The 126,177-nt window shown below is 43.7% G+C and overlaps 2 protein-coding genes and 1 long non-coding RNA gene across 4 annotated transcripts; 2 read left to right on the top strand and 1 right to left on the bottom strand.

Annotated features, from left to right (window-relative positions):
* Positions 1 to 30,327: 30,327 nt before the first annotated feature.
* On the top strand, positions 30,328 to 79,480 carry cybb (cytochrome b-245, beta polypeptide (chronic granulomatous disease)). 2 transcript variants are annotated; one of them, XM_078559772.1, is made up of 14 exons: positions 30,395 to 30,459; positions 45,072 to 45,145; positions 45,728 to 45,823; positions 45,920 to 46,030; positions 49,286 to 49,358; positions 52,407 to 52,543; positions 56,981 to 57,162; positions 59,420 to 59,549; positions 59,646 to 59,738; positions 61,912 to 62,165; positions 67,505 to 67,667; positions 71,035 to 71,181; positions 76,869 to 76,993; positions 78,494 to 79,480. In XM_078559772.1, the coding sequence occupies exons 2-14, from the start codon at positions 45,143 to 45,145 to the stop codon at positions 78,618 to 78,620; spliced, it is 1,641 nt and encodes a 546-aa protein (XP_078415898.1). In that variant the 5' UTR covers positions 30,395 to 30,459; positions 45,072 to 45,142; the 3' UTR covers positions 78,621 to 79,480. The 2 variants fall into 2 exon arrangements, with proteins under 2 accessions (XP_078415897.1, XP_078415898.1); XM_078559771.1 differs by lacking the exon at positions 45,072 to 45,145 and having other exon boundaries at positions 30,328 to 30,459.
* A 29,692-nt stretch (positions 79,481 to 109,172) lies between these two features.
* Positions 109,173 to 116,295, bottom strand: dynlt3 (dynein light chain Tctex-type 3). The gene is made up of 5 exons (XM_078559770.1): positions 116,150 to 116,295; positions 114,760 to 114,801; positions 113,796 to 113,919; positions 111,898 to 111,975; positions 109,173 to 111,275 (listed from the first exon to the last, which is right to left on the bottom strand). The coding sequence occupies exons 1-5, from the start codon at positions 116,174 to 116,176 to the stop codon at positions 111,199 to 111,201; spliced, it is 348 nt and encodes a 115-aa protein (XP_078415896.1). The 5' UTR covers positions 116,177 to 116,295; the 3' UTR covers positions 109,173 to 111,198.
* A 243-nt stretch (positions 116,296 to 116,538) lies between these two features.
* LOC144691569 (uncharacterized) lies at positions 116,539 to 123,937 on the top strand. The gene is made up of 2 exons (XR_013579174.1): positions 116,539 to 116,690; positions 123,612 to 123,937. It is a non-coding gene; the product is annotated as an uncharacterized LOC144691569 (long non-coding RNA).
* The last annotated feature ends 2,240 nt before the right edge of the window (positions 123,938 to 126,177 follow it).

Below are 126,177 nucleotides of genomic sequence, written 5' to 3'. Positions count from 1 at the left end.
CGATATTTTGCTCGGTGGGCACGCACGAGAGTCAGCAGCACGCCTGCCGACAATTACGAGACCTAGTAAGGCCATTAAAGTATTAATTAACTGCTATTTTTCGCTACCTGTCCAACCTTACAGTTGGCAGGTGGGCAAATTGGCCAGGCAGCCTTTTGCATTTTTGAGGAAACCTCATCCATGGGCGGGATGAGGTTTCCAACACTAACTAAAAAAAAGTAACATAAAAGCAAAAAACTGCGGATGCTGGAAATCCAAAACAAAAACAAAAGTACCTGGAAAAACTCAGCAGGTCTGACAGCATTTGCGGAGAGGAATACAGTTAACATTTCCAGTCCGTATGACTCTTCACCAGACTCTTCTGGTGAAGAGTCATTCGGACTCGAAACATTAACTGTATTCCTCTCCACAAATGCTGTCAGACCTGCTGAGGTTTTCCAGGTATTTTTGCTTTTGTTAAAAATAAGTAATGTTTTGACATAGTTTTTATTATGTTTCTGCTCATGTGAGTGAGCCCTGTGTGGGGGCATTTTTTTCTGATTTTTAAAATCTTTATTTTTGATTTTAAAATTCTTCAGCTCCCTGAGGCAGCTCCCTGCCCTCCGGGAGTTTTCAGTGCGCGCTGCCCCGTGCATGCACAGACTTTTGCGCTCGCACTCCTCCCGCCCCCACCCCGGCAGCACTGAGTTTCTCAGCGCACCTTTCACACTGGCTGGCTGTTAATTGGCCGGCCGGCATGAAATCGCGGTCGGGGGGTGACGAGCCATTTTATGGCTGCTCCTGTGTCCGCCCACCATGCCCGCCCGACAACCTGAAAATCCTGCCCCATCGGTCCAGAGTAACATGCACTGACTAGTCAAATTTTCTACCTGCTACACTACACATCATCTATATATATATATATATGAAGCAAATCCTTCCTATTAACGTGCATACTGGATTTGCAATTGGAGTCACTCCCTGAACAACAACAATAGCAACTTGTATTTATATAGCACTCTTCATTTAGCAAATCATCCCAAGCTGCTTCGCAGATGCATTATAAAACAAAATATAACACTGAACCACAGAAGGATATTAGGGCAGGTGACTGAAAGCTTGGTAAAAGAGATAGGTTTTAAGGAATGTCTTAAACGAGGAAAGCTGGGTAGAGAGGGAGAGAGATTTAGGGAGGGAATTCCAGAGCTTAGGCCTAGGCAGCTGAAGGCACAGCACCAATGGCGAAGTGATTAAAACTGGGGATGCTCAAGGAGCTGGAATTGGAGCAATGCAGATACCTCACAGGGTTGTAGGGCTAGAGGAGACCAGAGATAGGAAAGGGTTGGGCCATGGGGGAATTTGAAAACAAGGGTGAGTATTCTAAAAGGGAAACATTGCAGATGCTGGTTATCGGAAATAAAACCAAAATGCTATGAGTATTCAGCAGGCTGGGCAGCGTCAGCGGCGAGAGAAACAGAATTGATGAGTTTTCACCAGAACTGGGGAGAGTTATAAATGTAATAGGTTTTAATCAAGTGAAGGAGGGAAAGAGCAAAAACAAACAAAAGGAAAGGGCTGTAATAGGGTGGAAGGCAGAAGAGGTTGAGGAATAATAGGTAATGGAACAAGTGAAAACAAACAATGTGTCCAGAGGAGGTGGGAATGGCAGCATTATGAACACCTGCCGCAAAGCAAAAACAGGGAAAATACCCAGTAAAATTGAAAAGAGAAAGGAAACACAAAGGGGGCAGAAATTATAGTTTGAAACTGCTGAATATGCAGAAGGCTGGAAAGTGCCTAACTGAAAGATGAAGTGCTGTTCCTCATGCCAGCATCGAGCCTCACTGGAACATTGTGGGAGGCTGAGGACAGAGGAATCAACACGAAAGAAAGCTGGAGAATTAGAATGACAGGTGAGAATCGAACTCGAGAATTTTAAAACTGAGGCGTTAACCAGGAGCCAGTGGAGCCAGTGGAGATCAGAGAACACTGGGTGATGGGTTAACAGGATTTGGTGCGAGTAAGGATAAGAAGTCATTTGGCTGAGAGAGGGGAGCATGAAAGCAGCTTGTTGAGGAAACGGGTGCGGTACTGGGTAGGCAGCAGTGAACCAAGATTTAAATGAGAGGTGAAACACCACCTGAAACAACACAAGAAGACAGAGAGCAACGAGATACCATTAAAACAGTGAGAGGAGAGAGACAACAGCAAAATAGCATAAAACAGCGCAAGGGGAGAGAGCAGCAAGACACCATAAAACAGGGCAAGGGAAGAGAGCTGTGAGACACCATGAAACAGTACGAGGGGAGAGGGAGCAGTGAGACACCATAAAACAGTACGAGGGGAGAGAGAGCAGTGAGACACCATGAAACAGCACGAGGGGAGAGGGAGCAGTGAGACACCATAAAACAGCACGAGGGGAGAGAGAGCAGTGAGACACCATAAAACAGCACGAGGGGAGAGGGAGCAGTGAGACACCATAAAACAGCACGAGGGGAGAGAGAGCAGTGAGACACCACGAAACAGCACGAGGGGAGAGGGAGCAGTGAGACACCATAAAACAGCACGAGGGGAGAGAGAGCAGTGAGACACCATGAAACAGCACGAGGGGAGAGAGCAGTGAGACACCACGAAACAGCACGAGGGGAGAGGGAGCAGTGAGACACCACGAAACAGTACGAGGGGAGAGAGAGCAGTGAGACACCATAAAACAGTACGAGGGGAGAGAGAGCAGTGAGACACCATGAAACAGCATGAGGGGAGAGGGAGCAGTGAGACACCATGAAACAGTACGAGGGGAGAGAGAGCAGTGAGACACCATAAAACAGTACGAGGGGAGAGAGAGCAGTGAGACACCATGAAACAGCACGAGGGGAGAGGGAGCAGTGAGACACCATAAAACAGCACGAGGGGAGAGAGAGCAGTGAGACACCATAAAACAGCACGAGGGGAGAGGGAGCAGTGAGACACCATAAAACAGCACGAGGGGAGAGAGAGCAGTGAGACACCATGAAACAGCACGAGGAGAGAGAGAGCAGTGAGACACCATGAAACAGCACGAGGGGAGAGGGAGCAGTGAGACACCATGAAACAGTACGAGGGGAGAGAGAGCAGTGAGACACCATAAAACAGTACGAGGGGAGAGAGAGCAGTGAGACACCATGAAACAGCACGAGGGGAGAGGGAGCAGTGAGACACCATGAAACAGTACGAGGGGAGAGAGAGCAGTGAGACACCATAAAACAGCACGAGGGGAGAGAGAGCAGTGAGACACCATGAAACAGCACGAGGGGAGAGAGAGCAGTGAGACACTGTGAAACAATACAAGGGGAGAGAGAGCAGTGAGACACCATGAAACAGCACGAGGGGAGAGAGAGCAGTGAGACACCATGAAACAATACAAGGGGAGAGAGAGCAGTGAGACACTGTGAAACAGTACGAGGGGAGAGAGAGCAGTGAGACACCATGAAACAGCACGAGGGGAGAGGGAGCAGTGAGACACCATAAAACAGTACGAGGGGAGAGGGAGCAGTGAGACACCATGAAACAGCACGAGGGGAGAGAGAGCAGTGACACACCATAAAACAGCACGAGGGGAGAGAGAGCAGGGAGACGCCAATAAACAGCACGAGGGGAGAGAGAGCAGTGAGACACCATGAAACAGTACGAGAGGAGAGGGAGCAATGAGGCACCATGAAACAGTACGAGGGGAGAGAGAGCAGTGAGACACCATGAAACAGTGCGAGGGGAGAGAGAGCAGGGAGACACCAATAAACAGCACGAGGGGAGAGAGAGCAGGGAGACGCCAATAAACAGCACGAGGGGAGAGAGAACAGTGAGACACCATGAAACAGTACGAGGGGAGAGAGAGCAGGGAGACGCCAATAAACAGCACGAGGGGAGAGAGAGCAGTGAGACACCATGAAACAGCGCAAGGGGAGAGAGAGCAGTGAGACACCATAAAACAGCACGAGGGGAGAGAGAGCAGTGAGACACCATGAAACAGTACGAGGGGAGAGAGAGCAGTGAGACACCATGAAACAGTACGAGGGGAGAGAGAGCAGTGAGACACCATGAAACAGTACGAGGGGAGAGAGAGCAGTGAGACACCATGAAACAGCACGAGGGGAGAGGGAGCAGTGAGACACCATGAAACAGTACGAGGGGAGAGAGAGCAGTGAGACACCATGAAACAGCACGAGGGGAGAGAGAGCAGTGACACACCATGAAACGGCACGAGGGGAGGGAGAGCTGTGAGACACCATAAAACAGCACGAGGGGAGAGAGAGCAGTGAGACACCATGAAACAGCACAAGGGGAGAGAGAGCAGTGAGACACCATGAAACAGCACAAGGGGAGAGAGAGCAGTGAGACACTATAATACATGCAAGTGGAGAGAGAATAGGGAGACACCATCAAACGGCACGAGAGGAGAGAGGGCAGTGGAGGCCACATGTGTATCTCCAGAGCCGATCGACTGTGTTCTGATAAAATCACCATTTGATATTACAGAGAAACAGCTTGGTGAGCACTTAGGTAATTTATTAGTAATTGTAAGATTTTATTAGTAATAGTAAGTTTTCCTGGCAATAGTAAATCTTATTAGGAGTAATGGGTTTATTAATTATAACTTAATTAAGAAAAATAAACTAATTCACACACAATAATGATGACAAGGCAGGTAATGTGTGTCGCTGCAGTATATAGGAGCTGATGGACACCAGTCTGATCCAAGGCAATGATTTGTGCAGTAAGCGTCTGTGGCTCAATGAGCTTCGGCTCGTAGTCAATGAGCTGGATGCAACAATGGACATTGCAATGCATCAGTGAGGGGAGAACTTACCTGGACACTAAACATAAATGTAAGAAAAGATCCAGAGCCCACTGAGGAATGCAGTGAGTATATATGGTCGGGAAATGGGCACCGGCAGTTGCAACTAACAGATAAGTTGAAATTGGGGTTAAAATGCACCAACTGTTAGAAGAGAGCATTGATTAGCTTTGCCATCTGTAAAAGACCAACTCTTCCTGCTGTAGTTCTCTGCTGAGCTCAATATACAATTCTGTATTGGCATTAAGGGCCTATTAACCATCCCATGTAATGTCATTTGGTTCTTGAAAGGAGTCAATGACACAAAGTTTCAGTGCAATTTTCTTTACAGCAACTGGTATTGCTGGTGGTACTGTGCTACAGTTGTGGGTAGAACAGGTACAAATCAAAGACTGTGTTCTCTATTAGTCATCTCAAGAGGTCTTGCTCCTCTCTGAAAACATAAACAAAGCAGTTTAACTTGCAGCATGGTTGTGCGTTTAATGTGGCATGTTCATAATAGATAAGGGGTGAGCTGACTCTTCTTCCTTTGTCTAGAAAACACTCAATGCCACATTGGCCAACCCATCCTTTGGAAAATATGAAAAACACCCGCGTCAGTACCACCGCTATACCCACTCTCAAAGCTAACCTGGCGTAGCTCCACCAGGATTGGAGCAAGGGCTGACTCTGGAAGTGAACCAGGCTTCAGCAGCCAGATGATAAGAGGATCTCGAGCAGAACAGAGAAAAACCCAGGCAAGATAGAGCAAAGAGTTACCGCACAGAGGATACTCCAGACAGGTTGGGCTGTCAGATTAAGAGAGAGACTGAAGCAGGGCAGAAGTTTCCTTCAAGTCTGACTTCCACATTTGACTACAGAATGCAGGTGCCAGAAGTTGCTATCCAATATACTCTTTAGTAATGCTGAGCATAATAAACGTGCTGCGCTTCTTATCACAAAATCCAGGCCAATGTCTTTGGAACCACAGCAAACTCCATACCCTTGCTATCAATTTCATTCTTCCCCCCACAAACTCAGTTACATTGTCAACGATTCCATCCCTTCTTTGGACACTGTCTCGAGTTAAACAGGGATTGAATGCAATTCAACCCTGTGGTAATTATGGTTTTATATAATGTGTAGTATACCTTTAAGAAGGATGTTATAAAGAAAGATCACATGATCTCCTGTAACCAATAGAGGAATAGTGCAGGCTACTTCTGTAGTCAGTAGTCTGTAGTTAGAGTAAGAGAAGTATGGAGATAGGTTCTGATGTAGAAGCATGCGTGAGTAGCTGCTGAGTACCTTGTAAATAAACAGAATAAATAAACTTCCACCCAAGAAGTGTCTGCTGATCAACTCTATCTATAGTAACAACTCGGCCATGCCACAACAAGCGTGCAACTGGGATTCACAAGTCCCAACAAACTAGGGACGACAATAAAATGAGGATAAAATGAGGATAAAATGAAGACCCAACAAACTTGTGACGAGGATGCAACAAACTGGCAACAAGGAAAAAGCAAGAAAAACGCGAGCATAGAAGGAAGATACAACGAGCTAGCATCAAGAGTAAAATCACTTAACGAAAGAAATCAAGAGAAACAAAATCGGGCTGTACCTCGCACAGTGATTGTAGGTAGACTTTCCAAATTGTCGAAGTAATCCTCTCACAGAATGCCACAATTCGGAAGCTTTGATCCTTTCAATCCAGCCGTAGATGATTGGTCTCATTATATCAAATGCCTCGCGTTCTATTTCCAAGCAAATGACATTTCGGAGGAAGAGAAGAGGTGGACGATCCTCTTATCTCCATGAGGAAATAAAACCTACGGCTTAATTCAAAGTTTGATGGCACCCAGTGCCCCAGATTCAAAAAATTTTGATGAATTGGTGGACCTCGTGGAGGGTCATTACGAGCCAAAGCCCTCAGTAACGATGCAACATTTCAAGTTTAATTCAAGGTTGCCCCAGGGGAGGCAGCTACTTGTTATGTGGCAAGTTTGAAACAGTTAACAGAATATCGTGAGATTGGTACATCTTTAAACGATATGATCAGAGACCGTTTAGTGTGCGGTGTGAATGAGGACACGGTTCAGAAGAGATTACTGTCTGAAACAAATTTGGATTTTAAGAGGGCGCTAGAGATAGCACTAGCCATGGAAAGTGCAGGGAGGGATTCGGAAGCCATACAGGAGCACAAAATGGCGCCATCCTCCACGCTGGGCAGGAACCCCCGACCAAAAAGGGTGCTAAAATGCAGGACTCTGCCGAGAAGTGGGAAGCAGCCATCGCTAGCAGAAAAATAAAAAGAAATGGCTTAGCAACAAAAACAACGAATAATTGCAACACAGGTGGAAACAAGCAGTCTAGTAACAATTAGCAGTTTGAAAAAAATCAAATGTTTTTATTGTCATCGAAATGAACGCATAGGCTAGGATTTTCTGGCCCCTTCATGGGCGGAGCCTGCCGCGGGCAAGGCAGCGCCACAGCTAGGAGTCCATTGACTTATGGCAGGACCGAAGATCCCAGCGGCAGGTGGGTGTGGAAAATCCCGCCCATTATGAGACAGTGCAAGGAAAGAATCAGACAGACTTTCAAACAAAAGAGAAAACCCCATGAGATTTACAGTAGTGTAAAAGAGCCTGAAGCAACAAATTAAGATATTTATTCATTATTTAATTTGAAGGCTGGAAAGACAGGACAGTGAAAGTAAATGGCAGACCTGTTAGAATGGAAGTGGACTCAGGAGCTTCCACTGCAGTAATTGGTGAACAGACCTTCAAATATCTGAATTATGGGGAACATCAATCAAATTTGGAAGAAACTGATACATGGGTGAAGACATCCAAGCCAAAGACATAAGCAGAGTTACTGTCCATTACAGAAGCCAATCAGCAAAGCTGCCAGTGTTGGTCTGGAGAGGCAGAGCACCAAGCCTTCTAGGCCAAAACTGGCTGAGGGAAATCATCCTTGATTGGCCACTGAGATTCCAAAAGCAAGCTGAAAACATTCCTGTTTTGGAAAAGGAGTGTGTAAGGAGACAACAACCTGAAGAGAAGTAGGCTATCTTAACTCAAAACATGGTAGAACAGCAAAAGGAACTGAAAGAGACCATGCTTAATGACAGAGTTCGAGATGAGGTGAGCAACCTTTGAAGGGAAAATGAAAACCTGCTGAAAGACCTTCACAGACTACAAGATTCCCTCAGGTTTAAGCTCGCACCACTGGAAAAGTACGAAAAGAAACAGAAACAATTCAGCACTTCTCTGAATAAAGTGAAGGATGAGTTGGCAGAGAAGACACAGCAATGCTTAATTTTCCAGGAGGCAGCAAACAAATACAAAACAGAGATGGAAGAGCTGAAGAATCAGCTAAATTAAGCTTAAGAGGCTTTGGAAGCGAAAGTCACAGAATTTTCTAAGAAGCAGACAGATGTTGAAATTTTGGGAGACTCAACCACTGAGTTCACTCAAGTCGAGCTTGCACCTGAGATTAGTCTGGCCAATATGGAAGCTGAAAAGAAGGCTGAGATTAAAGTCAGTGCTAAAAAAAGAAGGCCCATCAAAAGAAGACACAGAAATGCAAATAAGGCCTTGATTCTAGCAGCATACGAGTATACTTTTGTACATAGGCCTGGAAATCAAATCACAAACACCAAACTTAGTCATTTGGCTTTACAAGAAAATGATGAAGATGTCCCAGTTCCATGAGAACTTGTGCTATTGTTAAATTTCTTATATTCCTCGCTGGTATATGCTAGATAGATAAGAGACTGGACAAGTTGGGACCCAGTCCTATCTCAAGTACGAGAACAAATGCTTCATGGTTGGTCACAAGAGCATGTATCTGATGAAATGAAACCGTGCTTCAACAGAGGACCATGAAATAACCAGCCAGGATGGTATCTTATTGTGGGCAGCACGAGTGATAGTTCATCCAAAGGGACGAAAGCCATTGTTAATTGAACTATATAGTGCACATCCAGGAATTTACCGAATGAAGACCATAGCACACAGATATCTAAGGTGGCCTGGAATGGTTGGAGAAATAGAGAGCTTAGTGAAGAGTTGTGTGCAATGTCAGCAATTGCAAAAGTTACCTTCAACAGCTCTGTTACACCCTTGGGAGTGGCCAGGAAGGCCATGGGTACGATTACACATTGGCTATGTGGGACCTTTCATGGGAACAATGTTTCTGCTCATCGTAAATGCCCATTCAAAATGGATGGACATATATGAGGTGAAGTCACCAACATTTTCTGCCTCAATTGAGAAGCTACGTCAAAGTTTTGCAATTAATGGGCTACCAAAAATAGTCGTTTCAGATAACAGCACGGCATTTACGAGTGCTGAGTTTCAATGGATTATCAACCTCAATGGTATCAGTCATGTAAAACCTTCACCGTACCACCCTTCCTCAAACGGACTGGCCAAAAGGGAGGTTCAAACATTCAAGACAGGCATGAAAATGTTAACTGGAGATTCCATAGCAACCAAGCTAGCACGCTTTCTTTTTAATTACAGGACCACCCCTCACACAACAAGAGGTGTCACGCCTACGGAATTATTGATGAAACGCCATCTAGGACGAGATTGTGTTTAATAATGCCGAATGTAGGGGGGAAGGTGGAAAGGAGACATGGAAGCCAGAAAATTAGACATGATTGGCATAGTCATGATAGGAAATTTACCGAGGGAGAGACGGTATATGTGAAGGACTTTGGAGAAGGACCAAAGTGGTTACCGAGTGAAATAAGTGCAGTTACTGGAGCTCTAACTTACCACATGAAGGAGGAAGGCCAAGTCATACGGAGACATGTGGATCATTTAAGGAAGAGAGAAACAAACCCCAAGAAATGATTCTACCAATGTTCACAACCAGGTCAACGTTTCCTGTTGAGAGAACTCAACCTAGTACAGATGTGTCTGATGTGTCGGATGTACTTGCAAGAGTTGAGGAAACAGATTTGCAGGTACCCGCTGAAGAACCTGATGTTCAGACAATTCCAGAAAATGAAGTTCCTAACAGAACATCTGAAGTTGTAGAGCTGAGACGTTCTACAAACCATAGGAAACCCCCAGAGCACGGAGCTGCCTCAGGGAGATTAAGTTCGGGTTTAAAGTTTAAAATAAAGAATGTTAAAAATCATTTACACATGTCCGGTCATGTGACAGTGTCACATGACCTGGGACATGTTTATGAAATGTTTAAAAGATTTTAAGTTATTCAATTAAAACTTAATGAAACCCGCCTGGGCTCTTCACCTGCCCGCCAACCTTAAGGCTGGACGGACAGCCCTGACAATTAGGTTGATCAGTTTATTAATGACCTTAACAGGCCTTTTGACAGTTCGGCGGGTGCACAACCGACTCCAGTGCGCGCCCGCCGAACAAAAGGTCAGAATGACGCGTGGTGAGGATGGGATGCACGCCCGATGTCACCGCGCGTCATTTTATGCGTCGGCGTGCTGGGCCCACCCCTGCACACCAAGCAGAAAATCCTGGCCCAGATCACAGAGAATGGCAGGTGTAAATCACTACCCTTCCACATGGTGGCACTCGACACTCACTCAAACATGCTAAAACATTAAAATCCTTTCTTTCGGGTTTTAGTATATTTTAACAATTTCATGTTGCAGAAAGTAGGGCAGAACTCCTGCAAACATCGCAAAATACCTACAAGGAAGGCCATTCATCCCATCTCACTACATCTATCCAGAACAATTTCATACTACCTTCATTGAAACATCTAACTGTTTCTTGAATTATTCTAGAGTGTTTACCAAAATGCCTTTGTCAAGAATTATGTTCCAAGCGCTGATCAATCTGTGTGACGATGGCCTTCTTGAAGTGTGTGGTAATGTCAGTGGACTAGTAATCCAGAGGCCTGGGTTAATGGTCCAAAGACAGACGTTCAAATCCCACCACAGCAGCAAGGGCGTCGACTCTTTTCTTCTCCGCCGATGCTGCCAGATCTGCTGAGTTTTTCCAGGTAATTCTGTTTTTGTTTTGGATTTCCAGCATCCGCAGTAGTTTTTTGTTTTTATCTCTGAATTTAAAGTCAGTTAATTAAATAAACTGGAATTGCAAAACTAGTGTCAGTATTGACCATGTAATGACTTGATTGTTGCAAATAATTTGATTGTTCAGAGGAGGAAACCTGCCACCCTTACCAAGTTTGTCCATTGGGTGACTCCAGACCCAGCAACATCATTTGAAATGTCCTAGCAAGATACTCAGTTTTATCAAACTGCTACAACAAAGTAAAATAAGAATAAAACCAGACTGACCACATGGAACTAACCTAGTTATTGGATTCGGCCATGACAAAGACACACTCTGCAAAGTCCTCCTCACTAACATTGGGGAAATTGTGCCAAAGTGGGGAGAGCTGTCCCATAGGGTGGAGTTGTCCCAGGATTGCAAAAAGAACATTTTACCCACCAGCCGAAATGGCAGCTTTTCGTGCCGTATTGTCCTATTCCCAACACGTTGCGCCTCATTAATTATGCATTCACGGGGAACACGCCAGCTCGCTGGCGCGCAGACTCAAATCTGCCCGCCACACTGTGACCTTAGCGCTCCCTCGCACTGGGTGCCATATTTAAAGCGCACCAGAACGCAGCCTACTTCATGTCTTCAGACCAGGACTGTTCCAGGCGACAGATGGCCCTGAAAGCAAAGAAGACAGCAGCCCCCAAATTTAGTGACACCTCTCTGGGGCGCCTGCTGGACGCAGTGGAAAGCCACCATGATGTCCTCTACCCCGCTTTGGCTGCAGGAGGCCCATCAGTGTTACCACTCTAGCTTGGGAGGTAGTTTCAGAGGTGGTCATTGCCAACACTGCACAGAAGAGGCTGGCCATCCATTGCAGAAAGAGAGTGAATGATCTTATCTGTGCTGCCAGGATAAGGCAACCATCTCATCATTCTAAACTCGCACACTCACAAATCAGTCAGACATTCACTGCCATCTCACTCACTGCCAGCTCAAGGGACACCACCACTCACTCTCTCACACACACCCTCACATCTCCATCTGGCCTCATCTTCACTGGAGACTTCTTCCTCAGTCCTCACCATTTTGAGGCCACTTTCACAGATCAACACGTGTCCCCCACACACACCCTGGGTTACCCTCCTTCCCCAGTTCAGCCCTTGTCCTGCAGCCTCTTCCCTTGCCCGAAGCCACTTCTCCCACTTCCCCAAGCAAGCCCTAGCCCTGCAGCCGCTGAGAAGAACCCTCGCCTTACAGCTGGCCTGTTAAGTAGAGACTTGCTCGTGAGCCCCACTAAAAGTGATGTGGTGCTATCTGTGAGCTTGGCACTGGTGACCATGAGTGCTGCCTGAAGCAAGGTAGACAAACAAACAAGTCCCGAGTGAAGTGCAGCTCACCAGGTGCATGTCGCTTATGTTCAGCTGTGAAACACATTGGCGAGCAATCATGCCAACGTGCCCAGATGATCCAGCGTGGGTGGATGATTCCCGTGGGCAGGCAAGATGATGAGATGAAAATGCATTGAAATTAGATTCCTAGTTGGGCAGTTGGACGGTGGAAAAGGCAGCCTGCCATTGATGGGCGGAGCGGACGATCACAAACTTGTTTCACAACAGTGTAAAACCGATTTTTGGCCTTCTTGCCATATTGTCCACTCACGTCCACCATGACACCCGCCGCCAACGGGAGTGGAGAATTCCAGCCATAGACCAGACAAACAACAGCCTGTTATGGTCATACTTAACAAATAATACCTTACAGAAGTTCCAGACTCCTCCCTCACCATCCCTCAACAATTACTCTGGGCCCATGAAGTCTCATGGCATTAGGGGAAACACTGGCAAAAAAACCTCCTGTACATGACCAGCCACTGCCCTCCCTTAGTAGATGAGTCAGTACTTCTCTATGTTGAACAGCACATGGGCGAGGCACTCAGGGCGCTGAATTTACTCTGGGTGGTCGCTTCAATGTCCATCACCAAGATTGGCTCAGTAGCAGCATAACAAAAGAGATAGGAGCAGGAATAGACCCCTCAAGCCTGTTCCAGCATTCGATACAATCTGGCTGGTCTTTTGCCTCAACTCCACTTTCCTGCCCATTCCCTTTATCCTTTAATTCCCTGATAGACCAAAACTCTGTCTATCTCAGCCTTAAATATATTCAAAAATGGAGCATCTACAACCCTCTGGGGTACTTCTGAGGATTCACAACGCCCTGTGGGAAGAAATTCCTCCTTATCTCAATCCTAAATGATCAACGCCTTGAGGTTGTTTTCCCATGTTCTAGATTCCCCAGACCAGGGAAACTACTTTCAGTGTCTTAGTTTTCAAGCCCCTTCAGAACCTTGTATTTTTCCATGAGATCACATCCGTTCTTCTAAACTCCAGAGAATATAGTCCCAATTTATTCAGACCCTCATCATAGGACAAGCCCCTCATCCAAGGAACCAAACTAATGAACTTTTGCTGCACTGCCTCCGATGCAATTATATCCTTAGATATGAAGAACAAAACTGCACACAGTACTCCAGATGTGGTCTCACCAAAGCCCTATACAATTTTAGCAATGCTTCCTTGTTCTTGTACTCCAGTCCCCTTGTAATAAAGGCCAACATGCCATTTGTCCTCCTAATTGAACTTCCTGCATCCCTTGTATCAGTACATCCAAGTCTAAGTCTTTTTGAATATCAATATTTAGAAGATACACAAATTTTTTAGAAATCTACTTTTTGATTCTTACTACCAAAGCGAACAACCTCACACTTCCCCACGTTACACTCTATCTGCCATCTTGTTGCCCACTCACCTAACCTGTCTAAATTTCTTTACAGCTTCTTTGTGTTCCCCTCACAGTTTACATTCCTACCTAGCTTTGCATCATCATCAAACTTAGACACATTGCTCTTTTTCTCTTCCTCTAAGTCATTAATATAGATTGTAAATAGCTGAGGCCTGTGCATTGATCCTTGCAAAGCTCCACTGGTTACAGCATGCCAACTTGAAAATATCCCATTTATCCCTACTCTTGCCCATTGACCAATCCTCTATCCATGAAAATATAGTGCTGACAACCCCATGAGTCTTTATCTTGTGGATTAACTTTTTGTGTGGCACTTTATCAAATGCATGTTGGAAATCCAAGAATACTACATTTCTGGCTCCCATTTATTTACACTATAGTTACACCCTCAAAAGACTCTAAAAGGGTTGTCATACATGATTCCCTTTCATTAAACCACGTTGACTTTGTCTGATCATACTATAATTTTCTAAGCGTAGTGTTAAGACTTCCGTAATAATAGATTCTAGCACTTTCCTGACAACTGATGTAAGGTCAACTGGCCTGTAGTTCTCAGTTTTCTTTATCCCTCCTTTCTTGAATATCAATGTTACATTTGCTAACCTCCAGTCTGCTGGGATTATCATAAAATCTAGGGAACTTTGGAAAATCATAACCAATGCATCCACTATCTCTGCAGCTACCTCTTTTGAACTCTAGGATGTAGGCCATCAGATCCTGGGCATTTGCCAGCTTTTGGTCCCTTAAATTTCTTCAATATTTTCCTCTGTTGCTACTAATTACTTTAAGTTCCACACTCTTATTAGCCCCTTGGTTACCCTCTATATCTGTATTCCTATGTAATTTCTATCTTTTACTGTGAAGGTAGACACAAAATATTTATTCAACTTCTCCACCATTTCCTCATTCCCCATGATAATGTCTCCTGTCTCAGCCTCTAAGGGACCAATATTTACTTTAGCTACTCTCCCCCTTTATCTATACTTATAAAAGCTCGCAATCTATCCTTATATTTCGGGCTAGTTTGCTCTCATATTCAATTTTCTTTTCCTATCCAGAAGCTTTTTAGTGGCCTCTTAATGGGGCAGAATGTTTGGCACCTTGATGCGGTACCATTTCTGCGTCCTGACCCCACTCCAAGGGGAAAGCAGCCACCAGTCCCGATTTTACTGGAGTTCGACCCTAATTGGCTGGTGGACAAGTTTGACAGTGGTGGTGAGCACTGGAAGGAGGCATTTATTCAAGTGCAGCCTCCACCAACTTGGAATGATAATTGACGTGACATTCAAGCCACACAAATGCCACCAATGACTATCTCCAACAAAAGAGAATCTAACCACTCCCTTTGACATTCAATTGCATTATTATTGCTGAATCCCCCACTATCAATATCTTGGGAGGCTCAATTGGCCAGAAACTTAACTGGACCAGCCACATGAATACTGTGGCTACAAGGGCAGTTCAGAAGCTAGAAATTCTGAGGCAATTAGTTTACCTTCTGACTCTGTAACACCTTTCCACTGTCTGCAAGGCACAAGTCAGGAGTGTGATGGAATACTCTCTACTTGTCTGGATGAGTGCAGCTTCAACAACACTCAAGAAGCTTGACACCATACAGAGCAAAACAGCCTACTGATCGACACCCCATCCACCACCTTAACCATTCACTCCCTCCACCACTGGCACACAGTGGCAGCTGCAGTAGCTCGCCAAGGCTTCCTCAACAACACCTCCCAAACCATCAAACTCTGCCACCTAGAAGGACAAGGGCAGCAGTCACCAGTGAACAATACTACCTGCAAGTTCCCTTCCAAGCCACTCACAATCCAGACTTGGAACTATTTCATTCCTTCGCTGTTGCAGGGTCAAAAGCCTGGTACTAGCTTCCTGAGGACACCTTCACCAGATAGACTGGGGTGGTCCAAGAAGGTAGCTCAGCACCACCTTCTCAAGGACAATTAGAGTTGGGAAATAAATGCTAGCCTTGATACCTGCATGTCATAAAAGAATGAAGAAAAATCAGTCGTAAAGTAACCTTTTACTTTTTTGATTTGATAACACCTTGTCTTGCTCAGGTGTTTGAGTAAAGGAATCAGCCTTTTGGCTCTCCTCTGTACTGCTTCTGGTATTTGAATGCCACAGTGCTCAAGAAGTGAATTCACTGTGTACTTTAATAACGATGTCCACTTTCTTGTTTTCTACTGTTTTGAGCACGTTTTGGTGATTCCTGCACTTCATTAGTTGAACATGTAGATTCTGCTCAGACTCCTAGATGCATTTCAACTTCACAGAATCAGAACCACAGAATTGTTACAGTGCAGAAGGAGGCTATTTGATCCATCATATCTGCACCAGCACTCTGAATGAGAAATTCACCCAGTGCCATTCCCCCTGCCTTCTCCCTGTAACCCTGCACATTCTTCTTTTTCAGTTAACTATCTAATTCCTTCTTGAATGCCTCGGTTGAACCTGCCTCCACCACATTCTTAGGCAGTGCATTCCAGACCTTAACTACTCGCTGCATGAAAAAGTTTTTCCTCATGTTGCTTTTGCTTTTTTTTCCAATTACTTCAAATCTGTGCCCCCTCATTCTCAATTCTTTCATGAGTGGAAACACTTTCTCCCTAACTACTCTGTTCAGACCCCTGATGATTTTGAATGCCTCTATCAAATCTCCTCTTATCTTCTCTTCTCCAAGGCAAATAGTCCCAAGTTCTCCAATCTATCTTCATAACCTAAGTCCCTCATCCTTGGAGTTTTTCGCGTGAATCTTTCCTGCACCCTCTCTAATGCACCTTTCCTAAAGTGCGGCACCTAGGACTACTCCAATGTAGCAATACTCCAGCTGATGCCGAGCTAGTGACTTATACAGTTCGAAATAACCTCCTTGCTCTTGTACTCTATGTGCCTATTAATAAGGCCTACAATACTGTATGCTTTTTTAACCATGTTCTCAACCTGTCCTGCCACCTTTAATGATTTATGCACATATACACCAGAGTTCCTCTGCTCCTGCATCTCCTTTAGAATTGTCACCTTTATTTTATATTATCTCTCCATGTTCCTCCTACCAAAACATTTCTCCATATTGAAATTCATCTGTTACCTGTCCACTCATTCCACCAACTCAACTATGTCCTTTTGAAGTTCTACACTATCCTCCTCACAGTTGACAATGCTTCCAAGTTTTGTATCATCTGCAAATTTTGAAATTGTGCCCTGTACACCAAGGTCTATGCCATTAATGTATACCAGGAAGAGCAAGGGTCCTAACACTGACCCCTGGAGCATCCCACCACTAACCTTCCTCCATTCTGAAAAGCACCCATTAACCATTACTTTCTGTTTCCTGTCACTCAGCCAATTTCATATCCATGTTGCTAATGTCCCTTTTATTCCATGAGCTACAACTTTGCTCACAAGCCTGTTGTGCAGCACAGTATCAAATGCCTTTTGGAAGTCCATGTACACCACATCAACAGCATTGCCCTTATCAACCCTCTCTGTTACCCCTTCATAAAACTCCAGCAAGTTAGTTAAACACAATTTTCCCATAACAAATCCATGCTGGCTTTCCTTAATTAACACATATTTGTCCAAATGACTATTAATTTTCCCCAAATTAGCATTCCTATTGTTTCTAACTTCACCTTTTCTATTTCAACAACATTTATGAAGTGTGCATGGTGCCAATTTTTCTTCCATTATTTTGCACTTGACTACATTAAATTTAATCAGTCATTGCTTGGCCTGAATTTCAGAACCTGAGGCTTGGATATTAACAGGAGAATTATGTGGGCGGGTGGTGGGAGGAAAGTTACAGACATTTGAAAGTCCAGGTTTCCCACATGTTGTGGAGTTTAACTCCATAGTGTGCAACTTATGTTCCTGATAGGTTTCCCTGACTAAAAGTCAGTTTGATTGACAGACTTAGCTTCCAGTTGGGCATGGAGTATTTCAAAGTTAGCCATAGGAGCAGATTGGCCTGATCCCTGATCTTGTGGTGGCAAAGTGGTGGATGATAGTGTCCAATCCCAGAGGGGAACAGTCTGATGCCTGACCCTTTGTATGGGGTGAGTCTGATGGGGTGGGGTAAGGAAGCTTTGGAGGCTGCAGTGAGACACTCTTGCTCCTCCTGGCTCACAAACCATGCTGCAAAGGCATTTCCTTCTCTCTGGAGTTGTCCTCACCCCATTGCAGCTGCCAGGTATCCCAGTTAAGGCCTGTAAAAACTGATCACCCATTGTAAAAGCTGTAAAGCAGGTCACAAGGACAAGGCAGCAGATAGATGGGAACACCACTGCCTGGAAGTTCCCCTACAAGTCACTCACCATCCTGACTTGGAAATATATCACTGTTCCTTCGCTGTCGCTTGGTCAAAATCCTGGAACTCCCTTCCTAGCAGCACTATGGATGTACCTACACCACATGGACTGCAGCAGTTCAAGAAGGCAGCTCACTATCACCTTCTAAAGGGCAGTTAGGGATGAGCAATAAATGCTGACCCAGCCAGTGAAGCCCACATCCCATGAATGAATAGAAAAAAGTTTAAGGCTGCCAGTCTCAGTAAAATATTTGAATTGTCAACTCACATCCTGGGAGCGGATTAGCTGCCCGCCTCTTGTCTCATTTCCTTTAAGTCCGGAAGTGGAAAGGTTGGAGACGATTTAGGGTCAGGGTTCAGATTTTTACATTTTCTCCTCCCATCTGCCCCCACCCACCCATTTTTGTGTGCTAAAATTCCCCCCTAAGTCACGGATGTAAAATAGAAACACTGAGTACTGGGGCATCCTGAGTACTTCCACTCCCCACCTTGGCATCACCCCACTAACCAGTGCCTGTTTTATCTACCCTCCAGCCAGCTCTCATCCATACCTAAGTGTTGCCATGAATCCCCACAGTTCAAATAAAATGAGCAATCTTTCGTGTGCAAATACCATTTGAAAGTTTAGTACATATCATTGTAGGGTTGATTACAATTGACTTGGGTTTTTCACTGCCTCAAAGAATTCAAAGATGATTGTCAAGCAGGATCTTTTCCATTTAAACTATGGGATAACCCTTGGATTTACTCCTTTTAATATTCCCAGTTCTCACCTGTTTTCTGCCAGTTTTTCCTTTATATTTCCCTTCTAATTTGTTGACTCTTTTAAGGCCATGGAGTAATTTTAATTTGGTGCAAAGTATAAAATGGGTAGTAGAGAACTGAAGGCCATTTGAAATGTGAACTGTTCTGCATTTTATCCTACAGCACAATGTCAAAATTACCCCCATTGTTTGCTTTTGTATGGTGTATACCATTTGGTCACTTAATCTGGGTGAGATGACAGCACATTAATATGCTAATGTTACTGAATCTTTGTAAAATTTTAATTGAATTCCATACTGTTTATTCAGATGTTAATATTAATCCTATTCTTTGCTGTGCTTCAGGACTGCAGTGCAATGATATGGATATTGCAGTTACAGCAGGCTTCTGTAATTATACCTGTATGGCCAAGGGAAATTGACTTGCGATAAATCTTCTCATTTTAATTTGCATCCTATTTTTGTTGTTTCTGTTTGCAAGTATAAAGTTGCTGTTGTTGCAATGAGAGTAGGTGAAGTTATTATTAACATTATGATTTCAAATTAATTTTGTCCAGTATGCTGATGTGGAAATTTATAGTTTACAGATACAACGAACACAGAACTGAAGGCCAGAACAATTCTCTTTTTATTGGCACCATAGCTGAAGAAACGGAAACAAATCTAAACAGCCATCCATCCACTTGAGTCTTTAAGCATGAGTGCACAGCAGTTTATTTTCACTTTAACAAATCTACTGAGTGTGAATGATTTCCTCTTTCTATACTTTACAAATTGCTCTCTTGCTCATACCAGCTAATGTGCTAATGTACTGAAATGTATCACGGCGTTTGATAGGAACATAATAAAGTAAGATTGGACACTGAGCCACATGAGGAGATATTACAGCAGGTGGCAAAAAGCGGGGTAGGGGGGAGAGTGTCAGAGTGGGTAGGGGGGAGAGTGTCAGAGTGGGGAGTGGGGAGAGCTGTCTGGGTGGGGAGTGGAGAGAGCTGTCAGAATGGGGAGGGGGGGAGAGTGTCAGAGTGGGGAGGGGGGAGAGTGTCAGAATGGGGAGGTGGGGAGAGTGTCAGAGTGGGGAGGGGGGAGAGTGTCAGAGTGGGGAGGGGGGAGAGTGTCAGAATGGGGAGGTGGGGAGAGTGTCAGAGTGGGGAGGGGGGAGAGTGTCAGAGTGGGGAGGTGGGGAGAGTGTCAGAGTGGGGAGTGGGGAGAGTGTCAGAGTGGGGAGGTGGGGAGAGTGTCAGAGTGGGGAGGGGGGAGAGTGTCAGAGTGGGGAGGTGGGGAGAGTGTCAGAGTGGGGAGTGGGGAGAGTGTCAGAGTGGGGAGGTGGGGAGAGTGTCAGAGTGGGGAGTGGGGAGAGCTCAGTAGTGAGCCTCAAGCAGCAAAAGGGGGAGAGAAACTCTCTGATTGCAGGAGCAGTGAACACCAGTGGCAGTGAGTGTGCTGAGAGCTGCCAGCCCCAAGGGATGCAGCAGGGCTGGAGCCAGGGAGCCAATACAGATAAAGCACAGTGGGGTTGGAGCTTGTGGAAGGTGAAATTTTGGTGGGCCTGGGGAGGAGACGGTGTCATGCTGAGTATGTGGGATTGGGTGAGTGAGAGTGTGCGTGGGAGTGAAAGAGGGAGTATGTGGGTGTGTGTGTGGGATTGTGAGAGTGAGTGTGCCTGTGGGAGTGAAATTGAGTGTGTGTGTGTGTGTGTGTTGGAGTGAGAGTGTGTGTGTGTGAGTGAGACTGAATGTGTGGGAGTGTGTGTGGGAGTGTGTGAGAGAATGTGTGTAGGAGTGAGATTGAGGGTGGAATTATCCCTGCCCGCTGGCGCCAAGCATAATCAGTGACGTGAGTAGGCAATATGGTCCGATCGGTTGAATGACGGTGTGAAACCAGTTTGCGATTGTCCTCTCAGCCCGCCGACAGCAGGCCACGTTTCCCGCCGTCAGACATCAGAAACCTCATTGTAATACATCAGCATATCATTATCAGGCCAGCTCACTGGAATTGTCACTCCCGTTGGATTGTCTGTCCGTGTCGGTGGGAAAGCACACCGATGTGTTTCACAACAGCAAATAAACGACATGCACTTGACAGCCTGCACTTTGAGGGAAACTCGGAGGTGAGTGCACAGTAACATTGTGCAGCGCTGGCCCGGGTCTCCTGTTGGACTTCAAGCTTCAGGAGCGTTGGGGGGGGTCAGGATTAAGGGCAACCCTGCCATTGAGGCGACTCATGGCAGCAGGGGGACAAGGGCAGCCCTGCCGTTCAATATAGCGCATAAGCATCCGGGGTGGGGGGTAGGGTGGACAAGGGAAGTGGCCACACATTCGGGAGCCTGTATAAAGTGACCATTCCTCTGCAACTGAGGCAGTTCAGGCGCAGCCACATTGATATGATTGGGGTCGGTCTCCCAGCTTATCTGCCCACTCAAGTAACTCAGAGGCATCAAAGTGCTACCAAGTGCTCCAGAGCTCCCCCGCACTATCCACCCTCCCCCCCACCCCCCTTCCCCCCACCTCCTCCATCCCCTCCAGGCACAGATGGCAAATTCATGAGCACTTTAGTGGACTGCAGAGCAGTTGAACGATTGCACACGTTGTACAATCTCCTCGCTAAAGCTGGCCATGTAGCAGTCACTGCTGGAGGCGTTCACTGCCCCTTGCAATGTCAGCATCCCTGCTTGGACCAGTCTCTCCCATAGTTCAAGCTAACAGGACAGCCATGCAGCACAGTGATCTCTGGCCATCAAAGTGGTGGCCAGCACTCTCCGGGAAGCATTAAGGGGCTGTCACACTTAACCAGGGCAGGTTCTTAGTACACCCAAGCGAAACACGTGTCTCTCTCTTTCATCCCGCAGGAGGAGTACATCACAATCATGGAGCCTAGCGAACTAACTATATGCCTGATGGCCTACAGAATGCGAAGAAGATGGAGGAGAGAGTGACTGAGGTTCCTGGCTGCACAGAGGCAGGAGCAGAAACCTCAGGAAGAAGGGGCAGCTGGGCTCCTGCACATGTTGCCCAAGAGCCACAGCGACACCCAGGGTCTATAGATGCCGCATGTCATTCCTGCAGATGACCAAGAACCAGTGTCGCCAAAACTGCGCATGTCGAGGGAACTGGTCGCTCACATCTGCCAGCTGCTGCAGGATTTGGCGCCACATGGACATGGAGGGCATCCACTGCTAGTGACTGTGAAAGTGACCGCGGTGCTCAATTTTTACGCCAGTGGCTCCTTTCAGGGCTCCACAGGTGACCTCTGCGGGATATCACAAGTCTCCACCCATAAATGCATCCATGAGGTCACAGATGCCATCTTTGCGAGGATACACAACTTTGTGCATTTCGCCTGCGACCAGGACAGCCAGGATGCAAGAGCATTTGCCCAGATCTCAGGTTTCCCACAGGTGCATGGTGTGAGTGACTGCACTCATGTGGCGCTCAGATCTCCATTGCAACACACGGTCAACTATGTCAACTTCAAGGGCTTCCGTTCGCTGAATGAGCATCTGGTATGCGACCACCAGAATCACATCCTGTAGGTGTGCGCACAGTTTCCAGGGAGTGTGCATGATGCCTACATCCTCAGTTGGTCACAGATCCCTGGAGCAAGAGCTGCAGGGATGGCTCCTTGGGGACAAGGACTACCCACAGAGGCCGTGCTGATGACACCCATGTGGTGGCCTCAGACTGCAGCAGAGCGATGGTATAATGAGGATCATGCTGTAGCTTGCAGATTGGTGGAGCAGACCATCAGGATGCTGAAGATGAGGTTGGGGTGCCTGGTCCGGTCTGGTGGAACCCTGCAATACAGTCCACAGAGGGTGTCACGCATTGTCGTCGGCTACTGCGCCATTTACAAACTGGCGTTGCAATAGGGTGAGGAACTGGCTGAGGAGGAGAAGGAGGAGCTGCACATCCCCTCCGACGAGGAGGACGCCAATGGGGATGAGGGCGAGGAGGTCCTCGGAGGCGATGATGACGAAGATGAGGCCCTCACACTGGCTAGACAAGGCAGGCACGCTCAGGAGGCCCTCATAGCTGCTAGATTTGTGGAGGATGATGATGACATACAGTGAGGAGACACCATAGATCCTCAGATCGCATTTGTGAATGTTTGATTCCAGTCTGACTTATGGCAGCGCGAATACCCTCTGTGAGAATGCTCCTGTCATGGGAACGCAGTGGAGGCCCTAATAGTCACTCAATTGCAGGAGGATAATGATGTCATATAGTGAGGACACCCCATAGGTCTTCACATAGCCTCTGAGCATGTCTGACTCCTGTCTGGCTGAGGGAAGCTCACTTGCACTCTGTGATCATGGTCATATCATAGAAATACAGCCATGAAACTTTAGAAGCTCCTGATCACTTGTCCACCTTCAGCACCTGAGCCCTTCAGGAGTTGGAGCACAAAATCAGTGGTCACAGATGCTAAAGAGATAGGGGCCAGCCCCATCTTAAAGGTGCTGAGAGCACACAGACAATGAGAACACCCTGTGGCACCTGCCCACTACATTCTGTCAAGAACCACCAAGGTGCAGGCATCAGTGATGTGCCCAAGAAGTGTGAGGCCGGATCATCACTTCGGTCTGAAGGCTGCACAAAGCACAGGGAAGAGGCCCTGGACTGGGACACTTGCCTTTATCTTGTGCAGAAAGGTTTCACATTTGAGTGACACGAACTCTGCTCATCAGAACAAGGAGCCATAGGCAGGGAGACATTCTTGGGAGTTTATCGACAATAGTGAACAGTATATATAAGTGATCAACACCCGTGCCCAGGCTGTGCAACTAATTCTCCTTAACTTTCCTAACCCTGCCACTACATCTTTGTGCTCCCCAGACATCCACAGTGAAGTTGGAGACATCCTTCTGACTGTAACGCCCTGTCTGTGATGACCTTGGGTGGGCATCCTCTGGAGGGCCGAGGCTTGGAGGGCCCTGGCCTGCTTTCAGGGTCCTGCTGTGTGATAGTGGCACCCTCCTCAGCCTGTGGAGCTGGAGCTGCTGAGGTCACAGGAATAAGGGAGCAGGATGGACAGTCTCAGAGCCACCTGGATGGATGGGCCTGGAGTGTGCACTTGCTGATCCTCCTCCCTATGGGTGTCTGGGGGCCCCAGGCTGACTCCTTGAGAAGCAGGTATAGCTGGAGTGAGATTGAGCTGCCCGGCACCCCTCTCGCGTACACACTGTTCAAGGCCAATTATGACATCAGCGATGGAGTTGAGCCCGTGCAGCAGTGCAGGATCCTGGACCAAGGTCTCCATGGCAGCTGCCATCCTGCCAATGTTGACCTCGAAGGCGTTGTCATGCCGCTGCTATCTCTTCAGAGTGAGTGGCAGACTCCTCCATCGTGCCTTGCAATCTGAGGAGTGCAGTGGACATCCCTTCCTGATGTTCCCGAACTTGCCTTTGCAGCTCCAGCAACTGTGACACGGCCGAGTCCAGAGGCTCATCATCTGACTCGGACTCAGCAACATTCTGGCCTCCAGCAGTCCTCCGAGTGCTGGGGACCTGGGAAGTCCCTGCTTCCACCTGCAGTGGATCAGACAGTGCGATACGCTCACCAGATTGTGATCCCGAGGCTACTCTAAAGCTAGGTCCTACCAAGGTGTGTGTCTCTGCGCTGGTGGAGGGTGTGGGTGAGCGCTGTGACGGGACTTCAGGGAGGGTGCCTTCAGATTCCTCTTCAGAGGTTTTTTCAGGGCTTGATTGGCGGTTCTGGGTCGTGGACTCTGTCGGCTGTTTCCCAGATGTGCCTGTGAAAGCAAGGGGAGATAATTAGTGCATGGCAGTGGCTTGTGATAGAGGACATGTCACTCACAGTATGGTTGTCTGATGGATGTTGCACTGCTGGGTCCTCACTTGGTAGAGCAACACCGACCTCACCGTCAGCACAGGACCAGTCGGGATCCTTGCCGGCCAGCTGGATGGGTCGGCTTTCTAAGTCTGTGAGGGCCTTGATTTCGGGCATTCCGTCACCGGTCTGTGACCTCTCCCTGTCGTTGTGTGCCAGCTTGTCTTTCATGAGCACAGATGGAGAGATGGTATCAGGACGCCTGCCAGGCCAGTTGATAAATGTGCCTGGCCTGTGTGGGTGTTGAGTGGTCCCATGGACGGGATGAGGGCAATGACGGTGAGTGTGAGAGAGTGAATGGTGATGTCCCTTGAACTGGCAGTGAGTGAGGGTCCTGTGGGTGTGTGATGGGTTTGTGAGTGTGTGAGTTGAGAGTGATGAGAAGAGTGACTTACCCTGGTGGAACAGAGGAGACCATTCACCCCCTTGCGGCACTGGGTGGCTGTTCTCTTTTGAAGGGCGTTGGCACCGACCATCGCTGCCACCGCCTCCCTAGGGAGGTTTGCCTTGGCAAAAGGCACTTGAGAGACACGTCGCTGAACCTGGGGGCTGGAGTCTTCTTCAGTTTCAGGGCCATGTCTTCCATGCAGCAGCGGTGGTCTGGAAGCACTGAGATGTGTGTTTGCAGCTGGACTTTCAATATGGCGCCCGGCGTGATGCAGCAACAGGGTGATGGTGAACGGGCGAATGAGAGCCCGCTCGACATGGAAATGGTGTGTTTCCCGGGATTGCATCAATAATGTGGCAGGTTTGGGATGGTATGACGTGCAAGCCCGCCATCGAGGTCGGCGAGTAAAACATCATTTTAATCACCCGCTACCTCATTTAATGCAAACATGGGATGATTCTGTCATGTGTGTGTGTCTGTGCGTGTGTGTGTGTGTGTGTGTATGTGTGTGTGGTGTGTGTGTGTGTGTATGTGTGTATGGTGTGTGTGTGGAGTGTGTGTGACGTGTGTGTGTGTGTGTATGTGGTGTGTGTTGTGTGTGTGATGCATGTGTGTGGGTGTGTGTGGGTGTGAGAGAGTGAGGAAGTGAATGTTTGTGAGCGTGTGTGTGAGAGTTTGTGTGTGAGAGTGTGTGTGATTGAGTGAGCATGTGTGTGAGAGTGTGTGTGTGCATGTGTGTCTGGGAGTGAGAGAATGAGTGTGCACATGTGTGTGTGAATGAGAGTGTGTGTGGGAATGAGGTAGTGGGTGTGTGTGTGTAGGAGTGAGAAAGTGAGTGTGTGCATGTGTGTATGTGTGAGTAAGGGAGTGAATGTGTGAGTGTGTGTGAGTGAGGGAGTGAATGTTTGTGAGTGTGTGTGTGTGGGAATGAGAGTGTGTGTGTGAGGGAATGAGTGTGTGCATGTGTGTGAGTGAGGGAGTGAATGTTTGTGAGTATGTGTGTGTCTACGTGAGTGACAGGGTACATGTGTGAACGAGGTAGTGAGTGTGTGCGTGTGTGAGTGAGTGTTTGTGAGTGTGTGTGTGAGAGAGTGTGTGTGCGTGTATGTCTGGCAGTGAGGGAATGAGTGTGCACATGTCTGTATCTGTGTGTGTGAGTGAGTGTGTGCACACATGTGTGTGTGTGAGTTAATGTTTGAGAGTGTGTGTCTGTGTTTGTGTGTGTGTGCATGTGTGCATCTGTGCGTGGGAACGAGGTAGTAAGTGTGTGCGTGTGTAAGTGAGAGAGCGAGTGTTTGTGAGTGTGTGTGTGAGAGTGTGCATGTATGTGTGTCTGGGAGTGAGGGAATGAGTATGCACGTGTATGTATGTGTGTGTGTATCTGTGTGTGTGAGAGAGAGAGAGTGGGAGTGAATGTGTGTGTTGGTGTGAGAGTGAGCATGTGTGTGTGTGAATGAGATTGAGTGCGTGGGAGTGTGTATATGACAGAGAGCGTGTTTGTGAGAGTGTGTATAGAAGTGAGATTGAGTGTGTGTGTGTGTGTAAGTGAGATTGTGTGTGTGTGTGTGTGTGTATGAGTGAGAGAGTGTATTTGTGAGTGTGTGTGTGGGAGTGTGTGTGTGAGAGTGTGTGTGTGTCTGGGAGTGAGTGTGTGTGTGTATATGTGTTTGTATGTGTGTGTGTGTGCATGTATGCGTGTGTGCGTGTGGATCTGAGTTGGACTGAAAGAGTGAGTGTCTGTGTCTGTGTGTGTGTAGGAATGAGAGTAAGTGTGTGTGGGACTGAGATTGAGAGTGTGTGTATGAGTGTGTGTGTGGGAGTGTGTGTGTGGGAGAGTGAGAGAGCGTGTGTGAATGAGAGTGTGTGTGAGTCGGAGCAAGGAAGTGGGTGTGTGTGAGAGAGAGTGAGTGTGTGTGGGAGTGAAATTGAGTGTGTGGGAATGTATGTGTGAGAGAGTGTGAGAGTGTGTGTGAGTGCGTGAGTGAGTGAGTGATTGTGCGTGTGTGTGCATGTATGTGTGAGTGAGAATTTGTGTGTGGGAGCGAAGGAGTGAGTGAGCATGTGTGTGTGTTTGTCAGTGAGAGAGTGCATGTGTGCATGTGTGTGTGGGGTGAGAGTGAGTGTTTGTGAGTGTGTGTGGGAGTGTATGTGTGAGAGAGTGTGTGTGCGTGTGTGTGTGTGTGGTGTGTGGTGTGTGTGTGTGTGTGGTGTGTGCGTGTGGGGGGGTGTGTGTGGGGTGTGTGTGTGTGTGTGGTGTGTGTGCGGTGTGTGTGTGTGTGGGTGTGAGAGAGTGAGGAAGTGAATGTTTGTGACCGTGTGTGTGGGAGTTTGTGTGTGAGAGTGTGTGCATGTGTGATTGAGTGAGCATTTGTGAGTGTGTGTGAGAGAGAGTGTGTGTGCATGTGTGTCTGGGAGTGAGAGAATGAGTGTGCATGTGTGTGTGAACGAGAGTGTGTATGGAAATGAGGAAGTGAGTGTGTGTGTGTGAGTGAGAAAGTGAGTGTGCATGTGTGAGTGAGGGAATGAATGTTTGTGAGTGTATGTGTGTGGGAATGAGAGTGTGAGTGTGTGGTGTGTGTGTGAGGGAATGAGTGTGTGCGTGTGTGTGTGTGTGTGTGTGTGAGGGAGTGAATGTTTGTGAGTGTGTGTGTGGGAGTATGTGTGTGCCTATGTGAGTGAGAGTGTGCATGTGTGTGTGTGAACGAGGTAGTGAGTGTGTCTGTGTGTGAATGAGAGAGTGAGTGTTTGTGAGTGTGTGTGAGAGAGTGTGTGTGCATGCGTGTCTGGCAGTGAGGGAATGAGTGTGCACATGTCTGTATCTGGGTGTGTATGAGTGACGGAGTGAGTGTGTGCATGTGTGTGTGTGAGTTAATGTTTGAGACTGTGTGTGTTTGTGTGTGTGTGTGTGTATGTGTGCGTCTGTGTGTGGGAACAAGGTAGTGAGTGTGTGCGTGTGTGAGTGAGAGATCGAGTGTTTGTGAGTGTGTGTGTGTGTGTGAGAGAGACTGTGCGCGTGTGTGTGTCTGGGAGTGAGGGAATGAGTGTGCACGTGTGTGCGTCTGGGTGCTTTATGTGTGTGTGAGAGAGAGTGGAAGTGAATGTGTGTGTTGGAGTGAGAGTGTGTGTGCGTGGGAGTAAGATTGAGTGCGTGGGTGTGTGTGTGACAGAGTGTGTGTGTGAGTGTGTATAAGAGTGAGAGTGAGTACGTGTGTGTGTGGGTGGAAGTGAGATTATGTGTGTGTGTGCGTATGAGTGAGAGAGTGTGTTTATGAGTGTATGTGTGAGAGTGTGTGTGTGTGAGAGTGTGTATGCGTGTGAGTGTGTGTGTCTGGGAGTGAGTGTGTGTGTGCATGTGTGCATGTGTGGATCTGTGTTGGACTGAGAGAGTGAGTGTGTGTGTCTGTGTGTGCAGGAGTGAGAGTGAGTGTGTGTGGGACTGAGATTGAGCTTGTGTGTGTATGAGTGTGTGTGTGTGGGAGTGTGTGTGAGAGAGTGAGTGAGTGTGTGAATGTGTATGTGTGTGTATACGTGAATAGAACGTGTGTGTACTTGAGTAGAATGTGTATGTGTGTCTGTATACGTGAATAGAATGTGTGTGTGTGTGTGTGAGCGAGGGATTGAGTGTGTGTGAGAGTGAAATTGAGTGTGTGGGAGTGTATGTGTGAGAGTGTGTGTGTGAGAATGTGAGTAAGTGAGTGAGTGAGTGAGTGAATGTGTGTGCGTGTATATGTGAGTGAGAATATGTGTGTGGAAGCAAGGGAGTGAGTGTGTGCATGTGTGTGTGGGTGAGAGTGAGTGTTTGTGAGTGCATGTGTAGCAGTGTATGTGTGAGAGAGAGTGTGTGTGTGGTGTGTGGTGTGTGTGTGGTGTGTGGTGTGTGTGTGGTGTGTGGTGTGTGGTGTGTGGTTTGTGTGTGTGGTGTGTGTGTGGGTGAAAGTGAGTGTTTGTGAACGTGTGTGTGAGAAAGTGTGTGTGGGAGTGAGATTGAGTGTGTGGGAGTGTATGTGTGAGAGAGTGTGTTTGGGGGGGGAATATTTGTGTGTGTGAGCAGGAGGGTGAGTGTGTTTGTGTATGTGTGGAAGTGCGAGACTGAGTGAGTGTGTGCATGTCTGTGTGTTTGAGTGAGAGTGAGTGTGTGTGGGAGTGAGAGAGTGAGTAAGAGTGCGTGTGTGTGTGTTTTTGTGTGTGAGTGTGTGTGTCTGTGTTTGAGTGAGAGATTGAGTGTGTTTGTGTGAGTGAGAGAGTGATTGACAGTGTGTGTGTCTGTGTGTTTGTGTGAGTGAGAGAGTGAGTGAGTGTGTGTGTCTGTGTTTGAGTAAGAGAGTGAGTGTGTGTGTGTGTGTGAGTAAGTGAGAGAATGATCGAGAGTGTGTGTGTCTGTGTGTTTGTGTGAGTGAGAGAGTAAGTGAGTGTGTGTGTCTGTGTGTGTGGGTGAGAGTGAGTGTTTGTGAGTGCATGTGAGTGTGAGAGTGAGTAAGTGAGTGTGTGTGGGAGTGAGAGAATGATCGAGAGTGTGTGTGTCTGTGTGCTGTGTGAGTGTGAGAGTGAGTGAGTGCCTGCTTTATTCCCAGTCTCAGGTTTCTCACTCACTCTCACCACCACACTCCAATACATATGCACACACACCCTCTCACTGTCTGTGACAGTGAGCGAGTAAGCACACTGAGACTGGGAGTCAGCCAGACACACACACACTGACCCTCTCACACTCTGGTCATTTTTATTAATTGCTCTTTTTGTAGCTTAACAATTTATTGTTATGACATCGCTTTACTTTTGCTCAGTAATTGTTTCTTTTATTTATACCTCAACTTTTTTTCTGGAATTCGTTTTATTGTTGTGCCACACCTTATCTTTCTGAAATTTGCTCATCAGCCCCTTGAGGAAGAAAAATTGCACATGTGGCCTCCCGAGTGAAAAGGTGGAAAAGCTTGGTTTCGGGCTTCTAGAGTGTTGTTGGAGCTGCACTCCTCCAGGCAAGTGGAGAGTATTTCATCACACGCTTGACTTGTAACTTATATAAGGTAGACAGGCTTTGGGGAGTCGGGAGGTGAGTTACTCACTACAGAATTCCCAGCCTCTGACCTGCTCTTGTAGCCACAGTATTTATATGACCGGTCTGGTTATGTTTCTGGTCAATAGTGATCCCGAGAATGTTGATGGTGGGGTATTCAGTGATGGTAATGCCATTGAAAGGGGTGGGGGGAAGGGCAGGCGGTTAGTCTCTCTCCTGCTGCTTACAAAAATATCTAGCAATAACCAATTGTAAGCCTGTCTGTGCTGCAAAGAGCAAGAAAGAATTCACTTAATGAGACATCAGAAACAATAATGTTTAATTTTTAGTACCCATAATTAAGCCATGTAATCCATTTTATTCATTTCATTTCTTGTCCAATTGAGAAGAAGGATGTTGTGCAACTCACAGACAAAATTCTCACTTCCTTGTAAGTTTGGTTAAATTCACATCTGTGGGCTAATGAGTTCTTCGTTGCTTCAAGCATGGGAAACTGGCTGGTGAATGAGGGAGTTTCCATCTTTGTGATTGTAAGTACTCCAAAAGTAAAAAGTAATGAGGAAATGTTCCACATTTTTACCTCTTGCTCCATTCTTCTTTCAGTGTTCCTGTAAAAAAAATTGAAAAGTAACATTTTTTTTTAATTGTTCTCATTTTTTTAAGGCCAACTGTGGTAGGCTAAATTTATATCTTGTTATTTTGTGGCTGCTATTTCAGTGAACTGAGGTGCTTATGCTTTCAATTGTTTGTTCTGCAGAAAATAAACTATAAATCAAAACACTTAGAATTTCCCTGCGTGATTTGTTAGAATTTCTCTGTGTGATTTGTTTGAATTTCCCTGCGTGATTTGTTAGAATTTCTCTGTGTGATTTGTTAGAATTTCTCTGTGTGATTTGTTAGAATTTCTCTGCGTGATTTGTTAGAATTTCTCTGTGTGATTTGTTAGAATTTCTCTGTGTGATTTGTTAGAATTTCTCTGTGTGATTTGTTAGAATTTCTCTGTGTGATTTGTTAGAATTTCTCTGTGTGATCAAACAAATCGCTCATAGAATTGTTCAGATTTGGAAATGCGATTTCCTTTCTGATGGTGCTTTAACTAAATAATGAATATTAAATATTTAGATTCAAATATTCCTCTTAGAAGTCTTTGCTTTGCCATGGATTTCAATGTGTTGTTGGTAAAACTAGTCAAATAACAAGCAGTAGATTTGTTATGTCATGAGCAAACAGAACGTGTATTTTAATGAAGGTATTGCTGCACATATACAAGTTAGCAAGGGAACCATACATCTGTAGGTGTTGAATTAGTTAGTTTGAGTGTTTATTGTTAATTGGATGTTTAATAAAGTAGCATAGTCATTATGTTACTGGACTAGTAATCCAAAATTCTAAAGTCAGGACTAATAAATGCATGGAGTGCGAGTTCAATCCCACCATGGTATTTTCAGAGTTTGAATTCAGTTAAAACAAATCTGGATAAAAAAAACATTTTAAAAATGATCCTGAAGCTACCAGATGCCAGTAAAGATACAACTGGTTCATTAAAGTCCTTCTAGGGAAGGAACCTTGCCATCCTTGCACAGTCTCATCCACATGTGATTCCAGTCCCAATCGAATATGATTAACCCTTAGCAACCATCCAAAGTGGCTTAGTAAGGCATCCAGTTGTATGAAAATTGCTGTAAAAAATAGAAAGACTTGTGCTGCAGCAGGATGAGAAGGTAACCCAGCTCCACCCTCTCAGGGCAATGAGGGATGGGCAATAAGTGATAGCCTTGCCATTGATGCCCACATCCCAGAATGATTTTTTTTAAGAGTTGAGAGATTATTATTTAAAAAGTTGTCCTAATTTTTGATTAGCACATCTATCATCCCACAGAGGAGTCTGGAGAGCTTCATTCAATAAATATTATAATGTGAAGTCAATAGATTTGAGGTATATTAAAATGAATTGTACAAATTGCTATTAATAGCACAAGCAGACATGGCAAATAAATTTCATCCAGATTGGTGTAATTTAGGAAGTGAAATAAGGAACTTATATTATTTTTATTCTGGTCATAACTTCAGAAATGAACATTTGCATGACCGTTTGTATTGAACTTTGATCATTTTGTACCAGTATGTGCTATATAAAGGTTGATTTCCTTCTGCCCTGCTCCCAAAGCGGCCAAAAATGAGTACTAACCCCTTCTGATTTGCACTCAAAATCCCTCTATGGTATTTCTGGTGTTTGTACCTGACTGTGCCTGAAGAGGGCACAGAAATGTAAATGCAGTGGCAATGGATGTCAGAGGGCTATGTACCCAGATTTTCTCTATTAGTTCTTGGCGCAAATAAGGGGTCAACTGTCTCCAGAAAAATCTGGTGCTATTGATTCTTGAGCTGCTGTTGAATTACCATCAATCATAAGTGAAAGGCTGGTAATATCAAGATAGGTCTTCACTTCTAACTTTTTGAATAAAAATTGATTTGCTTCTTTAAGACATTTTGCAAAATGCTGTTAGCCTTTTACATTTAGTGTTAGGGTTGTGTTCAGCATTCAACCCCCACCCCTCTCCTTTGCAATATGTTGCATTTGCAGGCACAAAATAAGAAGCAACAACAAGCCTCTTCAATAACACCTGAAGACACCCATCTGAGCCAATCCTGGTCATAACTGTTTTCTTAACCAGAGAGTGGGAATCCAGGCATCCCACAATGATACCTCTATTCCATGCCACTCTGGAATAAAAAGAGATGTCTCGTAGCCAAACCAGCTCTATTTCTGTACCATCATCCCAGTGATGGCACAGTAGCTATTGGTATTCTTAAGAGGAAGACAAAATCACAGTTTTTGGTGGCTATGGTTAATTTTAACACTTACCAATTATCATCTGCAGCCTTCACTTTTAATATTTGATTCTAGCCATATTTGTTGTGTAACAGGTTGTATCAGGGTGGTTCTGGTTGCTAGCCACAAATCAAAATGTAGAAAATGTAGATTCACTTAATATTCTGTCAGCATGCCTGCCTTATACATATTATTTATGTTGTAACCTTTGTGCTTTTCATGTGAACAGCTGTTCTGATGCATGCCCTGTTGAAAGGGCACTTTGATACATCCATCTATTGTTGCAAATAGGCCAGAAGTGGCAAAATTTCCAAGAAGCAGCTGTAATTTTCCAATAATTTTTGTACTGCATGCATATCGGAAAACATAGTTTGGACCACTAGTCTTATTTCCCAGTTTTTACTGGTGTTCCATTTTAAGGTATACAAAACCAGTTCGGATCAGTATTCTTATTTCCCAGTTTTTACTGTTTTTACGTTCTAGGCCTAACCCATGAATGCAGACCCTCTGAGAATTTCTCCCATGATTTATATTAAAGTTCCTTGGCTCAGTTTCAGTGAACATTGTAGAAGTGTCCAATTTTCCATCATTTATCCATCTAAATCAGTTGAGTTTGGGTTTTAATCGAATGCTTTGTGACAGGCCTATGATTCAGTTTGGTTCAAAATTGTGGTGGATATTTACTGGGTGGATATTTACTGGGCAGGTTTGGTAAGCCAGGGTTGGAGTTTCAGACAGGAAACCTGGAAATCCATGTCTCCTGGCATGGTGTGAAGAACTCCACAGCACCAGACAGCACCCTCACTGACAGGCTTGACTTCCAGTCAGGCAGGGAAGATTCCACAGCAGGCTGGATCGCAGGACTGGGTAGGTCTGAACCATGACCCTGGGTGGGGTGAAAGGAAGGTTCAACCATGGGGATGTCGAATCCTGGAAGGGTCTGTACCAGGGTGGGAGGTGGCCCTCCAATTGGGGAGAAGAGGGTCCAATCCTGATGGGGTGGTGCCCATTCCCAGAACTCAGTGGACTTTATATGAGCAGGGTATCTGATGGGGAGGAGTCAGGGGTAACATTCCTGCTTCTCCTGGCCTACAAGCAATGCCATAAAAAACACCTACCTTCTCCCTACATTCTTCCCAATCCAATGTGTTCCTCCATATTAAAATTCTCCCCTATATTGAAATGACTAGCATTAAATACTGAAAGCCAAAAATGTAGGCATTGTTATATTGTTTGATCTGGTGATAAATCAGATTATGGAAATTGTGTTTTGCATGGAGGGGAACTCATTCATCCCAAAATTTACTGGACCAAAATTTCCAAGCCAACTGGAGGAGGCCTGATTGGTGTTTTAACTCCATAGACAGGAATTTTTTTATATCTGGTTTGGAAGTCAACCTGATTGTCAGTCTCAGTTCCCTGTTGCACAGGAAATGCTCCAGAAAAGGCCACAGCCCAGGAGTAGCTAGATTTCCTGATCCAAGAGTTACAGAATGTAAGAGGAGCCTGGACTTGAAGGCTCATTAAAATATTTATGTGAGCGCCCTGCCTCCTGAAAGCCTCGTGGGTTGGAATCCCTCCTCATTTCACCTCCATTAAAACCATAGGTGGGCAGATTCAAAGTGGGTTGGGTTCAGGCTTGAGATTTTTACATTTTAGCATCTCACCTGGCCCAAACCCACCTGTGCTTGGGTGTTAAAATTACCCCTGTTATGTCAGCATTTGTATTTCCTGAGTAACGCAGGATGCTCTGCGCTGCTTATTGACACAAAATGCTGCTGACATCATTGTGTCTTTGAAATCCATTCTGACAGGTTAGAATAGTAACATCAAAAGGTTGCAGTACTGAAGAAGGCCATTCAGCCGGTCACATTCATGGCCGACTGGCAAAAGCAACTCAGCTAGTCCCACCCCCGCCCTTTCCCGATAGCCCAGGAATATTTTCATTCTCTCCGGGTGGTTATCCAATTCCCTTTTGAGCGCCATGATTGAATCTGCCACCAGAACACTCTCAGGTAGGGCATTCCAGGTCAGGCACACTTGGTGTGTAAAAAAGGCTGCGTTTTTTACCAACACAGTGCATGAGCAGTTGTACCACTTCACTCCGTGATGTCATTGCAAGCAAAGGCGATTAGAACCCTGCTCATTTCCCCAGCCTCAGTGTGATGCTCATCCTCTCCATTTTGTTTCTAGCTTTTTTTAAGCAAAATTCAAACTTGCAGCAATCCTGATGAGAACTGAAATTGAAGAACAAAATTAAATTAACAATCCGAGAGAGTAGATTTTGGAAACAGAAGGTGCTATTTTATTCAGAACAAAATACAATACTCATTTTCGCCTAGGTAATTTCCTTTAGCTTTACCTTTTTCTATGGCATATTTTCAGTTCTTTTACAGGTACCAAACCCTGTATCTAAGAAGCGCAGGACCAGATGTGTGCCGGATTTGGGGATTTTACAGATTTTAGGTCTGAGGCCTAGCATGTACTTATAATACATAAAATAAAGTATGAAAAATAAAGAATAAATGGGATTTATTCAAGTTCCTACCCAGGGCACCTGCTTCAAATGTAGCTGATTTTCAAGTCCTTCCAAATTTTGGGACGCCAAATAAGGGGTCCAGTACCCGTTTGTACAAACCCTGGCAGCTCAATCATCAATACCTGAAACATTTTGCTATTCTCTTCATCGCCTCGTTTTTTTCATATAAAGTCAAATAAAATCCATTGTTTTCTCTTACACAATCTGTAACATACAGAGTTTGTTAACAATAACCACAGAAATTTGTGGTTTTACTTTCCAACATTTTAAATCAGGCTGCGTTTGCCGCCAACACGGTCCATCCAATTACGTCAATATTTTCCTGCACATGTGAAGACAAGTGCACAAGCGCAGATGGGTGCCATCTTGCACGGCCATCTTGTGTTGCAGGAGACACAGTGTGTAAAAAATGTTCCCCTTTGGGTGGAATCGTCCCAGTTTGCATTGTGTGGTAGCGGGCAGGAAAAAGAACATTGCACCCGCTGGCCGCAATGGCAGCTTTTCATGCTGTATCGTCCCACTCCTGCCTCATTGATCATGCATTCCAGGAAAAACGCCATTTTGATGGCGGGCGGGCTCCAATTCAGCCGCCACGCCATCACCTCACCGCTGCATCATGTCAGGTGCCACATTTAAAGTACGGCCACGTGCACATCTCTCAGTGCTTCCAGCCCAGGACTGCTGCAAATAAGACATTGCCCCGAAAGGCAAAAACAGACTGCAGCCCCCAGGTTTAGTGACCCATCTCTCATGCCTTTTGGATGTCATGGAGGCCTAACGTGATGTCCTCTGCCCCCCGCTCCACTCGCAGGTGGGGCAGCAATATTACCACTCTGTCTTGGTAGGTGATGACAGTGGTGACCAGTGCCAATGTTGCACAGAAGAGGTTGGCCATTCAATGCAGATAGAGGATTAATGATCACATCCTTGCAGCCAGGGTACGGCAACCATGTCATCGCTCTAAACTCATACACTCAAGCCCATCACACATTCACTGACATCCCGCTCACTGCCAGCTGAAGGGACATCATCACTCACTCTCTCACACACATATTCTCACATCTCCATCTAGTCTCCTCTGGAAACTGTCTCCTCAGCCCTCACCATCTTGAGGCCACTTGCACAGATCAACATGTGCCCCCCACACATACCCTGGGATACCCTCCTTCCCCAGTACAGCTCTCATCCTACAGCCTCTTCCTTTGCCTGAGGCCACTTTTCCCCTTTCCCCAAGCAAGACCCAGCCCTGCAGACGTTGAAAAGCCACCCAAGCCTTATCGCTGGTCTGGTAAGTAGAGACTGGCCCCAGAGACCCATAAAAGTGATGTGGTGCTGTCTGCTGCCAGAAGCAAGGTAGTTAAACAAACCTCAAAGTCCTGAGCGAAGTGTAGCTCACTAGGGCACGTCACTTATGTACAGTTATACAGCGTGCAATCACACCAACGTGCTCAGATGACCCAGCGTGCTGGGTGATTCCGGCAGGCAGGGCTTATAATGGTATGCAGATGTATTACAATGAAGTTCCCAATGTCCAACAGCAGGAAACGCGGCCCGCCATTGATGGTTAGAGCGGACAATTGCAAACTGGTTTCACAACATTGTGAAACTGATTTTTGGCCTTCCCACTTACACCGCCAAGAATGCCAGGCGCCAGCGGGCGCAGAAAACTCCACTGTTCATGTCGCCATTCTTTCTTTTGCTTTTCACCTTATATCAGTGTCCTCTGATTCTTTCCACCAATGGGAACTGCTTTGCTCTAGCTACTCTGTCTAGACAACTCAACATTTTCAACACCTTTATCAAATCTCCTCTGAGCATTCTCTTCTGTAAGGACGACAAACCCAGCATCTCCAATCTATCCACATAACAAGTCCCACAGCCCTGGGACCATTCTTGTAAATCTTTACTGCTCCCTTGGTAAAGCCTTGACGTCCTTCCTAAAGTGTGATGCCCAGAATTGTACGAAGTATTCCAGATGAGGCCGAACCACCCTAGAGGTCATAACTTCCTTGTTTTTGTACTATATGCCTCTGTTTATAAAGCCGCAAGATGCCATATGCCTTTTTAACCACTTTCTCAACCTGCTCTGCCACCTTCAACAATTTGCATATACTTACTTCCAGGTGTCTCTATTCCTACACCACCTTCAGAATTGTACCCGTTAGTTCATATTGCCTCTCCTTGTTTTTGGCCTTCCCACTCACACCGCCAAGAATGCCAGGCGCCAACGGGCGCAGAAAACTCCACTGTTCATGTCGCCATTCTTTCTTTTGCTTTTCACCTTATATCAATGATGAGTTGTCTAGACAGAGTAGCTAGAGCAAAACAGTTCCCATTGGTGGAAAGAATCAGAGGCCTATGGTCTCCTTGTCCTTCCTGCTGAAATGTATCACTTCACGCTTCTCTGCATTGAATTTCATTTGTCACTTGTCTGCCAATTCCACCAACCTGCCTATGTCTTCTGGAAATCTATTACGATACAGTACACAGTTCACGATATTTCCAAGTTTTGCGTCATCTGCAAATTTTGAAATTGTGGCTTGTACACCCAAGTCAAGGTCATTAATTTATATCAAGAAAAGCAGGGATTCTAGTATTGTCTCCTAAGGAACCCCATTGTATACCCTCCCCCAGTATGAAAACAACTATTCACCACTGCTCTGTTTCATTTCACTCAACCAACTTCATATCCATGCTGCCATTGTCCCTTTTACTCCATAGGCTACAACTTTACTGGCAAGCCAACATGTGGTACTTTATCAAACACGTATTGAATATCCATATAAACTACATCATTCAGAAGGCCATCATCAACCTGCTCTGTTACCTAATCAAAAACCTCAATCGAGTTAGTTAAACATGATTTGCCTTTAATAAGTCCATGCTGGCTCTCCTCTATCAATCCACGCTTACCCATGTAACTATTAATTTTGTTCTGGATTATTGTTTCTGGAAGTTTTCTGACCACTGAGGTTAAACTGACTGATGTGGTTGCCGCCATAATTTCCTCCCTTACTTCCCTCAATATCTTTGGATGGATCCCATTTGGTCCTGGTAACTTGTCAATTTTATGTACAGCCAGTCTTTCTTAAATCTTTTCTTTATCAATTTTAATGCATCCAATTCCTCAACTATCTCCTCATTCACCGACTCATCTTATTCTCTCTCTTTGCCACTATTATTTTCTTTCTCACTTCCTCTCTAACTTTCCATATTCATCTTGGTTCTTACTTTGTATTAGTAACCTGACATCTGTCATATGTACCCTTTTTCTGCTTCAGACACACTATGTCGTTCATCATATAGCTCTGGCTTTGCTTGCACTACCTTTCACCCTTGTGGGAATGAACTTCGAATGAACCCAAGCCATCTCCTCTTTAAAGGGATCCTATTGTTCCATTACAGCTTTCCCTGCTAATCCTCTATTCTAGTTTACCTGGGCCAGGTCTGTTCTCACTCCACTGAAATTGGCCCTCCTCCAATTAAGCAATGTAACTCACATCTCTCCTTGTCCTTTCCATAGCTATCTTAAACATTAGGTTTGAATGTTTACCTTTCCTATCTATACACTTTCTTGACAGTAAAAGTGAAGGGTGGCATATAATCCAGGCTAGCAACCTTCAATGTTTTTTCCTGCCTTGCTATTCAGTTATTTTTATTACGACTGATCTAGTTCAATCCCACTTCATACTACTCATCATGGATGGGCAGTCCAAAGATAATGAAAAAGTATTGCAATTTGGGGGAACCTATTGTTTTTGATCTTGCTTACATTGATCTTACTTCTAAGTAAACTTCATTCATACCTTTCAGTCTGAACTATATGATTTGTTAACATGGGATATCCAATTAGTTAGAAAGATCAGGAGTGTATGATGGTATCAATCCTATTCCAGTGATAAAAGGATATATTATTCACATATAGACTTGCTATCCTTGCTAGTTTGTACATAAGGTCAAGGTTGGTGGGAAACATGTCTTTGTGTGAGGAAGCTGCCTATAGTTCTGAATATCTTCTGAAAAGGTTAAATATGAGGACAAGATGCATAGACAGCAATGTATTATTTTGAGTTTAGAAGGTTAAGGGATGATCTAATTGAGCTGCTTAAGGGGATCAAAGGAGTTGATAGGGTAGATTTTGTTATGGCATGGTAAATGCCGAGCTGCCCAAATCCCAAAAGGGAAATTTGAAACAATTTGTATAGTATGAGGAGAGGTTCTGAAATCAGGAAATGATGTCTTGACTACTTGTGATGACTTTGTAGTAAACATTTATTAAAAGAATACAGCAAAAAAATACAATTACACCTCAAGATAAGAATGGCTTCACACAGTAAATAGTACTTTAAAACAGTTCCACAAGATCTTAATTTAACTACCCACAGAGCTAACCTTCCCCTTTTCTGTTCAGCAACTATCCTTATAGATTTCAAAATCTCTAGAATTCCAGTAATTTTTAACACACAATGCCTTTTTCCCTGGGGGTGTCCTCTGAGGCTGACAACACCTGGTTCTCCCGGTCTGGCCTTGTTCACAAGGTCTTTTGGGAGTTTTGAACAGCTATCTGGTGTCTTCTGGAAGATCTAAATAGCCAACCTCACCTAGGCTTCAGTATTTCTTTATTTCCTTAAATGCATTCCTTCCCTTTGATCTCTCTATTGTCTCAGCCAGAAATGCTTTCTTCCCAGAATTGATCAGACGCTTCTTTACTTTAGCTCTTAGGTTTTAAAAAAAGTAAACCTACTGTTGTAAGGTAGCCGAGTTGTACTATTAATGATAGAGTTGATCTGCAGACACTTCTTGGGTGGAAACATTTAAGTTTATTTACAATATACTCAGCAGCAACTATGCATATGCTTTCAACTCCAACTCTGTCACTACACTGACTGCTGAGATAGCCTGCCCTACTCTCCTATTGGTTACTACAGATCATATGATTTTGCCTAACAAGTATTATTCTTAAAGGTACATTATACATTAAATAAAACCATAATTACTAGATTCCTCCCCCTTTAACTCAGCTATACATATTATATTTACAAGTACATATTTTTCAAGACAACACAATATTTACACTGGGTAAGGAATTTACAAGTTCAGTCTTTCAGATGGTTTCCTGGTACATGTGGAATGTCGCAGCTCCACAACTTCAGATTCTTTGTCAGGAACCTCCTTTTCCGGAATTGCCTGAACATCAGTTGCTTCAGTGGGCACTTGCAGTTCTGTATCCTCAACTCTTACAGGAATATCAGTCTTGGGTTGAGTAACTTCAATAGGAAACAGCGACCCAGTCATGGTCATTGGTGGAACCAAACCTTGGTGATTTGTCTCTCTGTTCCTTAAATGGTCCACATGTTTATGGATGACCCAGCCTTCCTCCTCCACATAGTAATATAGAGGTCCAGTCACCTCACTTATTTCACCCGGTAATCACTTTGGTCCTTCCCCGAAGTTCTTCACATATACCATCTATCCCATGGTAAATTTCCTCTCGTGACTATACTAGTCATGTCTAGTTTTCTGGCTTCCCTGACTCCTTTCCACCTTCCCCTCTAAATTTGGCATTATTAAGCTCAATCTCGTCCTGAGACGGCATTTCAACAATAACTCTGCAAGTGTGACACCTGTTATTGTATGAGGGGTAGTCCTGTAATGAAAAAGAAAGTGTGCTAGCTTGGTTGCCAAGGAATCGCCAATTAACTTTTTCATACCTGCCTTGAACGTTTGAACCACCCTTTCAGCCAGTCTGTTTGAGGAAGAGTGGTATGGTGCAGTTTTTGCATGAGTGATACCGTTGAGGCTAATAAATCGTTGAATCTCAGCTCTTGTAAATGCCGTGCCATTATTGGAAACGGCTATTTCTGGTAGTCCGTGAATGGCAAAACTCTGATGTGGTTTCTCAATTGTAGCCCCTGACGTTGGTGACTTCACCTCATATACATCCAACCATTTTGAATGGGCATCGACAATGAGCAGAAACAGTGCTCCCAGGAATGGTCCAATGTAGTCAATGTGTAACCGCACCCAGGGTCTACCTGGCCACTCCCATGGTGTAATGGAGCAGTCACTGGCAACTTTTACAGTTGCTGACATTGCCCACAGTGCTTTACTAAAATCCCCATTTCACCATCCATCCCAGGCCATCATAGCTAGCTGCGTGCTATGGCCTACATTTTGGAAATTCCCAGATGGGCACTGAGTAGTTCAATTAAAAGTGGCTCCCTTCCCTTTGGAGGAACCTTCACTCGTGCTTCCCACAATAAGATGTCATCTTGGCTGGTTATTTCATGTCTTCTATTGAAATACGGTTTCATTTCATCAGATATGGGCTCCTGTGACCAACCATGCAGCACGTGTTCTCATACCTGAGATAGGACTGGGTCCCAACTTGTCCAGTCTCTGATCTGTCGAGCACGTACCGGTGAGGAATCTAAGAAATTTAACAGTAAAACAAGTTCCTGTGGAACTGGAACGTGCTCAATATTTTCTTGTAAAGGCAAGCAACTAAGGGCATCGGTGTTTGAGGTTTGATTGCCAGGCCTATGTACAACTTTGTATTCGTACGCTGCCAGAGTTAAAGCCCTGTTAGTATTTCTGTATCTTCTTTCAATCTGCCTTCTTCTTTCTAGCACAGACTTTAATCTCGGCCTTCTTTTTGACTTCACTATTGGCCAGTCTTCTCTCAGATGCAAGCTGAAGTTGTCTGAGCTCAGTGACTGAGTCTCCCAACACTTCATTATCTGTCTGCTTCTTGGAAAATTCTGTGACTTTTGCTTCCAAAGCCTCTTTGGCTTTATTTAGCTCTTCAGCTCTTCCATCTCTTTTTTGTATTTGTTTACTGCCTCCTGGAAAATTGAACATCGTTGTGCATTCTCTGCCAACTCATTCTTCAGTTTGCTCAGAGAGGTGTTGAAATCTTTCTGTTTGTCATGCTTTCCAGGAGGTATAAACTTTAACCTGAGGGAATCTTGTCGTGTGTGAAGGTCTTTCAACATGTTTTCTTTTTTCCTTCGAAGGTTGCTCACCGCGTCTCGAACTCTGTCATCAAGCAGGGTCTCTTCGAATTTCTTCTGCTGTTCTTCCAGGTTTTGGCTTAAGACAGCCTGCATTTCTTCAGGTTGTTGAGTCCTTACACACTCCTTTTTCAAAACAGGAACGCTTCCAGCTTCCTTTTGGAATCTCAGTAGCCAATCAAAATTGTTTTCCCTTAGCCAATTTCACCCTAGAAGTCTTGGTCCTCTGCCTCTCGATACCAACACTGGTAGCTTTGCTGATTGGCTTCCATAATGGACAGTTACTCTGCTTATGGCTTTTACTTTAATGTCTTCACCTGTATACGTCTTTAGCTTGGCAGCTGTTCGTTCCAAGCTCAACTGATGTTCAGCATTATTCAAATATCTGAAGGTATGTTCCCCAATTACTGTAGTGGAAGCTCCCATGTCCATTTCCATTCTAATAGGTTTGCCATTTACTTTCGCTGTGACAAGTATTGGTTCTGTCTTTCCAACTTTCAGATTAAAGTCTACGTCTAAATTTGTTGTTTCAGGCTTTTCTACATTGTAGATTTCATTGGGCTTTTTCTTTTGTTTACAAGCCTGCTTGAATCTTTCCTTGCATTGCCTCATCATATATTTATTTCTGTGACAATAGTAGCATTCGATGTTTTAAACTACCAATCGCTAAAAGACTAGTTGTTTCCACCTCTACTAAAATTATTCTTCAATTTTGCTGCGAAGTTAGCTTTCTTTATTCTTCGGCTAGCCGGGGATGTTTCCCGCTTCTCGGTGGAGTCTCGCTTTTTTGTATCTCTTTTGACTGAGGTTTCCGATGTGGAGGACGGCACATTTTGCACACCCTGTATTGCTTTTGAATCTCTTACTGCACTTTCCATGGCCAGCGCTATCTCTAGCGACTTCTTGAAATCCAGATTCACTTCAGACAATAATCTTTTCTGAATAGTGTCCTCTTTCACACCACGATCTCTGGGCATGTCGTTCAGAGTCATACCAAACTCACAATGTTCTGTTAGCTGCTTCAAATTTTCCACGTAGCATGCAATTGTCTCACCTGGGTCTCTATTTTACAAATTAAACCTAAACCTCTGCATCGTGACCAAGGGCTTGGGTTGAAAGTGACCCTTCACAAGGTCCACCAATTCATCAAACTTCTTTGAATTAGATTGTAGGTTTTGCTCCCACTAGTACTCATGAGGATCACTCGCCTCTTCCCTTTCTCCTTAATGTTGTTTGCTTGTAAAAGGAATGTAAGGCATTCAATGTGTTGAGACCATTCGTCTGTGGCTGGTTCAAAAGGATCAATTCTCCCAAATTGTGGCATTTTGAGAGAGGATAACATCTTCAATTCTAACGGAGCTTGCTACTTACAATCACTGGGCGAGGTACAGTGCTGATTTCTTTCTAACTTGATTTCTTCTGTTCAACCCTGTTTTATCCTCATCACCAGTTTGTTGTAGGATGGCCGAGTTGTACTATTAATGATAGAATTGATCTGCAGACACTGCTTGTGTGGAAACATTAAGTTTATTTACAATATAATCAGCAGCAACTACATGTATGCTTTCAACTCCAACTCCATCTCTACACTGACTGCTGAGGTAGCCTGCACTACTTTCCTATTGGTTACTACAGATCATGTGATCTTGCTTAACAAGTATTATTCTTAAAGGTACATTACACACTAAATAAAACCATAATTACTACACTTACCCTATTTTACCTTATTTACTTGCACCTTTTTTACAACCTGCATACATCCCCCTTTGAACTGAAACAACTCAATTCAAAATTATTTTTGTTATTGTTTTATTTAAAAATTTGATTTACTCTTGGTTCATTAACCAAAACCACTTCTTACTGTTGGTTTTAAACTCTTGCAGTCACTCTGGCTGTTATTCCAATTACCATATTTACAAACCCCCAACAGCCTGTCTTCCAGTACATAAGAAATATGATAGAGTTATTAACAGAAAGAAAATATTCTTGTTTTCTTGCCAATTGAGAGAAACTATTTCCTCTTGAAGGGAGTGCAGAAAAAGAGGAATATTTGAGTTAGGCCTTTCAGGAATGATGTCCAGAAAGGATGGTGGAAAGCTGAAACACTTGAGGTGAGGTAAATTGAAAATTTCAAAATTGAAATGTAAAGATTTTTGTTAGGCAGAAGCACAAAGGGTTATGGAACCAAGATGGAGTCAGGTGCATATCAGCCAAGATCTCACTGAATGGCAGAAGAGGCTTGTGGGGCTGAATGACCTACTCCTGTGTTCCTAAAATTGCCCTTAGAATGCCAAAATCCAAGAAGGCCTTACTAAGCTGCAGTTAAGAAATATTGCTTACATTTCAACCCAGGAATCATTTTGATAAGAACCAGTCAGATTTCTAATATTTCATCTGGTCATTTTCAATAGTTATTACCTTGGGGTGCTCTTGTGTTTTGCTCTACATTTTCTGGGTGATTAAGAAAAAATAAACTGTTCACAGTTTTAAATTCTGGATACAATATCACTCACCTTAACCCTGCACATGACAAGGGAAATTAAGGGCATTCTAATTTTTTACAAGTTTCTTTTTTCACCTTCACTTACTCCACATCCTGTTACTTTTATCTTTGGTGCTGGTACCTGGTGCTCAGCACCATAGATCTTTTGTTGTGTTGAATTAGAAAAGCCCTTCAATGAATATTGCATTTTTCTCATCAACTAACAGTTTTTAGTCCAACAGTTTAAGGTGCTTCAATTCTTTTTATTAAATTAGGAAATCTAGGATAAAACATCAGGACACATCACAGCTAAAAAGAAGAGGAGATAAGACCAGGTAAATCAAGCATGGTAAGGCCAAGCCTGAAAATTACATGAAGCAGAGAAGACTGTTGGAGAGGTGGGAGGGAAGTGATAAAACCCACAGTTCCAAGATTCAGGGAAGCAATCAATTAGAGTTGGAGAGGGTGGAGTGAGCTAGAATTCCCACATAATGGGGAAAACTTTCTCTGTACCGCCTGGGTAGGTATTATTGCCAGGACCGCGTGTTCTGAGGAGGATTTCACAAGAGTATAACACAGCCCAGGTGCTTTTTCCTCCATTCATTTAAACAGGGAAAACTGAACAAGATTTGTTATGGATGTATGATCCTCCCTGCCTAAGTTTCTGTTCTGTGCACCATCAAGATGATGTTTAACGCTCTGTTGGTATAGATAAAAATCTGTACGATGCAGGGAGCAGAATGGTTGATATAAGATGCTGAATGTGAAGCTTCCAGAGGGCCAAAGCCCATAATATCAACAAAATAGAGAAGAAGACTGCAATGGAAATAGAAAAATTGAAGTTAAGCCACAAAAGGGCTAGAAAATAATATTTTCCTCAGCCTTATGTGACATGATTCCTTACTGTGTTCATTTCTCTTTTGTTTTGCAGCTGGTGTGGCTTGGAATAAATGCATTTCTCTTTCAGCACTACTTTTTCATCTATGAGGATGGAGAAAAGTTTTATTACACACGAGAGCTTGTTGGAGTGAGTTTGCATGCCTTTAGACACCACTATTTAAGATGGCAGTTTGTTTCCTGCACAAGCAGGATTGCTCATATTTGTTTCTTTTTGTTTATGTAGTCTGCTCTGGCATGGGCTAGAGCACCTGCAGCATGTCTGAACTTTAACTGCATGTTGATCCTTCTGCCAGTGTGCCGAAATCTGTTGTCATTCATGAGAGGATCATGTGGGGTAAGCGTTAAAAGAAATCCGTATGATTGTATAAAAATGTGTAGATATTTACCTCTTTTTAATAATATTTTAAACCACCCCCACCATCTTTATGTTACTTGCAACCCATCTCAGTTGAGAAAGTGGGCAGGGCTTCCCTGGCTCCTCCCAATGTTACTTTGGCTGTAGCCAGTGGGAATAGGCTGAAAGAAGCTCTGCAGGATTTTCCGCCTGGTTCTCAGTTTCAGTGCTTGGTATATCATTCAGCTGAAACCTGGAAGTCACAGTTAAAATTCTGCATTACCTGTCAAGGCACAACACATAAGGATACCACAAAGTTGCACTGCTATGCTGCTGATGTGGATTATTTCTAGCCCTAATATTTGAAATTTTTTTTATTCATTATGTGGGATGTGGGCTTCGCTGGCCGGGCCAGCATTTATTGCCCATCCTGAACTGCCCTTGAGAAGGTGGTGGTGAGTTGCCTTCTTGAACTGCTGCAGTCCATGTGGTGTAGGTACACCCACAGTGTTATTAGGGAGGAAGTTCCAGGATTTTGACCCAGCGACAGTGAAGAAACGGCGATATAGTTCCATGTCAGGATGGTGTGTGGCTTGGAGGGGAGCTTCCAGGTGGTGGTGTTCCTAGGCATCTATTCGTTATTTGAAAGTCAGTGGCCAACTATTATAGTTCAGGACGGGAATATTTTATCTCCTCTTTTCTCATCCATTGAAGGCACTGACTGATCTTGAAGAATGATTCCCTGTCTCTTCCAGTATCTCACTCAAGTTATCAGACTTTTAAAGGGCGGGTTATAGGGGAGGTTAAAATTTGAAGTTAGAAACTGAAGTTGTTTTAATAAGAAATTAGGTAGTTGTTTGAAAAAGATGAATAGATGAATAGAGGGAATGCACTTGGCTGATACTGGGGATGGCAGGACTGTCGTATGAGGAGAGATTGGTTCGACTGGGCCTGTATTCACTAGAATTTAGAAGAATGAGAGGGGATTTGATTGAAACATATAAAATTCTAACAGGGCTAGACAGACTGGATGCAGGGAGGATGTTTCCCCTGGTTGGGGAATCTAGAACCAGGGGCCACAGTCTCAGGATATGGGGCAGGCCATTTAGGACCGAGATAAGGAAAGATTTTTTCACTCAGAGGTTGGTCAACCTGCGGAATTCTCTACCACAAAAGGTGTGGAGGCCGAATCATTGAGTATATTCAAAAAGGAAATTGATACATTTTTGGATATTAGGGGCATCAAGGGATATGGAGAGAAAGCGGAAATATGGCGTTGAGATAGTGGATCAGCCATGATCATATTGAATGGCGGAGCAGGCTCGAAGGGCCGAATGGCCTACTCCTGCTCCTAGTTTTTATGTATATCTATTAAAGGGTATTGGGAGTGAACAGAAGAGGGGGATTAGACCAGAGGGAACACCAATGCAGACTTACTGAGGTAGCTTGTTTCTGTGCTGTAACATTTCAAATTGTGTGCCTTTTATTCACTAACTTGTTGGGAGAGCTAGAAGCATGTTTATACAAGATACTTTCAATTATGAAGGTATTTTGCCTCTAGATATCTGTTTATTTGGACATTAAAAAGATGAAAGAGTAGAAATAATGGGACAGGCTTCTTTTAGTAAATAGAATGGTATAGGTTGAATTCCATATTCCACTTAAAAACAAAAATCTTTGCTGATTTGCTACCAGCAGACCACTGCTTAACCCAAGCAATTCACCAAGGCTCCTCAACAGCACCTAGAAGGACAAGGGCAGCAGAGGCATGGGAGCACCACCACCTTCAAGCTCCCCTCCAAACAACATGCCAGCTTGATTTGGAAATATATCGCTGATCCTTCACAGTTGATGGGTCAAAAACCTAGAGTTCCCTTCTTAACAGCGCTGTTGGTGTACCTACACCAAATGGACAGTAGCAGTTCAAGAAGGCTGCTCACCACTGTTGTATGATGTGTGTGCCTGCATGTCATTGTAATGTGAAGGTGCTCAGCAGATCAAGGGTTAATGTGGGGCTGCAGAATAGCACCGCCCACAGTATTATGCACAGAGTCACATGGTAATAGACTGAGAGAATACTTTAGAAGCAGCCTACCTGCATGGCAGCAGCATCATGCATGATAATAACTGGGAGCTGTATATAGTTCAAGACTACCAAGAAGCGGTTCATGTTTAAACATACAAGTCTCAAGACCTCTCCGTGATACATCAAAGAAACCCATAAAGCATCAACCACCACCTTCTCAAGGGCAATTAGGGATAGGCAACAAATGCTGCCCTAGCCAGCAAAGCCCACATCCTGTAGAAGAATTTTAAAAAGGGTTATAATTGCGGTGGCAGGAATACTGGAGAAAGACAGGGGATACCACCTGACTGCCATTTTAAACCCCTGCTCAAAGTGTTGGTGCAGAGTGAGGAGGTTAACATCAGACCTGCAGGCTCCTCATCATATCACATACCAGTTACTGAATGTGCCTGGATATTGTGGCAGAAATAACAATGAGTTTAAGGTCAGTATTGAAGCAGAAATCAGACAGGAGCTTTGGTTAACACATCGGTGCAGTTAAACACAATTAATCAGGATGTTGCTCACCAAGCTGCCCTGTTCCTCTACAAGCTGCACTGTACCAGTATCTCAGCAAGAGATTTAGTATTGAAATATATGGAATGGCATGAAGTTGCTTGACCTACATACACATGCAATAAACTCATCAGAAAAAGTTAGGGTTTGTTCTTTCAAGTATAAGTCTATTTTTAATCCATGATAATTAACAGACCCCCTGTAGAGGGCACCTTGTTAAGATGGCTCTCTAGTTACACAAATTCCAGGGCAAAAGCCTGCAGAAACTCTGCGGACAAGCGTGAATGTAATAAAAGCCTGGTGCTTTACGTTCACACAAAACCAAAGTAATTGTTTTGGCTACTGGCATAAAATACAATAGAGGTACAGGATCTCTGCTTTGTTGCTTGGTTTACGCTGTGTTCTTGATGTGACTAAATCTTCACTGCAAAGATTGTAAATGAGCACTGCTTGATAATTTTGTCAGACCTCATTCCCATTACATTCAGAGAGAGACACAAACAATTATCAACAACATAACAGGACAGTCAACAAGGATCACCGGAAAAACTGAGACACAACTTTTGGTGCTATTTATTTGAGCTTGAACATTGTTCTGGGTGATGCTGATATCAGCAGCACAGTTTAAACAGCCACCTGTCAGACTGTTTTGTAACATCTGTTTTAATTCAAAGTGCTGCAGAAGACAATTGGACAGGAACATCACTTTCCACAAGCTGGTAGCTTATATGATTGCTCTGCATACAGGTAAATTATAGACAGCTCTCTTACACCATTGTAGTTTGTTTTACACATAAGTCTTCTGATCTTGGGATTTTATTTCTTCCTGAATTCAAGTCAAGAAATCAGGTGAAGTCAGCTGCAACATGTAACCTTTTTGGATCAGAAGTAAAACAGAATGATCATAATCAGAAAGCTTTGGGTTTAATCAATTAAACCATTTTGGAAGGAACTAATCAAATTCTTTACAACAAAATAATAAAAGGACTTCAAGGCCTACTCTATGGAAATTAACTCAGCCTTGAGTAAGTAATGCAGGTGCCTGTAAGTACACTCTGCATCGATGCTGAAGCATAGATGCAATGCTGGTCGTACCAAACACATGATTGTAAAATGACATCATAGCTGTTTCCAGGTTTAATGGTGTTTTATCCTAATTTCTGAATGAATTTTGGAGGGACAATTATCATATTTAATCCTGAAATCAGAAGGTGTCCCTATGTGCCACGCTGAAGAATTGACCTTATTATTAAAGCTAATAATTCAATCACTCAGCTGCAAAACAAAAGTGGACAAGTAGGCATCAGTGCAACTTTGAAAGGAGAAGATGCTGTGACTTCAGTTCTGATGAAAGCTCATCAACCTGAAATATTAGCCTTGATATTAACCACCTCAAGATGGGCAGGAGAAAGTGGGTGGGGGGATGGACAGTATAAAAAAGTTAGATTCAGGGAACACGATCCCAACTCTCAGTGCACAGGGCCATGGTCCTTTTTTACAGCATATTGACATATTTAAATTGGCCCCTACAGTTTAAAATTAATTGTTACTGCACGGGGTTCCCAAGAGGTGAGAAACCCGGCAGTGAGAGAGAGTTGGGGTTCCACATAATAAACAAAAGGTGAAAAAACAGTGCAACCAGAACGGGTGAAATAGTCATTGTAGTAATAAAACCTGGTACATAAAGGGTTAATGTGGGACTGAGTACAGTACTGCCTACACAGTGATGTAAGAAGACACATGACCCAAAGCCAGGGTCAGTCTAGAGATGGACAGAGAAGGGTAAAGACCTAGACTGGAGTCAGCTCCATACATGTACTCAATACTATACATATGTACACAGTTTCAAGTTGTTAATAAAGACTTGCTGTTAATATAATAAAGACTACAAAGCCTACTTCATGGTGTCCAAAGCAGGATTCTTCAATCACCAAACATGAATTGGGACCAGTTGAAAACAGTTGATCCCAGTCTCCAGCAGTTGGCTTTTCTCAGCTGGAAACAGCCGGCGCTGGTTGCTGCCTGGTTGGCTGTTGCCAGTTGGAAACGGTCATCATTGGTCGGCTTTTCCCGACTGTAACCTGTTTGCTTAACCCAGCTGAGCCCAACTAATGAAAGGTAATTAGCAAACCCACCATTAACTAAGGCCTTATATAAGCATGATGATGTGTGCAATATTGTTCAAAACTAGTAAAGAAACTGAAGGGCACTGACTGTAGCTGTAAGTTTCAAACTTACTGGTAAAAGACAATGAAATTAAATGTTACATAAGAAATAAAGAATTCGTTCTCTGGCCACGGACAGAATTCCAGAGCCACTCCAGGATCTTGATTCTACCCAACAATTACAGCTGTAAGTAAAATCAGGGGCAGGTCACAGTACCTAGATATCTAGAGAACATTTACCCTGGTTGTATCTGCGCCCACAAGTGCCCATATCACTCTCATCAGAATCATGCCAAGGGATATCATCACCGCTGCTGTCTATAGTCGATAGCAGTGTTGATAACCCCCAGCACCCGTGACTCTCACGCAGCTACCTGTCTCTTGATCTCCTGAATCTGTAGAGAGCAAAACATAGGAAAATCAAATTCAGTTTTACAGAATGCATTTTAGATTCACGCATCCAGCTCAGGGCATCACATTTCAGGGGAAGAATCTCATCTTTGAGGCGACACTGTGATCTATATCTGTGCTTTGTAGTAAAGCATTGCACTCGGGAGAGTGGGGGATGGGGAGGAGACAGAGAGAGTGGGGGAAAGAGGGGATGCAAGCGAGGAGGAGAGGGAGAGCAGAGGGAGGGGGGGTGGGGGGTGGGGAGAGAAATACAGCATGTTAATGCACCAGCACACTTTTTCAGCACTCCTTGTAGCCAGGCCCCTCAAGAACACCTTCAGCCTCACTTAGCTCCAACCACCAGTCTTCCTTCACCCCAGTCCTCCCAATTACTGACTTCCTCCCAGTCTGCCCAACTCTCCCCCCTCCCGATTGCGGGCTTTAGCGACATTACAATTTCTGGAGATTGTCCCCTAGGGTCCCAGACTGCAGCTGATGTTCCTTCAGGTTGTTCATTTGGCCACCTGCCAGGCAGGAAATGAAGCTAAAATGTTAATGAGGTTCTGCTGTTAGATTCATCAGGACCTTCATGTCCCTTATTGCCTTGTAGGTTCTTCAGCTGCTTTTGGCCTCACCTGCACACTCCCAACTCTGTGAATAATGGGGCCATTATTTCTGTTCCCTTTCCACAGGTACTGCCAGACGTGCTAAGTGTTTCCACCATTTTCTGTTTCCATTTCAGATTTCCAGTATCCACAGTATTTAACTTTTGTTTGACATCATTGTTCTCTGCTCAGTATTTCTTCAGTTCCACAAAGCAGCAATCTAAAAGAAGTGATGTAATTGAAAAATGGAAGATGATAACTCTTTTCAAATGTTACAAGTTCAAGTTTAAGGTTAAGAATAGTTCTGAGTACTTGATTATAACATTGCTTCGGTCTTGGTGCTATTTTATAACTGTAAGTGCTATTTTTAAAAATCATTAGTGCAATTTTCCCTGGACAGCAAAGAATCAGACTGTGCCAATACTGACTATGTATCAGACTTGCATATAAAAACTTATACTAATGGATTGAGAACCATGGTTTGAGCTGACTCCATTGGCCATATATTGCTCATTATTATCTAAACAATGCACAATCGCTTTGGACAATAAATTAATCCCGCTAGTCTTGGTTTTCACCTACATATTGCAGTATTTTTACAAGGTTATGACAGATTTGCATCATTTCCTTCACAGTCATTCACATCGTTGCACACTTATTCAACGTTGAGCGATTTATGGACTGCCAGCTGGGCGAAAGTGGACAACTTAACACTGCTTTGTCTAAAGTGGGAAATGGAGATTATCTGAATCCAATTAGAACCACCAAGACGGTAAGCTTTAATTTTCTATCAATGTCTAATGAGGTTACTGAAAATTCACTACACATAGTGGACAAATTGCAGACATTGTTAGATGCTGTAATAGTTGCTAACCTTTAAAGGCAATGTTCTCATTTCAGCAGATATTATATAAAAGAGTGGTAGAATTTCCATTTTTCCACAAACTACTGTTTTTATCATCTCCAGACAATAGTCTTTCTAATGGGAAGTTGTGAGTGTGCTGCACAGTTTACCACAAGCTCTCTTGTGGGTGCAACTCTCAGAGGGCAACATCCATTGCAGAGTCTGATTCAGACTTTGGTGCCATTTTGTGTCAAAATGCACTTGGTAGATTGACCAACATTCACCTTGTTTAGGACTCTTACAGTTGTTTGAAAGAAAGGGATAAAACTCGTCAGCACCCAGCTTCCAGCCTGAATGTGGTGATGAAGTTTCAACATGTGTCTGAACCAAGAGGCCTGGGGCTGGCCCATAAATTGGGCTGCATTAGTATTAATCCAGCCAGCTGACAGTGCCTGTCAGATCAGAACAGAAGAACATAAGAAGTAGGAGCAGGAGTAGGCCACCCAGCCCCTCAAGCCTGCCCCACCATTCAATACGATCATGGCTGCTCTGCCCCAGGCCTCAACTCTTCTTTCATGCCAGCTCCTCATAGCCCTCAACTCCCCAATATTTCAAAAATCTATCTACCTCCTCTTTAAATACTTTCAGTGATCTAGACTCCGCAACTCTCTGAGGTAAAGAATTCCAGACATTCACTACCCTCAAAGAAGAAATTCCTTCGCATCTCAGTTTTAAATGAGTGTCCCCTTAATCTGTAACTATGTCCCCTAGTTCGAGATTCCCCCACTAGTGGAAACATCTTCTCAACATTTACCCTGTCAAGCCCCCTCAGAATCTTGTATGTTTTGATAAGATCACCCCTCATTCATCTAAACTCTAATGAATAAAAGCCTAACCTGTTTAGCCGTTCTTGATAAGTCAACCCCTTCAATCCAGGAATCAGCCTAGTGAATCTCTTTTGAACTGCCTCCAATGCCAGTGTAGCCTTTCTTAAATACGGGGACCAAAACTGTACTCAGTACTCCAGGTGCAGCCTCACCAACACCCTGTACAGTTGTAAAAAGACTTCACTATTTTTAAACACCAACCCCCTAGCAATACAGGCCAAAATTCCATTTGCCAGTTATGAATGTTAGCTATGTGTTGTGATTGATAGGGATTGGTACTAGAGGAATGATGGAGGTGTGATACATTAAGCTGTGTGTGAGGTGAATGGGCCAGTTGGTGGGATAAGGCATTTGAAGATACATTCACTGATGTTGACTACTCAAATGAGGCCCTGAATTCCTTGTGTCACAGCAACAGCTCTTTGGGACGAGGCTGCTGGCATTGACCACCACGGCCTACTGTCTTCACAAAGTTTCTTTGGTAAGACTCCTGTCCCCCGAAGGATCGAGAACATCTCTCCTTCTCTCCACCTCCTGCTCAAATGCTTCCAGTACAGTATGAGAAAATCTTGAAGTCTGCTCTCTACCATATTGTGTCATTTGTAGGGGCTGGTGGTGTGTGTCAGCTTCACCTCTGACTTCTGAGCGGTTCGAATCGCTCCCACTCCCAGGCTTCTAGATCTTGGACTTATTTGGGAGTTGTGACAAAGTGCAGCAGACAACTGGTTTCGGTGCAAGAAAAAAGATTGTGTTTATTGAAATCACAAATGAACTTATAACATTCGGATTACACTGAGATTATACAGACTTACAAAGTAAAAAACAAAAATAAAAATACCTGGAAAAACTCAGCAGGTCTGGCAGCATCTGCGGAGAGGAACACAGTTAACGTTTCGAGTCCATATGACTCTTCAACAGTTCTGTCATCTCTCCGCAGATGCTGCCAGACCTGCTGAGTTTTTCCAGGTATTTTTATTTTTGTTTTGGATTTCCAGCAACCGCTGTTTTTTGCTTTTATCTTACAAAGTACACTTAGTTAAGAATGGGGAACACACGGCATAATGAGGGAAAATCACACTACTAATCCCCTTACCCTTGCCCCACCCCCAAAACCTAACTAAATTGAACTAGGAGAGGTCAGGGATCATGCTCACCAACCAGGGTTCCTTGTCAGTTCGAAATCCAGGCAGGTAAGCCGGTTGCAGTTTTGGGGTATACTCTTTGTGTCCTCTGGGACCTGCCGTCCCCACGTGGTCCTGGTATGTGGAATCTGCAAAGGTTCTTCAGTTGGGTGGAGGGCGCGGTTGTGGGTGGTCAATCTTCGTGGAGGGCTGCGGTTGCGGCCTTGTTGTCTTCGGTTGAACCTGCCACCCCGTGCCCCTCACCATGATGTTGCCTGTGGGCCTGCAAACCTCCAGATCTCCTTCCTCCACTTGGCTCAGATCCCTGCTTAAACTCTGCTCACCCTTCTGTGTCCCTTCCCCCTTGTCACTCCTGGCCCAGTTATTCTGTTTTTTTCAAATTTCTTATCAGAAACCAAATCAAGGTTAGTTCTTTGTTTGATTTGGGCTTCTTCAGGTGATTGTTGTCATGTTGTTTTTAATGGGCTCGCATGATGTTTATCATTGTCTTCCTGCCCCCATAACTAGTCTTGAACTGAAAGCTATTGTATATATGGAGTATTGATGGGTTGCATTGATTGTTGTCTTCCTGCCTTAGTAGTTAGTAGCGATTATTTATGCAAGATTTTGATAGGCTTTAGTTTCGTGTAAGGTGAAGTCTTTCTCTGGGTTGATTGTTTTAAAGGGAAGAATGCGTATTCTGTCTCCTCTCGTTGTCTGGTTTCAGGTAAAAGTCCAAAAGTCATATCCTTGTTGATGATATGAAAAATGTGGGAATTTTGAGAACCCTTCACATTCTCATGTGCTTCCCACAACAAGATCAGTTTTACAGTGGCTTTCAGGACCTACTGCTGCCAAAGGTGCAGGTTAGCTTCAAGTGTTACTAACCTCTCACAATTTTAACCCCACTGCTCAGGTCTACATGCGCTCAAAAGTTTGCACTGGCTACATACTATAATCATTTAAAAATGAACAGGCAACACAAAGCTCGTATGCTTCTTGCATCAGAAGTAATGGGTACTGGCTAATCTCATATCTCAATTCCTATTTTCAGAGGTTATCTCATTTTAAGGCCATTGGTGGCACTGTTGATGAATGGAGAATTGGGATTGTGTTTACTGGCATTGTACTTGAATTAGTTCTAAAATAGAGCCCGGGCAGAAAGGGGCTGTTTAGGTTGCAGCTTCCCTTCCTCACCCTCCCTCTTCCCCGTCTTCATCCTCTTGCCATTCCAAGGGGAGGCCTGCAAACCTTGCGAATCCTTGTGCTCATTCTGTCTGCTTGTCTCTAGCAAGACGGAATGAAATGAAGTTATCTGTCCTTGAATAGAGAACCTCAGTGACCTCCCTTATGCAATAGTGGTTAGCAAACTTCACGACGCTGCTAATGTCTCCAGTGTCAGCCTGGAAGGAAACAGCTGCATAAAGCTTCATGGCCAATGTTGCTATCAAGCCACTGACAGTGTCCCGAATCTCTGATTGGAGATATATGTGGCAGTTGATAAATTTCAGTGACGACTTCCTTACTGAAGTACAGTCGTCTCAAACATTGGTCATTGCAGGTCGAAGAATTGCTCCTTGAATGCCCTGGATGAATGTGGCCTCTCTTCTACCCTTCCTGCTCCTTCCTCTTCTAGCAGCTTGTCCTGTTCAGCCTGATCTCTGCGTTTTCTCCCTGTTATGTTTTATTCCAAAAGGGAGGGTTACTAGTGTACCCTTGTTGGGATTCAATTGATTTGTGCAGAAGCCTTGAGGTAACAAAAATTACTTCAGCACCTGGCATACTTCTCCCTGTAGATATTTGAAATTCCAACCAATTATAGAAAGCACCAATCACTTGTAGACTTGTAGCATCAGCTAACTATCAACCAGTAACTAACCTGTAAGTCTTTAATGGTCCCTTTAAATAGAATTCAGTGGGGGTTTCCTTCCTGTTGCTTAATGTTTGCAATCTTAAGAGAGAGTGTGGAGCTCCAAAATGACATTGCTGGCATCAAATCAGCGTCGCACACTGACTGACATCAGGATCTCCCTGCACTGCATACTTCCAGCGGATGTTCACCAAGTGCTAACATCTTTACCAAGATGGCATTTGGCACCCTTCATATCAGGAATGTATACACAGACCATGGGTGCCATTTTGGAACCCTTACAGCTCTCATAACAACAAAAATCGACGGGACCAAGCGTAATTTCTCACCCATAGGCCAGGATTTTCCAATCCTGCCACTGGTGGGCATAGTCACCTTTAGTGTTTTAATTTTTTGTGCTGACACTTTCTGAAACATCTAATTTTACTTTTTCATTTCAATGATCAGTCAAGATGCTGTTTATACATTTATTGTCTTTTCTTTCTAGAATCCCACGAAAGTGGCATTCACAACCTTGGCTGGGCTGAGTGGGGTTGCCATCACTCTGGCTCTGATATTGATGATAACATCGTCAACAGAAATAATCAGGAGGTCATACTTTGAAGTCTTCTGGTACACTCACCACCTTTTTGTGATCTTTTTTGCCGGGCTTGTGATCCATGGAGTTGGGTATGTATTGTACACGGAAATTGTATTTCACAACAACTGAGATGCCATGTTTCTTAATTTCAGTAAATGCTTTTCAGATGACACAACTGGAACAGCAACACATCTAGTAAATGTTAAACATGTTCTTGGCAACAAGTATCCAGTGATTCTATCATTGGCAACTTGCACAGCTCCATGTGATATGTTAAAAAATAATGAATGCTGAATCATGCCCACCGTCATCGATAGGTCACAGTCTTGTGGAGCTGCAGCTATACATTTCTGCACAAAAACAGAGTTGAATGACTAATTAAACTGTTTTGGTCATGTTGGTTGACAGACATATGTTAGTGAGCACACAGGAGAAATTACCTGCTCTTCAAAAAATGCCACAGGATCTTTAACATCCACCTGGCTAAGCAGAATGGGCTTCAGTTTAACAGATAAGGCAGCAGGATAAGTTTCCCTCTCCCTCATTCCCTATACTTCACACATGGTCGGGAGAGGAAGTAGAAGTGCAAACTTGTATCTCCACCCTGCTTGCACAAGATGTATTTCCTGGGGCCTATTGAATGGCAGGGAGAATTGTTTGCCTTGAAACAAGAGAGGGAATTTGAATGGCAGGCAAATGGCAAATGATGCCATTACCTTGTCACGTCATTTTGCAAGACATTGCTGAGCATTTTAAGATTATACATACAAACTGGGTAGTACATGTTGTGGGGCTGCTGCAAATCAGAGGATTTGTAAAGACACAACCATCAATTTGCTCCAAGTTTAGCTAAATTCATGGAGAAAATTGGCTCCATTCCATGTGGCAATGCAGCATTCTGAAGCATTGAAATGTCAGTTTAGATTATGTGCCTAACGCCCGAAGTGGGACTTGAACCCATAGTCTTCTGAGCTGACAACTAACCCGAAATTACAAATTTCATTAGTGTATTTGTTACATTTAAAAGGGAAAAAAACCTTCACTGAAGAATGTGAAATGTCCCTTACCAGCCCTCAACAAATAAACAAATAATAGGAGTTAAATGTGGCTGCAGCTCTTTCCAGGATTTTGGCCGGGATTTCCTGTGCCCGCTGGCATCGGGCATGTTCGGTGGTGTGAATGGACAATATGGCAAGAAGGCCAAAAATCGGTTTCACGACGCCGTGAAACCAGTTTGCGATCGTCCACTCAGCTCGTCAATGGTGGGCCACGTTCCCCGCCATCGGACAACAGGAGCCTCATTGTTATACATCAGCATATCATTATAAGGCCAGTCCACTGGATTCATCCCCCACCACTGGATTGTCCACCCACATCGGCGGGAAAACACGCCGAGAGTTTCACAACAGCATATATAAGGTGTGCACTTGGCGGGCTGCACTTCGGGACTTCAATGTTTGATTTCCTTCCTTGCTTCAGTCAGCACTCGCAGTCATCAGCACCAGGCTTCGCAGGCAGCACCACATCACTTTTAGGGGAGTTCACTGGTAGGTCTCCAACTACCAGATCAGCCAGATGTGGGTGGCTTTTCAATGGCTGCAGGGCAAGGTCTTGCTTGGGAAAGGGGGACAAGTGGCCTCAGGCAAGGGAAGAGGCTGCAAGACCGAACTGTACAGAAGAAGGAGGGCATCCCAGGATCTGGGCAAGCGGCCTCAAGATGGTGAGGACTGAGGAGGAAGCCTCTAGAGGAGATGAGGCCAGATGGAAATGTGAGGGTATATGCGTGATGTTGAGCTGGCAGTGAGTGAGATGCCAGTGAACATATGAACGGGAGTAGAGGACATCACAGCGGGCCCCCACGGCATCCAAGAGCTGCAGTCTTCTTGCCTTTTGGGGCCATGTCTTCTTTGCTGAAGTCCTGGGCTGGAAGCACTGAGCGCAGCTGTACTTTAAACCTGGTGCCTGACGTGATGTAGTGGCGAGGTGATGGCATGGCGGGCAAATGAGAGCCCACCCACCATGGCAACGGCTGTTCCCTGGGAATGCATATGTAATGCTATGGGTTCAGGGCGTGAAAACTCACCATTGCGGCCGGCACCCGTCTGCTACTGCACTTAGTGCAAATCTGGGATGATTCCGACCTTTATAGATAACCCCAAAGTGCACACACAAACTGATCCACTCCCTTATTCACTCGCAACTGCCATATGCCAGGCAGACCTGTAGGAAAGTGTCCTAAAAATAGAAGACAGGGCTCAATGGTATTTCACTTAATTTAAAAAAACAAGTCCAAAGCCTCTTTAAAACTTTCTCACAAAGAATGTGTCTTTTGCTTCAAACCCTCAGGCAAATTGTTCGTGGTCAAACAGATAACAGCCTGAAGCAGCATAATGCCACCTATTGCAAGGATTATTATAAGGAATGGGGGAATATCACAGAGTGTCCTGAGCCTGTTTTTTCAGGGAATCCACCAAAGGTACGTATGTCTGGTTCACTTTTTTAATGACAATATTTCTTTGAGACATTAAACTTTTCACACTTTTCTGCCTAAACAAACTGATCCTTTTTATAGACTTGGGAATGGGTGGTGGGTCCGATGGTCTTGTACGTCTGCGAGAGATTCGTCCGATTTTGGCGATCACACCAGAAAGTTGTCATCACAAAGGTAGGTATATATTCAATGGAGGCTCGTTAGAAAGTGTGCAGCATTTCCACTCGATAGCCGGTCCTTGAAATGTGAAGAGATGGAAAAATATGAAAATGTTTTGAGGTAGCACCCTTGTTTTTAATCTCCAGAACTAGATTGAAAGTTAGAAAACGTACCAGGAAAATTGTGCGCAAAGCAGTGCATTGTATCATAAAATTTTAAAATCTGTGTTATCGGCTGACAATTCTCCACACATTAAAGACATGAGCTAAGCCATGACGTTCTGAAGAGGCGCCAAGTAAAATTTTCCCTACAGAAATTGCCAAGGGGAAAACAAAGGGAGAATTGCTTTTGGCACATCCCTTGCATCTTTTTGCAGTAAGTTTTAGAATGGAAGCAGTTGCCCAGCCTCTGTTGCGATTTTGGAAGCTACATTACTTGACGATAGAGAAAGAAAAAGAACAGAAAATGTATTTTTTTTAAAATAGACTCAAAAACTCCAACTAATAAACACTCAACAGCACAATATGTAAATCCAATTTATTTTCTTATTCATTTTGAAGCAACAACAACAACTTACATTTAATATAAAACATCTCAAGGCACATCACAGGAGCATTAAAAACAAAATATTGCCTCATGTGGCTCGGTGTCATATTAGGTCAGGTGAATAAAAGCTTGCTCAAAGAGGTAGATTTAAGGAGTTTCTTAAAGGAGGAAAGTGAGGTAAAGAGGCAGAGTGTTGCAGGAGGGTTTTCCTGAGATTAGGGCCTAGGCATTTGAAGGTATGGCCACAAATGGTGAAACAATTAAAATTGGTGATGTTCAAGAGGCCAGAATTAGAGGAGCTCAGATATCTCGGAGGGTTGTGGGGCTCAAAGAGATTACAGAGATAGGGAGGGGCAATATGGAGGGATTTGAAAACAAGAACGAGAGTTTTAAAATCAAGACATTGCTTGACTGGGAGTCAATGTAGGTCAGTGAGCAGGAAGTGTGATAGGGGAATGGGCAGCAGAGTTTTGGGACATCAAGTACAGAAGATAGAATATGGGAGGCCAGCCAGGAATGCATTGGAATTATCAAGTCTGGAGGCAATGAAGGAATGAATGAGGGCTTCAACAGCAGATGAGCTAAGACAGGGGTGAAGCTGGGCCACATTACAAAAGTGGAAATAAGCATTTGTGGTGATGTCAGGAAAATTAGGTTGGAAACTCACCTCGGAGTCAGATGGGGAAAATTAATACTGCACTTTTGGGTGATGTTGCCAAGGGGCAGCGTGTAGATGAGAAATAGGAGGGGGCCAAGGATAGATCCTTGTGGATATCAGAGATAATGGTGCGGAAGCAGAAAGAGAGAGAATTGCAAATGATTCCCTGGCTACCATTAGATAGATGAGAATGGAACCAGGTTGAGTAGTCCCACTCAGCTGGATGACAGAGGAGAGATGTTCAAGGGGGATGGTGTGGTCAACTGTATCAAAGGCTACAGGCAGGTCAAGAAGGACAAGGAGGGAAAGCTTACTCTTCTCACAGAAACATAGGATGTTATTTGTGAATCTGGTAAGAGCAGTTTTAGTACTGACACAGGGACAGAAACTTGATTGGGGGATTCAAATATGGAGTTCTGAGAAAGCTGGGCTGGATTTTGGAGGCAAGAACATGTTCAAGGTCTTTGGAGAAGAAAGGGAGGTTGGAGTTGAGACAGTAGTTTGTAAAGACAGGTTGGGTTAGGGGTTGATTTTTTGAGAACGCGACTGATGATAGCAGAATTAAAGCAGAGGGGGACAACACCTGAAAAGAGAGAACCATTAATAATATCAGACAACATGGGAACCAGGAGGGGAAGTTGGGTGGTCAGGATTTTAGGGGTAATAACACCAAGGGAGCAGGAGGTGGGTCTCATGGACAAGATAAGCTCAAAGAGGGCATGAGGGAAGATAGGAGGGAAACTAAAGAAAGATGCAAATCCAGAGCCAAGGCAGTGGAGAACTTTGGAGGAAGTTTGGCCAGGTGGGCTAGTGGAAGGAAGGAACACAGCAGAGACAGCTGACCAAATTCTCTACTGTTAAATTTATATTGCGCAAGGACTTTAAAAGACTTAAAATTGACCAAAAATTGCTTGCTGTTGTGTTTAGTTGTACAATTCATTGTTGTTTAGACAAACAGTTGCTGCAATATGTCTCTATCCACAGGTTGTTACCCATCCCTCTAAAGTGTTGGAACTGCAGATGAAGAAGCGAGGTTTTAAGATGGAGGTTGGCCAGTATGTTTTTGTCCAATGTTCAAAGGTTTCGAGGCTGGAGTGGCACCCTTTCACATTGACCTCCTCTCCAGAGGAAGACCACTTCAGCATCCATGTGAGAAGAATGGGAGACTGGACAGATAGTTTGTTCAAAGTATGTGGCGGAGATCAAAAAGAATTCCAAGAAGCATGGAAACTTCCCAGGTAAGGAAACTAGCAACCCACAGTATTCCAATTAATATTATTTCTGCTAGTCAGTATGATATTTTAGAAATTAAATTACTGTACAAATTTCAATAAATATTTGAGGAGTTATTTCCTCAAATTGCCAGTCCAGTAGGAAGCTGTGCTAACAGGGTGTGGATCTCTGGGAATCACAAGCCAAATACTTGTGATTTCCCAAGTTGCCTTCTTCATGAGAATGTTAACCTAGAACACTGGATTACAGAATCATTCCTTTGGCATCTAATTTGGTTAGTTCTAGGTTATACTTAATTCATTCTGATGCTCAATGAGGGAGTTTAATTCACTACACCCAGTGGAAACCAGGCAACGGGTTTTAAAATTGAGCAGTCTTTTTCCCTACTCCAATATCGACCCAATTTAACACTGAACTAGACCACAGCCTCATTAATGTATACTAATCAAGATCCTATTGCTCAACGAGCCCTGAAGCAATTTTAATGGCCTAATGGGCTGAGCAGCTAGTTTGACCAGAGGTACACTCCTGACATCCAGTAGAGGCTCCAAAAGGTAAGTAAAAAAGACAATCTTTTTCTCCTGGACCTCAGAAGGAAAGTATGGACCTCCGGGCACTCCTTCCCTCTGAGCATTCCTACTCAGAACCTTGCAGATCCCCCTCCCCCACTCCACCCACCCTTCTGACTTACTAGAGTGCTGACGGGTGGTCCCTGGGTTATTCAATCTTCTCCTATTGGCAAGCTAGCCAGCTGTTCATTTACACCTCTTTTGGAGGGACGGGGGGAATTAAGGCTGGGTAGGGGGATGTTAATGAGACCGGGGCAGAATTTTTCACTGAGCGGGCAGGCATGTGCCCAACCTGCTCGAGCATAAAATAGTGCGTGATGATGTCGAGCGAACGTCCCGACGTCATCGTGCACTCACGCGATATTTCAGTCGGTGGGTGCACACGGGAGTTGGAGCTGTGCCCGCCAATTACAAGGCCAATTAAGGCCATTAAAAAGGCAATTAAGCTGTATTTTACATTGCCCGTGCGATTTTGCACTCGCCACACAGGCAAAATAGGCAGGCGGGCAGCCGACAATTTGCAAAACTCATCCATGGGCAGGATAAAAAGTGTCAGCAGCATTGCCAGTGTGAGTAGTGAGGAGTTTTGGAGATAGTTTGCTGCTGGTTGCTTATTGGTACTTGGCAGCTTCATCTCTGTTCGGGGCTTCATTCTTAGCATTACCAGACTTCATTTCAGAACTCATTGGTGTCTCCAAGGCCCCCAGAGGTGTCAGACCATGTGGACCTTTCCAGATATCAGACAGCCTTCTTTGACCCTGGCAATGGAGATTATGGTCTCTGCTGGTAGCACCTCATCTGAGGAGGAAGAGAGGGGCAGAAAGGAGAGGAGGCCAGGTGTCCCAATGCAGCTTCCAGGGGAGCGACCTGAGGGAGGAGAGGCCAAAGCACAAAGAGCGCAGGATCAGCAGGTACTCCAAGGTGTTAGGGGCCACAGAAGATGCCACTACCCTGCTGCCAGGGTTTACAGGTGGCGATGCAGCTACTTCAATATGTCCGAGCTGCATTGCCGAAGGAGGCTCCGCTTCTCCAGGGAGACAGTGACCTCCATTTGTCAGATGATTGGGCCTGAGATCAGCTCTGACTGTGCAGGTGGACACCCCATACCAGTGGCTCTGAAGGTCACAGTGGTCTTCAGCTTCTGTGCATCTGGCTCTTTCCAGGGGTCAGTGGGGAATCTGTGTGGAGTCCCCCAATCAGCAGTTGTGTCAAGCTGGTGACAGAAGCTCTGTTCAGGCGGGTATTGACTTTCATTCATTTCCATATGGACGAGGCCAGCCAGGCTGAGTGAGCCAGAGGCTTTGCAATGATTGCTGGGTTCCCCCGCGTCGAGGATGCAATCGACTGCTCACATCAAGGCGCCAGCAGGTGAGCCCGGTGCCTTCGTCAACAGGAGGGGCTTCCACTCCATGAACGTGCAGATAGTGTGTGATCACAGGATGCAGATTCTACAAGTCTGTGCAAGGTACTCAGGCAGCTCGCATGAGGCGTACATCCTGAAACACTTCCAGGTGCCGAGGCTCATCCTTGCTCCAGTCTGACTGGATGGATGGCTTCTGGGTAACAAAGGCTATCCATTGAAAAGGTGGCTTATGATGCCTCTCCATCACCCAAGAACAGAGGCTGAGCAGCGTTATAATAGGAGTCATGCCTCCACAAAGGCGGTAATAGAGAGAACCATAGGTCTTCTGAAGATGTGTGGACTGTTCATGGGGAGTACTACAATACCCCCCCGAGTGAGTGTTACTGATAGTGGTTACATGCTGCGCTCTCCACAATCTGGCACTGGCAAGGGGGGACCCACTGAAGGAAGAGGATGTTGATGCAGCTCCACAGGCCACATAGGATGTATCCAGTAATGAGTCGGAAGAGGAGCATGGTGAGGAGAATGCTGAGGGCGTGGAGGCAGACTTCTGTAACCTCCAGGGAGGCAGGGACACCCGGAATGCCTTGACCCAACACTCCTTCAGCCAGGCTGCCAAAGAACCACTCCAACTCATGCCAAGGCTGCCACCTCCATCCAAGATCACAGAAATGATCTCGTCGTGTGAACCCAAAGTCCACTCAGTGCCTGTGTAATAAAGTTTAGAGCCACCCATTACATGCTGGCATACCCTGCACCAAAAATAAAAGATGAAGCATACTCAGGCCATCATAACAAAAGCAAATTTAATGTTATTGACACATTGAAATCACATTGTTAGGACCATTATTTGTGTTGATGTCCACACCAGTAGACACTTAAACCAAACATAACTGAACAGAAGATCACCCGTGAACAGTCCCTCTTGTGCTTGTGGTGCCTTAAACTTACGTTTGCGAGTGCTACGTCTCGTCGCTCCCCCTCCCCACCCCCTCGCTGGCAGCGGCATCGGAGACAGCCTGCTGACCCTGCTTTTTTGTTGGCCTTGATGACCTTGGTGGTCGTCCTCTGGCCAGTGGAGCCTGTACTGGTCCCGCCTGGGAGGGAGCGGCCAGTGGCACGGCTGGCATCTCCCCAGTCACCACAGCCTCATCAGATGCCACAGTCACTGGCAGTGGGGCGGAGGAGCTGCTGCCATCATCCAGAGCGCCCTGAGAGGAGCCCGCAGAGATGACAAGCAGCTCATGCGCCAACGTGAGGTTGCTCTGGACCTCTCTGCTCACCACTGATGGATGGGCACCTAGCTGGGATACTGAGTGCCTCATCCATCTCCCACACTGACACTGACCACATGAGGTCAGTGCCTGTGTGCGGGCTTGCAGGTCCGAGCACAACCCCAGGAACCCCTGATTCTGTCCCTGGAGCAGCCTCTCTGTGAGTCGCCACTCCTTCAATGGAGGAGGCAGTGCACTCGGCCATGAGGGTCAACGCAGTGCTGATGCTCCACATAGACTTCTCCACAACAGTCCTCCATGGCACGAAGACCCTCTTGGATTTCCACCAGATCCTCCCGCACATCTCGCTGGACATCCAGCATGCACTGCCTAATGGACGACTCAAGAGGCTCATCATCAGCCTTCAACTGAGCATCATCCTGATCCCCAGCAGTGCCTCCACTTGCACCTCAAGTGACTGTGAAGTGCCCTCACCGATGTGCCCCGACATTCTAGCCGCTGATCTAATGCCCGCCGAGGTGCTGGTATCTGCGCTGGTGCCTGTTTCAGAGAGTGGGTGTGACGCAGCTGCAAATGAAGCCTGGTGGTCCTCTGGCGTCAGGGGTGGCCCTTCGGGGTTCAGAGAATGAGTGCGTGCTGGCGAATCTAAGGGAGAACGAGGACATGTCATTAGTGAAAGTCATCACTCTGTCACTGTGCAAGCCAGGTACCCTGGTGAGACAATGGAGATCTTCATCATGGTGCCATCGTGTTTCAATGATCAATGGGGACTCCAGGTTTGAGGCTCCTATCAATGAAGAGACTACACTAGAATGGTTGCGCCAACCAAAACTCTCACCACTGTGCACTGCGCTCTTACCTTCATCTGGCACCCCCGCCTCTCCATGTCTGGTTGTATGGAGCAAGCCAACTCTCCAGCTCAAGGGCATCCTGCTTGAACCTGGTCAGCAGCAGCAGGTTGGGCGGGCCTCCGCCTGTCCGTGACCTCTCTGATTGGTTATGGCTCGTCCTTTCCTGAAATGACAGAGGAGCACTGATTAGTCCACTCTCTGCCTGCAGCGCCATTGCAGCCTGGCTGACCCCAGCTGAAGACCACCTCACAGGGCACACCCAAGTCTCAACCCTCGAGTTGCAAGGCACTCAATCCAAGCAGTCAGGGCTCACCCATTTTGTCAGCTCTGGTGTCATTCACAGTTGGCACTCAGACTCTAGTGCCCCTGAGGTGCACAGGGGGACAGCCACACCTTAACACTTGTGCACACTGACTCATGCCAACATGGGGTACTCACCCTTCCTGAGCACAGCAGGTCATTGAACCTCTTCTGGCGTTGCACCTATGTGCGCCGCACCACGTCATGGCTGCTAACTTGCGCTGCAACCTCCTCCCATGCCCTCTTTGTGAGGTGCGGTGGCCTTCTCCTCCCATCTCTGGGGACAAGTGTGTCCCTCTGGCAGCCTCCTCCTCCTTCAGGAAGACCGCGAGGCACTCATCCAAAAAACAGTGGGTGGGCCAAGCGCCCACCTGATCTGCCCTCCCACCTGGAGTCTCCAGCCGCACTCAACTCCATCACGTTAGGTAATGAGAGACCAAAGAGATGTTTTTCCGTGGCAGCCTTCAAGGGGCTGCCTGAGCCGTTTTTAAATTGGCCACCGGGTCACCATTGGACCCAGGGGCCACCAGGCCCTCGGCTCCACCCGACCCTTGCCAGCCATTGGGGAACCGCGATTCACGCTGGGCAGGCCTTAATTGGCCCACCAGCATGAAACCACAGTCGGAAGCCGATCACAAGCAGTGGCCTGTTTGCTGGCCGATCCCGGGCCCACCTGCCAACCTGAAAATTCTGCCCCAGGCTTTTATAACTGTCTGTCCCTCCGCAGAGATTCCCAGGAGGGAGGTTTGGCAGCTCCCTCCAGCTTTCCCACCAGGCATTCAAATTCACAATTAAATCTCTGAAGTCCTGACATAGTGACCCTGAAATTATGCTGCAGAATACATTGACTAATACATTTTTCTGAAATCCCTCTTTCCACAGCTTTAACAGAGACACTGACCATCAAGACCTTCTCAGCACCAATGTGTTCTGTTTCTTTGAGAGACCCTGCTGAAACCTGAGATACGTTGAAGAGATTACAATTACTAGCAGGGTCATTTTTTAAACATGACCTTTTTGTTTCAGAATTGCAGTTGATGGTCCTTTTGGCACAGCCAGTGAGGATGTCTTTCTCTATGAAACTGCCGTCCTTGTTGGGGCAGGGATTGGAGTTACTCCCTTTGCATCCATCCTCAAATCGGTCTGGTACAGGTACACTCACTCTGATCCTGATCTCAAACTGAAAAAGGTAATCACACAATGAGCGCATGTACTGAGGGAGATTTATTTTGCTTGCATGCATTGATTAGCAGGGTATAATTGATATTTGCTTTAGATTCAAAGGTTTGTAAATTAAAATAAAAATAAGTCTGAAGGCAGTGTGAAATACAACTGATGTAAAAGAATGCAGCAAGAATCTTAAGTTCCTCTAGAATTGTGGGGCCAAGAAATTTGATCAACCCAAAACATGGGCAGACAGCTGCTCATAGTTACCCACCACAACTACCTGAAATGTTCTCAGCAGAAGCTCAGCAGCTTTTCACCTCCTGTAGCGACTGAGGAAATAATAGGAGCACGAGGATAGGCAAACAAGCACTGCAGACAGGAACTAAGAGGTTGCACAAAGTTGATTAATAATAATTCCTATTTATTTAGACAAATATTTAGACAAAGATGGAATTGAGTTTTTGGATTAAATTTCTTTTTTCTGGAGCTGGTATTGATATTCACAGTGAAATAAGGGCAAGACCCATAGGGCCAGACTGAGAAAGACAATTGGATGGTAGCGGCAAGGACAGTTTTATAAGGGTTGTGGGACAGACAGTGTATAGTGTTAGACAGGATGGGAGGAATGGTTAACGTCTTTAAGAGATTCAGGTAATCAGGGGCACTGGTGGTCAATGCTACTCTTTCTCCACTGCATCCCCCTCTTCTTGTATGCATTGTTGCCCAGGCATGGTAAGGATTGATACCTCATTATTGGAAAGTTAACATCAAATAGCAAATGACCACAAGTCAGATACCCATTCATGGCTGTACTGCAAAGCTCCTTTTGAATGGTCCAGGGAGTCATAGATTTCTTGAGCACATAATTTGTTTTGTTGATCATGTTTCTGGTAGCTGCATGGCTCTCATTGTAGGGCAGCTCTTCAATTGTGCCTGGGTTCCTGACAGGAGTGATAAACCTGTGACCTGACAGCCTGGTTAGAATAAAAGTAGTAAAGATGAATGAAAATTAATTGCTGTCATTAAAGAGACAATGTTTCTCTGCTAAGCACTTGGCACGCTTTTAATCCCCAAACATTTAATCCCCAAACAAGAAGGCGGCTCACCACCACCTTCTCAAGGGCAACTAGGGATGGGCAATAAATGCTGGCCCAGCCAGTGAAGCCCACATCCCGTGGATGAATAAAAAAAACAAAAAAAGACATACAGCAGTGTAAGAAAGGGTAGAGACGTCTAACCTTGGGTATCTGCCTCTGGAGAAATAATCTAATTCAGGAAGAGAGGAGGGTTAAGGTCATGACAGGGTACCTTCTGCCCGACTACCATCCAGATGGAGATCAAGGAAGGAAATCAGCAGCAAAATTTCCAAGCCTGGAGAGCCAGAAATGAAGCAGGTAGAATATTTCAGACTGGTTTATTGAATTTGGACAGGCAGAAACTGGCCTGTCTATTTTATTTTTATTTTTAAGTGAGCCTCAGGGAACCAAACAGGCATAAAAACAGACAATATTGGCAGGTTAAGGGAAGCTCCTGTTCCTCAGAGGCCTACAAAAATAATTGAACGCCTACTCTTAGAAGGCATCTGCTCTTCCATTGCCCACACACTGACCAATTACTACCTAAAATTGGAAACTGAAGTCCCATATATATTATGGGGTCCTGATGTCATAGGGTGATAGGCCTTTTTTAAGATGGGTCCAATCATGCCACTGGTGTTATTTAGGTGGTAAGGCTAATAACTCAATTTTGAGGCCATTACAGCAAGGAAAGGCATTCAAAATCAGCCCTACTCAGTTCTATTTGTGACCAAACATTCCCTGGGAGTGAATTTTACAGCTCCCACCAGCGTATTCAAAGCTGCAAGTCACTGTCTCTTCATTGGTTTCTTTAGATAAATTTTAATTAGTTTCTTGTGTCGCTTAAGATATATTCGTAGTTAATGCTGCAAGATCATACTAATAAATAAAAAATCCATTATTGCTGCTGTCCCCTGTCCATGAGCCTGTTCCCACTGTCTCTCCTGATACTTTTAAATCTATTGCTAGATTCTGAAAAACATTGATGATCATTTTTCACCACCACAATTGTACATCCCAAAAATTAAATTAATTTTCGTCCTTACCTTACACTGAAAACCCTTGTTTAGCTTGTCAGGTCTCATATGGCAATCCTTCCTGCACAGATACGTCATTTTATGCTTGTTAATAAATAGCTACATGGCTACCAGAAGTACTCCTACTTTCCTGGTAGTACAGAACTTGAATATAGTTGAAGAGAGAGACATGTTGCCAAAGCTTTTTATTTTGCACTCATCAGGACTAATGCAAGAATACCAAATTTCAAATGATCACAACTTATACCACAGGAGAAAACGGGTGTTGATTGGTTGGCAACTCGACTTTGATTGGCCAAGGCATTGCCATGGAGAAAGCAATGAGGAACTATAGGCTCCCCAAGCTCCCAGGTAATTCCAGAAATGTGCAAGGCTGTTCGTCATAGGCAGAGTCCAGACTACTCAGCCAGCCCACATTTGCAAAACCCAAAACAAACATATACTGTCAGACATGATTCTGTTATTAGGTAGCACTTGCTGAACAATCCTGAGTGTGCTAATAGCTACACTAACAACCAATTTAAGATAATCAGTCGAGCTCATATCATGGATCATTTATGCTTGCTAGAAGTAACATACATTTGTATGCAGGGACCCATTCTCTGCAAACAAAAGGAATACGTTCAAGCCATGCACCTTTTTTGGATTACCCGAAAGCATGGGGAGCTTATAGTTTCCTTTGCTTTCACCATGACAACACCTCAGCCAATCAGAGTCGACTTGCCAACCAAACAGCACCACCTTTTTCCTGTAGTATGTGTGATTGTTTGGATTTTAGTATTCTTGCTGTTGTCCTGACAAGTGCAAGATGAAAAGCTTTGGCAAAATGTCTCCGTTTTCCGCAATATACTCTGATTTTGCTTTTTGTTTTGTAAAAAACACTCAGTTTTAAATAAATAAAATCACCATAAAATAAGTGCAAAGTAGTACCAGGAAATGTTCAGTTCAGTTAAACCCAGAATACTTGAAGACTTAATGTTTCTCCTGATCATTGTGGGCATAGTCTAAGCTACTAAGGAAAGCACATGCATTCTGGGTAAGATAACGGGAGTCTCTTGCCTTTTTTTAGACATTTAACAGTTCTGTGATGTAGAAATCTACATCATTGGTCTTCTTTAATAAGTTGAAAATGATGGTTAGTGCTCTAGGACAAATAGGGCGAAGGGGTAGCTGAAATGATGAAAGGAGTTGGAGAAAAATGATACTGATAAATTTGTGAAAGGTAAAAAAAAATTACACAATGATAAAACATTCTGGGTCTTGGTTTCTTTCTTAGATCTACTTCTATTGGCTATGCCGAGAAACCAGTGCCTTTGAATGGTTTGCTGACCTCCTCCAGTCACTTGAGTCACAAATGCTTGAAAGAGGCAATTCTGATTTCCTGAGCTACAACATTTATCTCACTGGATGGGATGAAAATCAGGTAATTATTTATTATTTATATCAAACTCATCTACAAAGCTTTATCAAGGAAAGATGACCCAAAAAAAGCATCTGGATTCTTGTTCATCTCTTCCTTTGTCCTGTAATGACCAAACTGGTTAGAATATTTATCTTGCCAAGAGAGACCTTAAGTGATTCATTGGGCTTCCTGGTGCTAGCTGCACAGAGGGGGAAGATCCTAGGTCTGATCTTCAATCTGTGCTAAATTAGCCCATATCAACCAGGGCGGCAGTGGATTCATTACAACTAGCCTGTGCATTCCAGAGCTATGCAAAGGAAAGTACAACTAGGATTCCTGCTAATGATCCCCATCCAGGCATAACTTATCATATATCAAATAATTCAGCCGCTGACATAGTATCACTAATTAAATATTTGTGCAATTCACCATATTAATCTATAAATATCTTTCAATTGATCAATGCATTTTTTATTGCGGAAAGTAATTTGTTGAGTCCATTAGTCTATGAAGACACATAAGAGCATAAGAAATAGGACGAGTAGGCCATTCAGCCCTTCGAGCCTGCTCCACCATTCAATGAGTTAATGGCTGATCTTCTACTTTAACACCATTTTCCTGCACTATCCCCGTATCCCTTGATCTTTTTAATATGTAGAAATCAATCAATCTCAATCTTGAGGATACTCTATGACTGAGCCTCCACAGCCCTCTAGGGCAGAGAATTCCAATGATTCACACCCTCTGATTGCAGAAATTCCTCCTCATCTCAGTCTTAAATGGCCCGCCCCCTTGTTTGGAAACTGTGTTGCCTGGCTCTAGACACCCCACCCCAGCCAAGACACTGCACCCCTGCGTAGTGGAATGACACTAATGCTTACTTTAGTATCATGGTATTTCTGTGAAATAAACAAATCATAATATTTGAAAGTCATTTGGGTTCACAGAGGATTTTGCTTAATTTCATATTAGAGATCATTAACATTAATAAGGCATGTGCCATCAGTGTATTTGTTAATGCATTGTACATATTTTGGTGGTTAATGCATTATTACAAAGGTTATGTTCAGTAAGAATATAGAAAAGCAAAAGTAGGAACAAAGGACTTAAGAGTTTGGCTAACTGTTTACTTAGTATGTAACAACATACTTTCCATGTCAAAATCAGCTGTTATGTTAGTAATCTTACATCGCTAAAGCTGTGTGGATAAACTTAACAAATTGACTCATATATTCTGACCATGTGGGTAAATTTAGCTCTGATCTTCACTAAGAAAAGTTCTTACGCCTAGCAATTTCAAACTTCCCCAAATATTACAGAATTGAAAATTTCCAGTAAACCAGTCAGCCAGCCTCAAGGGCTTTTTGTTGCTGAAATCGAATAAATTTTAAACCACAGATAAATTTTCATATATATATCAATACATATGACTTTGAGAAACTGTCACATGGAGAATGTCTGGTCACATCACATAATAAAAACATTATGAATCATAGGGCAGAATTTCCCCCTGTCGGAGGGTAAGTTCAGGAGTGGGCGCGTGGAAGCGCACCTCCAATCGGCGCCCCCAATTGGGGGCAGGCCGCCATTTTACGTGGGCGGGCTAATTAAGGCCCGCCCAGCGTGACATCCGCAAGGAAGTGCTATGCACTCCTTATGTGGGCAGGGTGGTGGGGGGGATTCCCTGAGCCGCACTCATCTCCCTGGGGCTAAGTGTTGCCTCAGGGAGATCAGCTACACATTAAAAAGTGTTAAAAGCAGAAAAAAAAAGTTCCCTGACATGTCCCCTCATGTGACACTGTCACATGAATTGGGACATGTCCATCACTTTAAGTTTCACTTTTATTAAAAATTTATAAACCTACATGAAACCTCATCCTGCCCATGGATGAGCTTTCCTGCTTTTTCCAATGCCCGCCAGGGCTCCCAGCCTGCCCGCCAACCTTAAGGTTGGACGGGAAGGTCCACTAATTACGTTAATGGCTTTGTCACTGGCCTCAATAGGCCATTGACAGGTCAGCGGGCTACACAGCTGATTCTGCTGAGCCCCTGCCGACCTGAAAATTGAAATGGGGCGCGGTGACGTCAGGGGTTTCACCCGACATCATCCCGCGTCAGTGAGCGGGCCCCAGCCCCCACTCGCCGAACGGGAAATCCTGGCCATAGAATCTTACAACACAGAAGGCAGCCATTTAACCAATAATTTGTGTGCCGATTTTTTGAAAGATCTGTCCAATTTAATTCCTCCAGAACCCTCCCAACTAGTCCTCTTCATGTCCAATTGTCTTTTGAAAATTCCTATGGAATGCCATCTCTCCTGGTATTGTCCTGGCAAACCTCCTCTCTATCCTCTTTAAGGTCTTGACATCCTTCCCCTACAGTGATGCCCAAAGCAGTACATAATACCTCATCTGAGGCCTAAACAATGATTTATAAAGGTTTAGCGTAACTTCCTTGTTTTTGTATTCAATATACCTATTTGCGATGTCAAGTGTCCAAAGCACTTTCTTAAATGCCTTGTCAACCTGCCCTGCCATCTTCAAGCTTTTATGAACTTGCATCCCCAGGTCCCTCTGCTTTTGCATCCCACTGCAAAGTGGTACCATTTAGATTATGCTGCCTTTCCATCTTGTTTCTCTTAAAGTACATCACTTCAGACATATCAGTATTGAATTGCACCTACCATGTGATTTTTCTTTTCACCTCTCTGTCCACATCCCCCTGAAATTTTACTATCCTCCTCTATTTATTACGTTGCTATGTTTTATATCATCCACAAACTTTGAAAATGTTCTCGCTAAAGTTTCCTCCACCCAAGACCAGGTCAATTATATACAACTAGAAAGGAAATGGTCCCAATACTGATAGCTGGGAGTATCCAGTGCATACTTCTCTCTGTTCAGAAAAATATCTGATCTGCACTACTCTCTTGCTCTATCCCTTAGTCAATTAAAAACTCAAGTTACCACTGTCCCTTTACATGTGCATCTCTTTTACAAATAGGTCTGAATATTGGTACTTTATCACATGCCTTTTAAAAGCCCATATATTAATCTGCTGCAGTATCTTCATCAATCATCCCTGATAATTTATCACAGAAACCAGTCAGGTTAGTCAGACACAATTTGCTTTTCACAAACCTGTGCTGGCTGTCTTTATTAATCCATGCTTCCCTCATAGTTTTTCCACCAATTACATTAGACTGATTGATCTGTAGATACAAGGTTTATCCCTCTTTCCAATTTAAACAAGGGTGTGACATTTTCAATCCTCCACTCCTCTAGCACTAGCCCCACATCCAAGGAGGGTCGAAGGATTGTGGGCAGGGTTTTTGCTATCTCCACCTTAACTTCCCTCAGCAACCTAGGATGTATTCCATCTGGATCAAGCAATTTATTTACTTTGGGTGACACCAGACTTTTCAACACCTTTTGGCCATCCGATTTATGTTATCCAATATCTCTATTTCCTCCTCCTCTACTGCAGCAATAACTTCAACCTCTTCTTTTGTGAAGACAGATGCAAAGTATTCAATTAGTACCTCAGACTTGCCCTCAGCCTCCACAAAGGGATTTTCTTCTTTGTCCCAATTCAGCCCTGCATTACTTTAACTATCATTTTACTTTTTAAATGTTGCTAAAGAATTTTTGGGTTCTCTTTTATGTTAGCTTCTGACATTTTTTCATCCTGTCTATTTATCCTTCTTAATTTCTTTTTTAATTTCCCTCTGCACGCTCTGCATTCTGCCTAGTTTATTCTGTACCCGAATGATCCATGCAACTATAACCCCTTTTCTGTTCTTTAACTCTAAATAAATTGATTCTGTCCTTGAAGCCTCTGGTATATCGTATCTCTGTAGAACTGTAATATTATTCCTTGATCAATACTGCCACCAAACCCCCAATCCCTGCCATACTTTTTCTTTCCTATCCCTTCTGAATATATTGTAGCTAGAAATGTTTGGTTCCCAGCCCTGCCCACTTTTAAGCCAGGCCTCTGTTATAACCATTTTATCATAGCCCCATATGGCAATTTAGAAGGATGAGACGATTTCATTGAAATCTACAAGATGCTCAAAGGGCTTGACAGGGTTGACACAGAGGTCATTTCCCCTGGCTGGGGAACCTAGAATATAGAGCACAGTTGGTCAATGATTTAGAACTGAGATGAGGAGAAATTTCTTCTGAGGGTTGTGAATCTTTGGAATTGTCTACCCCAGAGGGTTGTGGATGCTGCATTTTATTTAAAGTTGAGATAGGCAGATTTTTGCTCTCTCAGGGAATCAAGGGATATGGGGAGAGGGCAGGAAGGGTGAGTTTAGATGGAAAATCAGCCATGGTTGTATTGAATGGTGGAGTAAGCTCGTATGGTCTACTCCTTCTATTTATGTTCTTAACTTGTGTCTGCAGTTCATCAAGTTTATTTGTAAAACTCCTCGCATTAACAACATGCATTCCAACACCACACTAGTCTGCGTTGCTTTTTGTCCCTTCAAATTCCTGCTCTTTCCACACTACTCTTTATTGCTGTTTGTCCCTCTTAGTTTTCTATGCATCTTGTTTCGCCTTTGTGCTGCTATATCTTTGTTCCCTACCTACTGCCAAATTAATTTCAACCCCCTCCGAAAGCACTAGTTAACCTCCCAGTGAGAACATTGAACCTCAAAAGGTCTGGGACTAATCTGTTTGGCTTGTGTAGATTCTTCCTGCCCCAGAATTGGTCCCAATGCCTGAGATACCTGAAGCCTACCCCCTCCCGCACTATTTTTCCAGCCACATATTCACTTGCACTAACACCCAGTTTCTGTACTCACTAGCATGTGGAAACCTGAAGTAATCCAGAACTCACCACCCTTGATGTCCTGTTCTTTAATCTTTTTCCTAGATCCTGAGATGGTGCCTGCCAGACTTCAAGCCTTTTCCTACCTATACCATTGGTTTCAAAATGGACCGTGACTTCTAGTTGTTTCCCTGCCCCTCATAAAATGTCCTGCATCTGTTAAATGAAATGAGAAAAGGAAAGCCTGTCATTTTCTGCTGATTTCTCTAGACCTTAACCTCAGTATTGTACACAACTTTTAGATTTTGTCACCTTAAAGGGACATGCCAGGTTATACATAGAGTACCATATTGAAGTGTAGATGACGTTGTGCTTCTGTCCTTATAAAATTTCATGTTCATTGCTTATCACGAGCAAAACACAGCAAGATCTTAAGAATTAAAATTTATTTTATTGTATAATTTTGGAAATGTTGAAAATACACTACAGGTGGATCAGCATTTGAAAGAAGAAAGATTGGCTACCGATTTCAGGCATGACCCTTCACCAGAAACTGTTTTCTGTGGTAACCATTGTCAGCAGCTCTGCTCATGTGTCAGCCTTGAAGTATTATCCAATTCCATTAGACAATAGGATAGAAATTATTGTTCATGAAATTAGCACACAAATTGGTAACATGATTTGTATCAGATTTCTTTCTCCACTAGTTTAATCAAATTAAAGAGGAATTGATATTACATTTTAAGCACTTGCTTGATTATATCACCAATAGCATCTTTTTACCCTATTCTCTCTATCCATTTTCTTTATACTGCGGTGTCCTGGTGAATTAGTCCTAGCCATTTGTATATTTTTGGAACAGACAGTTGCTCCTCCACTCAGTGGTGGACAGTAATGCAGATGTTAAATCCTATTTTCACCCCTGTTAGGCCACTCACTTTGCCATGCACCATGAAGCCCAAACGGACGTCATCACAGGACTCAAACAAAAGACTTTATATGGGAGACCAAACTGGGAGAACGAGTTCAAAAGCATTGCAACCAAACATCCAAGGTAGGTCTATGAACAGAGCAACTGCACCTGAAGTGCTGGCTTACTTTAGTTTTCTTTTTACAAAACTTCTATTAAAATTCTAAAAGAAAACAACATTATGAAAATTGTATTAATGATCCAGTTACATCTTTATTGTTACTTTGGTTACTAGACTTTATTAATACGTGACCTTACATTATCATACTCTCCACTTAAAGCATTTCAGTATTCCTCTTCATGGTTGAACATCAATCTCTAAATAACTTACTGTTCTGTGATATAGTTGCTAGGCAGCAGGGAGGGAAGAAAAACGCAACTTTCATTTTACCCTATAAGGAATGTAAGCTGAAAAGTGACAAAATTAAATAAAGCCAATGAGTGCTTAAACAACGCTTTCCCTTTAAAGTAAATTTAATCTCCATTTGTTTGCAAGTTATAAAAAAAAGACTGATACTCAACTGTATTGTCATAAGATTTAATAGCATTATTTCAGATTCTAGCCATGCATTACTGTACATTCAGAGCATTGCTGATATTGCAACAGCCTCATTTATGCTAAAATATTGCCTGTAGCTTGTACTTCTATAAAATCGCTTCCTATAATATCAATCTCCTTTGCTCCAAGGAGGAAAACTCCAGCTTTTCCAACCTAACCTCGTAACTAAAATCCCCCAACCTGAAACCATTTGGGTAAACTTTTTCTACACCCTTTCAAGGACCCTCAGGTCCTTCCTTGTGTGGTAACCATAACTGGACACAATACTCCAGTTAGGGCCTAACTAGTGCTTTAATAAAGATCAGCATAACTTCCCTGCTTTTGTTCTCAACGCCCCTATTTATGAAGCCGAAAATCCCATATGCTTTGCTAATCATTCTCTCAATATGTCTTGGCACCTTCCAGATCGATGCACATGCACCCCCAGGACCCTCTGTCCCTGCACACTCTTTAGAACTATTGTTACGATCACTGTAGAGACTGATAACTTTAAAAAAGAAACTTTAAACAAATGTTAATAGCTGAAAGTATTATACAACAAGACTTTAAGCTTTAAGAATTTGACTGTAATAAAAGACTAAAGGCACTATTGACATTTGGTATAGGAATGATGGTCTATTGAATTGTTCTATATATGCTTTTCCTCAGATGAAAAGCTTAAATGAAGTCAATCTGCCTATATTGGATGTTAAAGATTTGAACAGAAGTGAGAAGTTTCCCCCAGTGTTCTGTCCAACATTTTTTCTCCCAATCATGACCAATGGGCATTCATCTCACGGCCGTTTGTGGAACACGGTCAGCACAAAATGGCTACCACGTTTTCAGTGCAGGACAGGACGAGCCAGTGCTCTGCAGAAACACTTGGCTTGTTGGCCACTGCGATGATGCTGTTAAGCGTGTTCCCTGAATGTTACCCTCCCAGCTAAATAGTAAACAGGAGTAGCAATCTAAATGGGAAAATAGAAGAGAGTTTGTTTTTAAAAAGTAAGGTGGCATTATTGAAAGTGGTATCTTTTATTTTACAGCACTAACGTGGGAGTCTTCCTCTGTGGGCCAGAGGCTCTGGCTAAAACCTTAAACAAGATGAGCATCGCCCACTCATCTGCTGATCTGAGAGGAGTGCATTTTATATTTAACAAGGAAAACTTCTAATTCTATTGCTATCGCCTTTTCTTCTGATTCCACATCACTTGTAGTTTTTTGTGATAAAGCACACTCACAAAAAGGCATGATATAATCACCGTGCATCTATATTAGCTAGTATTGTCATTCATTTTTCCATTATTTTCTTAAATGGCTCATATCCAGCCTTCTTGTTGCTAAGTGCCTGTCTCTGGGTATCGGTCTGTCCCCAAAAGCATTGGGACAATAACCCTTATTCTGTGAAAACAGCTGATTACAAATTTAATACTTGCCAGCGCGTACCAAATGAGTCCAAACTCACGTCTGATACCTTTGACCCCACTGCTTGTGAAATATTTGCAGAGAAGTGAATTTTCAATGCGATTTTAATTTGCGGGTTTCCAATATGTTATGGTTATTCATGGGCTTTCAATGTCTGTAGAAGTTTATGGATCTTTGACACTTGGGAAAAGGAGAGGCTCAATGACCAACTCAAGTTAATGAAGCATCAAGTGAAATCTGCTTTTTGCCACATCCGAGGTAATCAGGAATCAAAAAGTCTCAAGGCAGTCGTTCAAATTTAAACTGAACAGACTAACCGAAGAATGCACAAAGCTTTTGACATATAGACAAACTGCTTTACCAACTGCTGTAAAATAGATCCTTACAAATTGTTGACATTGGATGTTGAATTTGTATCACAGAACAAAGCTGCAAACGTCTAGTTCTCATAAAACAAAAGTAATTTGTATATTGTTTAATCCTTTGAGTAATGAAAGTCTCAGATTTTAAAATAAGCATCTATTTTATTGAATAAAACGCAATACTTCTCTATGTAGTGTCAATGAATAGGATTTAATGAGTACTTAAATAAAAAAGTTCAAAAATTATTATATATATTTTTTTATTTTGGTGGCCAAGATCAGAAGATGAAAATGATTGTCTATGGCTTCTTACACAGATACTGTGGGCAGAATTTTCCGGCTGATGTGCGTGTGGCGGAGCGCTTAAAATGTCGCGCGAGTGTGCCAACGTCAGCACGCGGCATTGCGCTATTTCGGTCGGCGGGCGCGCTCAGCAGCAGGGTGTTCGCCCGCCATTAATCGAAGGCCTCGTTAAGGCCCTTAACTTGCCAATGGTCCTGGATTTTGAGGGGCCCGTGCGAACTTCAGGTCGGAGCATGGGCCCAACAGGCAGGCGGATAGGAGATTTTTTTTATAAAAGTCATGCACTGGTGGGATATGTGGACTCAGAGGGGTTGTTCATGTTTTCCACAAAGTTTTAATTGCTGAACGTGTTTAAAAGTTGCCTGTGTGATTGTTAGCAGTTCACATCCATTTCCAAGAGCTTTTTGTGTATTTTGAAACCAGTCTGCAGACAATAATCTTTATCGGGCCTGTAGCTTTCCAAAGGCCTCCATTTAGCCTGGGGGTATGGGTTCTGACATCTTCACTGGAGGCAGCTACTCTGAGGAGGAAGGGAGGGATAGAATAAGGAGGAGGCCAGGACTGGACAATCAGCCTCCAGGGGAGCCACCTTTGGGAGTACATGTGCAGGCACAAGGGGCACAGGGCCAAAAGGTTGTCCAAGGTGGAAGGGGCCGCAGAAGACGCCAGTATCCTGCTGCCAGGGTATACAGGTGGAGAAGCAGCTACCTCAATATGACTGAGGTGCAGTGCTGAAGGAGGCTCCGACTCTCAACGGAGACAGTCAACTATATCTGTCAGATGATCTCCCCTAACTGTGTGGGTGGACACCCCATGCCAGCAGCTCTGAGGCTCACAGTTGCCCTCCACTTCTATGCCTCTGGCTCCTTCTAGGGCTCGGTGGGTGATCTTTGCGGTGTCTCCCAATCAGCTGTCCACACTTGTGTCAAGCAGGTTACAGACGCTCTGTTCAGACGGATATCCACCTTCATCCACTTCCGCTGTGACCAGGCAAGTCAGACACAGCGAGCCAGAGGCTTTGCAGCCATTACTGGCTTCCCCCACGTCCAGGGTACAATAGACTGTACACGTGTGGTCGTCAAGGCACCAGCAGGTGAGCCCAGTGCCTTTGTCAACAGGAAGGGCTTCCATTCCATGAACGTGCAGATAGTGTGTGATCAAAGGATGCAGATTCTGCAATTTTGTGCAAGGTACCCAGGCAGCTCCCACGACACCTACATCCTCAGACACTCCCAGGTGCCGGGGTTCTTCAGTGCTCCAGCCCGGCTTGATGGTTGGCTGCTGGGTGACAAGAGCTATCCCCTCCGAAGGTGGCTCATGACGCCTCTCCACCATCCAAGAACAGAAGCTGAGCAGCGGTACAATAGGAGCCACGAAACCACAAGGGCTGTGATGGAGAGACCCATCGGTCTTCTCAAGATGCACTTCCGTTGCCTGGACCTCTCAGGGGGCGCACTCCAGTACCCCCCGGATCCCGTCTCTGTGATAGTGGTAGCATGCTGCGCTCTGCACAATCTTGTGCTGGAAAGGGGGGATGCAGTTGACGATGAAGACCTTGATGCCCTGGATGAGGCTGCACATGATGAATCCAGCAGTGGCTCAGAGGATGAGGAAGCACAGGGCGATGATGAGGGGCAGCACGCCGACCCACTACTACACCAAGGAGGCAGGGACACCCGGGACAATTTAATCCAACGAACCTTCAGCTAGCTCCACACACCTGGATCAGCAGGACCAGCATTGCCTGGCACTTCCACACGTGGCACTTAGGTGCTACATCATCCACCTCATCAGCTGCAACTAAGGGCTTAGTACAGAAACATCAATGTCCACTCAAACACTCATGATAAATATGTGAAAAAGAAAAATGCACCACAAACGAAACACCCTCAACCATGGTAACAAAAGTGGACTTTACTATGTACAAAAGAAAACCACACAGCACTTTTTTGCGATAAGAAAAATATGGGTCCCTATTCTAAGGCCAACACAAAATCACCAGTGACATACCCGTTGAGTGCCTAACGTGCCTTATGCTTACGTTTTCAGGTGCTACATCTAGGTGCCCCCCCATCGCTCGGAGTGGCTTGTGAGACAGCCTGCTGACTCTGCTACCCTATTGGCCTCAATGACCATGGCGGGCGTCCTCTGGCCCGTGGAGCCTGTGATGGCCCCGCCTAGGAGGGAGTGGCCAGTTCCAGAACTGCCACCTCCACAGTTGTCGCAGCCTCAACTGAAGAAACATCGACTGGCAGAGGGACGGTGGAACTGTTGCCCTTATCCGGAGCGCCCCGAGAGGAGCTCGCAGCGACGACAGGCAGCTGCTGCACAGACGTGAGGCCTCTTTCGACCTCCCTGCTCACCGTAGATGCATGGGCACCGAGTGCTGACGCTTGGTGCCCACAACATCTCCCACATTGGGAATGACCACCCGTGGCCAGTACTGCTTTGAGGGTCTACAGGTCAGAGCGTATCCCAATCATAAAATGTTCCATTCAATTGAACCCCTTCTCTATGAGAGTCGCCAATCTTTCATTGAAGGAAGCCTGAATCTCTGCCCTGAGGGTCAAACCTTCACGTGCACTCTGCCTGGACTCCTCCATCGCAGAGAGCAAGTGAAGCATTCCCTCATGCAACCCTGCCAGATGCAAACGCACTTCCTGCCGCCTGTCCTGCAGCTGCTGCAATGGGGACAACTCCAGAGGCACGTCATCAGTGCCGGACTCAGCATGTGCATTGCCCCCTGCAGCCCTCCAGCTGCTGGCACCATCAGCACTCTCTGCCCCTACCATCTCCTCCAGCGATTGTGATGTGCCCTCTCCACTGTGACCCGGGACATTAGCTGATGGTAAAGTCCCCACCGAGGTGTATGTGTCTGCGCTGGTGCCTGGCTGGCTGAAATGATGTGCCGCAAGTTGCACATGTTGGCCCTCAGGTGTGGAGGGGGGGCTGCATTGAGGACGTGTGGGTCGCTCTGGTGGTGATGCTGAAATTAACAACAAGGATAGTGCATCAGTTAGCGTACATTCAGTTCAACCTTTCATCCCTTTCCCCCCAGCTCATAAGCCGCTCACCCTTCAAGACCCTAAGGAGAAGAACATTGGTGAGGTGGAAAAGAGTCAAGACAAGCCCCAACCATTAAACGCACATGCAGACAGACTGGTCAGATGGCCTCAGGAATGCCACATGGCATGTTATGTGCCATTGGAGTGGGGAGAGTAGAGGTACCTGACCTGGATGCATTGTGGCCTGGATAGTTGCGGTGCTGAGGAAACATCGCAAACACTTGCGACATTTGCCGTCGATCACAGGAGATTGAGAGGTCACATTATTGGCCTTCATTCCGTTAGGAGGGGCATAGACCGGGTGGGCAGAAGGCAACATTTCCCCTTGGCACAGGGATGAGTAACGTGGTGGCGTTCATCTAAGTTGAGTGCCATGAGGTTCACAGCTGAGGTGCTGAGGACCTTTTGGACAAAGTAATGTGGGGCGCACTGACTGAAAGGATGCAGGAGGTCCCAAACCCCCGAAAATGGAATAAGTCTTTGGGTGTGCAGCAGCAATCCAATGGCATGTGAGACCATGGTGATTGTGGTCACAAATGGGATAAGGTGACTTTGGAAGGTGGTGGAGACGCGAATCCTCAAGGGGACGAGGGTCCCTCCTGTATGACCCACACGTCAGAATGTCTCAGTCTGTGAATGAGCAGTGTTTCAGCATTAACAATTGCAGCAACCATCAGTAGTTTGGATGGTGGGGAGACAGGGTGGATGGGACTGTGGACCTCAAATACCTGGCCGCTGTACCCCAGCCTCGCTGCCCCTGGCCGCCCTGGCCTCCTGCCTCCTCCCCAGCTCCATGACCAGCTCTTCAAAGGTTGTGAGGTGCTGGAGGAGGGCGCGCCCACCTCCAGTCCTCTGGCGCTCCCTTGCATTGTGGTGACTTTTTGCCTGCAAAACAGAGAAGAGGGTTTATTGGGGCAGGTCGCTCATGTACTCTGCAAGCGCACGCCGCACCCCAGCCACAGTGGCCCATCTGAGGCCTCCAGCGGCTCCTGTCCACACTACTGGTCATCAGTCCCCAGAAGATAGTACAGCTGGTCCCAACCCCCTCCCCCAACGGCCACCTTGGACACATTCGGCGTCCATCACTTTGAATATCACACGGGTCTTGGCACCCATGGCAAGGAGGCACAACTAGGTGCGGCGCCAATGCTAGCAGATGGCACTTGCCCAAAACACCTTGAGGTACCCCTTGCACCATCTCATTACCATCAATATGACATGTGTTGGAGTTCTGAGTATATGTTGTGCGGCCTCCCCTGCAGGTTGCCCCCAGACTACTCAAATGCCACAAACACCAACATATGCTGCGGGGAGAACCCTTCTTCTCCTCAACCACTAAGGCTGATGTAAGTATGGTCAATACCCATTTGCCCACCCAGCGTGCGCCAGATGCCCAATGAAGTAACGACAGCAAGACATGGTGGGGGGGCTCAAAGGCTAAGGCTGCCTTCTGGGTCAAATGGCCAAGGCAGACATGGTACTCACCCGTCCAGAGCGCAGCAAATCATTGCATCTTTTCCTGCACTGGGTGCCAGTGCGCCGCACATCATCATGGGCACTGACAGCGTTACCGACCTCCTCCCACATCTAGCTGGTGACAAGGGGGGGCCCTCCTCCTCCCATCCTCAGGATACAGAAGGTGCCAATGGATGGCCACCTCTTGCAGGAGGACAGCAAGGCATGCACCTGAAAACCGGGGGGCACAGTGGCCTCCTGCTGGCCTCTCCTGCAGCCTGCCCCCCTCCTCCTGCTCATGCTGCTGTCTACTCAGACCTCCCTCCCTCTCTCCATGAGTGACCATGGTGCACTGCCTCAAGCAGGCTGCTTGGCCACTCTTTAAACAGGCTGCCAGTTCCCCATTGGAACTGGCAGTCTGAGGCCGCCCGCCCCCCCGACTATTTTCCCGTTCTCCACGGGAGTCGCTTACCCGCTGGGTGGGCCTTAATTGGCCTGCCCGTGGAAAATGGCGGTGCGGACCGTTTTTCCAGCGGCAATCGGCCGCCCGCCCAGCCGGCAAACAGAAAATTCTGGCCTGTGAGACAGATAATTTATTACTCTCTCCAACTAAAAAGGATCACAATGTGAACCCATATGAGCCCTATCTACGCTTGTCTATGTGTAGGATATGTTAAACAACCTATGTCCAATTCCATGCAGGCTTCCTCCTGGTCCTCTTCTTCCATTGACTGTGTTTATGCTGTTTTCTACTCTTTTTCTTCTCTCGGAAATGTATTTAATTTTGCGTTGAATTTTCACTCCACCCATGCCTTTATGTAATCCATTTTTTGACGCTTTCCTTCCTGGACTTCTCTCTCATCTCTGGGGATGGGCTTCCAGTAGCAGTTGGAAAGCCTTCGCATCCTTTCTAAAGTGCAACACCATTCCTTCACTGTCGCTGGGTCAAAATCCTGGAATTCCCTCCCTAACAGCACTGAGTGTACCTACACCACAGGTACTACAGCGGTTCAAGAAGGCACCTCACCATCACCTTCTCAAGGGTAACTAGGGATGGGCAATAAATGCTAGCTAAGCCAGCGAAGCCCACATCCCTTGAATGAATTTTTTAAAATACAATGATTCCCAAACTGTTCAGTTGCAGGTGGGTGTCTTTGTCTTGGACAGTAGTTTGACTAGAATCATGGAACAGCACAGAAGGAGGTCATTCAGTCCATTATGACTGTGCCTGCTCACCACAAGAGCAACACTGCTAAACCCACTCCCCTACCCTTTCCCTGTAACCCAGCAATATTTTTCTCTTCAAGTGGTTATTTTTTTAAAATTCATTCATGGGATTGGGCTTCGCTGGCTGGGCCAGCATTTATTGCCCATCCCTAATTGCCTTTGAGAAGGTGGTGGTGAACTGCCGCCTTGAACCACTCAAGTCCATGTGGTGTAGGTACACCCACAGTGCTGTTAGGGAGGGAGTTCCAGGGTTTTGACCCAGCGACAGTGAAGGAATGGCAATATATTTATATATTTCCGAGTCAGGATGGTGAGTGACTTGGAGGGGAACTTCCAGGTGGTGGTGTTCCCATGTATCTGCTGCCCTTGTCCTTCTAGATGGTGGTGGTCGTGTGTTTGGAAGGTGCTGTCTAAGGAGCCTTGGTGAATTCCTGCAATGCACCGTGTAGATGGCACACACTGCTGATACTATGTGTCAGTGGTGGAGGGAGTGAATGTCTGTGGATGTGGTGCCAATCAAGCGGGCTGCTTTGTCCTGGATGGTGTCAAGCTTCTTGAGTGTTGTGGGAGCTGCACTCATCCAGGCAAGTGGGGAGTATCCCATCACACTCCTGACTTGTGCCTTGTAGATGGTGAACAGGCTTTGGGGAGTCAGGAGGTGGATTACTCGTTGCACGATTCCTAGCCTCTGACCTGCCCCTGTGGCCACAGTATTTATATGGCTAGTCCAGTTCAGTTTCTGGTCAATGGTACCCCCAGGATGTTGATAGTGGGGGATTCAGTGATGGTAATGCCATTGAACATCAAGGGGGCGATGATTAGATTCTCTCTTGTTGGAGATGGTCATTGCCTGACACTTGTGTGGCACAAATTTTACTTGCCACTTGTCAGCCCAAGCCTGAATATTGTCCGGGTCTTGCTGCATTTGGACATGGACTGTTTCAGTATCTGAGGAGTCACGAACGGTGCTGAACATTGTGCAATCATCAGTGAACATCCACACTTCTGACCTTATGATGGAAGAAAGGTCATTGATGAAGCAGCTGAAGATGGTTGGGCCAAGGGCACTACCCTGAGGAACTCAATTATGCAATTGAGTCGATCCAATTCCCTTTTGAAAGTCACAGTTAAATTTGCTTCCACCATATTTCAGGCATTGCACTCCGGCCCCCAACTGCTCACTACATGAAATAGTTTTTTTCTCATGTCACCATTACTTCTTTTACCAGTCAGCTTAAATCAGTGTCCTATGGTTCCCAATCCTTCTGTCAATGGTAACAGTTTCTTCCTAACTATACTGTCTTGACCCTTGATTATTTTGAATGCCTCTATCAAATCTCCTCAAACTTTTCATGTCAAATGAGAACAATTCCAACTTCTCCAATCTATTCTTGGGAGTGAAGACTGTCATCCTGGGAACCATTCTCAGAAATCTTTTCTACATCATCTGTAAAGCCTTCACATCCTTTCTAAAGTGCACTGCCCAGAATTGGACACAATACTGCAGTTGAGGCAGAACCAGTATTTATATAGGTTCATCATAAATTCCTCGCTTTTGTGTTCTGTACCTCTGTTAATAAAGCACAGGATATGACACACCATTTTAACCATTTCCTCAATCTGCCCTGCCACGTTCAACAATTTGTGCACATATGCACCCCAGGTCCCCCTGTTCCTGAACCCCCTTTAGAATTGTACCCTTCATTTTATGTTGCCTCTCCTCATTCTTCCAAATTGTATCACTTCACACTACTCTGCAGTAAATTTCATTTGCCACATGACAGCCCGTTCCACCACTACATCCTCTTGATGTCTAAAATCATCCTCCTCACAGTTCATAATACTTCCAGGTTTTCTATCATCTGCAAACTTTGAAATTGTGCTCTGCACACCCATGTCTCGTGTGTATTATTACTATAGATCATTAATATAAATCAACAAAAGCAGTGATTCTAGTGCCGACCCCTGGGGAACTCCTCCAGTCTGAAAAACAACTGTTCACCACTGTTCTCTGTACTCTGCCACTCAACCAATTTTGTATCCATGCTGCCGCTGTCCCTGGACATCAATTCTGCTGACAAGACTAATATGCGACACCTTTTGGAAGCCCAAGTAACACGATATCAACCACTTTATCCTCATTACCCTCTCTCTTACCTCATCAAAAAAATGAATCAAGTTAATTAAATACAATTTACCTTTAACAAATCCATGCTGGCTTTTTTTTTGTTAATCCACACTAGTGCAAGGAACTGCAATAATTCAGAAATTACTACCTTTGAGGCCCTGCTTGCTCGTCTTTTTCCTCGCTCCCTAAAATCTGCCTGCAAGACCTCATCCCTCTTTCTCCCTATGTCATTGGTAGCAATGTGGATCAAATCTCAGGCTATTCACCCTCCCCCACTCAGGGTGCTCTGCTGCCGCTGAGTGACAACCTTGACCCTGGCACCAAGGAGACAACATACTATCCTGGATTCACATCTGTGTCCACAGAAACGCCTATCTGTTCCACGATCTACAGAATCCCTTACATCCTTTTACCACCGTGTACAACTGAGCCATTCATGGTCCAATGGTTTTGCCTCTGGCACTGAATACTGGTTGAAGAAGAAGAGGCATTCAGGGGTGGGGGGCTCCTGTACTACCTCCTTTCCTTCCTTGGCTGTCTGGAAGTCATCCATTCCCTCTCTACCTGCACTCTCATAAGCTATGGGGTGACCACATCCAGAAATGTGTTATTCACATAGTTCTCACTACCTAGGCTACTTGAGCAAGGTATCAGGGGGTGCCTACCACCAGAAAACTGCACCCCAGCAAAGAGCCAAACAGCTTTATGAAAGGAAGGGGAAAAAAAAATCAGTGATTAAAAAAAAAGTGAATCAACAAGGTTGTGTCTTCAGCAATGAAAATCTAGGAACCAACACATGGGAAATATTTCAGAAAACTGTTTGCCAATAGAAAAAAGTCATTAAACAATTAATCCCAAATGAATAGAAAATTAACAGAGACTTGTAGTGAAAGAGGGTTTTCAGGGAGCATTGTGCAGCACAAAGATTGCAGATCATTGGTAATGTACAAGTTGCACAAGTATGTAGGTTTCTTAATGACTGCAACTAAATTTACATGTGTTCAATGCTCTTTGGATGTTTCAAAGATGCTTTTGCAGATATGATAAAATATCCTGAATCCCATAAACTATATCAAGTCTAGCTGATTGGCCTCAGTTGGTTTCTTGGATTCTAAACTGACAGAGTGTGGCCTGATTTTTTTGTTATGTTAGATCTTAAATAGTTGCAAAATCATAATAGAACATAATTTAACTTTCTATCACACACACAGTGTCAACATCTCACACTCCCAGGTTAGATGAACACTCCTCAGTCCCATCAGGGGATTTAATAGAATATATTTCCTGCTCTAAAGAAAATCTTGTTTGAATATGATTTTGCCAGCACTTCTTCCAACCAACCTCTGTGCATTTTTAGCCAAGGTGTACTGATATGCATGACAGAGTCAGTTGTGTCTTCTTCTGCACAGCTGCTATGGAGAAACAGAGTTGAGTGGCACAAGGCTAATATTCTTAGCAACACACAAAAGAAATAGACAGGCTTGACAGAACTGCCTAAGTACTTGTTCCTCTTTTTTGAAAAATTGTAGATTTTACAAATTGTTCACAGTGAAATACTAAGCATAACATTCTTATTTTTTTTAGAAAGCTCAACATTCATACACAGTACATTCACAAGGGACTGATATTTCACACAATATATAAAGTAGAAATATTAATTGAGTCCAAAGGCTTCCTTACACAATTTTATCTATTTTAGTAATTTGTCACGCTGTGGGTTCAAAACGATGCACATTTCAACATAATTTTCAATTTCCTGTAAAGCAATATGACTTGCTTTTACTTTTCAGTAACACCCAACCGAAATAGACAGCTTGACAGAGTTGCAAAAGTGCTTATTCCTCTTCTTTTTAAAAAAAAAGAGTTTGTAGATTTTACTAATTGTTAGTATTAAAGTGATACATACTATACCAAAACAATACATTCATGAGTGACTGATGTTTTGTACATTGCACAAAGAAAATGTCAACTGATGGAAAGGCTTCCCTACATAAATTGCAAATGAAATGTAATGAAGTTGTCATGCAGTAGTTCACATTGATACACATTTCAACATATTTGTCAACTTTCTTATAAGGCAACTTATAAGGTCAGCTTGACTCAGTATACAGCACCTCCCAAATCCACAACCACTACCATCTAGAAGGACAAAGGCAGCAGATAGATGGGAACACCACCACCTGGAAGCTCCCCTCCAAGTCACTCACCATCCTGATTTGGAAATATATCGCCGTTCCTTCATCTGTCGCTGGGTCAAAATCCTGGAATTCCCTTCCTAACAGCACTGTGGGTGTACCTACACCACATGGACTGCAGCGGTTCAAGAAGGCAGCTCACCACCACCTTCTCAAAGGCAATTAGAGGTGGGCAATAAATGCTGGCCCAGCCAGCAAATCCCACATCCCATGAATGAATGAATAAAAAAAAGCTGGCTTCAGTTTCAGTATTATTTTCAAGGAATAGGCTCAACAACATACAACTCTGAAATATTGTTCCTCTAAACTCATTGCGCCAAGATGTCTATGTGGTCTACAAGAAACTAGCTCCACCCCGACACCACCCCCAAAAAAACCCAGAAGGTATAATTTCTGGAGGGGTTGACCTGACAGAGTTTGACTGCATTATTTGGTGTTCCATAAATATCCAATGTCGATATCATTGAAGTTTTGTCGCAGGTTTCTCTGGCTGCTGATCTTAGCAAATCACAACAAGTTTATTTTCAGGCTGCAGCCTGAAGATAAAACCAATGTGTGAAGAATAATTAAAATAAGAATGTATCTTAGTCCAAGATAAAAGCAGCTACAGTGAGACACTTTGCATGTAGCAGAGTCAACATATATGAAAATGAACGACAGAAGCCATAAGGTGGCTGATAATGTCAAGCCTTTACACAGCTCAAAAGAGATCTTAATGCTAAAGAATCATAGAATAGCAGAGGAATGGGCCATTTGGGCTAGCAAGACTGCAAGAAGGATTATTCCATATGAGCTACTAGTCTAATCTTATTCTTCTGCTAACTGCACAGGCTTTAATACATATTCTATTTCAGGCAACTATTTAGTTCTAAAATAACATATTGGAAGTTTGTTTCAGCAATGGTTTGGCAGAAAATTGCCAGCTTGACTCAGCATGGCAGCAGGTTGTCAGAATGTCATAGATTCAAGGCCCAGGGCTTGAGCACATCATGTCTGCTGGGACTTCAGTGTGTTACTGGGGGAGTGCTGCATTGTCACAAGTCTTGCCTTTTGGAAGAGGTTTTAAACCCAGACCTTGACTTACCTATCTGTGCAAGTGCATGGCACTATGTGAATTGCAGGGGAGGTCTTCTGGCTGATATTTATCCATCAACTAACAGCATTGAAACATAGCTGGCTGTGATATTTGTTACGTAAGAATGACCAAACTCAAATAGAATTTGACTGCGACTAATTGACTGCAAAGCACTTTGAGATACCTTCAGCATGCGAAAGACACCAGCCTGTGCCTGCTTTCAGACTCAGCATCATGCCCAAACCAAGAGGCTTGAGGAGCGATGGAAAGTGGCCCTCAGCAGCATGAGAGCTGATGCTGCTGATCACACCTCTACAGTCAACTTGCCCGAGCTGTCTGGTTTGGTGGCACCAGCTCTCAGGTAAGTCGCAGGAAGAGGGATGGGAACAGGCTGAGGTGGATGCATATTCTCTACAAGGTCCACAGTAATGAGACCAGTATCTACACAGCTGGATGTGTGGAGATTTTTCAGATTGGTCGTGAACTCCCCGTGGAATTCCTCTCATCATTTGAGCTGCTTTAGGGCTGAAACATTAATCTCTTCCCCTTGGACTTTTGGGCCTTGTCATGTCTTGGTGCTAGGTGGATGTTCGTGATGGATTGACCTTGGTGTGTAAACGCTTCCACTGAAAAAATAACTGAGTCCCTTTCTAGAGAGGAAGGAAAAAAAGAGGAAGAAAGGGGAATAAGGGAAGCTAACAGACATTATAATCACAGAGAAGTGAGGGTGAGAAACTTTCAAAAGTGTTTAATGAAAATGTAGGAGCCACCTATTAGGCAAGAAGAAAGACTTGCATTTATATAGCATTTTTCAAACTATCAGATATCTTGAAGCACTTTACAGCTAATGAAGTATTTTTGATGCATAGTCACTGTTGCCATTTTGTGCACAGCAAGCTTCCACAAACAGCAATGTGATAATGACCAGCAATAATCAAACAGATAATCTGTTTGATGAGAAATAGATATTGGCCAGGGCACCAGGGATAACTCCCCTGGTCTTCTTTGAAATAGTGCCATGGAATCATTTACATCTATTCAAGCAGGTGGATAGGACCTTGATTTAACATCTCATGCGAAAGACAGCATCTCTCATAGTGTAGCACTGACAATGTAATGAAAACATATCTAATAAGACAATAAAAATACATTTTAACAAAACAATATAAATAGTTACAGTGGTGAAGAGCCATTTCACAAAAAGAGGCATGAGATTCAAAAGGAAACCAAAAATGTTGGAAACACAATGGTTCTGCTAGCCCTTAAAAAGAAATGCCAACATCACTGGCTTAGAAGCATCAGTTAGCACTGTGTTCTGAAGCATTTTCTACACCTGAATGGAAAACCTGCCTCCCCTCCCTTCGAAGGCTGACAGACCCATTGCACATCCCCATAATCATCTCATAAAATAAAACTGCGTTATATACCCAACTTAAGTTAATAATCATACAGTGTACTCAGGGGTAAGATCAAATACCGTTCCTGAAGCTTTGATTAAGTTTGAAGAGTGTGGGAAGCCAAGGGCTGACTGTGCGGGAATGGAAGGGTGAGCTAACATGGTGAGTTACTAGAATGTGTTCAGTAAATTGGTCATGCCAATATTAAGAGATTTGAGCTGCAATCATATGGCAAGAGGTGATATGCCCATCTGCTGTGGTTACACAGGAATGTGCCAGGGAAGAGCTGCTGAAATTTCAGGTGGCAGTAAAATGAGCAAGGATATCACAGGGGCAGCAGTTCCTCCAGTGAGTGGAGAAGGAAAGACATGCTTGGTGGTGGGATCATGTAAATATGGAAATAGTGAAGTTGACCTGGTGAATGCCAGAGCAGGTGAAGTTGAAAGGGAGGCTAACGGGTGCTCTGTTAATAAGGAAAGCGATGATAGCAGAAGCCAAAAAGGCCATGTCAACAATCAGAGGGAAAAAGAAGACACTTCATAAGCTTTGGTTCTGAAAGTAGAGTCAACAGAGCAGGTAAAATGGAGACAGAATGTGCAGCAAAATAGAAATGTCAGTAAATGTTAGCTTCCAGGTCAAAGGGCTGGGATAACTGCCCAAGCAGGTCAATGGGATCCACAGATAGACAAAAGAGAAACTGTCCAATATTAAAAGGGCCTAGGACCATAAACAGACTTTGTCTCCCAAGTATTTTCATAGATGCCTTTAATTCTTGAAGGCTTTCAGATGCATTTCTTTATCTGTATGCGAATAAAAATAGTGATGAAATATGCAGTTTTGGCCTGATCCTACTTTAGAAAAAAGTGCAGGAGATTCTTTTATCAGATTTAGTAGGCAGTAAAAATGAAGATTTAAAAATCTAGAAATCAGTCCTTAAACTCTTGAGTGAGTCAAATATGTACATTAAAGGAAATTATAAGTTATTACAAAACATCATTGTACCGCTCAACAAGTAATTTGTAATAATCCATCAATAGGACCCTTGGAACTATTCAATCTGTTGCAAAGAGTTCAACACCTCATATTGTACCCAGAAATTAAATAAATACCTTATCAGCGTGTAACAGGCCCATGACTAAACAATCCCACCCCAACAGCTCACGCTGTCTTTTGTATTTGTGAATTGCCAGACCTTTATTCAGGATATAAAAAATTACTGGGAGGGATGAAATTGAAATTAATGGAAAAGAAAATTGCTGTGCTGTAAAACAGGCTGCCAATGTTGCCCCTTGGATGTTCTGCACACCCAAAAAGAAATCATATAGACAAGGTCAAAAAGAATTGTCGTATGAAACAACTATCAATAAGATTTGACTCATTTCTGCTAGCGAGGAGGTTGACAAATATGACTTTTGCTTCAGTTAACATGAAAACAAAACTCATTTTAGGAAATGAAACTTTGTTTTGGATTTTGGTAAAGCCAGTTTCCTTTTTTGTGCTACAGATGTTGCCACATACTTAACCACTTCCAGGTAAATTTTCCCAAACTAGAGCCGGGATTTTCCATGCCCGCTGGTGTCAGGAGTGTTTGGTGGCATGAGCAGACACACGACAGTGTGAAACCAGTTCGCGATCATCTGCTCAGCCTGCCAATGGCGGGCCACGCTCTCCGCCATCATGAACTTCATTGTAATATATCTGCATATTATTATTAAGCCTGCCCACTGGGCACATTTCCCTTCCCCCCACATCAGCGGGAAAACACACCAACGTGTTTCACAACAGCACATAAGCTATGTGCACCTGGCAGGCTGCACTTTAGTAGGGATTTCAAGGTTTGTTTGCTTATGTTGCTTCGGCCAGCACTCACAGTCATCAGCACCAGGCTTCACAGACAGCGCCATATCACTTTTAGGGAGGCTCACGGACAGGTCTCTACCTACCAGGCTACAGGGCTAGGGCTTGCTTGGCAAAGGGGGAGAGAAGCGGTCTCAGGCAAGGGAAGAGGCTGGAGGGCAAGGACTGTACTGGAGATGGAGGGTAGCCAAGGGTGTGTGGGGGGTACATGCTGATCTGTGCAAGTGGCCTCAAGATGGTGAGGGCTGAGGAAGCAATCTCCAGAGGCGTTGAGGCCAAATGGACATGCGAGGGTATATGTGTGAGAATGGGTGGTGATGTCTCTTGAGCTGGCATTGAGTGAGATGCCAGTGAATATGTGATGGGTTTGAGTGTGAAAGTTTAGAGTGATGAGGTGATTGTCATATCTTGGCTGCATGGATGAGATCATTTATCCTCTATCTGCATTGGATGGCCAACCTCTTCTGTGCATCATTGGCACTGACCACCACTGCCAACACCTCCCAAGCCTGGTTGGTCATGTCGCTGCCCATCCTGCAGCCTGAGCGTGGGTAGAGGACATCACGGCAGGCCTCCACGGCATCCAGAACAATGTTTTACCTGCCCGCTACCACACCTAGTGCAAATCTGGGATGATTCCACCCTAGATTTTAGCTGTTTGTAGGAATAGAATCTGTGAATAATTACTTCATCTGGCTGAATCAAACAGATAATTAACTTAAATGATAAATAATTAAATTATTTCAGCAAAGTGAACCATTTGCAATCTATAGCAGCATAAGAACAGATCGTGTAAATATGTTAGGTCAAGAACATAGAAGCTTAATGCTTACATGACAGGCTTAAATTCTGCTTTATATTTATTCCCTATAAAGTCTTATGCTGCTTCATTTGCAGCAACTGCACACCTCTCAGCTGCATGCTAATCTCCCAGTCTGTGCCCATGATCTTCTGCAATTTAACTCTCTTTTTGTTTTCTCAATCCTTTAAAACAGCTTCCTCAGCTAGATTGTGCAACTTTGGATGGAGCCTCCTATCTGAAACATTAACTAATCTAATACCCGCTTGATTGGCACCCCATGCACCATCTTCACCACTCACTCCCTCCTCCACCAACGCACAGTGGCAGCAGTGTATATCATCTATAAATACACTGCAACAACTCACCAAGGCTTCTTCAATAGCACTTTCCAAACCCATGACCTCTGCCACCTAGAAGGACAAGGGCAGCAGACACATGGGAACCCCATCAGCTGCAAGTTCCTCTCCAAGCCACACACCACCGTGACTTGGAAACGTCACCGATCGTTCACTGTTGCTGGGTCAACATCCTGGAACTCCCTCCCTAACAGCACTGTGGGTGCACCAGCAACAAATGGCCAGCTGTGGTTCAAGAAGGATGCTCATCACCACCTTCTCAAGTACTATTAGAGATGGGCAATAAATGCTGGCCAGCAACGCCCACATCCTGTGAAATAATTTTTTCAAAGTCCGTCTGTTTTGCACACTGACTGAATTAATGTACATTTCCAGCATTTTCCAGTTTCAGTTCAGATTTCTAGCAGTTTAATTTATTTCAATTTTAAATTGTCATATGAACTGGCAGCACCATATTATTAATGGAGAATGGGAAGACAATTTTCCACCCTTTAAGCAACTCCTTAAAAATCTACCTCTGATCAAGCTTTTGGTTATCTCCCTTATTATCTCCTTATGTAGAGAATTGTCAAATTTTGTTTGATAAAACTTCTGTGAAGCCCCCTGAGATGCTTTACTACGTTAAAGGCACCATATAAATACGAGCTGTTGTTGTTAATTTACTGCCGCTTCTCTTCCAGTCATCCCACACTTAGAAGTTGTTTCTTTGTTTGTAGTTTTTCTTCATCTTTTATCCGGCTCATCAAGCCATTGTTGTTTTTCCTCTGTTATTTGTAATTGCACTTCCCCCCTTTCTAACAGTAATTGGCATATTCTAATAATTGCCCGTTCCTTTTAGTTTGCTCATTGTTTTGGTCAGTCGCTTGAAAGGCTTCTCAAGCTGAAACATACCAGGTGCTCAAATGTGAATCTCTGATCAGCTACTATTGCATTTCCAGTTGTTGTGCATTTACAGCATTTTTATTTGACTTTAACTGAAAGGAATATTTCAGACCATGTTCACTTGCATCATTGGGGCCACATTCAAAAATGGCATCAAGTGGCAGCATAACACATCTTTAGTCAAACACCAACTGTTGGAGAATGGGAAGAGATTGCAAGGCTTAGGAATATCACGGTGAAATAGCATGTTAAAAAATTGAAAACTTACTGTACCAGCATGCATCAGTTTTATTAGAAGAATTCACATATCCATTTGCTATTATTCAGTAGCGTTAAATTGGAATTCATCACCCGTGAATGTAATGAAATCCCTCTCTGGGCTTAATTGTCTTAAATTAATAGTGTGTGCCTTTGAATGAATCTAAGGCTGTAATTTTGATCAAGGCTTTGTTAGTTTTGTTGCAATTATGCTGTAAACATCGTCAGTTTTATAAGCATGCTCCACTATTAGCAAAAGAAACAATGAATTATGTTATCAAACTATAGTAAATTTAAACAGAAATGGTTTGTGCTGTTAGGAAGCGGAGATATACAATAAAGTATATAAAAAGGCAACAATAAATACCAGATATAATGTATATGTGAGCTAAAAAAGCATTGTTTAGTGCATTCCTGTTGAGCAACTGGTTTATTTTCTGCAGTTTATATAATCACAGTAAGAAAACATAAAATATGTTACAATGCAAATACACTAATTAAAATTGGGGGTAAACTTCCAGGCTGGAAGCTGATGGTCTTAGTGATGATTTGGTTATGGGGTCATAAGCTTACCTCAGGTCCATAAGGCACTAAGGTTGTTAATTGTCTGGTTCAGCCTCAGACATTGCCAGCTAAAAGGCAATGGAGCTAGTGGCTAGCAAATGGAGTTTGTGATGTGGACTGAAGACAATGGCTTTGGTCTTTCCAATATTTAGTTGGAGGAAATTTTTGCTTATCCAGTACTGGATGTGGAACAAGCAGGTGGATAATTTAGATATAGTGTAGGTTGTTGTGAGGTAGAGCTGGATTGCATCAGTATACTTGTGAAAACTGGTCTCAGATGATGTCACCAAGGGGCAGCCTTTGGGTGAGAAATAGAAGGGGGGCAAGGACAGATCCCTGGAGGCAGCAAGAAGAGAAGTCATTGATGGTGACTCTCTGGCTATGACCGGATACATAAGAATGGAACTAGCTAAGGATAAGCCTCACACAGCTAGACGGTGGAGGTGTGTTGAAGGACAGTGTGGTTAACCATGTCAGAAGCTACAGACAGGGCAAGGGTGAGGAGAGATAATTTACCTTTGTCACTGTCATATATGGGGTAATTTGTGTCTTTGATAAGAGTTGCAGTGTGATGGGGTGGAAACCTGATTGGAGGGATTGGACGGCATGGATTTGGAAGGCAGCAGCATTTTCAAGAACTTTAAGGGAAACGGAGATGGGAGTGGTAGTTTACAAAGATGGAGGGGGTCAAGGGTTGGCTTTTTGTGCAGGGTAAAGATGAAGGCCTGAAGAAAGAGAGCTGTTAACAATTTCAGTTAATATAGGGGCCAGGAAGGGAAGTTGGGATGTGGGCCGGGGGTGTGGTGTATCAGCAAATTAGTGGGATTGAGGTCAAGGGAGCAGGTGTGTCCCAAGGGGAGCTCAGAGAAATCATGTCAGAAAAATGTATTAGAATTTTGAGGATGTAACAAGCATGGAAAAAAAGGAACCAGTAGATGTAAAGTATTTGGATTTCCAAAAGTTATTTGATAAGGTGCCAGATTAGTTTACTACACAAGATAGAAGCTTGTGGTGTTGGGGGTGATATATTAGCATGGATAGAGGTTTGACGAACGGGAAACAGAGTCAGGACACATGGATCATTTTTGGGTTGACAAACTGTGACTAGAGGGGTCCCACAGGGATCAGTGCTGGGGCATCAACTATTTACAATCCATATTAACGGCTTGGATGACACCAACAAGCGTATTCTAACAACACTTGCTGATGATACAAAGATAGGTAGGAAAGCAAGTTGTGAGGAGGTCACAAAGAGCCTGCAAAGGGATATAGCTAAGTTAAGTGAGTGGGCAAAAAAATTGGCAGATGGAGTATAATGTGGGGAAATGTGAGGTTGCCCACTTTGGCAGGAATAGAAAGTAGGATATTATTTAAATGGAGAGAGGCTGCAGAATGCTGCAGCACAGAGGGGTCTGGATGCCCTTACAAAAGGGTAGCATGCAGGTACAGCAAGTAATGATGAAGGCAAATGAAATATTGGTCTTTATTGCAAGGTGGATGGAATAGAAAAGTAGGGAAATCTTGTTATAATTGTACAGGGCATTGGTGAGGCCACACCTGGAGTACTGCGTCTAGTTTTGGTCTCATTTAGGGAAGGAGTTCAGGGAAGGTTCACTAGGTTGATTCCTGGAATGGGGGGGTTGTCTTATGATGAAAGGTTAAGCAAGTTGGGCTTATAATCATTGAAATTTAAAAGAATGAGAGGAGATCATATTAAAACTCAAGATGGAGGGGGCATGATAGGATAGATGCTGATAAAATGTTTCCCTTCATGGGGGAATCTAGAGCTAGGGAACACAGTTTAAAAGGGGTTTCCCATTTAAACTGGAGATGAGGAGGATTCTTTTCTCTCATAGGGTCATTAATCTCTTTGAAATTCTCTACCCCAGAGAGCAGTGGAAGCTGGGTCATTGAATATATTCAAGGCAGAATTAGACAAATCTTTAATCTACAAGGGAGTCAAGAATTATAAAGACAGGTAGGAAAGTGGAGTTATGGTCTTATTAAGTTGACTCAAGGGGTTGAGTGGCCTCGAGTTAGCTCGAGGGGTTGAGTGGCCTCGAGTTAGCTCGAGGGGTTGAGTGGCCTCGAGTTAGCTCAAGGGGTTGAGTGGCCTCGAGTTAGCTCGAGGGGTTGAGTGGCCTCGAGTTAGCTCGAGGGGTTGAGTGGCCTCAAGTTAACTCGAGGGGTTGAGTGGCCTCGAGTTAGCTCGAGGGGTTGAGTGGCCTCGAGTTAGCTCAAGGGGTTGAGTGGCCTCGAGTTAGCTCGAGGGGTTGAGTGGCCTCAAGTTAACTCGAGGGGTTGAGTGGCCTCGAGTTAGCTCGAGGGGTTGAGTGGCCTCAAGTTAACTCGAGGGGTTGAGTGGCCTCGAGTTAGCTCGAGGGGTTGAGTGCCTCGAGTTAGCTCGAGGGGTTGAGTGGCCTCGAGTTAGCTCGAGGGGTTGAGTGCCTCGAGTTAGCTCGAGGGGTTGAGTGGCCTCGAGTTAGCTCGAGGGGTTGAGTGCCTCGAGTTAGCTCGAGGGGTTGAGTGCCTCGAGTTAGCTCGAGGGGTTGAGTGGCCTCGAGTTAGCTCGAGGGGTTGAGTGCCTCGAGTTAGCTCGAGGGGTTGAGTGCCTCGAGTTAGCTCGAGGGGTTGAGTGGCCTACTCCTGCTCCTATTTCTTGTATTATGTTATCAGTCACTGTTTTCATTCTGATCTCAAGTTGCAGGAGCACCGAGCTACCACTAGTTATGTTCCCTCCTGTGTTTATTTTCTATTCAGGAGCTTGTTTCCAAGAAATCCAATGGCAGCTCTAATAAATGCAACTTAATTTTGTGAGGACCCTTGACCTAGAAGCAGTACAGTAAGGAAAATCTGTGATTTCTTTAAAAGGTCTTGGACTGTGGAACCTATAGTTGTTTTTATGAATAAGTGAAAAGGACTTTTAAGAGCTTGCATCAATTATAAAGGAGTCAATTGTAATTTTCTTGGATAAGAAGAAATATTGATTGGTGTGGCTTGGTGAACTTCAACCTGGAAGTAGTACCCACAGGAAGGAAGTTAAGATGAAAAAGCTATGTGGCCAGATACAGAGAAGGCAGGCACAGAGGCGAATGCTGTAACGAACAAATGAGAGCTGCAAGCAGAGGAGCTGGTGGGTGAAGATGATCACACCGATGCAAACATAAAGAGACAGAGACAGAAAGAGGAACACGAGACTTTTTGAGAGGAAAAGCAGCAAAACATTCTCAGGAAGAGGTCAAAATAAAAGCAAAATACTGCGGATGCTTGAAATCTGAAACAAAAACAGAAAATGCTGGAAAAACTCAGCAGGTCTGGCAGCATCTGTGGAGAGAGAAACAGAGTTTCTTAGGCATTTTCTGTTTTTGTTTCAGGAAGAGGTCAGTTTTTCTGTTTGGCAAAAAAGGAGACAGGTGGTCTTAGAGGGAGCTGGCTAAAAAGGTCTAAAACTTGGAAAGATGTGCGACTAGCCCAGAGACACTGAAGAACTGGATGTTTCCCCATAAGTAGCCAAACCATGAACTGGGGTTTTAATAGTCAGTTGAAAAGGAACTCTTGAAAGTTACACCATCAGAACTGTCATGACTTGAAGGAGAGAGGGTTCACAGAATTGTGCCTTGCTGATAATTGTACCCGTGAAACTCAATGGTGAAAGCTGTTGTCAAAAAGGACTCCTGACCTACCCTGTGTAAATGAAGAACAGCATATAATGGAACTGTGTAGCTATGAAGTGCCACATTTGTGAGGGGAGTGATGTGAATGCTTAAGACATATCTTTTTTGTATCAACTATTTGAAGTGAAATTTACCTCTTCATTTGAAGTATCCTTTGCCTGTTAATTCATGGGCAGAATTTTTCATATGGCGGGTGGGCTTGGCGGGATCAGCTCCAGCGCCATTTTACACGGGTAGGTCAATTAAGGCCCGTCCAGCATAAGACACGACCAGTACCTGTGCGGGTGAGAGGAAGAGGGAGAGTCGGGGCCAGTGCTCTTTTGCACATGCACGCGAAAGAGCACTTCAATCTCCGTGAGGCACGGAGCTGCCTCAGAGAGATTGAATCGATATTAAAATTATTAAATAAAAGGTTTAAAAATTTATTTAAACATATCCCCTCATGTGACTGTGTCCATGAGTTGGGACATTACATAAGAACTAGGAGCAGGAGTGGGCAATTCAGCCCCTCGAGCCTGTCCTGCCATTCATTACGATCATGGCTGATCTCATTTCGGCCTCAACTCCAATTTCCCGCCCTCTCCCCATAACCTTTCTACCCATTACTAATTAAAAATGTATATTTCCTCCTTAAATGTATTTAGCGTCCCGGCATCCACTGCACTCTGAGGTACTGAATTCCACAGATTCACGACCCTTTGAGAAAAGTAATTCCTCCTCATCTCTGATTTAAATCTACTACCCCTTAAACTAAAACTATGGCCTCTCGTTCTAGAATGCCCCAGAAGGGGAAACATCCGCTCCACGGCTACTTTGTCTATCCCCTTTAGCATCTTATATACCTCAGTTAGATTTCCGCTCATCCTTCTAAACTCTAGCGAGTATAGGCCTAAACTGCTCAATCTCTCCTCATAAGACAAGCCCCGCATCTCTGGAATCAATCTAGTGAACCTCCTCTGAACCGCCTCCAATGCAACTACATCCTTCCTCAAGTAAGGGAACCAAAACTGTGCACAGTACTCCAGGTGCAGTCTCACCAATGCTTGTACAGTTGCAACAACACTTCCCTATTTTAATACTCTATTCCTTTAGCAATAAAAGCCAAAATTCAATTTGCCTTCCTTATTACCTGATGTACCTGCGTACTAGCTTTCAGCAATTCATGCACGAGGACACCCAGATCCCTCTGCACTGAAGCATTCTGAAGTTTCTCTCCATTTAAATAATGTCGCCTTTTTATTCTTCCAACCAAAATGGATAACCTCACACTTATCCATGTTAAACTCCATCTGCCATATTTTGGCCCATTCACCTAACCTGTCTGTAACCATTTGTAAATTTATTTCTGCATTGCAACTTACTTTCCCACCTATTTTGATGTCATCTGCAAATTTAGCTATAGCACCTTCTATCCCTGAATCCAAGTCATTAATATAGATTGTAAATAGTTGGGGCCCAAGGACCGAACCCTTGGCACCCCACTAGTTAAAGCTTGCCATCCAGAAAAAGACATTTATCCTGACTCCCTGCTTTCTGTTGGTTAGCCAATCCTCTATCCAAGCTAATATATTACCCCTAACTCCGTGTGATCTTATCTTGTGTATTAGTCTTTTGTGCGGCACCTTATCAAAGGCCTTTTGGAAGTCCAGATATGCTACATCTACAGGATCCCCATTATCTACTTTGCTTGTCACATCTTCAAAGAACACTAACAAATTAGTCAAACATGATTTACTCTTCATAAAACCATGCTGACTCTGATGGATTGCATTTTGACTTTCCAAATGCCCTATTACTACTTCCTTAATAATGGATTCCAACAATTTCCCAACGACAGACGTTAAACTAACTGGTCTGTAGTTTCCTATTTTCTGTCTCCCCCACTTTTTGAGTAAGGGCATTATATTAGCATTTTTCCAATCCACTGGAACCTTTCCAGAATCCAGGGAATTTTGGAATATTATAGCCAATGCATCCACTATCTCCACTGCCACTTCCTTTAAAGACCCTGGGATGTAGGCCGTCAGGTCCTGGGGACTTGTCACCCTTTAATCCCAATAGTTTACTCAGTACTTTTTCTCTAGTGATGGTGATTATTCTAAGTTCCTCCTCTATATCCTCTGCACTACATATTACTATTGGGGTGGTACAAGTGTCCTCCACTGTGAAAACTGAGGCAAAATATTGATTAAGCGTCACTGCCATTTCTGCGTACCCCACTATTAACTCCCCTATTAATTTTATATTAATGAAAAATTTTTTATTTAATAAGCTTTGGGAAACTTCATCCCACACGTGGATGAGGTTTCCTGAAAAACACGAAGGCTGCTTGGGCTTTCCACCTGCCTGCCAATCTTAAGGTTGGATGGGCAGCGTTAACACAATAATTGCTTTGCTAATGGTCCTAAAAAGCTGTTTACATTTTGGCAGGCGCACAGCTAACTTTGGCGTGCGCCCGCCAAACGAAATATCGCAGGACTGCACGATGACGTCAGGACACATGCCCGACATCACCACGCGTCATTTTAGGTGTCGGCATGTCGGGCCCGACCCCAACCCCACATGCCGAATAAAACATTTTGCCCCATGTTTAATTTAGGTAGATTTGAATTTGGGTTAAAGTAAAAGTTGCAAAAAGTGAAATCTTATTGGTAATTTCTTTTTGGCAGATCATTTGATAAATTTGATTATTTTGGATTACAGCTCCCCCATGAGGTCATAATTTTCCGACGGTGCAGGATGTCAATGCTAAAGATATCAGAATATTAAGATGCTCTCTACCAGACTGCCCCCTGGTGGGGGTACCCTTTCTCGTATCTCGTATTTTTTACTCAAAATGTGCATACGAAGTGCATACGTAATGTTTACACAATATATTTAAGTAATTCTTCAAATAGAATTTTTTATGTTTGAGACATAAGCACCTTACAAAGCACTGGAAGAGTTTATTAATCATGGGTGACTTTAATTTCCATGTAGATTGGGAAAATCAAATTGGCAGAGGTAGCCACGAGCAAGAATTCATAGTTTGTATTTGGGACAGTTTCCTTGAATAATATGTTGTGGATCCAACCAGGGATCAGGCTATTTTGGATCCGGTAATGTGTAACGAGGCAGGTTTAATAAATGATCTCAGAGTAAAAGATCCCCTGGGAAACAGTGACCATAACATGGTGGAATTTAGCACTCAGTTCGAAAGTGAGAAACTTAGTTTGGAAACATCTGTGCTAAACTTAAATAAGGGTAATTGCAAAAAAATGAGGGCAGAGTTGACTGGAGTGGACTGGGAAAGGCATTTAGCAGGAAAGACGGTTGGTGAACAATAGCAGACGTTTAAGAAAATAGTTCACGACTCACAACAAAGAGATATGCCAGTGATGAAGGAGGATTGTAGGAGGGGGATAAACCAACCATGGTTAACCAAGTAAGTTAAGGACAGTATCAAAGTGAAAGAAAAAGCATACAATGTAGCAAAGATTAGTGGGAAGGCAGAGGATTGGGAAAGTTTTAAAAACGAACAGATGACGACCAAAAAAAAATGAAGAGGGAGAAAATAAACTTTGAGGGTAAACTAGCAAGTAATATAAAAATGGACAGTAAGAGGGGTTCTTTAAATATATAAAAAGGAAAAGAGAGGCCACAGTCAATATAGGCCCCTTAGAGAATGAGGCTGGGGAAATAATAATGGGAAACCAGGAAATGGCAGAAGAGTTGAATAAATACTTTGCCTCAGTCTTCACGGTAGAAAACACGAATAGCATACCAAAAATACTAAATAATTATGGGGCAAAAGGGGGCAGGAAATAAACACAATAACTACCACTAGAGAAAAAGTACTAGGGAAACTAATGGGGCTAAAGGCTGATAAATCATCTGGACCTGATGGGTTGCATCCTAGGATATAAAAGGAAATAGCTGCAGAGATAGTGGATGCACTGGTAGTAATCTTCCAAGGATCCTTAGATTCTGGAAAAGTCCCAGAGGATTGGTAATGTTTTCAAAGAGGGAGGGAGACAAAAGTCAGGCCAGTTAGCTTAATATGTCATTGGGAAAACGTTGGAGCCTATTATAAAGGATGTAATAGCAGGGCATTTAGAAATACATAACCTAATCAAGCAGAGTCAGCATGGCTTCATGGAGGGGAAATCATGCCTGACAAATTTATTAGAATTCTTTGAGCAGGTAACAAGCAGGATAGATAAAGGGGAACCAGTAGATGTAATATATTTGGATTTCCAAAAGGAGTTTAATAAGGTACCACACATAAGACTACTTAATAAGAGTCCATGGTGTTGGGGGTAGTATATTAGCATGGATAGAGGTCTGGTTAACTAATAGACGACAGAGAATCAGGATACGCAAGGCATTTTCAGGATGGCAACTTGTAACTAGTGCAGTGCCACAGGGATCAGTGCTGCGGTCACAATTATTTACAACATATATTAATGACTTGGATGAGGAAAATGAATGTGCTATCGCCAAGTTTGCGGATGACACAATAGGTGGGAAGGCAAGTGTTAAGGATGACACCAAGAGTCTACAGAGAAATATAGACAGGTTAAGTGGGTGAGCAAAAATGTGGCAGATGGAATATAATGTAGGAAAGTGAGAGGTCATGGATTCGGCAGGTAGAGGAGCTGAATATTATTTAAATGGAGAAAGACGGAAGAAAGCTGCAGCACAGAGGGCAGAGGGATTTGTGGGTCCTCATGCATGAATCTCAAAAAGCTAACGTACAAGTTCAGCAGGTAATAGGGAAGGCAAATGGAATGTTGGCCTTTATTTCAAAGGAAATGGAATATAAAAATGGGGAAGTCTTGCTAAAACTATGCAAGGCACTAGTTAGGCTGCACCTAGAATACTGTGAACAATTTTGGTCCCCTTATCTAAGGAAAGATATACTGGCATTGGAGGCAGTCTGGAGAAGGTTCACTAGGTTGATCCCAGGTGTGGAGGGATTTTCTTATGTGTGGAGGGATTTTCTTATGAGGGGTTGAGTATATTGGGCCTGTACTCATCGGAATTTAAAAGAATGAGAGGCGACCTTATTGAAACATAAAAGATTCTTAGGGGGCTTGACAGGGTAGATGCTGATTGTTTCCCCTTGTGGGAGAGTCTGGGACCGGAGGGCACAATCTCAGAGCAAGGAGTCGCCCATTTAAAATAGGGATGAGGAGGAATTTCTTCTCTCAGAGAGTAGTCAATCTGTGGAATTCTTTACCGCACAGGGCTGTGGAAGCTGGGTCGTTAAGTATATTCAAGGCTGAGATAGACAGATTTTTAATCAGTAAGGGAATCAAGGGTTATGGGGAAAAGGCAGGAATATGGAGTTGAGGATTATCAGATCAGCCAAGATCTCATTGATTGGCAGAACAGACTCGACAGACCAAATGGCCTACTTCTGCTTCTACATCTTATGGTCTTATGGAGGAAAAACATTATAAGCATTAATAGTCAAACTAACCATCTAGGTAACAAATTCAAAGTCTGAAAATGAGTTATTAGCAAGGAGGGCACAAGATAGCATCTCATGAAGCTGAGGAGGGGTAAGTGACAGGCAGGGTGAATGCTCAATACCTGTAGGACTCAAGCACACATACAGGGAAGGTTACTATACTGTAAGGAACCTGGTAGTGCAAATTACCCAAGAGTTTCACATACCAGGTTGATGATGTAAGAAAACAGACACAGAATGTTGCCTGTTAACCAGTCTCACATTTATCACTCACTTGTGACAAAATAACTTTCATTACATCCCTGCATATCCCCCATTTCGGCACAGGACACATTCAAACTACAACTTACAGTTGAAAGTCTTACTCTAATCATATCTTCCATCTCACAGCACTGTCCTGCAAACAAGATCAGTTCTTAACATCCAAGATGAGCTTCAGGCTGGTCATCATTGGTTTGTTATGAATTGAGAAAGACAACACTGTTTTATGACATTGGGCAGCTGTGTCATGCTATTCAGTGGCACAGCAGGTATGTATGATAATATGGTATATTGTTAACTGAGCACTAGGTGCACCCCTGACAACCACCCCCCCTCCCCCACAGGAGTAACCCACATTTTATCACTATATAGGTGTCTCTTGTATTTCTTTTCTATGACAATAAGGTAACTATTACATCAAAAGTATGAGAGGAACTGTTTTTTGAAAAGTGCCAAAAATTACTGAAAATTTAATCTGGCCACATTTTCAGTATTCGGGAAAATAAACATCCAAGTAAAATATGAAAATTAGGTAAACCAATTATCTAATTGCAGGTAAAGACAAAGGTTCCCCTCATTGATGGGTCAAAATTTGTCTTGTAGAGTGAACTAGACTGCTAATAAAAATGATCACAACTCAGACTTATGGCCATACTTATGAAAGAGTACAAGTCCTTTATAGTCCAAACTTGGTACAGCAAAGGCTATCAAGATATGCAATATGAGGGGCATAAAGCCAAGTCTTTGAACCTCACAGTAGTATCCCTTTGCTCTAAAAGAAACTGTATCAGCAGAATTAGATTACATGGAGCATGATGGCATAATTTTTAAAATTGCATTAAAATGTCAAAAGTAGGAAAATCATGGATAGCCAAAATATAAAAGTTTGCTGTAACAACTACAACAAGACCTTAATTTCAGAAATAGTCTACTTATAAGGGTAAAATATAACAGTAGCACTTTCTGTCAGTGGGTGATACAACTGGTAAGAACACCAATAGGCAGAATCAAGAAATGGAGGGATGCTGATTGAACCACTTGTACTTTTGTTTATCAAGGTCCTATCCTCTGCTCTGTCAGAAAGCATCAGACCCTCCATCAATGCCACCTAATGGGTGAGGAAAGGAAATATTGGAGGAACTAGTTGTCAAACTGCTCTTGCATGTTTATGTCAGCACAAGCAAAGGACTGCAGCAAGTTAGACACTATCCACAGGTGCATATCCCTGAAAAGCCTTTATATGGAGAACAAAATCAACAATTTGCTAGCAACAAGAAATGCTTCTTAGTTATCAATCAAAAATACGAGCAAGATGTTGCTACCTAATCATTCAACAACAGAATAAGCCTACCATTTTGGCATGCAGGTAAATGACTCCCTTTCGTAAAGATTACTTTTTAGAATGGAATACAAAGATTTCTGATTATAAAGTCACTTGCTTAAAAAATAAATGTTATTGAACAATTGTGGTCTTTAATTAAAGAAAAAACTATGGCAGTAACTTCTAGCTAGGAGTAGCATGACTTTTATGTTTCAAAGAATACCATGAAGCCTGAGATTAGGTAATAGCTTTTAACCTATTCCTGACAATTATTCCTTAATACCATTATCATTCAGTATCACTACCCTCAGCAGCTTTACATAAAAAAAATTCAAATGGGAATGGGGCAGAGAAAGAGCCCGGAGTGTCACTAAGAATGAGTGAGAGGCCATGAACAATGTGTGTTGCAGAAACTGTACATCAGCAGGTGGATTACAACAAGTCAGGCATATCCACTTCAGTACTTTTTTTCATGAAAAATCGAGGTTTTTAATGTTCTCAGGGATATTTCAATTTGGCCATACAACATAGACATAGTTATGGTGTACTTTTGTAAGGTCACTGCTAGAGATTTTGTAAACATTTTTGAAATAGGAATTCCCAAATAGCTAAGGTAAATATCTGAGTTCATTTAAAGCACACACCATGCCGAAGAGCAGCTATCAACAAGCTGTTGAAGTCTGTGCTAATTCATGTGACTGGAAGAGGAATACATGTTCAATTATCATATCTACACAAAACGAAATAAATGAGAATACATAGATACAAATCTTAAATTTATACTGTATAGTTCAATAAATAAACAGGTGCAGAAAAAGGAAAATAATCAACTGATGTCAATGTGGTTCAGACATATCTACAGGCAAGTGTCGATGGATAATCAAGGAAATATTCTTTACTGAATCGCATTGAGAAGTAATTTTCTAGATTTTGCTTTGCCTCGTGAAAGTCGACACTTAATTACAATCTAATATACTTGAAATTGACTTTACATTTTATTTTAGTCCTAGAAGTGTTTCACCAACGTATTACTTAAAGGCCTTTATACTTATGTTGTAACTGCTGCAGAGTACCAGGCTGTGCTACTAGCCACATGTTTCTGCCAGTGATTGAGAGCAAGAGGTTGTAAAGGCTTCTGGTGGGTTAAAAGAATACCCAAATAAAAGCTTTGCATAGCTGAGAAGAATTTATGGATTCACGGACATTACAGGTTGAAGTAAATATGTGCAGTTTTATTGATTCTACAATAAATCACTTCACTTATCTGGACTTAAGAACCAAAATTGCCGTTCTTTCACAATTCCTATTTCTGTTACTTTAATGGCGGAAGTAACTGGTTTAAAGTAATTTCTAACCTTTAGCTTACAACAGTGGTTGAGCTCCAAACAAAAACAACCACACCGTATAAATCCCAGTCAGCCATGGCTCACAGTTGGTAGCAGTCTTAATTGTGGTTTCAAGGCCTACTCCAGAGACTTAAACACAAAAATCTAAGCTGACATTTCAGTACTGAGGGAGTGCTGCACTGCCTGAGATGCTGTCTTTTGGATGTGACGTTAAAGTGAGGTCTCGTCTTCCCTCAGAAGTGGTGATCCCATGGGACTATTTTGAAGAGCAAAACAGTTATCCCCAGAGTTCTGTCCAATATTTATTTTCAATCAACATTACTAAAAAGAGATTAGTTGATTATTATTAAACTTCTGTGTGTGGGATCTTGATGTGAACGAGTTGGCTGCTCCGTTTCCTACATTTCAACTGTGATGACACTTCAAAAAGTACTTCGTTGGCTGTAAAGGGCTTTGGGATAGCCTGAAGCCATGAAAGGTGCTTTATAAATGCTAGTCTTTCCTTCCTATCAGGTCAGTATGGAAACTACCTTTTATGTATTTGTATGTGACTGCTCATAGCTATCAACTTTAGATCAGTTATAGCAAATCTAAATAAACATAAGTACAAGAACTGATCATCAGCCTCATTTTTAGCCAGTTTTCCCTGACATAATTCCTCACTAAAATTCTGTCTACACGCATCAACCATTAAAGTGAAAACAGAATTAAAATAATAATTTTTGATTTAATATTTTCAGCCCCAAAATAACTTCCCACATATACACATCTCCTTTCAAATAATTCATATGTTAACAAAATTAGTTGCAAAAAATGGTCCAATTTTGAATATAAAGCTTTGCTTCTTCCCTCATCCAAATGGACTTCTTATAGTTGTGTTCCTTAATCTATTTAATATAATTTTACTGAATTCCATTCTTGCAGGTATTGGGTAAAGACAAGCCCTTTCAGTTTTTTTAAAACATCAAAAGAATTTCAGCACCCAGTTTTAAAACAGAATTATAGTTTGAATGCATTTAAATGAATTTAAAAAAAGCTTCATCTCTCTCTGTATCAAAGAATAATTTATTTTACTATTTAGTGCAAGAAATTACTGAACTTAACATATAGTGATCAAAATGAGGCTTTTATCTTTCATCTTAAGTGAAAACTCCGACACCTGCTTCATAGCATACAAGTCCTGAAACTTGCTTGAAGATACATCATCATGGATTACATAAAACAGCTCATCTCCTAATAGCTTCAAGAAAGTATTTTATATACAAATGTACTGGGTAGTGGGAAGCATTTTCAACTCATTACAGTAATGTCAAAAGGCAATATCCTGCTTTCAAGCCAACACTTCAATGCAGTGCTCTCAACATCCAAGTAAGTCAATCAGTATATTAAGAGGTTAAAGCATCAAAGGTGCAACTTTCACACCAAGCAGCAGTTATAATAGCCCAATTCATATACTGGTGCAATTCAGTGATTCAGACAGTGTGTTTTACCTCAACAGCATATTTTTAGATACCTAATCAATTCTAGCTACAAGTTTCAAATTGTCAACATACTCAAAACATTCAGAACTTTGAATCTACTACACTGCAAATATTGTATTTTGTCAAGCACCATAAACTAAAAAATGTCAGCAATTTATAAAATTTATAGATTTAATGCGATAATCTCTCCAATTTCAAAACAGAAATGGATCATTTTATCCAATAGGTTTTTCTTCTGAAAGCTCTCTTTCAAATCAGAAATACATGATTTGGAAAATAAGCTTCTAAGTCCCAGATAAAATAAAGAAATGTGAATTCTGCATTACTTTCTCATTTCACTGTAGTTTTACAATAATCTAGGAAACGGATTGTCTGATTCAGTCAAATATGTACTGCAATGAAGAGTTGACAGTCAGCTGGCTAAACAGCAAAGCAATACAATGAGCTATTTGAACTGACCTTGTCAGTTCTCTATTGGAATATATGAATATAACACAACAATGTAATCCAATCTTCAAAATGGCAAAGAATTAAAAAAATTAGTGATATTTCTGTTGATAAAATCTCTACCATGGATACTGAAATCCACAGCTTAGTTACAACGCGGTGAAAGAGGAAACAATAGTCAGTTCTGGTGACACTCAATCAGGTGTTTAAAAGTAAGGCAGGAGTCCATTAACAGCAGCATGAATTAAGCAAGATATTGCCTTTTAAGGATGGATTACAGCTTTGTAACTCTTGCTCAAATGTATGCTATTATGCCTTATCCACAAACAATGCATGCTATTCCTAAAATCTCTCTTATATACACAGTTAAGAGTTGGTGCTTAGGAATGGCTTTGCACACTAGAGCTCCTGTACATCACAGCATAATGCTGACGGCAAACACGCTGATGACGCAATACATGGTCCTGTTTTCCCATCTCACGGTGCAGCTTCCTGCAAAGTGAAAAGGATGTATTAATCTATTCAGAATAATGCAGAGTTACAAAACAATACAGCTTACTCTACCACGGATTATATCTCAAGTGAAGCAACTTCAATTTTTTGAGCTGATGCATGGAAAAGATACATGCTAAACTCTTGCTTTCAAAATGCGATAGTCAGTTAAGTTGGAGAAGGATAAAAAGGCTGTTCATTTCTTAGTGATGATCTGCTAGGAACATACACTGGTTATTGTGTCTAATCAATCACGCACATCCACTTAGGCATGGTAATTGTTGTAGACTCTTATCAAAGTTGCATTACATTTTCACCTCTGAAGACAAACAGAAAAACTGAGTTTCACACCAGGGTAAAATGCCACAAGGTTGCTCTGACAGCCACCAGTTTCCATCAAACAATCTCAATTAAATATGTTCAGCCATCAATTGAGCACAATATCATAATTTAGTACTCAAAGCAATTTTCAGCAATTAGAAATCATCTATTATCTGATGGAAATGATAAACATTTCTATGAAATGCATGTGTTAACTCTGACTAAGGCACCAATTTCTCTTGCATCCTCTAGCATTAGGCATTTTTGCAATGAACATTAAATGTTAAGACAGAAAACTTACCATCGGTGCTGCTGTCCCAGTAACATGAACTCGCTGTGTGAAGACCAGCTCCACTTTTCTGCATTATTGCACAGGTCACTAGAAGCAGCAATACATTGTCATTTCAGTGGCATAATTCCGCTGTGAGAATATTTTTCTGAGTGACAAACATGCAAAGTTGGGAACATTTGCTTTTGTCGAAAAGCCAGTACATTGTTCAATCACCACAATAGACACTGATCGCCACAGCTTGGATAGTGTGGTGAATTATTTATTGTGTTATATTAGTGTAATTGAGTAAGCACATTGACATCTATGTATTTATTGCCCATCCTTGGTTGCCCTGCAAATGTGGTTGTGGATCTGCTTACTGAACCATTGGCATTGGTTTGATACTGAGTGGCTTGCTAGGTCACCAGTGGAGTCAACCATGTTGGTTTAAGACTGGAGTCACATATAGGTAAGATCGGGTAAGGACAGTAGGTATCCTTCCCTAAAGGAGGTTAGTGAAATAATTGGGTTTTAACAATAATACAATAGCTTCATGGTCAATTTTACTGTTCCAGCTTTCCATCTCCAGTTTTGTTGAACTGAATTCAAATTCTCAAACCACCATGGTGGAATTTGAACGAGCCGTCTCTGGATTATTAGTTAGTAACTTAACCACTACACTACTGTATCTAATTTAGCTCAGGTGCATTTTTAAATCAAATTGTTACTGTGGAAGCATTTGGAATTAATCTCTAAAACCAGGGTTCATAGAATATGTATCCTATATCCATCAGCATACGATCAAAGACATTCCAGGGAAGCCTCAAACATTATAAGATATTCCGCAATATCAAGGTATTCCTATGGTCAAAATGTTTATTCATTTATAAATTAGTAACTTTATTTTTCAATCCTCCCACTTATTGAAGGAACTGTCCTTTTCATGCATCCATTTCCTTCAAAGCAACCCCAACATATGAAAGGATAGTCGTTTGGTAGTACAGAACTAGAGTATTGCTGAAAAAAGAGACACCTCTCTTTTTTCAGAAATATGGAAATATACAGCAATGTGCAGGTAATTTATAGAAGAGCGCTTTATTCTTACAAGACATTTCTGATTGCAACGTAGACAGTAACCACCGAATGGGTGACAGTTGGCATGAGGATCAGAAAACCCAGGCCATTATTTGTTGCCCGGGCAAAGTTAAGCTCTGAACTGAATGTCCAACTATCACTCCAAAGTAAATCACAAAAAAAAGAGAAGTCTGAAAATCATCTTCCTACACTGGATAAGCATTAGAGCACTTAAAAATAAAACTGTAGGAAGTTTATTTGAACCATTGAAGACCAGGAGAAGCTCTCAATTTTATGAGCCTTTCTTAAAACAATCCTTTAGAAAACTATATTAAGTTCAATGTCAAATACAGTCTTCCTTTCATTTATCTCATTAGCTACAAATTCCACCTTCTAAAAAAATCAAGTATATTGCTCAAGAACATAGATAAATTAACAGTGATTCCACAACAACATGATAGAAGCACCCTGAATGAATGCACCTCAGTGCATTCCACTGAATCTCTACTTACCCGATAAAAGATCAAGTGTCAAACCTTTTGTGTGCACAAGGATGAAGGATACGTTATTTAATGTTCATATCTCAAATTGTTCTTGCAGAAACTTTCCCAATCATACATTGTTTTAAATTGTGAAAGTCAAACTAGGAATACTTGGCAAGAAAGAGATAATGGTACACATCTCTCCAGAATTTTAGGATCGGTCTCACACTGTACTAAGACATACTTATCCCGCATTTTCTGAATCTGTACTACATGATCTTGAAGTGGAGGATAAAGTCTACAAATCTCACCAGCTTAATAATAATATATGCCTTCATGAAGTAGTCTTTTACTTTATTAAAAAATACTCACCAATGTATTTAAATGGTTTTCCCATTTTAACCAAATGCATCAGGGATTGTTCAACTACAGCAGCAGTCCACTGATTGATCTTGCTGTGATTATAGTCAATCCCTCCGATAATACTGTCAACGCACTGAAAATAAACCACTGAAATTAACTGCTCATTTATGGTTTAAAGATTTCTGCTAATTTGCTTTAAGTATACTTGTAAATGTTAGATCATTTAACATAAAATAAACACAACAGAATGGCTTTCCACTTGGATAAAGATTACATTTCAAGGAGAAAGGAAGGAAAACAACTGTACAGTATCACAAGATGGATACAATAAGAAAAGCCATTAAGGAAGTATTGCATTACCCATCTACGAAGACAGTACAGTTCACAGATCATCACCCTCGTCCCCATTAGAGCATCCAACTATTCCTTATAATGATTCTAGAGTTTTTATCTTCGTTAACATACCCAGAAATCCAATCTGTATGTTCTCCAGAGACAATGATCAAAAACCTATTAAACAAATGCTAAATTTTCCTTTTAATGATTTGAGCCCATTCCATCTTGTGCTGGTGTGGTTTAATTTGTGGTAGTATTCTAAATATAATGCTTCAATGCCAGTTAAATAGCAATAGATGCTCAGGTACCCAAAAAACACATTTTCTTCTATGCAAGTTGGGGAACTCTGTTAATTGTGCTGAACCCAAAATGCTCATCCCTCAGATGCACAATGAGATTAGGGATAGACTTTAAAAGACTAGTTACACTTAACTTATTCAACAAGATAAAATGTTCATCTGAATACAGGTTCTCTGTCAAATAGACCATTATTTACAAACAGAGATCTCATATTCAGAAGGGTAGATGCACATTAGCCTCAGCACCAGAACATTAGTTACCAAATAATTTTTTTAAATTCACCTATTTTAATGCAGCCAATTGCAAATATGCAGCAAACACAACCTTCCATACTTACCTCTTTGACAATATTACTGGCTTCATCTGCATTGAAGGCAACCTGCAAACAAGCAACACAATTCAGCAATATATCTGACATCAGAAAATTTACACATTGCTAGCAACCTAGATTATCTAAAACAGATTACATGTGATGTAATAAGAGTATTTTAAAAATACAGAATACAAGTAGGGGAGGAAAAAAGCAAGAAAAAAAGTTGAGTGAGGGAGATGTCGGGGAGAGGTTTACTGGAACATTATGGAAGGAACCGGGACATGGAGGGTATTGGGGGTTGGGAAGGGTATTAGGCTGGTGGGGAGTATCAGGGTTGGGGTCTATTGGGTTGGGAATATTAGGTGCTGGGGGTATTGGGGTAGGGGTATTGGAAAGGAGGGTTGGATGGGGGTATTGGAGAGGGGCATTGGGGTGGGGATACTGGAGAAGAGCATTGGGGTTGGCTGGTACTGGACGGGGTATTGGGGTGGGGGTAGAGGCATTGGAGGGGTGTTGGGGTGGGGGTGGAGGCATTGGAGGGGGTATTGGAGTGGGGGTGGAGGCAGGTATTGGGGTAGGGGTATTGGGGGTGTATTGGAGTGGGGTATTGGGGTGGAGGTATTGGAGGGGGCATTGGAGTGGAGGCATTGGAGTGGGGGTGGAGGCAGGTATTGGGGTAGGGGTATTGGGGGTGGAGTTATTGGAGATGGCATTGGGTGGGGGCACTGAAGCAGGTATTGGGGTGGGAGGTATTGGAGGTGTATTGGAGAGGGGTGTTGGGGGTAGAGTTATTGGAGAGGGTATTGGGTGGGGGCACTGAAGCAGGTATTGGGGTGGGGGGTATTGGAGTGTTTTGGAGCGGGGTGTTGGGGGTGGAGTTATTGGAGAGGGTATTGGGGTGGGGGGTATTGGAGTGTATTGGAGCGGGGTATTGGAGTGGAGGCATTGGAGTGGGGGTGGAGGCAGGTATTGGGGTAGGGGTATTGGGGGTGGAGTTATTGGAGATGGCATTGGGTGGGGGCACTGAAGCGGGTATTGGGGTGGGGGGTATTGGAGTGTATTGGAGCGGGGTATTGGAGGGGGGTAATGGGGGTGTAGGTAAGGGGGTGGAGGTATTGGAGAGGGTATTGGGTGGGGGCACTGAAGCAGGTATTGGGGTGGGGTGTATTGGAGGGGGTATTGGAGGAGGGGGGGGTAATGGGGGTGTAGGTATTGGAGGGGTGAATTGGGGTGGGGAGGACAGAGGAGCGGTCGAAACTCTGTCGATGCTGATGATCGTCTCTCAGCCGCCGCCCTGATGGGGCCGCTCTCAGCTTCTGGCATGTCTCAGACAGCGCGGCCGCAATGAAGTGTCATCCAATCGGCCAACTGTCCGAGTCCAGTTCCCCGTATCTTTTGCCCCCGCCCTGCTCACCTCCTCGCTGGCCTGATACTCCTCCATCCTCCAGGCTGGCGCTCCCTTCCCCGAGCCGCCACCTCTTTGCTCTGACTACCACCTGACGTGGATCCACAGGACAGACAGCTGACGCAAGACGGCCCGGGGGGTCCACCCACAGCGCCACCTGGCGGCCAGGAGGTCCCGCACGCCGCGCCACCTGGCGGCCTGGAGGTCCCAGGACCTCAACGAGAGGTCCACTCACCGCGCCACCTTGCGGCCTGGAAGTCCGGTCACCGGGAGGTCCGCTCACCGCGCCACCTGGCGGCCAGGAGGTCCCGCACGCCGCGCCACCTGGCGGCCGGGAGGTCCCAGGACCTCAACGGGAGGTCCGCTCACCGCGCCACCTGGCGGGCCGGAGGTCCGCACATCCCGCCATCTGGCAGTCCGGAGGTCCGCACACCGCGTCACCTGGCGGCCGGGAGGACCCACCCTCGCCACCTGGCTGCCCGGAGGATACACTCTCGCCGCCTGGCGGACGACCGAAGAGGTTTCGATTCAAAGGTCTTACTGGCAAAAGGTTTGTAATAATGGAAACTTCGAGTAAAAATTGAGCTGAAACAAATCAGAAAATATTAGAGTTAATTTTACACAATGAAGTAGTTGAAGCTAAATAACATTTTATCATTTATCATGCGACACTCAAATTTAGGTGATAGTGTTTGTGTCCTTGGAATAAGTCCAGAGGAGAGCTACCAAAAGGATTGTCATTTTACTTAGATAGGCTCAAGGATCCTAGCCTATTAGCTTCTGTGAAAAGGTCTTGTGGCACAATGCTACAGTCCCTAATCTGGGTTCAAGTCCCACTTCAGAACCTGATGGAGGAAAGTCTGTTCATAATATCAGCCTGTAAATCCTTCCAATATGCCTGATGGCGGGCAGCAAGAGTGGGAGAAGGTCAGCCATACTGCGGTACTTTGCCAAGCACAATCATGGACCAATCCAATGGAAGTCCATGGTTGCCAGTGCCCTCTTAGGGCCTGGTACCTGGAGGAGGAGACTGTATGAAATAAATACACGGCTAGATGGCAAGCTTATTGAGAGATTAACAAAATGGGGAGGACCAGGGATCATGAGTTTAAACTATGCAGACAGCAGGCATAAACTGGAAGTGAGGTGGTTCTTCTTTTCCCAGAGAGTAGCGAGTCTCTGGAATACATTGCCATGGACTTGATGGACCAGTTCTTCATTGGGAAAGAAATCGCATCATATAAATTAAGTGTGTTTATAGGTAAACACTTAGTTCCCGTGATCTCTTGGATTGGTTTTGTACACCTGTTCGGGGGTGGGGGGAGGTCAGAAAACAATATTTCAGCGTCTTTCTCTTATCATTCCTGTTCCTTTCCTCACTCAAGAGATTACATGGCAGCTGAGGTTGTCTATTCATGATGCTCCGGCCATCGTGGTGTGTGGGGCAGCCTAGCTGGACCAGTTGGACTTTTCCTGACAATCAGTTTTGGATTTGAGAAAAATCTCGACCTTGAAATTTCTCGTGCTCTTCTGGGGCCCACAGTATCTTGGGATTATTTTGGGGAGTCAGAGTTGTTTTTTCTGAATTGACTGCAGTTTGTTTTCCCTGTTTTTGCTTCTTCTTGATGATAACATTTATGGAGGTTGGGTCAGTTGTTAACTTGGTTATACCTGGTTTGGATGGGGTGTATTTAATGGGCCTAATGATCAAACTGAAATTGACATCAATATAATTCCATTTAAAATACATTTTAATCATCACAAAATAAAAAGCACACAATCGGGAAATGCTAACTCCATTTCTTTCACAATGTCTATATTGCTGGAGAACTTGATAATTACACTTTGTGGTTGACATGTTACAGCATCTTAATCCATATAATCTGACTGCTTTATGCAACATTTCAATGAAACGAACTGGGCTGGTGTTTATTTCCACAGTAAAAACGTACCGCTTTCTATCTAAAGATCTAAAGATCTTCAAACTACAGATTTGATTGAAATGAAAACAGAAATATTTATTTTTTACAAAACATCCTGCATGAAGAATTTCAAACAAATGTTCATCAATCAAATTTGTCTCAGAACCTATCATTGCATGATCTTGGGCCAAGGTTCTGCATTACATGTTATTTATCATTTGTCCTTGTACACATGGATGGATGTGACACTGCTTGCCGCTATTCATCTTCCTGGCAGATTCAAGCCTCCAGTGAATACCCTGTTATCACCCTTCAACTCAAATTAAATTAGACACTATTTTAGAGTGTATCCTGGACCTGGTGACCCAAACATCATATTGTTCAGTGGCTGTATTTAAGAATGTAAAACTAAGCCATTTGTTACAGGTTGCAAAACAACAATATTGAGTGCATGTTGTACTGTGGTGAAAATTTAAGAATCATTTGTAGTTTTAACTTTTTTCCAGGTCAACCTTCTGGATATTTTCCTTGTTTCAATGGGAACCCATAACTACTTATTGGCATTTTAATAGCATACTGGTCTCATATTGATCATCATGTACAAAAAAATGAAGATGTTCTAAACTCATAGATGGATCTGTAAGATTGCAGCTCAGACTCTAATAATGGAGGAGCCTGGATTTGTTCATCAGATGCAATGTAAATTTAAATTTATGTGCTCCCATTATTCAACTCAGCAGAAGTTCAGACTGCTGGATCTCTGCCCACTGTACATCACATGCTCATTTCCAGCAGATAATTTACTGAATTTGTTTCTGACTCCCTAAAATAATTTCCAGAAGACTGTGGGAACCCAGAGCTCCTCATAATCCCTGCTAACTAGCAATTTACTCCCTAGAGTTGAAAATATCCTCTTCATACAGGGACTTTTGAAAGTTCCCTTTGAATGGAATCCTTACAAAAAACGTAGGGTAGGAAGCACCCATCTGAAACATAGGAACAGGAGTAGGCCATTCAGTCCCTTAAACCTGTTCCATGGGTGGTAGCTTCATTAACATATTAAGATAAGGCCAAATATGGCTTTTACACCATTTTCCAATATTCTCCAGGTGAGCACAGTCTCCAGGGTTACTAGAGAGTGGCGAATATAGAGATGTTAATTTAGAAGACCTAGTAACGTTGAGGTAGGTGTTTCAATCAATTCTCAATTCTGGCAGTTAGGTTCTCATAAGCCTATGCATCAATTGTTCTTTTTCACCTCAGAACCATTACTGGCAGCAGTAAGTTTTCCAATTAGAAATCAGTCTATGTGACATGTTTAGAAGCACAAAGGAGAACAAACAGAGACATGGGTGGGAGGTGCTCTGCACCAACATACTCCAGCAGACAAAGGTGAACATATTTCATTTTGGCCGTTGAATAGCGCGTGCACACCCTCCTATTCTTAAAGGAAGCTGGATCAGCAGATGACACCACTGCATGCCACATTTATGGAATATTTCAATCTCATCAAATTTTCACAACAACTTTATGCGTAGTATGTGATTCATCACTAAATGTGAACAATATTTTAGTAATAATCAGTTAATCTATGGCAATATTTGTTCATTACGGTTTTTTCAGAATCCGCTGTTAAACTCTGTGACACATTTACACACAATCAGTTTTTTTGACAAGACCACTGTTCCCACATTTTTCAAGTCCCATTCACCTATGAGCCCTGTTCTCACTGACCTACATTGGCCTCTGATCAAACAATATCTTGATTTTAAAATTCTCAACCTTGTTTTTCAAATCTCTCCATGGCATCATGACTCCCATCGCTGTAACCTCCCTCTGCCCTACTGTCCTCTGAGACATCTGCATTCCTCCAATTCCAGCCTCTTTAGCATCCTGGATTTTAATTGCTGCATCATTGGAGGCCATGCCATCAGTTGCCTGGACCCTAAGCTCTGGAATTCCCTCCTCAAACCTCTCCACCTCTGTACCTCTCTTTCCTCTTTAAAACATTCCTGAAAGCCTACCTATTTGACTAAGCTTGTGGTTATCTACCCTAATATTTCCTTATGTGGCTCAGTGTCAAATTTTGTTTGTAAGATTCCTGTGAAGTGCCTTGGGATGTTTTACTGTGTTCAAGAAGCTATATAAGCACAAGTTATTGTTATCCTGTCATCAAGCATCTGTGCCGGGCCATTACTCTTGTGTGAACCTTGACTGTGAATGCTAGTTAGGTCACTGTTCTTCACTGCAACGCCCTCAAGCCAGTGTCGGCTCCCATCTACACCAAGTGCGGCTCCCCCACTCCATCCATCCATTTTCAGTAACCGCTTTATCCTCAGAGGGTCGCAGTGAGCCAGAGCCTAGTTCAGCATTATATTCCTATTTATTTTATTTTTAACATTAAAAAATGATAACTGAGCCCATCAAAAGTCAGCCTTCTTTACATGTCACATTGACCACATGGTACAACGTGCACCAATAAGTATATCAAAGTATGTGCGTTGTATGGTGACAGTTGTATTACCATAGCAACCACCATAGAGCCAACAGAGTATTCATCCGTTGGTGTCATGTATTTTTCTGGCCCAAGTGAGTTACTGGAGTAGTAAGCAATGATAATTTAGTAGTCGATGTGGCTCTCACACTGCAGGTTTTTTGCTAAAATGGCCCTTGCTTGAAAAATAGTGAAGACAACTGAGTTAGGTATTCAAATGCTGAGGAGCCTGGGGGACCCTCACCTGATGTTTACACATTCACATTTCCAACATGGAAAGCTGGATTACTATCAGCACGTGGAATCCTTGCTGATTTTACCCTCCCTGACCTAGAGACGCTGAGATATGTTCGCTAGCATTCCTTTAGTACAGGCTAACTCAGCCTAGGGAAGGACTAAGCCCCAGACCTTCCTGCCCCTATGGCTCAGCATCTCACTGAATGAACTCATTGGGTCACCATGGGTAATCCATACCACTGAGATCTGGAAAAATTTGAAAACAATTGCAAGTATTTATAAATTTGATGCAGAAACAACTCATCCTTACCATACAGTTCTTGAACTTGGCACCAAATTCTTGATTGCACATAATCTTTATTGAGTTTGAGTCTTGACGCACTTGTTGACTTAAGCAATAATCAAAGAAAAATAAGCAATATCACCTGTTTCATTCTTGTCTTTCTCTACAAATTGTACCTTTAGAGGGTTCTCATCACACACAGTAAAAAAAAGTGAAAAATCGTGAGATTAAACCAAATCCTAATTCCATATATATGTACATAAGAATAGGATATTTTACATTACCTTCTTGTTGTTAAAGTTGTGACAGTAAATGGTTAAATGCATACACTGACCACATTTCAAAATTTGCAGATAATACCAAAATTGGAAGCAAGGGCAGAAAAGATTCACGAGAATGGTTCCAGGGATGAGGAACTTCAGTTATGAAGATAGTTTGGAGAAGTTGGGACTGTTTTCCTTGGAGAAGAGAAGGCTGAGAGGAGATTTGATAGAAGTATTCAAAATCATGAGGGGTCTGGAATGAGTAGTTAGGGAGAAACTGTTCCCATTCATGAAAGGATCGAGAATGAGAGGGCACAGATTTAAAGTAATTTTAAAAAAGCAAAAGCAACATGAGGAAAAACTTTTTCACACAGCAAATGGTTAAGGTCTGGCACTGCCTGAGAGTTTGGTGGAGGCAGGTTCAATGAAAGCATTCAAAAGGGAATTAGACTGTTATCTGAAAAGCAAGAATGTGCGGAGTTACGGGGAGAAGGCAGGGGAATGGCATTCGGTGAATTGCTCATTCAGGGAGCCAGTGCAGACACAATGGACCAAATGGCCTCCTTCTGTGCTGTAAAAATTCTGTCATTCTGTGAAACATCACTGCAAAGGCCACAGATGATGAAAAATGTTGTACAATTATGATTTCTACCCAAACCACCAGAGGGACACAAATATAATTACTTTGAGCAAACTTCATTACGCCTAAACATACCAGAAATTGATATACTCCCCTCCAACGGGGAACTGCAGCCTACATTTCTACAAGCAACCACAATCATAGAAATCCCTATTAACCACTTGACTGCTGACATCAGGCTATTTTTAATGAGCTGAGCAAAATAAAATGTCTCCACAGCTTCATTTTTCTCCCTCTGTTTGAAGTGTGTAACGCCTATGTTTCAATGCTGACATGGGAAAAAGCAGGAAGTAGGCATTTGGGAAATGTACATGTGAAGTTACATCGTTTCAGTCTGTGACATGGGAAGCTGTAATATCAGTGCATTGTGCCACCCTGCCCACTCATAAAAAATAATCACCAGTTTGTACATTGTTTAAAATTTTAAATTATGTTGATGGATGCAATGCAGTTACATAACCTTTTGTTCCAGATGACAGTCATAGGACTTTCGAGATGAAAAACAGATCAAGGTCCATTTTGTTCACTTTCTAACATTCTGCTGGTCACATGCTTGAATGGGGTTAATGACTGGTCATGACATCCTGTTTCAATCAGATGATGTAGATTAACTCAATTCAATAGTGTTAAAAGAGTGAAAGTGAATTGGAAGACATTTGATTTCAATACAAATAAAAATTGGGAGACACATCAAATGGACTGCCAATTTGCTATCATCCATTGTACACAAAGTCAAAGTTGATCCCAACTGGTCAATAACAGACTCAGGCACATAAGAAGGAAAACTTGCCAGTGGTGAAAATCTTTGGGAACCATAGGGGAGAATTTTACCTCCCCATTTGGGGGGAGGAGGGGGAGGCGGTGGGGGAGTTGTGCGGGGGTGGGTGCGAACTTGATCGGCGCCCCGATCGGGTCCGCGCCACCATTTTACATGGGTGGGCCAATAAAGGCCTGCCCACCGTGACACGAGCCCGGAAGCACTGAGCTGTGCGGGCGGTGGAGGGATTCCCTGAGTCGAGTCCACTGAAATCTCCCTGAGACACAGAGGTGCTTAATTTAAGTTTTAAGCATGTAAATAAAGAAATGAAAAATTTTTTAAAACATGTCCCCTCATGAGACAGTCTCACATGAGCGGGGACATGTCAATGAATTTTTTTTTTTAATTTTATTCAATTTTTAAACACTTCATGAAACTTCATCCTGCCCGTGGATGAGGTTCCATGAAAAACGTGAAGGCCGCCTGGGCTCTTCGCCTGTCGCCAACCTTAAGGTTGGGCTGGCAGCATTCTTAACTGCTTTAACTGGTTTCTTATTGGCCGTTGGCATTTCGGCGGGCACGAACGAAATATCGCGATGATGTCGGGACGCATGCCTGACGTCATCGCGCATCATTTTACGCATTGGGGAGCGGGCCCCATCCCCGCTTGCCGACCTGAAAATTCTGCCCATAGGTTCAAGGTCACTTGTTTCTCTCAAATGTATTACCCTTGCCATATTTCATGTCTAAGATTTCTTATATGTATATCCCAAAATACTATTTCCTGAAAGAAATCTAATTTGCATTTGAATGAATCAATATTGTTACAAATGCAAGACTTTACAAGACGGTTATGTTTTTAAAATTCATTTAAGGAGAAAGCAGGCTATCCTGGATAGAGGGGATGGTGATACTAACTCTGCCTGGATTCAGGCCCCTATGATCTGTAACGGAAACCTATTGAAAACCATGGCAGGTTTCACGCCTGGAACACAGAGACAGAGAGACAGAAACAGCTGCTGCTGAAAAGAGCAGAGAAAAAGACTGCCTTTGTGTCAGCAACAAAGGACACTGGAAGACTTTACCTGGTGTGGCAGGGAGAAGGGGGCCTGCTGAAAAGCTGGGAGGAGCTTGGAACTTAATCTTTAAGGCTACATATCTGTTGCAAGTGATGGGTAAAATAAAAATCTGTCATAAATGATATTTTAGTTGTGCTGATTAATGGGGAAGTACCTATTTAGTTTGGTGTATTAGTTAAGCCCAATGTTTAGCCTGTGTCGATTTTAGTTTATTATAGCGAAGGTCTTCAAATATGAAATCTTGTCCTTTGGTTATTTCCATTGGTGCCTGGGGAATTCATCTCTTTTTAAAAGTTATCGTCTCTTCGGGGATCATAATAATTTTTCTACTTCCCTGGGTAGCCTATTCCATAGGTTTACCGCTTGCAAACTGAAATAATGGCCAGAATTTTCCCGTCGGCGATTTGGGGGCAGGGCCCGCACGCCGACGGGAAAATGATGTGGGATGAAGTCGGGAGGAACCCCCAACATCATCCCGCCCCATTTAAATATTCAGGAAGGCGGGTGGATAGCGAAATCAGCCGTCCGCCCGCCGACCTGTCATTGGTCAATTGAGGTCATTGACAGGATAATTAAGGTAATTAAAGGCCCTGCCCGTCCAACATTAAGGCTGGTGGGCAGGCCAGGAGCCCCAGCGGGCTTCCGATAATACATGAAACCTCAACCACTGGCGGGATGAGGTTTCATGTCTGTTTAAAAAATCTTTAATAAAGTTTATGTGATATCTATTAACATGTCCCAACTCATGTGACATTGTCACATGAGGTGGACATGTTAATAATTTTTTTATTTTTCTATTTTTTAAGTTTACAAACCTTTCAGCGATCTCCCTGAGACAGCACTTAGTCTCAGGGAGCAGTGCGCTCTTTCGTGCGCATGCGTGAAAGAGCGCACTTTGACAGTTGGGGAATCCCTCCCCCCGCCCCGCACAGGAAGCGCTACATCGGGCAGGCCACTGGGTGGGCCTTAATTGGCCTGCCCACTTAAAATGGCGGTGGGGTCTGTTTCAGCGGCGGAGTTCAGCTGCCCACCCACCGCCGAGCCGGTGGGGCCCACTCGCCCATCGAGGACTAAATTCTGCCTAATGATTCTGCAAATTAGTTTTAAATTTAACCACCCCCCCACCCCCCACCACCACCACCCCCCCTCCTCCCCCACCCACCGCCTTGAAGCACAGGCTGTGTCATCTGGATCCCCTGTTCTGGGCAAAAAAGGGACAGCTTGTAATGATCTGCATTATCTATTTCCTATAGAATTTTAAAATCAGCAATTACACCACCTCTCTGGTGACAACATGCCCAGCCTACGTAACTGGTCCTTATAATCCAATTCTTCCATCCTTCGCGTAATTCTGGTTGCTTTTTTCAATACCCTTTCCATTGTTGCAAGATCCTAATTATACAGCGGCAACCAAAACAACACACAACATTCCAAGTACAGCACGCCAGCAATTTATAAATTAGCAGGATTATCTCACTATTGAAGCTCAACATTGACACTTTAATGCATCATAATGTCTAATTTGCCTTATCTCCACTCAGTGGGTCACTACAGAAAAGTGGAAATAGGATAGAACCAGACAGACCATCTAAAAACACCAATGGCACAAGTGTTCAAGGTACTTAATCAATCAATGCCCTCCACCTGTATATTCTTAACAGCAATAATATAATTAACATAATAGTAACCGATTCCCCTCTTCTTTAAATCAAAACTTTATAAATGCAAACAATATTTCAAAACAAATCAAAGAGAAAAAATGATTTTCCATATTCTGTACATCACATCATTATACAAGATGTCCCTCTTTTAGGACTCCCAATCTCTTTGTGGAAACATTCCTTTTTGTAAAGCAAGTGAACAATTAATGACTTGCACCAACTCATTTGATCTTGGAGATTTCTTTACTTTCTAGCATCTCCTTTACATTAGCAATGTCAATCCTTAACCTTTCTTCAGTCACACTTGTTATTGAATGTGCAATATCCCACAGTTAATGATTATCCATGTAATATTCAATGGACAAACCATTTTCGGGACACCCATTGTATAGAATGTCCCCTCAAACATTTGACAAGTAAAACCCTACATTTATTTCTTCTACAGGAGCCAGTGTTTCTGCAGCTAAAGTACTTTTAACCAACCTTTTTATTTTCTAACTTTCCCGAGCCAAGGGACAACATTTTCCATTTTAACCCAGAAAGAATATGATAAAACCAGCTCTATTTAAATATCAACCTGGAAAATTAGCATGAGAAGAGCCTCTAAAAATTACTAATTTCATGTTGTTACGATTGATTGAGGAGCAGTAAATTAGCTCCCCTTTTTTTCAGACCCCTTGTTTGGTCATAACAAAGGTTTT

Source organism: Cetorhinus maximus, chromosome 16 (assembly GCF_964194155.1).
Source record: "Cetorhinus maximus chromosome 16, sCetMax3.hap1.1, whole genome shotgun sequence".
NCBI lineage: Eukaryota > Metazoa > Chordata > Chondrichthyes > Lamniformes > Cetorhinidae > Cetorhinus > Cetorhinus maximus.
This window is presented reverse-complemented; position numbering and strand designations above follow the sequence as displayed.

Bases quoted from the DNA above. Each gene is read 5' to 3' on its own strand.
- cybb (XM_078559771.1), top strand. From the start codon at position 30,415: ATGGGAAACTGGCTGGTGAATGAGGGAGTTTCCATCTTTGTGATT. The intron at 52,544-56,980 runs GTAAGCTTTAAT...TTTTCTTTCTAG, and splicing joins CAATTAGAACCACCAAGACG to AATCCCACGAAAGTGGCATT. The intron at 71,182-76,868 runs GTAATTATTTAT...CACCCCTGTTAG, and splicing joins CTGGATGGGATGAAAATCAG to GCCACTCACTTTGCCATGCA.
- dynlt3 (XM_078559770.1), bottom strand. From the start codon at position 116,176: ATGGAGGAGTATCAGGCCAGCGAGGAG. The intron at 113,920-114,759 runs GTAAGTATGGAA...GTTTATTTTCAG, and splicing joins CCAGTAATATTGTCAAAGAG to TGCGTTGACAGTATTATCGG. The intron at 111,976-113,795 runs GTGAGTATTTTT...TGCTGCTTCTAG, and splicing joins AAAACCATTTAAATACATTG to TGACCTGTGCAATAATGCAG.